General features: G+C 48.2%; 2 long non-coding RNA genes across 3 annotated transcripts; both read right to left on the reverse strand.

Moving 5' to 3' along the window:
- Window positions 1-51664: 51664 nt before the first annotated feature.
- LOC131402916 (uncharacterized) lies at window positions 51665-95174 on the reverse strand. Of its 2 annotated transcripts, none has more exons than XR_009219069.1 (3): window positions 95039-95174; window positions 94523-94667; window positions 51665-51714 (listed from the first exon to the last, which is right to left on the reverse strand). It is a non-coding gene; the product is annotated as an uncharacterized LOC131402916 (long non-coding RNA). The 2 variants fall into 2 exon arrangements; XR_009219068.1 differs by lacking the exon at window positions 51665-51714 and adding an exon at window positions 84149-84324.
- A 2575-nt stretch (window positions 95175-97749) lies between these two features.
- Window positions 97750-102149, reverse strand: LOC131402917 (uncharacterized). The gene is made up of 3 exons (XR_009219070.1): window positions 102118-102149; window positions 99394-99515; window positions 97750-98345 (listed from the first exon to the last, which is right to left on the reverse strand). It is a non-coding gene; the product is annotated as an uncharacterized LOC131402917 (long non-coding RNA).
- Between the last annotated feature and the right edge of the window lie 42030 nt (window positions 102150-144179).

The raw sequence follows: 144179 nt of genomic DNA on the forward strand, positions 1-144179 counted from the left end.
TTTTAAATCTTATATGAAGATGTTACTAACAGATATTGGCAAGCTGTCTTAAGAAATAATGGTCATCATGATATTTTAGTGACACCCTGAATACAGACTGAACTTCAGTGTATTTAAAACCACTTAAGAAGATGATCATAAACACTTCAAGTGTAGGTTTTCTTCACGGTGTACTTTCATTGAATGGATGTGATACAGCTTCTTTCTGAGATGTGATGGTTAGTGGAAACTCTCCTAGGAAGGTGTTCCTTACAGCTACTTGTAAAGTAGGTTTAGCAGGGGTGTTTTCTTTTATATCAGGAAGGAAACCTGAGTGCATGTAATCAACTGCAAAGATGAAAAGGCACTTTACACTATGATCCTAAGAAGCTAAAAGGAAGTATTTTCCTCCACAGAGAACTTACATGTAATGGATGTTACAGATATTCTCTTGCAGCTGCAGTGCAAGTTTACAAGCTCTCAAAGGAGGATCCTGCTTAAAGCTCCCTGCCAGCTGAGTTCAGCAAGCAGTTTCTTGCATTACATAGGAGAGAGAGTCAGAGTGACGGTCGTTAACTACAATGACGGAAAAGGCAATTTGCAGGAGGATACTATACACATACCAGCGGAGATTTTCTCCATGTTTGACATTCATTTTATGGATATTACAGATACTCTCTCCCAGCTGTAGTGACAAGTTTAAAAGCCCTCCAAGGAAGAACTGACTTACAGCTACAGGGCTGTTGAGTTCAGAACTGGTGTTCTTTCATTATATTTGAGGGAAAGCCTGAGTGCAGGCCATGAAGATCAATGATTGAAAAGTTCACTCATCAAGATGATCCTTAACAACTAAAATGAGTTTTTTTCCACCGTGTATGTTATTTCAATGGATGTTATAGATACTTTCTCCCAGCAGTAGTGAAAAGAATCAAAGCTCTCTTCGGAAGATCTTACAGCTAATGGCAACCTTTGCTCAGTAAGAATATTCTCTCTTATAATGTGAGAGAGAGCCTGAGTAAAATGTCGTGAGCTTCAATGTTTGAAAAAGTACTTTTCAGTGCAGATGCTAAACAGATACAAGCAAGAGTTTTTCTCCACGATGTGTTTTTCATAAATGGATATTATAGATATTCTCTTCCTTGTGTAGTGAAAAGTTTAAGCCCTTTCATAGGAAGATGTTCCCTAACAGCTACTGGCAAAGCAAGCACAACAAGCACATTCTTTCATTCTTTGTAAGAATAAGCCTGAATGAAAGACGCGAACTGCAACTTTTGAAAAGGGACTTTTCAAGACGATCATAAACAGATTTAAAAAAGGAGTTTTTCTTCACACTGTACTTTCATTGAATGAATGTTACAGATAATCTGTACCAGTTGTAGTGAAAAGTATAAAAGGTCTCATTAGAATATGTTCCCTAGAGCTACTGGCAAGCTGAGTTCAGCAGAAGTGCTCTTTCAATACATTGGATAGAAACCTGAGTGTAGGCTATTAACAGCATATTTGTGATACCAGTCTTGTGTCCTTAGTGAGATTACTCATATATTTATGTGTGACATCACTCCCATTGTTATGAGTGACATCATATCAATAGTGTGACATCAACCCCACTGCTATCTGTGACATGTAAATTGTAACATAACACCCATTGTGTTCATGCCATATCACACCCTATGATATGCGTAATGTGAAAACTTGGTTATGGGTGACATCACACCCCTTGTGTGTGTGTGACAACACCCTCTTTGAGTGTCACATCTCATCAATTGTGAATGACATCAACCTTGTCATATGATATCAAACCATTAGTATGTGTGGTGTCACTCCCAGTATTATGTATGACATCACACCAATTGAGTGTGGCATCACTCTGATAGTGTTTGACATCACTCCAATGGTGTGTGACATGGCTCATATTTTGTGTCTGACATCACTCCAATCGTTCTGTGTGACATCAACCCCTTTTGGTACGTTACACACCTTGAGTGTGATAACACTGGGATCGACGGTCACACCTCTCAAATTGTGTGATATCACTCCCATTGTGTGTGGTGGCAGTCATATTCTTAACTGTGATGTGACACCCACTGTTATGTATGAAGTTACTTCCAGGTTTCTGTGAAGTTTCTCACATTTTACTCTGACATATCGCACTGGTGTGTTTTGTGTAACTCTCATTGCTATGTGTGAATATACACTCATTTTCCTTAGACGCCACTCCTGTTGTCTGTGACATCACCAGGTTGGTGTGAGCTTTCTCACACACTGTGTGTTTGACATCACTCAATGTGTGTGTCACATCACACCAATGGTGTACTTGTGACAGGGCTCACATTTGTGTCTAAAACACACCCATTGATGTGTGTGACACAATTCCCTTTTGGGTTACATAAGACACATTTTTATGTATGACATCACACCTATTATGAGCATGACAATATGCACAGATATTGACATCACACCAATTGCGTGTGACATGAATGCAATTTAGCATATGAAATCGCTATTGTTAAGTGTGATGTTACTGCCAATAGTCTGTGAGACGTCACACTGATTCTCTAGGACATCACTCTACTAGTGTTGTGACACCACTTCCATGGCGTTTCTGTGACTTCACTCATATATTTGAAGCGACATCTCTCTGTTATTTGTGATAACGTGCCTGTTGTGTTTATGACATCACAGCAATAGTGTGACATCACTGACATGTGTGTGACATCAGTCACGAGTCCTCTGCTATATTACTCACATGTTTCTGTGTGACATCACTCACATTATGTGTGACATCATACGAATTTTATGACAACACTCCCACGGCTGTGTGTGACATCGTTGTGTCCCTTTGACATAAATCACATTTTATACTGTGACATCACTCCCATTGTGTGCATGTGATATCACTCCTATCATTATGCATGATGTGACACACACGGTTAATGGTGACATCACACCACTTGTGTGTGTGACAACATCCTCATTGTGTGTCACATCACATCAATTGTGTGTGACATCAAACAATTAGCATATGATATCCCAACCGTTATTATGTTGGTGTCACTCTCAGTATTATGTATGACATCACACCAATTGAGTGTGACATCACTGTGATACTGTGTTTGACATGACTCCAATGTTGTGCTTGTGACATCATTCACATTTTATGTGTGACATCACTGCAATCATTATGTGTGACTTCACACCCTTTTTTGGACATCACATACCGTGATTGCGATAACACGAGGATAGCCAGTCACATCTCACAAATTGTGTGATACCACTCCCATTGTGTGTGACGGCAGTCATATTATTCACTGTGATGTGACATCCGCTCTTATGTATGAAATAACACCCAGGTTTCTGTGAAATCTCTCACATTTTACTCTGACTTAAATCCCACGTGTGTGTATTGTATAACTCTCAATTTGTGTGAATTCACACTCATTATCGTGTGAGACGCCACACCCATTGTCTGTGACTTCACCAAGTTGGTGTGTGCCTTCACAGACATTGTGTCTGACGTCACTCAATGTGTGTGTGACATGACACCAATGGTGTATGTGTGACAAGGCTCACACTTGTGTGTGAAAACACACCCACTGATATGTGTGACACCATTCACTTTTTTTGTGACAGATTTTTATGTATGACATCACACCTATTGTGTGTGACAACATTCACATATATTGAAATCAAACCAATGGTGTGTGTTAGGGTTAGTGTTAGCGTTAGTTTTAGGGTTTTGGTTAGGGTTAAGGTTAGTGATAGAGCTAGGCTTAGGGTGAGGTGTGGGGTTAGGTCTAAGGCTGGGTTAGCGTTTGGGTTAGGGTATGGCTAGCAATAGGTTTAGGGTTAGGCTTGTGGCTAGGTTTATGTCTAGGGCTATGTTTAGGGTTAAGGCTAAGTCTAGGGCTAAGGCTATGTTTAGAGTTATTGCCAGGGTTAGTGTTAGGGCCAGGGGTTAGGGTTATGGTTAAGTTTAGGGTTAGGGTTAGAGTTAGGGTAAGGGTTAGGCTTATGGTTATTGCAAGGGCTAGGCTTAGGGCTAAGTTTAGTGTTATGGTTAAAATTAGTGCTAGGGTTAGGCTTAGGGTTATTGTTGGTTTTATGGCGAGGACTAGGCTTAGGCTGAGGTTTAGTGCAAGGGTTAGGACTAGGGCTAGGGCTACGATTAGTGTTAGGGCTAGGTCTACTGTTAGCTCTAGAGTCAGGTTTAGGGCTAGGCTAGGGCTAATGTTATGTTTAGAGCTAGGGCTAGACCTAGCGTTTTGGCTAGGGTTAGCCTTAGGTTTACAGTTAGAGTTGGATTAGGGTTATGGTTAGAGCTAGGGTATAGGGTAAGGGCTAGGCTTAGGGTTAGGGTTAGGACTAGGGTTATGGTTGGCTTTATGGCTATCGTTAAGGTTAGCCTTATTGTTAGTGCTAAGTTTAGGAATAGTGCTAGTGTTAGAGTTAGCGTTAGGGCCGGGCTATGGAAAGGGCTAGGGTTATCATTAGGGCTATGCCTAGGTCTATAGTTATGGTCAGGGTTACAGTTAGGGCTAGAGATATGGTTAGGGTTAGGGATATGGTCATGTCTGGGGTTAAGTTTAGGGTCAGGTCTGGGGCTTGGATTTGTGTTAGGGTTAGGGCTTGTGTGGAGTGTTATGATTAGGTGTAGGGTTAGGTCTAGTGCTAGGGTTAGGGTTATGGTTAGTGCTAGCTTTAGGGTTAGTGTTGTGTGTAAGGCTAGCATTTTTGTTATGCCTGACTTTAGGCTTAGCAATTGGGTTAGGGTGAGGGCTAATGTTAGGGTTAGGGTTAGGTTTAAAAGTAGGTTTAGTGTTAGGGTTACCATTATGTTTAGGGTTTGGGTTTGGCTTAATGTTAGGAATAAAGTTAGAGTTAGTGTTAGAGCTAAGGCAAGGCTTTGTGTTAGGACTCTGTCTAGGATTAGTGTTAGGCTTAGGGTTAGGGTTAGGGGTATGCTAAGTGTTTGGGTTAAGGGTAGCTGTAGGGATAAGGGCACAGTTAAGGTTAGGTTTAGGGTTAAAGTCAGAGGTAAAGTTAGAGGTGGGGGAGGTCTTGTTTTAGTGTTATGGTTAATATAAATGTTTGTGCTAGTGTTAGGGTTCCGCATAAGATTAGTCTTAGGGGTAGGGGTAGGTTTAGGCTTCCTATTGGATTAAGGCTAGGGGTAGTGTTTGGGTAGGTGTAGGGGTAGGGCTTGGATTAGTGTTAGGGTTAAGGATAGGGCTAGGGTTAGGTTTTTGGTTAGGGTTAGAGTTAGTTTATAGAGAGAAGCAGGGTTAGCGTTGGGGTTTGGGTTGCGTTAGGCTTAAGTTTAAGTTTAGGGTTAGAGATAGGGTGTGGGTTATGGTTATGGTTAGGGTTAGGGTAGTATTAGTGTTAGTGTTAGGGTTATTGTTTGGGTTAGAGTTAAGGTTAGTGTTAGCCTTAGTATTTGTACTAGAGTTAGTATCGGGTTAGTTTTAGGGTTAAGGTTAGGGTCAGAAGCTAGGCTTAGAGATAGGGCTAGGGTTATGGCTAGTGACAGGTCTGGGTTTTAGGTCTAGGGCTAGGGCTAGGATTAGTTTCATTTGTAGGGTTAGGTTAGGGCTAGCTCTAGGGCAAGGGTTAGGTGTACCGTTACAGTTAGAGTTAGGGTTAGAGCTAGGGCTAGTGCCAGGGTTAGGGTTAAGGCTTGGACTCTAATGTTAGGGATAGGGCTAGGCTTAGGTTTAGTGCTAGATCTTGGATCATTGTTAGGGTTAGGGTTAGTGTTTGTATTGGAGTTGGGTTGCAATAAGGGTCAGGCATAGCGTTAGTGGTAGGCGTAGGTTTAGTGTAGGTGTAAGTGTAGAGTTAGCCTTAGGGTTGGGTTAGGGATAAGGTTAGTTCTAGGGCTATGGTTAGGGTTAGGATTAAGGTTAGGGCTATGGTGATAATTAGGCTTCACATTTGGATTAATATTAGCATTACTTTTAGGGCTAGGGTTGAGCTTTGTATTACGAACCCTAACCCAACTTTAGCTCTAAGCATAAGCTTATCCCAAACCATTAAACTAGCCCGAGCACTAACCCTAATCATATGCCTAACCCTAACACTCACTGTAACTGTAACCCTAAGCCAACTCGAAACCTAACTTTAAACCTAGTCCTAGCCCTAACCCTAACAGTAAACTTAACACTAGAATAACACTAACTATAACCCTCGTCCTAATCCAAACCAAAGCCCTATGCTTACTCCTACCCTTTCCATTGTCCCAATCCTAAGGCACACCCAACACTAATGTCAGACCTAAATCTAATCCTACCCCTAGCCATAACCTCAAAACCTGCCCCATACCTAACCATAAAAATAAATCTAGGCATAAACTTAAAGAGAAACCTAACACTAAATATAATAAATAAACCTAGCCTTTAGCCCAGCCCTACTGATAACTCTTGCCATAAAACTAACCCTAACACTACACCCACCCCTTACCTTCACTCTAATCCTACACGTAACCCAACCGTAACCCTAACCCTAGCCATTGCTGTAGCCCTAAACCAGTCCTAACACAAAACTTAGCCTTATTCCTAATCCTACACCTACCGCTAAACCTAACCTTAACCGAAACTCAAACCACCTCCCCTAACACTAATAATAACCATAACACTAATCCTAGCCCTATCAAATCATAACCCAGCACTAGCTAATCATAACCCAGCCTTAACTCTAACAGTAACCCTTCCCTACCCCTAAGCAACACTAACTCTAACCCAAACGGTAAACCTCACCCTAAAGCTAACCTTAACCCTAATCCTAACCCTCACATTGTGCTAGACCTGAGGCTAACACTAGCCCTAGCCCACAACTTAATGCTTGACCAAGCCTTAGACATAACCCTAACCTTAGCCTTAACCCTAGCAATGACCCTAAACCTTACACTAACCCTAACCCTAACCTTAGCCTTAACCAACAATAACCCTAACCCTAATTTTAACACCAAGCCTACCCTTTGCCTTGGACCTAACCCTAAACCAGTCTTAGACCTGACACTAACCCTGGCTCTAGAACGAACCATAAACATTCACCAAGTCCTAGAACTAGTCCTAATCTTAGCACTAACACTAGCAATGGCCCTAACCCTAAACATAACACTAAACCTATCCCTAACCCTAACAGAAACCCTAAAACTAACACTGCCCGAAACCTAAACCAAACAAAAAATCCAATTCTAAACCTAACCCAAACCCTAACCAGAACTGTATTCCTGACCCAAACACTAAACTTAACCCTAACCCGAACCACAACACTAACCCACACCATAATCCTAAGAATAACATGTACCCTAACCCTAACCCGAACACTAACATGAATGCTAACCCTAAACTGAACCCAAACCCAAATACTAACACTAACCAGAACTCTAATCCTAATCTAACCCTAACCCAAACACTTACTCTAACACTAGAACTAACCCTAAACCTAAAACAAACCCTAGCCCTAACCCAACCAACCCCTAACCCGACCACTAGCCCTAACCCTAATACGAACCATAACCCTAAGCCTAACCCTAACACAAACCCTAACCCGAACCAAATCGTAACCATAACCGAAAGCATAACCCCACCCTAAAGCTAAACTAACCCGAACCCGAACTGTAAACCTAAACTTAACCCTAACCCTAATCTTAACGCAAACCCTAACCCTAACCGAACACTAACACTAATCCTAACCCTAACCTTAAACCCTAACACTAACATTAACCCTAAATAAAACAGGTGCCCGTACCCTAAGCCTAAAACTAACCATACACATAACCTTAGCCCTAACTCCAACCCCAACCCTAACACTAACTTGAAACCTAACCCTGACTGTAACCCGAACTCTAACCCTAACACTAACCCTAAAACGAACCCTAACCTGAACGCAAACCTTAAATCTAACTGAAATGCAAACATAAGCCTAACCTTAACCCAAACAGTAACCCTCACCCTAACACTATCATGAAACCTAACACTAATCTTAACCATAAGCCTAACCAGAACACTAACCAAACCCAACTATAATCCTAAACTTAGCCTTAACTCTAAGCCTAACCATAACCCAAACCCTACCAGTAACCCTAACCCTAACCTGAACCCGAACCCTAACTCTAAACCTAACCCAAACCCTAAACCTAACACTAAACCTAACCCTAACCATAATGCTAACACTAACCCAACCCAATCCTAACCCTAACCTTAGCCCTAACTCTAATTTTCACCATAAACTTTACACTAACATGAAACCTAACGTTAACCGTAACCCGTGCCTGAACCTTAACCATGAGCCTAACCCTAAACCTAACCAGAACACTAGCCCTAACACTAAGCTGCACTCTAAACTTAACCCTAAGCTGAGCCCTAACCCTAGCACTAACCCTAAGCCTAACCATAACCCAAATCCGAAACCTAATCCTAAGCATATTCCCAACCCTAACCCTAATGCTCAACCGAACCCTAACCCTAACCCAAACCCAATCCTAACTTGAAACCTAGCCATTACCATAACACCAACCCTACCGCTAATACTAATCCTAACCTGAACCCGAAACCTAACCCTAACCCTAATCTGAACACTAATTCTAAACCTAAACCTAACCCTAACATGAACCTAACACTAACCATAAGCCAAACCAATCCCAACCCTAACCCAAACCTTAACGATAACCATAACCCTAACCCAAATCCGAACCCTAACCTTAACACTACCCCTAAACCTATCCTTAACCCAAATCCTAACCCTAAAATTAACCCGACCCTAACCATAACTTTAATCCAATCTTAAACCTTAATCCTAACCTTAACCTTAATCCTAACCCTAACCCTAACACTAACACTAATCTTCACCCAAAGCCTAACCCTAACCCTAACCTGAAACCAACTCTAACCTGAACCCTGGTCCTAACCTTAACCCAAACCCTACGGCTAATCCTAACCCTAACCAGAACCTGAAAGCTAACCCTAACCCTAATCTGAACACTAACCCTAAGACTAAACATAACCCTAACCCTAACATGAACCCTAACAGTAACCCTAACCCAACCCAACCCTAACCCTAAACCTAGCCCTAAGCATAAGCCTAACCCTAACCCAAACCCTAAACCGGACCACAAAAGTAACTCTAACCCGAAGCCTAATCCGAAGCTAAGCTTGAACCTAAATTATCCCGACACAAAACCAAAACCTAACCTTAATCCGAAGGCAAACCTCACAATAAACCTAAGCCTAAATCTCAAAGTAACCCTAATCCTAACCTTAATTCTAACATGAACATGAACCGGAAAGCTAACCCTAAACCGAACCCTAGCCCTTAACCGAACCAGAACCCAACCCTACCCCTAAAACTAACCCTAACCCTAATGTGAACACTAACCCTAACCCTAATCCTAACCATAACCCTAACCTAACCTTAAACTTGACTCTAACCCCACTCTTAACCCTTTCCCTAAAACTAACACAAACCCAAAGTCTAATGCGACCATAACCCTAACTCCATCGAGAACCCAAAGCCTAACCCTAACCCTAAACCAAACACTAATCTCACCCTAAGCGTTAACATAACCCTAACAGTAACCCTAATCCTAACCATAACAAAAAAAAATACATAACCCTAACCCTATCTGGAACATGAACCCGAAACCTAGTCCTAACTCTAACCACAAAACAACCCTAACTTTACCTAACTCTAAACATAGCAGGAAAATTAACCCTAACCCTACCAGCAGCCCTAACCCGAACCGTAACCCTAAATATAACCCTAATCCTAGCCCGACTCTAACCCTAACTCTCACCTGATCCTGAAACCGAACCCTAACCCTAACCCTAACTCGAACACTAGCCCTAACACTAAAAATAACATTAACCTAACTTGAACCCTATTGCTAACCCTAACCCTAACCCGAACTCTAACAATAATTCTAACCCTAATGTTAACATTAACCCTAACAGAAACACTAATCCAAACCCAGTAATAACCCTAACCCTAACTCTAACCCTCAGTTGAACCCTAATGTTAACCCTAACCCTAATCCGAAACTAAAACCTAACACTAATCCTAACCATAATCTGAACTCAACCCTAAACCTAAACCTAGCCCTAACTCTAAACCTAACCCTAACAAGAAACCTAATGCTAAAGCTAAGACTTTCCCGAACCCGAAACCTAATCATAACCCTAATCCTAATACTAACCCTAAACTTAAACCTAACCCGAACCCTAACCTGAATCCTAACCATAACAAGAACCCTAACACTAACCTAAAGCCTAACCCGACCATAACCCTGAGCCTAAACCGATACTGAAACCAAACAATAACCCTGACCCTAACTCGAAAACTAACACTAACACTAACTCTAACTCTAACTCGAAACCTAATACTAACTCTAACACTAAACTGAACCCGACCACTGACCCTAATCCTAACCCTAACAGTAACCCTAAATTCTAAACCAAACCCTACATGTAAAACAAACCCGTACCAAGCCCAAACCCTAACCCTACCCAGAACCCTAATCCTAACGCTAACCCTAACCCTAACCCCAACGGTAATACTAACCCTAAAAATAACCTGATCATACCCCAAAGCTAAACGGAACCATAACTCTAACCTGAAATCTAGAGAGGTCAGGGATCTCTCTCTCTCTCCATCTCTCTGGCTGTCACTGTGTCTCCCTTTCTCGGGGCCCTCAGGCGAGGAGGGGAGGCGCACCCTGCCCACCTCGCCTACCTCTCCCGTGGACCATTCTTTGGCCTCTCCCGGAGCCCTGCGGCTTGAGTTCAACCACTCAGGCCAAGGGCGCATGCACAGAAGTTGGGCCTCAGGGGTCCACAGTGAAGGCCCTGTCAGCCAGTGAGGCTCAGACCAGGTGGGGCGCTCTCTTGCGCCGGCCAGTTGAAGGTGAAGAAGGAACACCACCCTTCTTGACTTAACTTCAGCTGTTGTCTCCCTCCCATCCGACCACTTTCACTCAGCTCGCTGGATGCTTCCCTTCTTTGGAAGTGGTGGTCTGGCCCTGGTAGCCAAAGGCGGACTGAGGTGCGAGGTCAAGGCTCTGCCTGGGCCAGCTGCTTCATGCCGAGCCTTATTTCTTCCTGGAAAGACAAAACCATGGCCTCACTCCACGCCTGCACTTGTAGACTCCAGCCAGGTGCAGGAGAGGCTCTGTGGAGTCAGAAGGAGTGAAACAGGCATATGGCAAAGCAGTGAGTGTGGCCCCAGCAGGCTGCAGGCCCAGGGAGCCGGGGCCACACTGGGAAAGCCCTTCTGGCAACAGGTCCCAGCCTCTTCTCTGGAGTCAGGAGGGCCTGGACTTCCTAGTGCCCAGGCCATGGCTCTGGGGAGAAATCCACCATGAAGGGCACCAGTGAGGCCCTCTCCCTGAGGTGGCCAGTGCCAAGCCCAGGGCAACTGGAAGGATGGCTCGGCTCACCTCCTTTGTCCCAAGTCGACTGGCTGGCTGGCCAGCCCATACTCCTCGGCCAGGCCCCTTCCAAGGGGACAAGTTCTGGAGGAAAGAGCCCTGGGGCCTGCTGCCAAGTTTTCTGGGGTGTGTGCTAGACACTGTCAGCGATGGAAGCGGCCTTGCAACTGGTGTGCCAGACCTGGGAATTGGCTGCCTCCCACACCCGGGTCCCTGAACTGCCTGGGCCTCCCAAGGGAGGATGATGGACTTGGCAGTGGCGAGAGTGTGGGGGCTGGCAGTAAGCATTTCCTGGGATGCCTTGGCAGATGGCCTCTGGGTAAGGGCTGTCCATGGCCAGGTCTGAGGGAGGGACCCAGCTCAGGGATTTCAGTGGCAGAGAGAGAACTTCCTTCCGCCCTTTCCGTTATATTTCTTATGGTTGGCCTAATCATTAACAGGACAGGTTAGCTGGAGAAAATAATCTCAAGCTTAATAACATGTGTAGATGGGAGAAACAAGGGAAACTGAGTCTCTCAACACAATGGCAGAGTTCTCCTCTTCAATACTATCTTCAGTTCAAGACAAAGGAGGATGTTGGGGGTGAGGTTTTCAGATTTGAGAGGGGAAGAAGACCATTCTCATGGATAGGGACATGGAAACCTTTGAAAGTTTTCCCCTGCCCTGGCATCAGGTCCTGAAGGGACAGCATGGAAGTGACAAGGAACCAACTTCTCTGTGATGGGGCTGGCCCAGGGGCAGACATGGGGGTGGCGGGGGGAAGTGGGATGGTGTGTGAGTTGACACCAGTGGTGGAGGCAGTGACTCATAGTTCAGAGATCTCTCTCTCTCTCTCTCTGTTTCTCTGTGTCTCTCTCTTTCTCCTTCAGGGACCTGAGGAGAGATGTGGACTCAACCTGCCCACCTTGCCTACCTCTCTCATGGGCCCATCTTTCTCTGGCTGCTCAGGGACCCCTGCGGGCTTGGGTTCAATGTGTCAGGCCAAAGGCGCAAGCACGGCCACCAGGCGTCGGGGGTCCTCATTGAACGCTTCACCAGCCTGCTGGTCTCTGACCAACTGGGGCGCTCTCTCGCACCTGCCACGTGCAGGTGAAGAAGGAACGCTGCCTTTCTTGACTTGGCTTCAGCTGTTGTCTCCCTCCTATCCCCCCACACCCACTCAGCTCGCCAGCCACTTCCCTTCTTTGGAAGTGGTAGTTTGACCCTTGCTGCCAAGGTGGACTGGGGTGCGAGGTCAAGGCTTTGCCTCAGCCAGTTTCTTCGTCCTGGGCCTCATTTCTTCCTGGAATGACCAAACTAATGGCCTCACCCCACGCCTGTACTTTTCAACTCCAGCCAGGTAGAAGAAAGCCAATGTAGAGTCACAAGTGCGGAGGCAGGCATATGGCAAGGCAGTGAGTTTGGCCACAGCAGGAAGGAGACCTAAGGATCTGGGGCCACCCTTGGTGTGCCCTTCAGGCGACAGATCCCAGCCTCTTCTCTGGAGTAGTGAAGCCCTGGTCCTCCAAGTGCCCAAAGTTGGGTTAACCCTAACCTTAACCATAACCGAACTCCAAACCCAAACCCTATCCATAACTCAAACCCTAACCTTAACTCTAAACCTAACACTAACACTAACCTGCATGCTAATACTAAGCCTAAACTGAACCCTAACCCTAACTACAACCCTAACTGAAACAAAACCCTAAATCTAAACTGAACCTGAAACCTAACCCTAACACTAAAGAAGCCCAAATCATAGCCTAAACCTAACACTGACCTGAACTACCCATAACTCCAAACTGAACCGAACTCTAACGATAACCCTAACCCTTACCAGAACCCCCACCATTAGTGTAAACAGAACAGTAACACTAACCCATGTCTGCATGCTAATTCCAAATGGTACCGAAAACCTAACCCTAAGCATAACTAGAGCCTGAATGCTAACTCTAAACTGAAACAGAACCCTAACCCAAACCATAAAGCTAATCTGAATAATAAGCCTGTCCCTAATACCTAACCCGAATGCAATCCTAACTGTAAACTGAAACTGAATCCTAACCCTAACAGTAACACTAACACGAATACTATGCTTTGCCCTAAACAGAACCCTAATGCTAACTCTAACCCCAACAGTAACACTAACCCTAACCCTAAACAGATCATATCACTAAACTTAAACTGAATTCGAACACTAACCTAAAATGTAGCTGAATCCTAACCCTAACCCTAACCAGAACCCTGACACCAACAATAAACCTAACCTTAATACCAATCCTAACCCTAACACTAACCCTAACCATAACATTAACGCGAATCATTAACCTATCCATAACCTGAGCTGTAAACCTAACCATAAGTCTAACCCTAAACCTGACCATAATGCTAAACCTAACCTGAATCCTAGTTCTAACCCTAACAAGAAGCCTAACCCTAACCCTAAACCTAACCAGATCCCGAACCCGAACCCTAACCCTAACCCTAATCTGCACACTAACTATAACACTAAACCTATACCTAACCCAAACCATAAGCTTAACCAGAACCCTAATGCAAACCCAACCCTAGCCCTAACCCTGAACCCAAACCCAGAATCTAACACTAAACGTAACCTGAGACCAAACCCTAACCTTAACCCTAACCCTATCCTTAAACCTAACCTAAACCACAACAGGAACTCTAACCCTAAACCACCTGAACACTAACAATAAAGATAACCCTAACCCAAACCCTAAATGGAACCCTAACCCTAACACTAACCCACACCATAAACCTAACCATAACCGGTAACCTAAATCTAACCCACACCCTAACACAACATAACCCTAAACTGCATTCGAGCACAATTACTAACCAGAACCCGAACCCTAACCCTAACATAACTCTAACCTGAACCCTAGCTTAACCCTAAACCTAACCATAAACATAAAGCAAACACTAGCTCTAACGCAACTAAACTCTAACCCGAACACTAACCCTAATCTAACCAGAATACTAACCCTAAGCATAATGCTAACCCAAACCCTAACCTGAACCAAATGATAACCTTAACCCAAAGCATGAACCCAACCCAACACTAACCCTAAACCTAGCCCTAAGCATAAGTCTAACCCTAACCCAAACCCTAACCCGGACCCCAAAAGTAACCCTAACCCAAAGCCTAATCCGACGCTAACCTTAAACCTATTCTTATCCCCACCCAAAACCTAAACCTAACCCCAATCCGAAGGCAAACCTTACAATAAACTTAAGCCTAAACCTCACAGTAACCCTAATCCTAACTCTAACATGAACATGAACTGGAACCCTAACCCTAAACTGAACCCTAGCCCTAAACCGAACCAGAACCCAACCCTAACCCCTAGAACTAACCTTAAACCTAAGGTGAACACTAACCCTAACCCTAACCCTAACGTTAACACCAACCTGAATCCTAAATGTAACCATAACGCTAACTCTAACGCGAAAACTAACCTTAACTCTAAGCCCAACCTGAATCCTAAACCTAACCCTAACTAGAACCCAAACCCAACCTAAACCCAGCCCTACCCCTAATCCAAAACTAACCCTAAACCTAGCCCTAACCCTAAGCTTAAACCTAACCCAAACCCTAACAATAACTCTAAGCTTAACACGAACCCCAACCCTAACCTTGACTCTAACCCCAACCTTAACACTTGCCCTAAAATTAACACAAACACAAAGCCTAATGTGACGGTAACGTTAACCCCATGGAGAACCTAAACCCTAATCCTAACCCAGCCAAACACTAATCTCACCCTAAACGTTAACATAACCCTAACAGTAAGCTTAATCCTAACCATGACAAAAAAGCAAAACATAACCCTAACCCTATCTAGAACATGAACCCGAAACCTAGCCCTAACTCTAACCTGAAAACAACCCTAACTTTACCTAACCCTAAACATAACAGGAATATTAACCCTAACCCTACCAGCAGCCCTAACCCGAACCGTAACCCTAACTATAACCCTAATCCTAGCCTGACTCCAACCCTAACTGTAACCAGATCCTGAAACCGAACCCTAACCTTAACCCTAACTCGAACACTAGCCCTAACACTAAAAATAACCTTACCCTAACCTGAACCCTACTGCTAACCCTAACCCTAACCCGAACTCTAACCGTAATTCTAACCCAAATGCTAACACTAACCCTAACCTGAACCCTAATCCAAACCCAACCATAACCCTAACCCTAGCCCTAATTCTAAGCCTAAATTGAACCCTAACTTTAACCCTAACCCTAAACCGAAACTAAAACCTAACCATAACCATAACCATAATCTGAACCCAACCTTAACCCTAAACCTAAACCTAGCCCTAACTCTAACCCTAACCCTAACAAGAAACCTAATGCTAAAGGTAAGACTTTCCTGAACCTAAAACTTAATCATAACCCTAATCCTAACACTAACCCTAAACCTAAACCTAACCAGAACTCTAATCTAAATCCCAATCCTAACAAGAACCCTAACCCGAGCCCAAAACCTAACCCTAATCTGAAGCCTAACCCGACCATAACACTGAGCCTAAACCGATACCGAAAGCAAACCCTAACCCTGACCCTAACCCGAAAACTAACACTAACACTAAACCTAACCCTAACCTTAACTCTAACTCTAACTCGAAACCTAATACTAACTCTAACACTAAACTGAACCAGACCACTTACCCTAATCCTAACCCTAACTGTAACCCTAAATTTTAAACCTAAGCCTACATGTAAAACAAAACTGTACCAAGCCCAAACCCTAACCCTACCCAGAATCCTAACCCTAACGCTAACCCTAACCCTAACCCCAATGGTAACACTAACCCTAACAATAACCTGATCATACCCCGAAGCTAAACTAAACCCTAACTCTAACCTGAAATCTAGAGAGGTCAGGGATCTCTCTCTCTCTACGTCTCTCTGGCTCTCTCTGTGTCTCCCCCTCTCGGGGCCCTGAGGAGAGGAGGGGAGGCGCACCCTGCTCACCTCTCCTACCTCTCCCATGGGCCATTCTTTTTCTGGCCACCCTGGGAGACCTGCGGCTTGAGTTCAACAACTCAGGCAAAGGGCGCATGCACAGCAGTTGGGCCTCAAGGGTCCACAGTGAAGACCCTGCCCGCCCAAGAGGCTGAGACCAGGTGGGGCGCTCTTTTGTGCCTGCCAGTTGAAGGTGAAGAAGGAGAACCACCCTTCTTGACTTGGCTTCAGCTGTTGTCTCCCTCCTATTCGACCACTTTCACTCAGCTCGCCAGATGCTTCCCTTCTTTGGAAGTGCTGGTCTGGCCCTGGTAGCCAAAGGCCGACTGGGGTGCGAGGTCAAGGCTCTGCTTCGGCCAGCTGCTTCATGCCGGGCCTCATTTCTTCCTGGAAAGACAAAACCATGGCCTCACCCCACGCCTGTACTTGTCAACTCCAGCCAGGTGGAGGAGAGGCTCTGTGGAGTCAGAAGGACCGGAACAAGCATATGGCAAAGCAGTGAGTGTGGTCCCAGCAGGCCGCAGGCCCAGGGAGCTGGGGCCACACTGGAAAAGCCCTTCTGGCAACAGGTCCCAGCCTCTTCTCTGGAGTCGGGAGGGCCTGGCCTTCGTAGTGCCCAGGACACGACTCTGCGGAGAAATCCATGATGAAGGGCACCAGTGAGGCCCTCTTCCTGAGGTCGCCAGTGTCAAGCCCAGGGCAACTGGAAGGATGGTTCGGCTCTCCTGCTTTGTCCCAAGATGGCTGGCTGGCCGGCTGGCCCACAGTTCTCGGCCAGGCCCCTTCCAAGGGGACATGTTCCGAAGAAAAGAGCCCTGGGGCCTACCACCAAGCTTTCTGGGGCGTGTGTTGGACACCATCAGAGGTGGAAGCTGCCTTGAAACCAGTGTGCCAGACCTGGGATCTAGCTGCCTCACACACCCAGGTCTCTGACCTGCCCAGGCATCCCGAGGGAGGACGATGGACTTGACAGTGGTGAGAGGATGGGTGCTGGCAGTGAGCTTTTCCTGGGATGCCCCGGGAGATGGCCTCTGGGTATGGGCTGTCCCTGGCCAAGTCTGAGGGAGGGACCCAGCTGAGGGCTCTCGGGGGCAGAGTGAGAACCCTCTTCCGCCCTTTCCCTTAAATTTCTTATGGCTGGACAAATCATTAACAGTACAGGTTAGCTGGAGAAAATAATCTCAAGATTAACAACATGTGTAGATGGGAGAAACAAGGGAAACTGAGTCTCTCAACACAATGGCAGAGATTCTCCTCTTCAATACTATCTTCAGATTAAGACAAAGGAGGATGTTGGGGGTGGGGTTGTCAGATTTGAGAGGGAAAGAAGACCATTGTCATGGATAGTGACATGGAAAACTTTGTCTGAACATTTTCCCCTGCTCTGGCATCAGGTCCCAAAGGGACAGCATGGAAGTGACAAGGAACCAACCTCTCTGTGGTGGGGCTGGCCCAGGGGCGGGTATGGGGGTGGTGGGGGGAAGTGTGATGGTGTGTGAGTTGGTACCAGTGGTGGAGGCAGCGACTCATAGTTCAGGGATCTCTCTCTCTCTCAGTTTCTCTGTGTCTCTCTCTTTCTCTCTCAGGGACCTGAGGAGAGATGCGGGCTCAACCTGCCCACCTTGCCTACCTCTCCCTTGGGCCCATCTTTCTCTTGTCTCTCCAGGAGCCCTGAGGGCTTGGGTTCAATGTGTCAGGCCCAGGGCACATGCACAGCCACCGGGCCTCGGGGGTCCTCATTGAACGCCTCGCCTGCCCACTGGTCTCTGACCAAGTGGGGCGCTCTCTGACACTTGCCACGTGCAGGTGAAGAAGGAATGCTGCCCTTGTTGACTTGGCTTCAGCTATTGTCTCCCTCCTATTCCCCCACACCCACTCAGGTCACCAGCCACTTCTCTTCTTTGGAAGTGGTAGTCTGGCCCTGGCTGCCAAGGCGGACTGTGGTGCGAGGTCAAGGCTCTGCCGGGGCCAGCTGCTTTGTCCTGGGCCTCATTTCTTCCTGGAATAACTAAACCATGGCCTCACCCCACGCCCACACTTTTCGTCTCCAGCCAGGTAGAGGAAAGCCTCTGTAGAGTCACAAGTGTGGAGACAGGCATATGGCATTGCAGTGAGTTTGGCCTCAGCAGGTCGGAGGCCTAAGGGTCTGGGGCCACCCTTGGTGTGCCCTTCAGGCGACAGGTCCCAGCCTCTTCTCTGGATTAGTGAAACCCTGGTCCTCTAAGTGCCCAAGGTTAGGGTTAACCTTAACCTTAATCCTAACCCAACCAGGAACCCAAACCTTATCCGTAACTGAAACCCTAACCCTAACTCTAAACCTAACACTAACACTAACCCACATGCTAATACTAAGCCTAAACTGAACCCTAACCCTAAATACAGCCCTAACTGAAACAAAACCCTAAATCTAAACTGAACCTGAAACCTAAACCTAACTCTAAACAGAACCCAAACCATAGCCTAAACCTAACACTGACCCAAACTACCTGTAACCCCAAACTGAACCGAACTCTAACGATAACCCTAACCTTTACCAGAACCCTCACCCTTAGCATAAACAGAATATTAACGCTAACCCGTGCCTGAATGCTAAGTCTAAACGGTACCGAACACCTAACCCTAACCATAACTAGAGCCTGAATGCTAACTCTAAACTGAAACAGAACCCTAACCCAATCCATAAAGCTAACCCGAACACTAAGCCTGTCCCTATTACCTAATCCGAATGCAATCCTAACTGTAAACTGAAACTGAATCCTAACTCTAACACTAACACTAACCCGAATAGTATACCTTGCCCTAAACTGAACCATAACGCTAACCCTAACACCAAAAGTAACACTAACCCTAACCTGATCATAACCCTAACCGTAAACTGAATCTGAAGACTAACCTAACATGTAGCTGAATCCTAACCCTAACCCTAACCAGAAACCTAACACCAACAACAAACCTAACCTTAATCCCAACCCTATGCCTAACACTAACCTTAACCCTAACCCTAACATTAACGCGAATCATTAACCTATCCACAACCTGAGCCGTAAAGCTAACCATAACCCTAACTCTAAACCTAACCATAACGCTAAACCCTCCTGAACCCTAGTGCTAACCCTAAAAAGAAGCCTAACCCTAATCCTAACCCTAAGCAGATCCTGAACTCGAACTCTAACCCTAACTCTAATCTGAACACTAACTATAACACTAAACCTAAACCTAATCCAAACCATAAGCCTAACCAGAACCCTAACGCGAACCCAACCCTAGCCCTAACCTGAACCCACCCCTGAATCTAACACTAAACGTAACCTGAAACCGAACCCTGATGTTAACCCTCACACTATCCCTAAACCTAACGTTAACCATACCCTAATCCTAACCCTAAATCTAACACAACCCTAATACTAACCTGAAACCTAACCCTAATCCAAACAGTAAACTTAACATGAACACTAACCCTAACCCCAAACCTAATCCTAAACATCTACCTACCAATAACCCTAACAAGAACCCTAACCCTAACCCACCCGAACCCTAACACAAAAGCTAACCTTAAATCAAAGCCTAAACCGAACTCTAACCCTAACACTAACTCGCACTATAACCCTAACCCTAGCCGGAACCCTAAATCTAACCCAAACCCTAACACAAAACCTAACACTAAACCATATTTGAACCCAATTACTAACCCGAACTCAAACCCTAACCCTAAAATAACTCTAACCTGAACCCTTAGCCTAACCCTAAAACTAATCCTAGCCCTAAAGCAAACACTAGCTCTAATCCAACTAAACCCTATCCCAAACACTAACCCTGAACATAAGCAGAACCCTAACCCTAAGCATAAACCTAACCCAAACCGTAACTTGAACCAAATGATAACCGTAACCCAAAGCATCATCCCATCCTACCGTTAAACGTAACTCAAACCCGAACCCGAACACTAACCCTAAGACTAATCCTAATCCTAACGTGAACCCTAACCCTAACCCGAAGCCTAATCCTACCCTAACTCTAACCCTAACCCGAAACCGAAACCGAACTGGAACCAGAACTCCAATCAGACCACTAACTCTAATCCTACACCTAACCATAACCCTAAGCCAAAACCAAACCCTAACCCTTGCAATAACCCTAACCCTAACCTTAACAGTAACCCTAACCCTAACCCTAAACCTAACCCTAACCCTAACCCTAGCCTGAAAATTAACACTAACCCTAACCCGAACTATAACCATAACCCTAACCTAACCCAACTCTAAACCTAGCCCTAAACCTTTGCCTAAGCATAACCCAAACCATAGCAGTAACCCTATCACTAATCCGAAACCCAACCCTAAACCTAAAACTTCCCAGATCCCAAAAACAAAGCATAAGACCAACCCTAATGCAAACACTAACCCTAACGCTAAACCTAACCCTAACCCTAACCCTAACCCTAACACAAACCCTAACCCTAAACTTAACATGAACACGAGCCTTAACCCTAAACACAGACACTAACTTTAAGCCTAAGGAAAACAGGTGTTGGAACCCTGAACCTAACACTAACCAGACCCCTAACCAGAACCTTAACCTTAAACCTAACTGTAACCCAAACAAAGCCTAAGCCTAAACCTAACAGTAACCCTACCCCTAACCCTGTCCTGAACCCTAACACTAATCCTAACCCTAACACTAAATCTAACCCTAACCTGAAACCCTAATCCTAAACCTAACCGTAACCCAACCATAACCATAAACCTAACCCTAACAGTAACCCTATCACTAACCTTAACCCGAACCTGCACTCAACTCTAACACTAACCATAGGCCTAACCCTAACACTAACTCATACCAGAACACGAACCCTAACCCTAAACCTAACACGTACCCTAAACCTAACCCTAACCTGAAGCCTAACCCTAACCATAACCAATCCCTAACCTGAAACCTAACCCTCACCCAAATCCAAACACTAACCATAAAACTGAACTTAACCTTAAACCTACACCTAACCCAAACTGTAACGCTTACCCTAACACAAAATCTAATAAAAACCCTAACCTGAAGTCGAATCATAACACTAACCCTACCTCTTACTCTAACTCTTACTCTAACTCTAAACGTAACCTGTACCCTAACCCTAAACTAACCCTAACTGTAACCTTAAACCTATCCTTAATCCTAACCCAAAACCTAACCTTAATGCTAACCATAAACCTAATCCGAATCCTAACCTTAATCCAAAACCAAACCTAAACCGAACTCTAGCCCTAACACTAACCTGAACACTATCACTATCCCTAATCCTAACCAGAAACTGAAAACTAACCATGACACAAACACAAACCCAAACACTAACCCTAACCCTAACCCTAACCCAATGAAACCCTAAGAGTAAACCTAGACCTAACCTTAAGCCTAACCTAACTAGAACTCTAACAACAACCCTAACCCTAAAATGAACCATAACCCTAACTCTAAACCTAACACGAACCCTGAACCTAACCCTAACTTGAACCCTAATGCAATCCGCAACCCAACCCAACCCTAACCCTAAGCCTAGCACTAACCCAAAGCCTAACCCTAACACTAACCCTAATCCTAACCCAAACCTGAACCCTAACCCTAACCCAGCCCTACACTTAACCCTAACACAAACTCTAACCCTAACCCAACCCAACCCTAACCCTAACCAAGAACTAAACTGAGGCCTAATCATAACCCCAACCCTAACAGTAACCCGAAACCGAACTCTAACCCTAACCCTCACCCTAACCGTTACACTAAACCGAACTCTAAATCTAACCCTGATACGAAGCTAAACCCAACAATAACCGAAACCCTAAGCCGATCCAGAACCCGAACCCTAACCCTAACCCTAATCCAAACACTAACCTCTCCCTAAATGTGACACTAACAACAACTGTAACCCTAATCCTAACCCTAAACATAACCCGAAACATAACACAAACACTAACCCAAAAAAGGACTTCAATCCTAAACGTAACCTGAACCTCAGATCTAACCCTAACCTGCACCCAACCCTAACCCTAAAGCTAACAATTATCTTAACATGAATATTAACTGTACACAATCAGAAACCCTAACATGAACCGTACCCAAACCCTAACGTGACTCCCAGCCCGACACTAACCCTAACCTTAAGGTGATATTGAAGCTGAACCCTAACCCTAACACTAACCTGAACACTAAGCTAATACTAAACCCAATCCTAACCCTAACCCTAACCCTTAACCTAACATTAACCCTAACACTACACTGAACCATAACCCTAAATCAAGCCCTAATTCTAACCCGAACCCAAACCGGAACCCAACCCTAACCCTAACCGTAGCACTAACCCTAACCCTAACCCGAACCCTGAAGCTAAGGCTAACCTTAAAGCGAAACTGAAAACTAATCGTAACATTAATCCGAACACTAAACATAACCCTATACACAATACAACTCTTAACCCTAAACTGAAGCCAACGGCAATCCTAACCCTAACGCGAACCCTAACGCTAAAGCTAACCCTAAACCAACCCCGAAAACTAACCAAAACCCTAATCCAAACACTAGCACTAAAACTAAACCTAATGCTAACCCAAACCATAGCCCTTACCCTAACATGAATCTTAACCCTAACTCTAACCCAAAATCGAACCATAATACTAACCCTAACCGTAAACTTAACATTAACCCTAAATCTAACCCTAATCCTAACATGAAACCCAAACCTAATGCTAACACTAACCCGAACCCGAACCCTAACCCTAACCCGAACTCTATCTCTAATCCGAACATGAACCCAACCATGCTCCTAAACCTAACCCTAACCCTAACTCGAACCCTAACCCTAACTCGTACCCTAAACCGATTCCTAACACTAACACTAACGTGAAGATTGACCCGCCCCTAATCCTAACCCTAACCATAATCCTAACTCTAACTCCAACAATAATCAGACCACTAAACCTAACCCTAACTCTAACCTGAACACTAACACTAACCTTAAACTAAAGCTAACCCGACCACTGACCTGAAAACTAACTCTAACCCTAACCCTAAACCAAAGTAGTACACGAACCCTAACTCTAATCCTAACCAGAACCCTAACTCTAACCCTAACCTCAACCCTAACACCAACACTAACATTAAACTAAACCCTACCAGAACCATAACCCTAACAATAACCTGAATCGTAACAATAACACAAACCTTAACCCTAATGGGAAGGCAACGATAACCCTAATTCTAAGCAAGCAGTAACACTTACCCTAAGCCTAACCCTAACTCAAACCTGAACCCTAACTCTAACCCGACCCTAACACTAACTAGAATCCTAAGTCTAACATTAACCCAAATCCTAAATGTAACCCTAACCATAAACCAGCCTGAACTCTAACCCGCACCCTGAACCTAACCCTAAGTGGAACCCAACCATAACCCTGACACTAACCCTAACAGTAACCCGAACCCTAACCCGAACCCGAAAGATAACCCTAGACCTAAGCCTGACCCTAACCCTAGCCCTAACCCTAAACCTAACCCTAAACCTAAACCAAACCAGTACACAAACCCTAACCTGAAACCTAAGCCAAACCTTAACCCTAACAGCAACCCAACCCGAACCCTAATCCTAACCCTAAACCTAACCCAATCCCTAACTCAAACTCTAACACGAACCTTAACCCGAAAGCTAGTAATGATTCACACTTGGATACAAAGATGTTTCTTTCTGTCAATTTACAAACCGAGAGAAGAAAGTGTGTTCTCTAAGGAATTTGAGAGTGTTCCTGTCTCTAGGAACTCCACGGCCCTGTTTCCAAACCACCTTTCAGAAGGTGATCATTAGCAAGTGGAAGGAAGGAAGACGGGGCATGAAGGTACTTCCAGGAATGGATGTTATCCGTAGTTTAACTCAGCTGTAGTAGTGAATGCCCCTCAGATACCAAGATGTTTCTTACCATCTTCTCACAAGCCAGGATAAGAAAGTGCCTTCTCTAAGGAATTAGACTGAGATTCTGTCTCAAGGCCCTACATGGTGCTGTGCACAACTTTCTCCGGGAAGGCAATCCTTAGGAGCTGGAAGGAAAGGAGATGGGCATGAAGTTACTTCCAGGAATCGCTGGTATCCATCGTTTCACTCAGCTCTAGTAGCGATTGCCACAAAGATAGAAAGATGTTTCATAACAGCTACTTACTTTCCAGGAGAAGAAAGTGCCCTCTCTAAGGCATGTGAGTGAGAGTCTCTCTGAAGGCCCTCTGTGGGCCTGTGGAAAACCTTTTTGGGAAGGCAATCTTTAGGAGTGGGAAGGAAGAGAGATGGGGCATGAAGTTACTTCCAGGAATGGGTACTATACATAGTTTGTCCGAGTTGTAGTGGTGATTGCCACTCAGATACACGGATGTCTCTTACCATCTAAATACAAGCGGGGATAAGAAAGTGCCTTCTCTAAATCATGTGAGTGAGATTGTCTCTCAAGGCCCTTCATGGGCCTGTGTAAACCTGCTTTGGCAAGGCGATCCTTATGCGCTGGAAGGAAGGGAGATCTGGCAAGAAGTTTTTTCCAGGAATGGATGTTATACATAGTTTAACTCAGATTTAGTAGTGATTGCCACTCAGATAGAAAGATGTTTCTTTCCATCTACTTACAAGCCGAGATAAGAAAGTGCCTTCCCTAAGGCATGTGTGTGAAATCCTCTCTCAAGGCCCTCCATGTCCCTGTGCACAACCTGGTTTTGGATGGCGATCTTCAGGAGCTGGGAGAAAGGGAGATTGGGCACCAAGTTGTTTCCAGGAATGGGTCTTATACATAGTTTAACTCAGCTGTAGTAATGACTGCCACTCACAAACAAAGATGTTTCTAACCATCTACTTCCAACCCAGGATAAGAAATTCCATTCTCTAAGGCATTTGAGAGTGATCCTGTGTCAAGGCCCTACACAGCCCTGTTTTCGTACCTGCTTTGGGAAAGTGATCCTTTGGAGCTGGAAGGAAGGGAGATTGGGCACATAGTAATTTCCAGGAATGGGAGTTATACTTAGTTTAGCTCAGCTGTAGTAATGCCTGCCACTCAGATACAAACATGTTTCTAGCCATCGACTTAGAATGTAGTATGAGAAAACGTGCTCTCAATGGATTATGAGTGGGATGCTGTCACAAGACACCACACAGTCCTGTTTCCAAATCCGCTTTGAGAAGGCGATCCTTAGGAGCTGGAAGGAAGGGAGATTGGGCACTAAGTCATTTCCAGGAATGGGTGTCATACTTAGTTTAGCTCAGCTGTGGCAATTCTTGCCACTCAGATATAAACATGATCCTAACCATCTATTTAGAATCCGCTATCAGTAAGTGTGCTCTCTATGGCTTGTGAGTGAGATTGTCTCAAGGCAGTACATGGTCCTCGTTCCATACCGTCCTTAGGAAGGCGATCCTCATGTACCGGAAGGAAGGGATATTGGGCCTGAACTTCGTTCCAGGAACTGGTGTTATCCATGGTTTAACTCAGCTGTAGTAGTGATGCCACTCAGAAAGATGTTCCTTACCATCTACTTACAAACCGGGATAAGAAAGTTCCTTCTCTAAGACATGTGCGTGAGATTCTCTCTCAAGGCCCTACATGGCCCTGTGCAAAACCTGTTTTGGGAAGGCGATCCTTAGGAGCTGGAAGGAAGACACATTGGGCATGAAGTTACTATCAGGAATGGTTGTAATACATAGTTCAACTCAGCTGTAGTAATGAATGCCTCTCAGATACCAAGGTGTTTCATACCATCTACATTCAAACCGGGAAAAGAAATTGTGTTCTCCAAGGCATTTGAGAGTGATCCTGCCTCAAGGCCCTACATGGCCCTGTTTATAAACCTGCTTTTGGAAGGAGATCTGTAGCAGCTGGAAGGAAGGGAGATTGGGCACGAAGTCATGTCCAGAAACTGGTGATATACATAGGTTAGCTCAGTTGTAGTAATGATTACCACTCACATAGCTACTTGTTCCTAGACTGTTACTTACAAGGGGGTTGAGAAAGTGCCTTAGCAAAGGAGTATGAGATTCGTTCTCAGGGCACAAAATGGCATTATGCTCCAAACCGGGTTCAGGTTTTTCACCATTACAAGATGGAAAGAAGAGAGGTTAGGCACAAATTTATTTCCAGGAATGGGCGTTACACATACGTCGGCTAAGCTCTAGGAATGATTGCCACTCATATAGAAACTTGTTCATGGACTTCTACTTAGAAGCCTGCATCAGAAATTTCCTTCTCAAAGGAAAGTGAGATTAATTCTCAGGTCCAGAAATGGCATTATGTTCCAAACCTGGGTGAGGAAAGTGATCTTTACAACATGGGAGGAAGAGAGGTTATGCACAAAGTTATTTCAGGGATTATGTGTTATACACTTTTTAAAAGAGCCTTCTCAAGGGAATGTGAGATTTGTTGTCCAGGTGCGAAATGACAGTATGTTCGAAATCTGGTTTAGGTTTGTGATCTTTATGAGATGGAAGGAAGAGAGTTTAGGCACAAAGTTACTTCCAGGAATGGGTGTTATGTGAAGTTTACCTCAACTGTAGTAATGATTGCCAATCATATACAAACTTGTTCCTAGACATCTACGTAAAAGCCAGGATCAGAACATTCCTTCTGAAAGCAATGTGAGACTCCTTCTTAAGGACCGACATGGCACTATGGTCCAAATCTGGTTTAGGTTTGTGATCCTTACGTGATGAAAGGAAGAGAGATTAGGCACGAAGTGATTTCCAGGAATGGGTGTTATACCAAGTTTGTCAGCCCCAGTAATGACAGTCACGCCTAAACAAACTTGTTCCTAGATATCTACTTAGAAGCTGGTATCAGAGAATGTGTTCTCAAAAGAATGTGAAACTCCTTCTAAAGGCCTGAGAGGACACTATGTTCCAAACCTGGTTGATGAAGATGGTCCTTACGAGCCGGAATGAAGAGAGTTTGGGCATGAAGTTATTTCCAGGAATGGCTGTTAGTCGCAGTTTAGCTCAGCTGTAGTAATGATTGCCAAACATATACAAACTTGTTCCTGGACTTCTACTTAGAAGCTGGGATAAGAAGCTTCCTTCTGAAAGGAATATGTGGTTCCTTCTCTTTTCTCTTTGTGAGTAAGATCAGCCCTGAGCTAACGGCCATGCCAATCCTCCTCTAATTGCTGAGCAACGCTGGCCCAGACCTAACATCCGTCCTGATCTTCCTCCACTTTATGTGGGGTGCCACCAGAGCATGGCCTGACAAGCGGTGTGTCGGTGTGTGTCCGGTATCCGAACCTGGGCCACCAGCAACAGAGGGTGTACTTAACCACTACACCATGGGGCTGGACCCTATGAGGTTCCTTCTCAAGGCCAGAAATAGCATGATGTTCCAAAAATGGTTGAGCAAGCTGATTCTGATGAGGTAAAGGAAGAGCGATTAGGCAAAAAGTGATTTCCAGGAATGGCTGTTATACATACTTTAGCTCCCGTAGTCATGATTGCCACTCATATGCAAACTTGCTCATAGAAATCTACATACAGGTCAGGAACACAAAGGGCCTTCGCAAAGGAATGTGACATTCCTTCTCAGGGCCCAAAATCCCAATACTGTCCAAACCTGGCTTAGGTTTGTGACCCTTACTGGATGGAAGGAAGAGAGATTGGGCACAATGACATATTCATGAATGAGTTTTACACATAGATTAACTCAGGTGTAGTAATGATTGCCACTCATATACAAACTTGTTCCTAGACATCTACATAACCCCGGGATCAGAAAGTGACTTCTCAAAAGAATGTGATATTCCTTGTCAAGGCCTGAAACAGCAATATGTTCCAAACTTGGTCGACGAAGGTGGTACTTACGAGCTGGAAGTAAGAGAGATTGAGCATGAAGTCTTTTTCCAGGAATTGATGCTACTCATAGAATAGCTCAGTTGTACTAACGATTGCCACTTATATAGAATCTTGTTCCTGGACATATACTTAGAAGCAGTGATCAGAAAGTGCCTTCTTAAAGGAATATGAGATTCCTTCTCAAGGCCGGAAATGGCAATATGTTCCAAACGTGGTTGAGGAAGGTGGGCCTTATGATCTGGAAGGAAGAGAGACCGGCACGAAGTTATTTTCAGGAATAGGTGTTATTCATAGTTCATCTAAGTTGTAGTGATGATTCCCACTCATATACAAACTTGTTTCTAGGGATCTACTTAGAAGCTGGGATCAGAAAGTTCCATCTCAAGGTAATGTGAGATTCCTTCTCAAGGCCCGACATGGTATTACATTCAAAACCTTGCTTAGGAATGTAATCCTTTAGAGCTGGAAGGAAGAGAGATGGGGTAGGAAGTTATTTTGAGGAATGGTTCTTATACACCGTTTAGCTCAGCTGTAGTAATGGTTGCCACTCATTTAGAAACTCGTTACTAGACGTTTACTTACAAGCCGAGATCAGAAAGTGCTTTCTCAAAGGAATGTGAGATTTGTTCTCAAGGGCCTGAAATGGCATTATGTTCCAAACCTGATTTAGGTTTGTGATCCTTACGAGATGGAAGGAAGAGAGAAGCACAGCTCTATTAGTGATTGCCACTCACATGCAAACTTGATCCTAGACGTCTACATACAGGCTGCGATCAGAAACTGCTGTCTGAAAGAATTGTGAGATTTCTTCTCAAGGTCTGAAATGGCAATATGTTCCCAACTCGGTTGAGGAAGGTCTTCATTACGAGCTGGAAGGAAGATAGATTGGGCATGAAGTTATTTTCAGGATCGGGTGTTACTCAAAGAATAGTTCAGTTGTAGTAACGATTGCCACTTATATAGAATCTTGTCCTGGACATTTCCTTAGAAGCAGAGATCAGAAAGTGCCTTCCAAGTAGTGTGAGATTCATTCTCAAGGCCTGAAATGGCATGATACATGAAACTTGGTTTATATTTGTGATCCTTATGAGATTGAAGGAGGAGAGATGAGGCAAAAAGTATTACCAGGAATGGTTGTTATAGACAGTTGAGCTCAGATCTAGTAAGGATTAACACTCATATACATACTTATTCCTAGACTTCAACATTCTGGACAGGAAAAGAATGTGTCTTCTCAAAGGAATATGAGATTCCATCTCAAGGAGTGACATGGCAATATGTTCCAAACCTGGTTTAGCTTTGTGATCCTTATGAGTTGGAAGGAAGAGAGATGAGGCACAAAGTTATTTTCAGGAATGGGTATTATACACAGCTTAGCTCAGCTGTAGTAACGCTTGCCACTCATATACAAACTTGTTCCTAGACATCTACTTCCACTCTGGGATCAGAAAGTGCCTTCTCAAAGGAATGCGAGATTCCTTCTCAAGGTCCAACAAGGCAATATGGTCCAAAACTGGTTTAGTTTAGTGAATCTTAGTGCTAGAAGGAAGAGACTTTTTACATGAAGTTATTTCACGGAATGGGTATTATAAATCATTTTACTCAGCTGTAGTACTGATTGATGCTCCAATATAAACTTGTTCCTAGACATCTACTTACAAGAAGTTATCAGTAAGTGTCTTCACAGAGGAATGTGAGATTTGCTCTCAACGACCAAAATAGCATTATGTTCTAAACCTGGTTTAGGAAGGTGATTCTCACGAGCTGAAAGGAAGAGTGAGTGAGCACAAAGATACTTCCAGGGATGGGTATTTTATACAGATGAGCTCAGCTGTAGTGATGATTGCCACTCATATACTAACTTGTTCCTGGACATCTACTTACATGCTGGGACGAGAAATGCCTTCTCAAAGGAATGTGATATTCCCTCCTAAGGCTCGAAACAGCAATATATTCAAAACCTGTTTTAGGAATGTAAACCTTCAGAGCTGGAAGGAAGAGAGATTGGGCATGAAGATATTTCCAGAAATGGGTGTTAACCATAGATTAGCTCAGCTGTATTAATGATTGCCACTCACATACAAAGTCGTTTCTAGACATTTACTTACAAGCCTGGATCAGAAAGTGCCCTCTCAAAGGAATATGAGATTCAATCTCAAGGCCTGAAACTGCATTCTGTTATATACCTGTTTTAGGTTTCTGATCCTTACGAGATGGAAGGAAGAGATAGTGGGCATGAAGTTATTTCCAACAATGCGTGTTATACATAGTTCAGCTAAGTTCCAGTAATCTTTGAAACTCATTTACTAACTTGTTGCTAGAGCTCTACTTAGAACCCGGGATCAGAAATTGCCTTCTCAAAGGAATGTGATATTCCTTCTCAAGGCCTGAAATGGCAATATGTCCCCAACCTGGGTAAGGTAGGTTGACTTCATTTGCCGGAAGGAAGAGAGACAGGGCACGAAGTTATTTCCTTACTTGTTACTGGCAAAAGTGCTTGAGCAGTAGTATTTTGTCTTTCCATTGAGAAGGCAGCCTCAGTGCAGGCAACGAACCAAAAGGAAGAAAGGGCACTTTCCATTATGATCCTCAAAAACTAAATGGAAATGTTTTTCTCCACAGAGTACGTTCATTAGATGGATACTATAGATATTCGCTCTCAGCTGTAGTGGAAAATTTAAAAGTTCTCAGGGGTAGATGCTCCTTAAACCTACTTGCAAGCAGAGTTAAGCAAGAACTTTCTGGCATTACATAGGAGAGACATTATTTTTAGCATGTGTGAGGAAGATCAACCCTGAGGTAACATCCGATGCTGATCCTCCTCTATTTTGCTGAGGAAGTTTGGCCCTGAGCTAACATGAGTGCCCATCTTCCTCTACTTTATATGGGACACCACCACAGCATGTCCTGGCAAGCAGTGCATTGGTGCGTGCCCAGGGTTGGGAAACTGAAAACCCAAGGCCACCAAAGTGGAGCGTGCACACGAAACTGTTTGTGACACCGGGCAGGCCCCAGGGAGAAAATTCTTAAGTAAATGTCGTTAACCGCAATGTTGAGAGAGGCAATTTTCAGGAGAGTCCTCTGCAGATGCAAGTAAGAATTTTGCTCCATACTGGCCTTTCCTTTTACAGATGCTATAGATACTATCTCCCAGGTGTACTGAAATTTTAAAAGCTCTCATATGAAGATGTTACTTACACTTATTGGGTACCTGTGTTAAGAAAAAGTGTTTGTCATGATATGCTAGTGAGACCCTGAATGTAGTTTGAACTGCAGTGTATTCAAATTCTCAAGATGATCCTAAACAGGTACAAGGAGGAGTTTCTCTGAAAAGTCAACTGTCATTGAATGGATGGTAAGGATAATCTGCACCACCTGTAGTGATAGCTCTCCTAGTAAGATGATCCTGAAAACTACTGGCAAACTTGGTTGATTAGTGGTGTTTTGTCATTCCATTGGGAAGACAGCCTCAGTGCAGGCAATGAACGGCAAAGAGGAAAAGTCACTGAACCACATCATCCAAAAATCTACAGGGAAGAGTTTTTCTGCACAGGGTACGTTCATGTACTGGATGTTATAGATATTCTGTCCCAGCTGCAGTGGAAAGTTTAAAAACTCTCAGAGGCAGATCCTGCGGAAAGCCACTTGCAATCTGAATTCAGCAAGGTCTTTCTTTCATTAAATAGGGAGAGAATTACTAAGTGAATGTTGTTAACTGCAAGGATGGAAAGAAAAATTTCAGGATAGTCCTATACAGATATTAGCAAGAAATATTCTCTACAATGAACTTTCATTTTATGGATGTTATAGATACTCCCATCTGTACTGAAATTTTAAAACCTCTCATATGAAGGTATTCCTAACAGATATTTGCAACCTGTGTTAAGCAATAGTGTTGATAATGATATGCTAGTGAGACCCTGAAGGTAGACTGTACTACAATGTTTTTAATGTCACTCATGAATATGATTCTAAACAGCGACAAGATATTCTTCACACGGTACTTTCCTTGAATGGATGTGATACAGTTTCCTCCCCGGTTGTGGTGACAACTCTAACATCTCATAGGAATGTGCTCCTAGCAGCAACTGGCAAAATAGGTTTACAGTGGTGTTTTGTCTTTGTGTTGGGGAGGAGGCCTGAGTGCAGGCAGTGAACTGCAGAGATGAAGAGGCACTTTGCAAGATGATCTTAAAAAGCTAAAATGATGTATGTTCCTCCACAGAGTACTTACATGGAATGTATGGCATAGATATTCTGTCCCAGCTGCAGTGGAAAGTTTAAAAGCTTGCAGAGGCAGATCTGCTGAAAGCTACTTGCCATCTGAGTTCATCAAGATCTTTCTTGCCTTACCTGGGAGTGAATTCCTAAGGGAAGGTCCTTAACCGCAATGGTGGAAAAGGCAATTTTCAGGATACTCCTATACAGATACAACCAAGAGATTTTGTCCCCACTGAACTCTCATTTTATGGATGTTATAGATACTCTCTCCAGCTGTCCTGAAAATTTAAAACCTCTCATATGAAGAAGTTATTAACAGATATTGGCAACCTGTGTTAAGCAATAGTGTTTATCATGATATGCTAATGATACCCTAAATGCAGGCTGAACTGCAGTGCCTTTAAAGTCATTCATGAAGATAATCCTAAGCAGGTACAAGAAGAGGTCTTCTTCATGGTATACTTTCATTGAATGGATTTGATAGAGCTTCTTTCCGAGGTGTGTTGAAAAGTTGAAACTCTCCTAGGAAGGTGTTCCTAACAGCTACTGGCAGAGTAGGTTTAGCAGTAGTGTTTTCTCTTTAAATCAGGGAGGAAACGTGAGTGCAGGCAATGAAATGCAAAGATGAAAATGCAACTGACAATATGATCTGAAGAAGCTAAAAGCAAGTGTTTTCCTCCACACGGTAATTACATGGAATATATATTATATATAAGTTCTCCCAGCTGCAGCGAAAATTTTAAAAGCTCTCAGAGGAAGACCATTCTTAAAGGACCCTGCAAGCTGTGTTCAACAAATGCTTTCTTGCTTTACTTTGGAGAGATAGCTGAGTGAAGGCCATTGAATGCAATGAGGGAAAAGGCAATTTGCATGATGAACCTACACAGACACACGAACGAGATTTTCACCAAACTTGTCTTTCATATTATGGATATTATAGATACTCTCTCCCAGCAGTACTGAAATTTTAAAACCTCTAAGATGAAGATGTTCCTTTCAGATATTGGCCACCTGTCTTGAGCAATATAGTTCATCATGATATGCTAGTGGGACCCTGAATAGAGTTTGAACTGCAGTCTATTAAAAGTCTCTTCTCAAGATGACCCTTAACAGCCACAAGCTGGAGTTTCTCTGAAGCGTCAACTTTCATTGAGTTGATCATAACAACAATCTGCACCACCTGTAGTGATCGTTCAAAAGCTCTCCTAAGAAGATACTCCTGATGGCTACTGACAAAGGTCATTGAGCAGGAATGTTTTGTATTTCCAATGGGAAGGGAGGCTCAGTGCAGGCAATGAACGACAAAGAGGAAAACTCACTTTACAATATGATCCTAAAAAGCTAAAAGGAAGACTTTTTCTCCACTGGGTACATTCCTGAAATAGATGTTATAGATATTCGCTCCCCGCTGCAGTGAAAAGTTTAAAAGCTCTCAGAGGGAGAGCCTCCTTGAAGATACTTCCAAGCTGAGTTCAGCAAACATTTTTTACCTGACTTGGGAGAAAGAGCACGGGTGAAGTTTATTTACTGCAATGTTGGAAAAGGCAATTTTCAGAATAGTCCTATAGAGATACACGCAAAAGATTTTCTCCATACCTGAATTTCAATTTATGGATGTTATAGATACCCTTTGCCAGCTGTATTGACATTTGAAAACCACTCATATGAAGATGTTACTTACAGATATTGGCCAACTGTGATAAGCAATGGTGTTCATCATGATACGTTACTGAGAACCTGAATGCAGATTGAACTGCAGTGTAGTCAAGTCTCTTCTCAAGATAATCCCAAACAGCTACAAGCAGAGTTTCTCTGAAGAGTCCACTTTCCTGGAATGTGGGGTAATGATAATCTGCACCACATGTAGTGATAGTTTGAAAGCTCTCCTAGGAGTGTTTCAAAGAGTTACTGGTAAACTTCGTTGAGCAGTGGTATTTTGTCTTGCCTGTGGGAAGGAAGCCACAGTGCAGGACATGAACTACAAAGAGGAAAAGGCACTATACTATGTGATCCAAAAAACTAAAAGGAAGACTTTTCCACCACACAGTATGTTCATGGAATGGATCTTATAGATAGTCTCTCCCAGCTGCAATGGAAAGTTTAAAAGCTCTCAGAGGAAGGTGCTCCTTAAAGATACTTGCAAGCAAGTTGAGCAAGAACTTTCTGGCATTACAAGGAGAGAATTCCTATGTGTAGGTCGTTAACGGCAATGATGTAAAAGGCAATTTTCAGGATAATCCTATACAGATATAAACAAGAGTTTGTCTCCAAACTGGAATTTCATTTTATGGATGTTACATATACTGTCTCCCAGCCGTACTGAAATTTTAAAACCTCTCCAATGAGAATGTTACTAACAGATATTCTTCACCTGTGTTAAGCAATAGTGTTCCTCATGATATGCTAATGAGACCCTGAACGCAGATTGAACTGCAGTGTATTTGAAGTCACTTATGAAAATGACCCTAAACAGTTATAAGCAGAAGTTATCTTCACGGTATACTTTCATTAAATGGATGTGATAGAGCTTTTTCCTGAGCTGTGGTGAAAAGTGTCAACTCTCATGGGAAGGTGTTCCTAATCGCTACTGGCAGAGTAAGTTTAACAGTGGTGTTTTTTCTTTACATCAGGGAGGAAGCCTGAGGGCAGGCAATGAAATTCAAAGGTGAGCATGCAATTGACAATATGATCGAAAGAAGCTAAAAGCAGTGATTTCCTCCACAGAGTACTTACATGGAATGGATGTAATGAATAGGTTTTCCTAGCTGCAGTGAAAAGTTTACAAGCTCTCAGAGGAAGATCATCCTTAAAGATTCCTGCAAGGCGAGTTAAGAAACACTTTCTTGCGTTACATGGGATAGAGAGCCTGAGCGAAGGTCGTTAACTGCAGTGATCTAAAGGCAATATGCAGGCTGATCCCATAAAGAGACAAGCCACAGATTTTCTCCATATTTCACTTTCATTTTATGGATGTTCTAGATACACTCTCCTAGCTGTACTGAAATTTTAAAACATCTCAGATGAAGATGTTACTTACAGATATAGGCCACATGTGTTAAGCTATAATGTTTGTCATGATATGTTCATGAGAGCCTGAAAGTGGATTGAACTGTAGTGTATTAAATGTCTCTTCTCAAGATGATCCTAAAGAGCTACTAGCAGGAGTTTCTCTGAAGATTCAACTTGAATGGAATGGATGTTAAATATAATCAGCAAAACCTGTAATAATACTTTGAAAGCTCTCATACGAAGATGTTCCTTACAGCTACTGGCAAAATTGGTTGAGCAGTGGTGTTTTGTCTCTATATTAGTGAAGGAAACATCATTGCAGGCAATGAACAGCAAAGAGGAAAAGGCAATTTACTATATGATCCTAATACCTAAAAGGAGGAGTTTTTCTGCACAGAGTATGTTCACGGAATGGATGTTGGAGATATACTCTCCCAGCTGCAGTGAAATGTTTAATAGATCTCAGAGGAAAATCCTCCTCAGAGATACTTGCATGCTGAGTTCAGCAAACATTTTCTTGCATGTCTTGGGAGAGAGAGCCTGAGTGAAGGTCGTTAACCGCAAAGAGGGAAAAGGCAATTTGCAAGAAGATCCCATATAGATACAAGGCAGAGATTTTCCCCACACTTGACCTTCATTTTATGGATGTTATAGATACTCCACCCTAGCTGAAATGAAACTGTTAAACTTCTCATATGAAGATGTAACCTATGATATTGACCACCTGTGTTAATCAATAGCGTTCATCATAGTGTGCTACTCAGACCCCGAATGCAGATTGAACTGCAGTAATTAAAAGACTCTTCTCAAGATGATCCTAAACACCTACAAGCAAGAGTTGCTCTGAACAGTCAACTTTTATTGAATGGATGGTAATGATAGTCTGCACCACCTGTAGTGATAGCTGGAAAGCTGTCACAGGACATTGTTCCTAACAGCTACTTTCAAACTTGTTTGAGCAGTGGTGATTGGTCTTTCGGTTGGCAAGGGAGCCTCAGTGCAGGCAATGAGCGACAAAGAGGAAAAGGCACTTGAACATATCCTAACATGTTAACCTTAAGAGTTTCTCACCACAGAGTAGGTTCATGGAATGAATGTTAGCGAAATACTCGCCCCACTGCAGTGGAAAGTTTAAAAGCTCTCAGAGGCAGATCCTCCTGTAAAGTACTTGGAAGCAGAGGTCAGCAAGAACTTTCTTGCTTTACATGGGAAAGAATTCCTGATTGAAGGTAGTTAACGGCAATGTTGTTAAAGGCAATTATCAGAATAGTCGTATACAGATAGAAGCAAGAAATTTTATACATACTGGACTTTCGTTTTATGGATGTTATAGATACACTCTCCCAGTGGTAATGAAATTTTAAATCCTCTCATATGAAGCTGTTACTAACAGATACTGGCAAGCTGTGTTAAGCAATAATGGTCATCATGATATGCTAGTGAGACCCTGAATACAGATTGAACTGCAGTGTATTTAAATCCACTTAAGGACATGATCATAAACACTTACAGAGGAGGTTTTCTTCACGGTGTACTTTCATTGAATGGATGTGATACAGCTTCTTTTCGAGCTGTGGTGAAAAGTGGAAACTCTCCTAGTAAGGTGTTCCTAACAGCCACTGGCAAAGTAGTTTTGGCAGGGGTGTTTTCTTTTATATCAGGAAGGAAGCCTGAGTGCATGCAATCAGCTGCAAAGATGAAAAGGCACTTTACGATATGATCCTAAAAAGCTAAAAGGAAGTGCTTTCCTCCACAGAGAACTTACATGGAATGGATATTACAGATATTCTCTTGCAGCTGCAGTGCAAGTTTACAAGCTCTCAAAGGAGGATGCTGCTTAAAGCTCCTTGCCAGCTGAGTTCAGCAAGTAGTTTCTTGCATTACATAGGAGAGAGAGCCAGAGTGACGGTCGTTATCTACAATGATGGAAAAGGCAACTTGCGGGAGGATCCTATACACATACCAGGCGGAGATTTACTGCACACTTGACTTTCATTTTATGAATGTTACAGATCCTCTCTCCCAGCTGTAGTGACAAGTTTAAAAGCCCTCCAAGGAAGAACTGACTTACAGCTACAGGGCTGTTGAGTTCAGAACGGGTGTTGTTCCATTATATTTGAGGGAAAGCCTGAGTGCAGGCCATGAAGATCGATGATTGAAAAATTCACTCATCAAGATGATCCTCAACAACTAAGAAGAGTTTTATTCCACCGTGTATGTTATTTCAATGGATGTTATAGATACTTTCTCCCAGCAGTAGTGAAAAGGATCAAAGCTGTCTTCGGAAGATCTTACTTACAACTAATGGCAACCTTTGCTCAGTAAGAACATTCTCTCATATACTGTGTGAGAAAGCCTGAGTAAATGTCGTGAGCTGCAATGTTTGAAAAAGTACTTTTCAGTGCAGATGCTAAACAGGTACAAGAAAGTGTTTTTCTCCACACTGTGCTTTTCATAAATGGATATTAGATATATTCTCTTCCTTGTGTAGTGAAAAATTTAAACCCTCTCATAGGAAGATGCTCCCAACAGCTACTGGCAAACTGAGATCAATGAGCACATTCTTTCGTTCCATGTAAGAGAAAGCCTGAATGAAAGACGCGAACTGCAACTTTTGAAAAGGGACTTTTCAAGACGATCATAAACAGATTTAAAAAAGGAGTCTTTCTTCACACTGTACTTTCGTTCAATGGATCTTACAGATAATCTGTACCAGTTGTAGTGAAAAGTATAAAAGGTCTCATTAGAGTATGTTCCCTAGAGCTACTGGCAAGCAGAGTTCAGCAGAAGTGCTCTTTCAATACATTGGATAGAAACCTGAGTGTAGACTATTAACAGCTTATTTGTGATATCAGTCATGTGTCCTTAGTGAGATTACCTCATATATTTATGTGTGACATCACTCCCATTGTTATGAGTGACATTGCACCAATAGTGTGACATCACTCCCATTGCTATCTGTGACATGAGTGACATGTAACTTGTAACATCACACCCATTGTGTTCATGTGATATCATACCCTATGTTATGCGTGATGTGACACACTTGGCTATGGGTAACATCACACCCCTTGTGTGTGTGTAACAACATCCTCCTTGCGTGTCACATCTCATCAATTGTGAATGACATCAACCTTGTCATATGATATCAAACCATTAGTATGTGTGGTGTCACTCCCAGTATTATGTATGACATCACACCAATTGAGTGTGGCATCACCCTCATAGTGTTTGACATCACTCCACTGGTGTGTGACATGGCTCATATTTTGTGTCTGACATCACTCCAATCCTTCTGTGTGACATCACACCCATTTTGGTACATCACACACTTTGAGCAGGATAAAACTAGGTTAGCCTGTCACCTCTCTCAAATTGTGTGATATCACTCCCGTTGTGTGAGGGAAGTCATTTTGTTAACTTTGAGATGACATCCACAGTTTTGTATGAAATCATTCCCAGCTTTCTGTGAAGTCTCTCACATTTTACTCTGACTTATATCCCTATTTGTGTTTTATGTAACTCTCATTGTTATGTGTGAATTCACACTCATTTTCCTTAGAGATACCACTCCAAATGTCCGTGACATCACCAGATTGGTGTGTGCTTTCACACACTTTGTGTGTCTGACCTCACTCAATTTGTGTGTCACATCACACCAGTGGTGTACTTGTGATAGGGCTCACATTTGTGTGTGAAAACACACCCATTGATATGTCTGACACCATTCACTTTTTGGTTACATAAGACACATTTTTATGTATGACATCACACGTATTATGAGCGTGACAATATGTACAGATATTGACATCATACCAATTACGTGTGACATGAATGCAATTTAGCATATGAAATCGCTATTGTTACGTGTGATGTCACTCCCAATATTCTGTGTGACGTCACACTAATTCTCGAGGACATCACTCTACTAGTGTTCTGATATCACTCTCATGGTGTTCCTGTGACTTCACTCATATATTTCGAGTGATATCTGTCTTTTATTTGAGACTACATGCCTCTTGTGTTTACGACATCACACCAATAGTGTGACATCACTGACACATGTGTGTGACATTAGTCACGAGTCATCTGCTATATTACTCACATGTTTCTGTGTGACATCACTCACATTATGTGTGACATCATATGAATTGTGTGACAACACTCCCACTGCTATGTGTAGCATCATTGTGTCCCTTTTGACATAAATCACATTTTATAGTGTGACATCACTCCCATTGTGTGCATGTGATATCACTCCCATCATTATGCGTGACGTGACACACACGGTTATGGGTGACATCACCCCACTTGTGTGTGTAACAACATCCTCATCTTGTGTCACATCATATCAATTGTGTGCGACATCAACCTTAATTAGCATATGATATCCCAACCGTTATTATGTTGGTGTCACTCCCAGTATTATGTATAACATCACACCAGTTGAGTATGACATCACTGTGATACTGTGTTTGACATGACTCCAATGTTGCGCTTGTGACATCGTTCACTTTTTGTGCGTGACATCACTGCAATCGTTATGTGCGACATCACACCCTTTTTTGGACATCACATAACTTGATTGTGATAACACGAGGATAGCCAGTCACATCTCACAAATTGTGTGATATCACTCCCATTGTGTGTGACGGCAGTCATATTACTCAGTGTGATGTGACTTCCGCTCTTATGTATGAAATAACATCCAGTTTTCTGTGAAATCTCTCACATTTTACTCTGACTTAAATCCCACCTTTGTGTATTGTGTAACTCTCAATTTGTGTGAATTCACACTCATTATCGTGAGAGACACCACCTGCATTGTCTGTGACTTCACCACGTTGGTGTCTGCCTTCACAGACATTGTGTGTCTGACATCACTCAATGTATGTGTGACATCACACCAATGTTGTAGGTGTGACAAGGCTCACGCTTGTGTATGAAAACACACCCACTGATATGTGTGACACCATTCACCTTTTTTGTGACATAATTCACATTTTTATGTATGACATCACACCCATTGTGTGTGACAATATTCACATATGTTGAAATCAAACCAATTGTGTGTGAGTTAGGGTTAGTGTTAGCATTAGTTTTAGGGTTTGTGTTAGGGTTAAGGTTAGGGATAGAGCTAGGCTTAGGGTTAGGAGTGGGGCTAGGGCTAAGGTTGGGTTAGCATTAGTGTTAGGGTTATGGCTAGCGATAGGTTTAGGGTTAGGGTTAGAGTTAGGCTTGTGGCTAAGGTTATGTCTAAGGCTAGGTTTAGGGTTAGGGCTAAGGCTAGGGCTAAGGCTAGGTTTAGGGTTATTGGCAGGGTTAGCGTTAAAACCAGGAGTTGGGTTAGGGCTACAGTTAGGGTTAGGGCTAGGCTTAGGGCCCGTGTTAGGGTTCCGGTTCTGGTTAGGATTAGAGTTAGGGTTAGGGTTACGGTTAGGTTTAGTGTTAGGGCTAGGGCTAAGCTTAGAGTTAGGATTAGGGTTAGGGTTATTGTTATGGTTACTGCAAGGGCTAGGGTTAGGGCTAAGGTTAGTGTTATTATTAGGGTTAGTGCTAGGGTTAGTCTTAGGGTTATTGTTGGGTTTATGGCTAAGACTAGGCTTAGGCTTAGGTTTAGTGCTAGGGTTAGGGCTAGGGCTAGTGTTAATTCTAGGGTTATTGTTAGGGCTAGTGTAAGCCTAGTGTTAGGTGTAGAGCTAGGGTTATTCCTAGGGTTACGGCTAGGGTTAGGGTTAGGGCTAGGGTTAGGGGTATTGTTATGGTTAGGATTAGTGTTACTGCTAGGGCTAGGCTTATGGCTAAGGTTAGTGTTATGGTCAGGGTTACTGCTAGGGTTAGCGTTAGGGTTATGGTTGGGGTTATAGCTAGGGCTAGGGTTCAGATCCCAGGCGTACACTGATGACCACTTCTCTGGCTATGCTGAGGGTGCGTCCCACATACAGCACCTAGAAGGATGTGTAACTGTGGCATACAACTATCTACTGGGGCTTTGGGGGAAAAAAGGAGGGGGATTGGCAATAAATGTTAGCTCAGAGCCAGTCTTCCTCAGCAAAAAGAGGAGGATTAGCACAGATGTTAGCTCAGGGCTGATCTTCCTCACACACGCACAAAAAAAGTCTTGGGTCAAGGTTTGGGCTAGGGTTACAGTTAGAAGTAGATTTAGGTTTAGGGTAAGGGCTACAGTTAGGGTTAGGGTTAGTTTTAGGGTTAGTTTTATGGCTATGGCTAGGGTTAGGGTTAAGTTTAGTGTTAGTTTTAGGTTTATAGCTATGGTTAGGGTTAGGGCTAGGCATTTGTTTAGGGTTAGTCTCAGTGGTAGTGTTAGGGCTAGGTTTAAGGTTACATATAGTGGTACGGTTACAGTTAGCATAAGTTTTAAGATTAGAGTTAGTCGTAGGGATAGAAGTGGGGTTGGAATCAGGTTAGGGTTAGGGTTAGATTTGGGGTTAGTGTTAGGGTTAGTGTAATGGTTAAGGTTAGGGCTAGGGACAAGGCTAAGTTTAGGGTTATGACTAGTGTTGTAGTTAGTGTTAGAACTAGGCCTAGGGTTAGGATGAGAACTAAGACTAGGATTAGTGTAAAGGTTAGGATTAGGGTTGGGTTATGCTTGGTGTTAGGAGTAAGATAAGCGTTTGGTTAGGTTTAGGTTTAGGGGAGGGGTTGGTGTAGGGGTAGTGTTAGGGTTAGTGTTGCGTTAGGGTTAGGGTTAAAGATAAGGTTATGGCTAAGGATATGGTGAGAATTAAGGTTCAGTTTAGGGTTAGGGTTAAGTTTGATTTAGGTGTAGGGGCAGGGGTAGAGGTACGGATAGTGTTGGGCTAGATTTAAGGGTATGGGTAGTAGTAGGGGTAGGTGTTAGGCTAGTGTTTGGGTTAGGGGAGGGGTAGAGGTAGGATTGGGGTTAGGGTTTGTGTTAGACTTATGCCTAGGGCTAAGTTTAGGGTTAGGTCTCGTGTTGGGTTATGGTTATGGTTATGGTGAGAGTTAGGGGTAGGTTTAGCGTTAGAGTTGGGGTTAGGACTAGAGTTCAGGTTAGGGCAATGGTTAGAGTTAGGGCTAATGTTAGGCCTAGATTTATGCATAGTGTTAGGACCAGAGTTAGGGTGGGTTAGTATAAGAGTTTGGGTTAGGGGTAGTTTTAGGTCTTCGGTTAAATTTAGTGCTACGTTAGAGTTACAGTTAAGCTTAGTGTTTGGTTTAGGGCTAGGGTTAGGGTTAGGGCTAGGCTTATGTCTAGGCTTAGAATTAGGGTTAGGACTAGGGCTAGAGTTGGGTTTAAGGCTATGGTTAATGTGCTAGTGTTAGAGTTAGTGTTATGGCCAGGGCTATGGAAAGGGCTAGGGGTATCATTCGGGCTAGGCCTAAGTCCATAGTTATGGTTAGGGTTAGAGTTAGGGCTAGAGCTAGGGTTAGGGTTAGGGATATGGTCATGTCTGGGGCTAAGTTTAGGGTCAGGTCTAGGGCTGGGATTTGTGTTAGGGTTAGGGCTTGTGTAGAGTGTTACAGTTAGGTGTAGCTTTAGGGTTACCGCTAGTGGTAGCTTTAGGGTTAGTGTTATATGTAAGCGCTAGCATTTTGGTTTAGCCTAGCGTTAGGCTTAGCAATTGGGTTAGGGTTAGGGCTGATGTTAGTGTTAGGGTTAGGTTTAAGAGTAGGTTTAGTGTTAGGGTTATCATTATGTTTAGGGTTTGGATGTGGCTGAGGGTTAGGAATAGGGTTAGGGTTAGGGCAAGGGTTTGATTTAGGACTCTGTCTAGGATTAGGGTTAGGCTTAGGGTTAGGGTTATGGTTGGGTTAGAGTAAGGGTTGGTGTTAGGGTTAGGTTTAGGGCTATGACTAAGGTCTGGGGTAGTGGTATGTGTTGGCTTAGGGCTAGGATTAAGGTTTGGGTTAGGGTAGGGCTAGGGTTAGTGTTAGATTTAGGGTTAGGTTTAGGGTTATGTTTAGGGCTAGGGCTAGAGCCAGGGTTAGGGTTGAGGATAGCATTAGGTCTACAGTAAGCGTTATTTTAAGGCTATGGCTAGGATTATGATAGGGATAAGGTCACAGTTAGGGTTAAGTTTACGGTTAAAGATGGGGTAAAGTTCGGTGTGGGGGAGGTCTAGTGATAGTGTTATGGTTAATATTGGTGTTTGTGCTAGCGTTAGGGTCCTGCAAATGACTAGTGTTGGGGTAGGGTTAGGCTTAGGCTTCGGATTGGGTTAGGGTTTGGGTAGATGTAGAGGTGTAGAGATAGGGCTAAGATTAGTGTTAGGGTTAAGGATAGGGTTAGGGTTAGGTTTTGGTTTTGGTTAGAGTTAGTTTATGGAGAGAAGGATGAGTAGGGTTGGGGTTAAGTTTGCGTTAAGTTTAGGGTTCTGATTAGGGTTTTGGTTCGGATTAGAGTTAGGGTTAAGGTTAGGCTTAAGGTTCGGATTAGGGTTTGTGTACTGGTTTGGTTTAGGATTCCAAACAGCAATCTGTACCAAATGTTGTTTAGGTATTATGTGATCCTTACTAGCTGGAAGGAAGGGAGATGGGGCATGAAGTTATTTCCAGGAATGGGTGCTAGACATGATTTGGCTCAGTTCTACTCTGGATTCCCTGTTCTATACAAATTAGTTCCCAAGGTTAAGTATAGGGTTAGGGTTAGGTTTTGGTTAAGGTTAGAGTTAGTTTTATGGAGAGAAGCAGGGTTAGGGTTGGAGTTAGGGTTGCGTTAGCCTTAGGTTTAAGATTAGGGTTAGGGCTAGGTTTGTATTAGTGTTAGGGGTATTGTTAGGATTAGAGTTAAGGTTAGTGTTAGCCTTAGTGTTTAGAGTCAGTGTACTAGAGTTAACATAGGGCTAGTGTTAAGGTTAAAGTTTGGGCCAGTGCTAGGTTTAGACGTAGGCTTATGGTTATGGCTAGTGTAAGGTCTGGGTTTTAGGGCTAGGGTTAGGGCTAGGATTAGTTTCAGTTGTAGGTTGTGTTAGGGTTAGATATAGGGCAAGGGGTAGGGGTAGGGTTACAGTTAGGGTGAGTGCTAAGACTAGGACTAGGTTTAGTGTTAGGGATAGGGCTAGTGCCAGGGTTAGGGTTAAGACTAGGACTATGGTCAGTGATGGGGATAGGCTTAGGCTTAGTGCTAGTTCTTGGATTATTTTTAGGGTTAATGTTAATGTTTGGATTGAGGTTGAGTTGCGGTAAGGGTCAGGTATAGGGTTAGTGGTAGGCATAGGTTTAGTATAGGGGTAAGTTTAGGCTAAGATTTAGGGTTAAGGTAAAGGATAAGGTTATGTCTACGGCTACGGTTAGGGTTAGGTTTAGAGTTAGGGCTATGGTGAGAATTAGGCTTCACGGTCGGATTAATGTTAGCATTAGTTTTAGGGCTAGGGTTGGGGTTTGTATCATGAACACAAATCCAACTTTAGCTCTAACGATAAACCTATCCCAAACCCTAAAACTAGCCCTAGCCCTAACCCTAATCATATGCCTACCCCTAAAACTCACTGTAATGGTAACCCTAACCCACTGTAACTCTAACCCTAACTTTAAACCTAGTCCTAGCACTAGCCCTAACAGTAACCCTAACACTAGCATAACCTTAACGCTAACCCAAACCAAAACCCTACGCCTACTCCTACACTTTCCATTGTCCCAACCCTAAGGCACACCCAACACTAACGTCAGACTTAACCCTAATCATACCCCTAGCCCTAACCTCAAAACCAACCCCATCCCTAACCATAAAAATAAATCTACTTATAAACCTAAAAGGAAACCTAACACTAAATGTAATAACTAAACATAGCCCTAAGCCCAGCCCTAATGATAATCTTGCCATAACACTACGCCTAACACTACTCCCACCCCTAACCTTCACCCTAACCCTACATGTAATGCAACCTTAATCCTAACACTAGCCCTTGCTGTAGCCCTAAACCAGTCCTAACACAAACAGTAGCCCTATTCCTAATCCTACCCCTACGGCTAAACCTAACCTTAACTGAATCTCAAACCACCTCCCCTAACTCTAAGAGTAACCATAACACTAATCCTAGCCCTAGCCCTGAACATAACCCAGCCCTAGCCCTAACTCTAACCCTAGCCCTAAGCAACAGTAACCCTAACCCCAACGGTAACCCTCACCCTAACCCTAAGATTAACCTTGACCCTAACCTTCACCTAGTCCTAGACCTGATGCTAACACTAGCCCTAGCCCAAACCTTAATGCTTGACCAAGCCTTAGACATAACCCGAACCTTAGCATTAACCCTAGCTATGGCCCTAACCCTTACATTAACCCTAACCCTTACCTTAGTCCTAACCAACAATAATCCTAATCCTAACTGGAACACCAAGCCTACTCCTTGCCCTGGACCTAACCCTAAAACAGTCCTAAACCTGACCCTAACCCTGGCTCTAGAACGAACCGTAAACTTTCACCAAGCTGTAGACCTAACCCTAACCTTAACACTAACACTAGCAATGGCCCTAACCCTGACCATAAAACTAAACCTATCCCTTACCCTAACCCAAAGCCTAACCCTAATACTAACCCGCACCCTAACCCTAACCCAAACCATAACAAGAACTGTATCTCTGACCCGAACACGAGCCCTAACTCTAACCTGAACCCTAAGCCTAACCCTAACCTGAACTCTAACCTTAAATCAAACCCGAACCCAAATACTAACCCTAACCCGAACCCTAACCCTAACCTCACCCTAACCCGAACTCTTACCCTAACCCTAAAACTAACCGTAAACCTAAACCAAACCTTAGCCTTAACACAAGCAACGACTAACCCGAGCACTAGCCCTAACCCTAACACGAACCCTATCCCTAAGCCTAACTCTAAACCAAATCCTAACCCGAACCAAATTGTAACCGTAACCGAAAGCATAACCCCAACCTAATGCTAAACCTAACCTGAACCTGAACCTGAACCGTAAAGCTAAGCCTAATGTTAACCCTAATCCTAACACGAACCCTAACCCTAACCCTAACCCAAAGCCTAAACCTACCCTAACCCCAACCCGAATCCCGAAACCGAACTGGAACCATAAACCTAATCTGAACACTAACTCTAATCCTACACTTAACCATAACCCTAATCCGAAATCAAACCCTCACACTTGCCCTAACCCTAACCCTAACAGTAACCTTAGCCCTAACCCTAACCCCAAACCTAACACTAACCATAAACTGAATCCTAATACGAACCCTAACATTAAGCCTAAGTTGAACCCTAACCAGAACCCTAGCAATAACCGTTACTGTAACCATAACTTTAACCCTAAACCGAACCCGAACCCTAATTTTAATGTGAACCTTAACTCTAATCTGAACCCTAACCCTAACCCCAGCCCTGACATTAGCCTAACCTGAAGCCTAACTCTAACAGTTACCCTAACCAGAATCCTTTCCAGAAAGCTAACACTAAGCATAACCTGAACCTTAAATTTAACCCTAATCTTAACCCTAAACATAAGTAGAATGCGAAGCCGAACCCAAATGCTAATTCTAACCCTAAACCTAATCCTAACACTGATCCAAGCCCTAACGTTAACACTACCGCAATCCTAACCCGAACCCTAACACTAACCATAACCCTAACCCTACCACTAGCACTAACATGAACCCTAAACCTAAAACTAATGCTAACTTTAAGCCTACCCAGAACCCAAACCCCAACAATAACCTATCCTCAACTTAACCTTAACCTAACTCGAATACACACCTCAACAATACTCCTAAACCTAACCCGACCCCTAAACCAATCCCTAACTTGAACTCAAACCAAACCCTAACCTGAAACATAACCTGAACCCGTACCGTAACCCTAACCTAAAACCTAACTCAAACTCAAACTCGAACCCTAAACCTAACCCTGACCCTAAATTTAACCTAAGCTTAAAACTAACCTAGCCCACAAAACATAACACTAACTCAAACCCTAACACAAACCATAACCCGAAACTAATCCTAACCCGAACCCGAACTCTAACACTAACCCAATCAAGGACCCTATCAGGAACCCTAACTCTAACCGAACACTAAGTCTAATCCTAACCCTAAACTAAACACTAACCCTAAACCCTAACACTAACCCTAACCCTAAATAAAACAGGCGCCCGTACCCTAACCCTAACACTAACAGACCCATAACCCTAGCCCTAACACCAACCCGAACTCTAACACTAATCTGAAACCTAAACGTAACTGTAAACTGAACCCTAACCCTAACCCTCATCCTAACACTAACCATAAACGAATCCTAACACGAACACAAAACTTAAACCTAACTGGAACCCAAACATAAGCCTAACCCAACCCTAACAGTAACCCCAACCCTAACACTAGCCTGAAACCTCATACTAATCCTAACTATAACCATAACCTGAACCCTAACCCTAACCTAAACCCAACCCAACCATAACCATAAACCTAGCCCTAACCCAGAGCCTAACCATAACCCAATCACTAACAGTAACCCTAACCCAAAGCAGAACCCAAATTCTAACTTTAAACCTAACCCGAACCCTAAACCTAACCCTAACCCTAATGCTAACGCTAACCCAACACAATCTTAACCCTAACCCTAACCTTAATTCTAACCCTCGACTTTACCCTAATATGAAACCTAACGTTAAGCATAACCCGTACCGGAACCCTAACCCGGACCCTAAGCCTAATGCTAACCAGAACACTAGCTCTAACACTAAGCTGCACCCTAACCTTAACCCTAAACTGAACCCTAAGCCTAGCCCTAACCCTAACCCTAACCCTAACCCGAATCCTAAACCTAATCCTAAACATAATCCCGACCCTAACCCTAACCCTAACAATAACCCTAACGCTCAACTGAACCCTAACCCTAACCCTAACTCGAAACCAACCCTAACTTGAAACCTAGCCATAAACCTAACATGAACCCTACCGCTAATCCTAACCCTAACCTGAAACCTAATTCTAATCATAATCTGAACACTAATTCTAACACTAACCCTAACCCTAAACCTAACTCAACCCAATAATATCTCTAAGCCTAAGCCTAACACAAAATTTAACGTTAACCATAACCATAACCAAAACCCAAACTCTAAGCCTAACACTAACCCTAAACCTAACTGTACACCGAACCTTAGCCGTACCTTAACCCGACCCTAACACTAACTTCAATCCCATCTTGAGCCTGAAACAGTGCCCTAACCCTAATCCGAATCGTAATCCCAAACCTAACACTAACTCTCACCCTAATCTTCACCCGAACTCTAACCCTAACCCTAACCCGAACCCAAACCTAACCCGAACCCTAGTCCTAACCCTAACCCGAAACCTACTGCTAATCCTAACCCTAACACGAACCTGAAATCTAACCCTAACCCTAATCTGAACACTAACTCTAAGACTAAACATAACCCTAAACCTAACATGAACCCTAATAGTAAACCTAACCCGAACCCAACCCTAACCTTAACCTAACTCTAATCCTAACCCTAACACTAACTCTAACCATAACCCTAAGCCAAAACCTAACCCTAACGATAAACTTAACCTAAACCCTGACCGTAACCATAATGCTAACTTGAACACGAAAAATAACCCGAATCCGAACCCAAATGCTAAACCTAACCCTAACTCGAACCCAAACCCAACCTGAACCCAGCCCTATCCCTTATCCAAAACTAACCCCAACCCTAAGCCTAAAGCTAACCCGAACCCTAACCCTAACCCGAACCCCAACCCAAACCCTGACTCTTACCCTAAACTTAACCCTCACCCTAAAACTAACACAAACTCAAAGCCTAATCCGACACTAACACTAACCCCAATGAGAACCCAAACCCTAACCCTAATCCTAATACAAACACTAACATCACCCTAAACCTTAACATAACCCTAACAGTAACCCTAATCCTAACCGTCCCAATAAGCAAAACATAACCGTAACCCTAACCGGAAATTGAACTTGAACCCTAGCTGTAACCATAACCCGAAAACAATCCTGACCTTAAACCTAACCCTAAACTTAACATGAACATTAACCCTAACCCTATCAGAAATCCTAGCACTAACTGTAACCCTAAACATAACCATAATCTTAGCTCGAGTCTAACCCTAACCCTAACCCGATCCCGAACCTGAATCCTAACACTAACCCTCATTCGAACACTAGACTTAACACTAAAACTAAACATTTCCCTAACCCTAACCCTATTGCTAACCCTAACCTTAACCTGAGCCCTAAACATATTTCTAACCCTAAATCTAACCCTAACCCTAATCCAAAACCAAGGCTAACCCTAACCCTAGCCCTAAATCGAACCCTAACACTAACCATAACCCTAATTCGAAACCAAAACCTAAACCTAAACCTAACCTTAACCATAACCCGAACCCAACCCTAACCCTAAGCCTAACCCTAGTCCTACCCTAACCCTAACCCTAACAAGAAACCTAACGCGAAAGCTAAGCCTTTTTCGAACCCAAAACTTAATCATAACACTAATCCGAATATTAACCCTAAACCTCAGCCTAACCCTAACCCGAACCCTAACCTGAATCTTAACCCTAACAAGAACCCTAACTCGAACCTGAACCCTAACACTAACCTGAAGACTAACCCAACCCTAACTCTAAGCCTAAACCAATACCGAAACCAAGCTCTAACCCTGACACTAACCCGAAAACTAACACAAACACTGAACCTAACCCTAACCCTAATGCTAACTCGAACCCAAACACTAACCCCAACACTAAACTGAACCTGACCACTGATCCTAACCATAAGCCTGACCCTAAACTCAAACCCTAACTGTGCACGTAAAACAAACATGTACCAAACCCAAACCCTAACCCTACCCAGAACGATAAACCGAATGCTAAACCTAACCCTAACCCCAACAGTAACAGAAACGCTAACCCTAACACTAACTTGATCATAACCCTACGCTAACTGAACCCTAACCCTAACCTGAAATCTAACCCGAACCTGGCAATCAACCTTAACCCTAACCCCAACCCGAACCTAAACTCAACCATACCATTAACATGAATCATAACACTATCCCTAACCAGAACCATAAACCTAACCTTAACCCTAAACATATACCTAAACATAAACCTAACACTACCTCGAAAACTAAACCTAGCCCTAAAACTGACATTAACCGGAAACCAAACATAACACTAACGTAAGACTAACAGTAGCCCAGGCCATGGCTCTGGGGAGAAAAGCATGATGGAGGGCACGAGTGAGGCCTTCTGCCTGAGTGCAGAGGAGCCACGCAGAGGGCGACGGGAAGGCCAGCTCAGTTCGCCTACTTTGTCCAGAGGTGTTTGGCCGGCCAGCCGGCCCAGTCTCCTGGGACAGGCCACTTTCAGAGGGAGAAGTTCCGCACGAAAGAGACTTGAGGCCCGCAGCCAAGTTTTCTGGGGCGAGTGCTAGGCCTCGACAGAAGAGGAAGCAGCCTGGCAACCTGTGTGCCAGACCTGAGATCAGCCGGCCTCCCACACCCTGGTCCATGCCCTGCCCAAGCCTACCTCCATCGATGGAGGAGGATGGGGTTGGCACCTGTGATTGGAGATAGTCATTAGAGACTTAACTTGGAGTTGTAGTCAAAGAGCATAACATAAGAGCACTGAGCTTGGGCTGAGCCATATATCAGCTTCTTAACCTGGGTGAGTATTCTATCCACTGTACCCAGTCTCTTCATCTATAAAATGGTTAAAACATCAACATTTACTACGTCGGGATATTTTCAGGGTCCTGTGAGTTAATGTATGTTCAAGCACAGAATTTACATTCAAAGTGCAGTCCTTGGTTCAGTAGAAGTGTTTGTTGCTGTTATTATAATTATCATTATTTCATGTCCTTATCTTCTTCGTGAGTTTCCTGTAAAACCAACCATGATCCACGGTGACAGCACTTTTATTCCAGGTCCCTGCTTAAAGGCCTGCAGAGGGAGCCTCCTGCTCATAACCTCCTGTTTTTATCCCAGTCTCTGGAGGGATGCATTTACCTCTTCTTCTTTGCACTGAGGCACTGACTGGGGGCCCACACCCAAACCTGCATGTCCTCCTTTTAATATCTGATGCTTTTGAAACACTGCTTAGTGTTCACTTGGTGGACTATACTCCCTGACATGAACAATGCACGGGAAAGAGCATGTAGAAAACATTGATGCATGTAGGGCTCTGAGTTTACCATAACACAGAGTACAGTTGATCAAGGGCCAAGGTAGTGTTCCTTAACGCAAAGATCTTCAGAGATGAGGGTGTTCTAATGTGACACCACCTAAACATAGAGCAAACACATAAAAGCATATGTAGTTTTAAAAGGGAAAGCACACAAGTAAAAGAATTGATCCCGTTAGATAGACTATTCTATTTGTTTATGTATCTAATTACTGATAGGAAATAGCCAGGTATAGAGACAGTAGCATTGATCAATTTCATAGAGAATTCTTTTAACAGTTGTTCATAACTTGTGTTTGACATCATTGATTAGGGTAATATTTTCATCTTTTCCTTTCCTAGTGTCTCCATCATTCTCAACTTGTCCAAGACATATATTCCTATTATCCTCTAAAATTTTAGGGAAATTTTAAAAAATTATGACACATTTTAAGTTGTTGATTTTGTATATTGGAGGAGCACTAGATTGCAAGTGAATTAGTGATAATGAGAGTTTTAGTTTGGTAAAAGATGGTAGTTGGAATTGATACCAGGATGTTTATAAACCAGTTTTTGCTTCATTATTGGACATAGTTTTCAAAATGCCAGAGCCAGTAATTTTTAATATAATAACTTGTCTCATTTTAAAATATGTGTTCTTGGAGAGGGTGATGGAGGTAAGTAGAAAATAATTTAATGTAGTGACTTGTTTTTCTCCAATTGATCTGTTATAAACCCAAAAGCCATATAACATTCTTTTGTCCAAATGTCCTGATGGCACTTTCTTAACTTTTCTTGCTGTGACTCTAGTAATCTAGGGTCATGCCACCTGCTCTCTCCTAGTCAAGATTACAGTTCTAAGAGTGACATTGTCAATAATATAATGACGAATTTGCACACAGTCTACTATTTTCTAAAGTGCATATATATCAATTGCAAACTTTGATAACATAATTGTTAAGGAATGAAGTATTTGCAATGAACTTAACAACTGATTGCTACACATTATTGGGTAGTGACATCATGGTTAAAAGCATTATTTGCAACATGTGGCCCCTTTCAATTTTATTTTAAAGGAAAGGGTTCAATGACTTTTTTCTTTTTGAAGAAGAAAGACTTGCATTTCCATTTTAGGAAATTGAGAACTTGTTTTTTGCCTTTCCTTTGTCTTCAGCTCTTCTTTATACTGGTTACTAATTCACATGTCCAGTTACTTCAGATTCATGGTGCTACTTCCTCTGCCTTTTTCATGGATCTCACTTTAATTTTTCCATAACCCCTTCTGTGAAACAGGTTTCTCTCCATGTTCATATGTCAAGAAAGGAACCGACTCTCCTTTATGTGAACTTGGAGACAGAGGCCAAGGTGAAGCCTCAGTGACCCTCCCCACCAGTGAGCTGCAGAAGGGCTGCAGATTCCTGTGAATCTTTTGCTTCCCTCCTGGCTCCCTACATAGTTGGCATTTTCTGCAGGGAGGAGCCCAGCTTGTTACAATTGAATTGTTGAAGTCTCTAGAAGCCGGCTGAAGGATAAGACTGGCTAGAAAGGACATCAGCAAGCAATGTGCTCCAAAATCTGGTGGCAAAAAGCATGAAGAAGAAGAAAACCTTTCCATTTATCTCATTTTCTCTTTATCTTCTCTCCCTTCCTTTTCCTTTCCTTAGATGGTACAAAGCCTGTCCACCCCCCATGATGGTTATTTTTTTCCTCAAATCCCCAGTACATAGCTATATATCTTAGTTGTAGGTCAACCCATGGTGGTTCTTTCCCTGGAGTCTGACGGCAGTTTATTCATATCTCTTTCATTCATATTATCTCTGTAGTCTAATTTATCTGTTTACACATATCTGTCTTCCTTGTGGACCCCCAACATTTCAAGACCATTGGGCACATAGTATATACTTAAGTATTTGAGTGAATCAATGAAGATCTTTTGTTCAATAAGATCTAAATAAATACAATACATAGTCAGCACATGAATGCAAGCATTTGAGAGAGAGTTTTGTGTCTGCTGAAGCAGGCTGTGTTGCAGTTTAGGGGCTCATTGCCAAGATTACTCAAGAGATTGAGGCAAAATCAAAGAGATAATTAACTTGAGTTTTAAAATTCATGGAGAACAGGAGCAGGCTGTCTAGGTGTGAATCGGGACTTGATCATTCTTGTTGCATCTTTTGAAAATCCAGTCGCGTATCTTTCTATGGAAATGTGACTAGCCAAGAGAGTGAACAGAAGACTGGCTTTTAGAAAGGCAATTTTGTCACAGGAAGTCCTGGAGAAAAATATATGAAAGGAGAGCTGGTAGAAACATGGCAGAAACGTTTTGTGTAGAAACCCTAAAAATTGGGTTTACATGCTGTCTGAAAGAATTGTAACCCAACTTTCCTACAATATAGATTTGAGCAGCTTTTAAATATCTAGGAATACAAAAGGATTACAAAGGGAAATAGATCAAACTGAAAGGAATTTAGGACTGAACAGTGCAATGAAGCTGAATTAAGCCAGCGCACTGAAATGTGTTTCAGAAGGACCTGCAGTATTTAAAGGTAGTCGGAAATGTATCTCTCAGGTTTAAAGTAGAAAGAGAAATGGGAAGAATTCTCGATCATCTCATGTCCATGAGATGAAAAGCAGCAGTCTCTCAGAGAAGCAAAAGTTTTCTGGCCTCTAATATCGCAAAAAATTGTTTTGAATGGTGCCTAATGAAGGAGATTCTGTGTGATGTAATGCAAATACAGTATCATCAACTCATTCCCAAGTTTAGTTCAAACACTTTAGGACATGTTCAATTGAGGTAGTGCACACATTCTATAAGGGACCAAGGAAGAGGTTGACAGCATTCTCTCTCAGCTAGTCACTTGACCAAGGGAGAAAATATTCTTGAACACATTGACCACATCTCCTAAAGATAATGCCCTATTTTGAATTTTTCTTTTTGTAAACTCAGCCTGCATTTCCCCTTACATATGCAAGCTAAAGGCTGTGTGTAGACATCCTTCATTGGCAATGAGGAACAGATCCATACTATTAAATAATCAAATAAGCAGACCACACGGTTGGCCCCTTTTAGGAAAATGACAGGTTTAAGCCCACCTTCATTTTTGGAAGGACATAGTATACCAGAATTAAAATATCAACCATTTATTATGCAGCTAATCATAAGTCATGTTATTTAAATGAAATATAATGAATTCTTCCTCTCTTAAGTTGACTAGATTTTAGTCAAACTAATGTATAATTTTATATAAGTGCATTTTTACTTAAAATGTAAAATTCTTTAGAGGCCAGTTCATTCAGTATTAGAGGCATATTTTGTGTATTTTGGTGTGATTTTATTTATTTTCCTTCATAGCAGAGAGGCACATCCTAGTCTTTTTCTTGCTGACCTCTCTCTACAAGATAAAACTCATCCAAGTTTATTTTGTTTTATAAGACATAGGCTTACTTTGTGATGATAAAAAGATCATTTCTGAAACACATTTGCAACTGTGGGCAGCCCAGAATTTTAGATTATGCTCAGAATTTTTGTGATGTAACTTCAAAAAAGATGGAACATTTAAAGTTTTGCCAGGAAAGTTTTCTCCTACTTTGCTTCACAGTAATTAAAAAAAAACAAAAAAAAAACAGATTAGTTTCTTAATTCTTCAGAAGGATGAGTGAAGGAGTTGGCAGGTTTAAATGTATCCTTGAGAGAGCTCTCTCTGGGTTACTCTTTTAAAACAACCATCCCAGTTGATGAATATTTAGTGGGGACTCCGTCAGTGCCAGAGCTGAGAGAGGCAGTTCCCAAAGCTCCAGCAGGTGCTGGGAGAGGAGAGCACTGGTAACCAGTGCCGTCCGAGTTTGGATGAAGCCTGGTCAATCTCAGGATGTTAGAACTGAGTGGAGTTCTCAAATGTAGTCCAGTGACTATAGAACTGAGCCCTGCTCAGAAGCCAGTTGACCTGTCATTCGCTCTGAGCATGGTGTCTTCCCTCTGCTCGTGCCACTTTCTGCTATTTCTCATGTTACTCCTGACTCTTTCTCTTTCCTACACGTTCTTTCATCTTTTTTCTCTCTTTCTGACTTTTACTCTCTATTATAGTCCTTCTCCTTAGCATTTTTTCCTCTGTCTCTTATTGTTCTCATTCATTTTTTTTTATTTTATAGTACAGTTTGATGTAGTACAGTTTTATTTTGATGTACAGTTACTCTGTACATCACTTTCATCTTAAAATCATGACCCTCTACAACTCCTATACTTCAGCTAGCTATTTTGAAGAGAGTATTTTGAGAAATTTCTCTTAGATGTTATAACATACTGATTCAAAGAAATAAAAACTATCACGAAAGGGATGGGGATGGAGAAGGAATTCACTTCAGGTAGCCATGGAATTAGACAGAGGGAAACTGGGAGCTTAGGTGTGGGTGTTCAAAATATTTTCTGATACATCTTTGTAGTTCATTGTTGTGGTAAACTGCACACAGTCTTATTTACTGTTGGAGCCCACAAGTTTGCTCCTCTGGGCAGATCAGCAGGTCTCGGCCTATGGAAAAGAAACTAGGAACACTGCATGCATTTCTAATGTAAAGAACTGTTAGTGTACCACCAGGAGACACTTTGGGCTCTTCCCTGCACTATCTGAATAGAAAAAGAGGAAGAGAACCTTTGCTCTATCTGCACAAAGCCAGGACATTATCTTGAGTTTGAGAGGATTTGGAGGTGACTGAAAACAAAAGTGTTCCCAAGTTTGGATTTGCTTTAACAAGAACTATTGGCTGGCTTTGATGTTAAAAGTCTTTATTCAAAATTGGCTACCTCTAGTCCTAAGTTCAGAGTGGAGATTTGTCAGTATAAGAGAGAAGAATCCCTTTTTGATTAAGTCAGAGAAATACAGTATTTGGGAGAATGGTTATATTTGAAGGCCACTTGTTAATATTCTGTTGCCACAGTGAAATCTGTTGGTAAGTGACTACTTCATGCTATTCTCAATGATTTCTGTTTGAAAGACATACTGAGCTTGATAAATAAATGGCAAGCAATAGGATATATTGGAAGATATGAAGAAGCAAATTTGGGCCGGCCCCCTGGCTTAGCAGTTAAGTGCATGCGCTCTGCTACTGGTGGCCTGGGTTTGGATACCAGGCACGCACTGATGCACCGCTTCTCCAGCCATGCTGAAGCCGCGTCCCACATACAGCAACTAGAAGGATGTGAAGCTATGACATACAACTCTCTAGCGGGGCTTTGGGGGAAAAAAAATAAAAATAATTTGAAGAAGCCATTTGGGGTAAAGCTAATTCAGCCTGAATTTGTTTTTCCAAAATGGCTTGTCGCCTGCATTGTGTATCTGCTTTGCCATGTCCCAAAGAGAAGAGTAAATGCCCTTAAGATAAGACTGTAACTTCCCCCTCATTGGCATTTCCTTAAGGATAAGCATTTCTCCCTAGGCTAGGATTTGATTGCTGCAATCATCCTGTGACCACCCAGCTCCAGACAACAGATCTGACACCAGCCACGCCCATCGAGACAGCAGATCTGCTCCCCCGCTGTGTCCATCAATAGCTGTTCTGGTAGGGCTGATCTCGTGGCTATTGTAAAAAGGACAATGCAATCACATGTGATACATGCTCTTTGACGGTATATAACTGCTCTGTACACCCCACTTCTTTGGTGCCCTTCTTTCCTTAGGGAAGGAAGATCACAGACTGTCGTCCTCAAAAGTTGGCTCTTAATAAACGCCCAACAATTTTGATTTATAGATTGATTATGGATTATTTACGTCGACAAGCTGATGTGCAGGAAATAGTAAAGGCACAGTGGTATCCGTGTTGCCTGACATAAAATCTTTCCTCCCTCTTACCCTTCCCAGGATACACACTCTTCATGGTGGCACCTACTTCCTTGGTGTGATCATTCTTCTGATCACTCCTTTCCTTCCCTTTTACAATTACTCAACAAATATTTAAACACCTACTGTATGCCAGTCTTGGGATACACTAAGTAAAAAAATTTCTACAAAATCTCTGTCTTCACAGAGTTTGTTTTTGTTGGGTAAGAGAGATAATGGATAAGTAGGCAGACAAGTGAATTACATAGTCTATTGTGTGATGACCTGTGTCAAGAAGAAGGTAAGTCACAGGCAATGGGGAGAGCTAGAGAGCGAGTAGGTTGCTACTTTAATTAGAGAGCCCAGGGAGGCTGAAGCAAGGCCCAGAGGGAAGGGACAGAGCAGGAGGACATGCAGATATCCCAGCACTGCAGAGATGCTGTGGAGGAACTGTGACTCGGATGTTGTTGGGCAGCAAGAAGCCAGTGTGGCTGGAACACAGTGAGCAAGAGGGGAAAGACAGAGAAGTTTTGAGACTCCAGGGAGGGTGAGCAGATTAAAGAAGGCCCCTGGGCCCATCCAAACTGTGCTGTAAGTGAAATGAAAACTTTCAATGTCATTTAACTATACGTTATACAATTTAAGTAGTAAATACCTTTTGTTTTTCTATAGCCTTGTCACTTACATCAACTAAAATGCTGCTAAATTGGGAATGTCTAAATTATTCCAAGGAGTTTCTGCTGTATCTTGTCAGGCATCTGCTATGCACAACAGTCAGGGGTGGGACTGATGTGACAGTCAGGAGACAAACTCTAGTCTTCAGGTTGCCACCAACTGCTTGTGTTATGTCTCATCTGTAAAACGTGGAGGACGGAAAAGATGAGTGGTTTTCAGACTCCCATCAATGGATCACTGGGGATTCCTGAAGGCTCTTGTTTTTTTTTGTTTGTTTGTTTGTTTTTGTGAAGAAGGTCTGCCCTGAGCTAACATCTGCCACTCCTCCTCTTTTTGCTGAGGAAGACTGGCACTGGGCTAACATCCATGCCCATCTTCCTCCACTTTATATAGGATGTCGTCACAGCATGGCTTGACAAGCGGTGCGTTGGCATGCTCCCAGGATGCGAACCAGTGAACCCTGGGCCCCCGAAGCGGAGCGCGTGCACTTAACCACTTGTGCCACCGGGCTGGCCCCCAAGACTCTTTGGTTTTTTTCTTATGTTTACAAACTTTGATGCAAGCTTCACTTAGAAGAAAGTGTCCCCTAGCTTTAAAAGGATTCCTGGACTTGGTTATCTCTTAAGTTTTCCAGTATGAAGAATTTGCAGTCTCACAGACTCCCAAAGGACAGACAAAAGGAGCAAGATCCCTTTTTCCCGAGTGTCTACTGTGACAGGGCTGATTGTCTCTCATTCAAACCAGAAGGTGATTTGCCAATAGTGAGATATAGCATTTGAGAGCCCGTGCTTCAAGATGGCTGAGTTGTCGCCCATCATTGTACAGACTTACGCAAAGTGAATAATATAAAAACTGAATGTCTTAGCAGGTACTTTCTGGCACAAAACAGAAACTAGCAATTGAGAAAATTAATTATGATTGATGTCTGTCAATAAGGGCATAGGGCTATTCTAATTTCAAAAGTCATTAATGGCATGAGTGTTAGTCACTGTACATATTAAATATATTGAAAAGCAGTCATGTTCTCATAACACAGAATTATAACGGGAAGATAAACTGGATGTTTTAGGTACTTATGGTTAAAGATATATTTTGTTTAGTTTGGTTTTCTGATTGAGGAAATGAGAAAATTTATTTTTTAATATATTGACTATCTTCTTCCTTTCCAACCTAGTATCTCAATGTGCTATTTTGGAAACTCTGAAAAAAAATGTTCAGATGCTGTTCAACCGGTAAGAAGATCTTGTTAGGATGTCGAATCCTTTTCTCTCTTATTTGTCATAAAATTGTGACAGACTCTCATTTATCTTCCTGTCTGCCCAGGTGGCTAGGCCACCTTGTTTCTCTAGGCCTGCAGGGGAATCCAGTCAGGTGGAAGGGGATGTTTTCCTCCACTTAGACTTTGCAGAGAAAATCAGCCTTGAAGTGGAACTGAGCACATGCTTTTCAGAAGCTGCATCATTCTCTACCCAACCAGAGCACTGGGCCTGACAACAGCTGGATCCAGCAGAAAACTGGACACTTTAGGAGATGTCATGTGGAGATCTGCCTGGCTGGACTAATAGTCACATGGATATGATTTTTAAAAAAATCTCTCAGAGCTTTTCTAAAATCAAATAATATTCTTAAGTTGCTTTAGTAGATGAAACACTAGTTAGTGTCTTTTTAATTTCCACAGAAGCTTTTTTTGCTGTTACTAAAGAAGCAAAATATTATGTCTTTTTTCTTGTTACCAAAATGGACTTGCTATTAAAAAAAAGAAACCTGCAAGAAAGGAAACACTCATATGGAATAGAAATTGTGGGTAGCAATTGCTACTTTTTTATATAAAATCATCTGTTTTATTTATTTACACTTTCTCTTAACTGTGCTTTTGAAAATAACTTAGTATTAGAAATTACTAGTAAGAAGAGAGTGTGCTCTCTTGAGTGTTTTCCAGTAGAAGTCAGGCGACTCAGACCTAAGTTCTAGGCCCAGGTCTGTTTCTGGTTAGTGTGTGACAACGTACTTAGGCTCTCTGGAACGTAGTATTCCTCTCTGTGAAATTAAAGAATTTGATGATTTTTGAGAACTTTTTGAAATATTAAATGACTTCTCTTTTTAAAAGCAGAAAGATCCTTCTCAAACTTACAAATTATCAAAAAATTTTTGTGACCTTTCACTTACCAAGAACAATTGGTGTCCCTTCAATTATACTGATTGAAAATAAAGATCATAAAAGTATAAATTTGGTAATCTAATAAATGATTTAGCATAAAAATGAGCCAGAAAAAACTTTATGATCAATCAAGATATTACATTATGAAAGTATTACTGTTTGTTACAGTATATAAAATTATGACACTAAAATAGTATCTTTTTGCTGTTTGTACGTTTATATTGTTACTCATGTATTACTATTCACCCTATTAAGTTTTACAAGTAATAAAATGTCTTGAAAGGAAAAAACAATAAAGCAGCAGCCCTGCATTACACATGAAAGTTGTGCTCTCTTCCTCTGGAGGGAAAATGAGGATACCACATTGGTCGAGTAGTTCATTTTGTAATCCACTGGTGCCTTTCAAAAATATAGCTATTATTGTAAGAGTAAAGACATTCTTACGAATAGTGCCATAAAACTGGTTTTCCAGCTTCTTTTTGTCAGAGCTGAGACCAATATCAGACTGGGGCACTTGAAGAGGCATGCTCGACTCAGCTGAGGGTGATTTAATTACTACGAGATGATTAGCCAATAGTGAAAAAGATGGAGAAAGATTAAAAATAGGTAAAAGGAAATAAAGTTGGAAATAATTGAGAAAAATATCTTAATGCCTTCAAAATATCCTCTCAATTTTATAGCAGTTTTTTTTTTTTGAGGCACGACTCCAATAGTATGATAGATTTTTCTAAATCCTTATCTCCAAGGCATATATTGCTGAATTCTTCATTATATATAATAATGCCAAAGTAAACCTGGACAAAAGTATTCTGTACTATCGATAAGGAAAAAACATGTACAAAATTGCTCTATATATTAAGATTCCAGCTGTAATAGTCAAGATATATATTCATGTGTGTAAAATTATAATAATTTTCTATTTGTCTCGGGCTGTGAACCCTGGTAAAATATATAGTAATAAGCCGAATACCTGGAGAACTAGGTGATTTAAAACACCTGATGTTACAGCTTGGCCATTCAAGGGTGAAATAGATCAATTTAAATTTCATACCTTCTCCTTGTAGCCAGTGAAGTGTCTGGAAGACAGAAAACATATAAAATTAACTGACAGTTAACAGTATTTGGAGTCAGTTGAGGTTAAGCACTCAACAATGATGTCCCTTACTTCAGGAGCCATTGACTCTTTGTCATAAGTTTATTTTATACACGGGTTCTCTTCTTAGATGAAGTGTGTATGTTTCATAGAAGAAAGCGAAGGAGAATTAACTATCAATCTACTGTGCACCGGTTCCTTTACTGTATTACCTTATGCAATTCTTACAGTAATCCTTTAAAGTAACTGTTATAATTCATATTTAACCGATAAAGAAAACCATGTTTACAAAATTAATCAAGGGTAAGAGGGAAGATCTGAACATCAGTCTGTTGGGTTTATGCCTCATATTCTCTCCACTGTGATAAAAATAGTGCTTCACCATGGGTACTCACCATCTGGCTATTTAATACCGGCTCCTGCCAACAGCATTGGATGAGATGAGATGAGAAGTTTATTTCCAAAGTTATTCAATTATATTTAAACTGTACTATTTATGAGTCAGATGTCAAGACATGTTTTAAAGACATAGAGAACTGATTAATTCACATACACATTTTTCAGGTTTACTATAACTTTCGTATGCCACAACGTGTCAACTTTGTGTCAACTTTACCAACTTTAGTGCTTCACTGTTTTTTTAAAAACTCAGAATCTCACTTTTCATGTAAAGCACCTTGCTGTTCTCTTCTTAGTCGCTAGATGGCAGTGCTGTATCTCTGTAAATTACCACTGCAGCAGGAAACGAGAGGCCTTAAGCCAGTTTGCTCTGTACAAATGATGGACATAGGAGGACTTCTGGTCCATCAAGGCTGCCTGTGTTATTGGGTGGACGTAATGGGGATGTCCAGGACTGCTTTGTCAGAGGCAGGAAACAGAGTCAGAAAACATCCTCCAAGTTCTTCTTCAGATGTGAGTTCAGGCACCTGTCCTCTCACCTGAGCACACCGGAGTTTATTGAATGTGTTCTGACTCTTACTCTCTCCCTGTACTTAATAAGTCTGGGAACTCCATACCCCTAGAAAAAACACAGGACTCATAAAACCTTTTCTCAACTAAACGGAGTTGAGGGCTATGGTGTTGCCTGAGAGTCTGATGCTTAAAGAAAATACAGCTGGTGGTCAGGCGGAAGGAAAGAGTGTCAGCCACTCCTGGAGGGCTTTTATTGATGCTCCCATGGAATGAGCAAGTTTAAAATAAAACCACATTGCTTAAACCTCACTAACTCATTGTTTTATTTTCAAGAAATATGCTCTGAAAATCTGCTATGTCTAAAAAACCATTTCATAAAACTGAAACCATTCTGTTTATTATTCTCTGGCATTTGAAATACTATTAAAACTGTAAATTCTCTAGCATTCTACAATATACAAATTGGCAAATATCAATTATATTCTCTAAAAATCTTTGCTCCCATGTTGAAGATTAATATATGGTAGATTAACATATGGTTACCACTCAGTTTTTAAGTCATTTTTTGTTTTTGAAATTACGTATAAAATTTGTGTTTTGGAGTATTTTCCTAAAACTCAACAACTTTCTGATATAAATGGACTAGATGAAAGGTAACTAAAATGAATTTTGACCTTTAAAACTTTAGCTTTGGGGAGCCTGCCCCGTGGCTTAGAGGTTAAGTGCTTGCGCTCCGCTGCTGGCGACCCGGGTTCGGATCCTGGGTGCACACTGACGCATTGATTCTCGAGCCATGCTGAGGCTGCGTCCCACGTACAGCAAGTGGAAGGATGTGCAGCATGACATACAACTATCTACTGGGGCTTTGGAGGTAAAAATAAATAAATAAAATTATAAAACTCTAGCTTTGTGTAAGAATTGATAATATCAGGCAGCTGAAAGTTGGGTCTCTCCACATTATGATATTTATTAATTGTGAATAGCCACATCTATTACAAAGTGCTGAAAAATAAAAAGAAATTAAACAATATCAACACTCTCTTATTCCACATGTTGTATAGTTTATAAGCAAGTAAATTCTCAAAGGTCAGAAAAATGCTTATGATTTCAGATAACTGTTAAAATACTATCTCATTCCAGTTTTAGCCTCATTTGAAATTGACTTAAAACTCTTCCCTTAGGATCCTGCTCTGATCAGTGCCCCCAGGTCCCCTCAGCCTCATTTGATTGCAAACTTATCTGAGGAATTGAATATTCTTTTCCGTTTCTTCTCTTTAAGATATCTGTGATACTGCCTTTTATACAGTGACCACTTGGTACAATTTATTATTAGATTCAGAAACATGTTTGTTTAGGAACAAATCAAGGCAACAGATGTGAGGAATGTGGGGTCACCTAGCTGATGGTGTTCGAGGGATTCCTCATGTGAGTCTTGGCATAGAAAAGTTTAAAGAGTAAAGCAGCGTTGGTCAGATCAAAAGTGTGGGGTGAACATAATTCTGAAGGAATAATGATGGAGAGGTAAATACAAAAAGCCACTTGAATTACATTGGAATGTATTAGACACATCAAAGGGCTGGGAAAAAACATTGTTTAATGTAAGTTATTTTTAAACTCTAAGTCAAACAGTAACATGAATTTACATGGTAATTATAAACCACAAAATAACAATTCACAAGACAAGTAAACAACTAAAGTAGAAACCAGAGTAAGAAAAACAGAGGCTAAAGGAGAGAAAGAGAGAGATGATTGTGGTCAGAAAACATGGCTTTGTCATCCTTGAAGTCTCCCTCAGACTCTGCTCATTCTTAGTGTTCAGTAAACACTTTGACCCCATGAGACTGGGTAAGGGCAAAATGAGAGGCGGTTGGGAGGGGAGACAATGCAAGGATAACCTTGCGGAGGCACTGACATTGAAAATCAGTGACATTTTGCAAAGGAGTTTACCATAATATATTAAGGATTATTCTGGAAAGTGGAAATAAAGCGAAGGGCCAGCCCCGTGGTGCAGCGGTTAAGTACGCGCACTCCACTGCGGTGGTCTCAGGTTCCTAGGTTTGGATCCCGGGTGCCCACTTACACACCGCTTGTTCAAGCCATGTTGTGGCAGCATCCCATATAAAGTAGAGGAAGATGGGCACAGTTGTCAGCCTAGGGTTAATCTTCCTCAGCAAAAAGTGGAGGATTGACATTGGAAGTTAGCTCAGGGCTGATCTTCCTCACAAAAAAAGAGAAAGAAACAAAGAAATAATGGGAAATTTTTTTCTGTCTGTTTTAACAATGAAAACAAGTTAGCATCTGGAAACCAGTTGCAATTTGAGATGAGAATGTAAAGAAAGAATTAGATGTCACACGTTGTTTTTGCTTCTCTGAGGCAGTAAGGTTTGCAGGGGGAATGAATTTCTATCTTTGCTCTATTGAGTTTGAGAAGGTGTAAAATTCATTTGTGCTGGGCAACACTGTTGACCTGTGGAGAAAAACAAATGGTTTAAGCAGATGATCTAAAGGAATAACTGAGTTTATAAAAGTTCTTAGCTTATAAAGCGGTGCTTCTTCTTTACTGAACTTTACTGGACATCCATTCACCTATATGTGCAAGGTATTTGTGGTAGGTATTGAAGGAAATACAAAGAATTATAAGGTTCCAAGCTCCTCCACATACATGACATGGTTTGCAAGATGTAATTTGATTCTGCCAAGGTATTTAGTGTATGTTACATTACAGAACCTAAAAAACATTGGCAATGCTATGGAGAAATTGTAATTAAAGACAGCTTCTTAGGAGAGATGGACTAGATCAGGTCCTCAAATGAATCACTTTTGGGCAGGTGGAGGGAAGAAAGAGTGAGGATTTCAGAAGGGGGAAGAGAGGAAAGGTACAGACGTAGAAAAGAACATGGCATTTGTGCATGGGGGTGGGGAGGCCATGACATGCACAGTCTTCCCGTGACTAGAGGCAGCTCAGTTTCCTCCTCCAGGAGCCCAGCACTGCTTCCCACCTCCTGGCCTCCTCCACCTGCAGACCCCATTTCTGAGCCAAGGATTATCTTATCTGGATTGCTGCCTAGTCTCCCAACAGTTCCATTTACTTCCAGTTTTAATTTCTTCTAATCTTTCCTCCACCATGCCTCCAGACTTACCTTCTAGAATCCAAATTTGCTTAAATCTGATATCTGCTTAGACTCCTCCAATGACTATTCAGAGCAGCCTAGAGAGCATTCAGACTTCTGAGCTGGACACGCAGGCTTTCCCTTGTTGTCCTCATCTTTACCCGCATAACACACTCTGTCCTACATGTTTGCTTTGTTCCAGCCTTAAAAATACCACCCATTTTCTGAAAGATTTAGAATCCTTTATATCTGTCTTTTTATATCTGTTTCTTCTGTCCTCCTATCCCCTTTTTTAATCAACTTAATTCCTATTTCTTAATCTAAACTCATGTTAAATATTTCTTTCTCTTGGAGACTTTTCCTGAGAGGTCTCCATCTAGAGACCCCATTTGATATACCCACTCTGGGACCCTGTACTTACCTACTTTTCCATAACTGTTGTTTTAGTCATGTCTCATAGACAGTGAGCTCCTTAAAGCTGAGACTATCCTTCTTCTTGATAAATAAATGGCAAGCAGTAGGATACATTGGAGCATATGAGGAAGCCATTTGGTGTAAAACTAATTGGGCCTGACCTAGTTTTTTTTTGTTCCAAAAGGGGCCTGTAGCCTCTGTTCATCCATTGTATATCCGCTTTAAGCAATTAACATGTCCCAAAAACAAAAGCAATGCCCTTAAGATGTAAATGCAACTTCCCCCACAATAACATTTCCTTAAGGATAAGCATTTCTCCCTAGGCTAGGATTTGATTGCTGCGTTCATCCTGTGACCACCCAACTCAAGACAACAGCCACGCCCATGGAGACAGCAGACCTGATACCCACTGTGTCCGTCAATCGAGGTGCCGACAGGTCAATGTCGTGGCTATTGTAAAAGGGACATTGCAATCACATGTGGTACATGCTCTTTGATGGTATATAACCACTCTGTACACCCCACTACTTTGGAGTGCTCCATTTCTTCGTGAAAGGACTCTCCTGGGCTATATGGTCCTCATAGATTGGCTCATAATAAGCTCACTCCAGTTTGATTTATAGATTGGTTATGGATTATTTGTGTCGACCTTTATGGCATAGTTGTGGCAGGATTTCAGAGAAACCCACTGGAGACCACCTGGAATCTACACTGAACCGGTTCTTGGTACCGCAGGGGCCCTTTGAGCCCCATCCGGATCACTGCATTCCTCAGGTCAACTTGGTGAGTTCTCCTGAAACCTGGACCTCCTTATTTTAAGTTGATGGTCCAAGAGTTTATTTGAACTGTTTCAAGGTCTTAAGACTAAAGGCTTTGAAAGGTACTGGTACATTTCCTAGGTAGAGAAAAACCTAGGGGGAATTTCCTAGGCCAGGGGAGCTTAGGGGAAACTTGGAGTAAACTGGGTTGGTTGTCCTTTTAATTTGGATTTAAAATTGGAAATAATTATGTTTATAAGGTCTGAACAAATCTGCTTGATAGAGAAATGAGAGTCTGAACTTGTTCAGCTCTGAAGAAAAGGGACATTGTTCCTTCCGACCAAAAAGGCATTATTTGTGTGACTGAAAAACCTCAGTGGGAGTGTCAGAGGTGAACCTCACAACGTGTAGTGGTCCTATAGGGCGTTCCACTATCATTCACCTTAATTAATTATAGCTTCAGCCGGGGACATGCACCTGAGGGTTGGTCACCCACACTCCCAACCCTGACAGTGGTCTTAAGACTGCCGGCGGGAGAAACTGAGACACATAAGAGAGTGATTCTGACATTCCTTTGGGGAGTAACACTCAAAGCAGCACACTTGTGACCCACTACACAGTTCCTAGAAGTTGTTCAGACTTTATAAAAAACAAACAAACAGAACTAAAAGAAAATGGGAAGCCGTGCTTCAAAAGCCAGCTGGCTCCCGGAAGGACAACCCCCCATGGGACTGCAGCGGGTTTCATGTATAATGCATACTGCAACAATGCTTGCAAATATTTAACTAAATGGGAGAGATTAACCAAGGATGACTTAGGTCGTAAATGGCCAAAATGGGGAAAGTTTGACTTCTGAAAACTACTGTATTTGCGTGCATAGGTTGAAAAAGCCGGCAATAAAACCAAAACAAAAGAAAGAGAAGCTTATGTGCTTGGCATTTAGAGGCTTCAAAGCGTAATAATAGTAAAATGACTTCTTTACAGGAGACTAACTGTAAATTGACAGAGACTCTTTCTGAATTAAAGAGAGATAAGAAGTCAGAAGCTGTCCACCCCCCTCACCTCCTCTACCTCCTCCACCGCCACCCGCTTTCGGCACCTCAGAGCTCATCTCCTCCTCCTCCTGCACCTTTCCCTCCTCCTCCACCCCTAGAGAAAACAAGGAGTAACACTCAGGGGCAGATACTGAAAGACCTAAAGTTATAGTGGCTCCCTTTAAGGAGAAACCTGTTACTGGGAGAGGTGAGCCTGCTCTTGTGTATACTCTCTGGACTAGAACTGAACTTAAGAATTTGACAAAGGGCTTCCCAGACCCTTTGCAAGATCCTTTAGGGTTTGCTCGAGAATTTGACTTAATTGTTAGAACATATGCACCAGGATGTTCAGATTTATATCAGCTTGTGCATTTGCTGGTGTCTGAGAACAAAACAAATGAATGGATAAAAGAGGCAGATTGGAGACCCCCTGGAGGATTTCCATAAGCATGAGCCTCATGGCCTTAAGGAGTGTAGGGATATCGCTCAAAACTTACACAAAGCCATTCCAGTAATTTTTTCCAGGAAGATAGATGGTGCTAAATTCCAGTAATGTAAGCATAGACCCGAGGAATCTATCTTTGATTATTTTGAAAGGCTTGAGAAAACATTCAAACAGCACTCTGGGATGGCTCCTGAAAGTTTTGAGGATCACCAGAATGATTCAATTTTCAATTCAATTTTTTTAGAAGGATTAGATGAGGAATTAGCAAAGTTAGTTAAGAGACATGAACTGGATTGCACTTTAAGGCACACTAGTGCTCTTGTCACTATTACAGATAAACTCTCTAAAACATTACAGAAAACAAAAAGGCCACTAAGCTTATGAGTATACAGCTACAACAGCTTAGTGCCCCCAACAAAAGCAAACCTTTTCAAATCTAACCAGAAACGAAATGACCTTGTCTGTTACTATTGCAAAAAGCCTGGTCATTTCAAACGACACTGCCGGAAACTCAAATGGGACTTAGGGCGTGACAGCAATAAACAGGAATTAGGCTGCTCAGAGGATTACCAGAGGGCATTTCCCCTCCTCCTCACAAATGCCTTAGGGAAAATTGAGATAACTATTAGAGGGGAAACTTTAAAGGCCCTAGTAGATACCGGGGCTACCTTATCTGTCCTCAGCCCTACCCTTATTCATTGCCCTCTCCCTCGGAGTAAACAGACAGTTCAAATGGTAAGTGTTTCGAATTTTCCAATGCAGGTTTTTAAATCAGAACCAATCATTTTTCAATTAAGAACCATCACAGGAAAAAATGCATTTCTTCTGGTTAAATGTGCTCCAATTCATTTGATTGGACGAGATCTTTTAGAAGCATACAACGCCCATATTGCCTTTTCACAAAAGGGCAAAATGCTTCTGGATTCAGAAAATCGGGATGCTGACCAGAATGTAATTGCTGAAAGGTTGATGACTGTGAAATCAATGACTCAAATAGAAGAAGAGAAAACTGATGACCTGTTATTACAAGTGTCTAGATAATTATGGTCATCATCCTCTTCAGATATTGGGAAAATTAAATCAGCCACTCCTATTAAGGTGACTGTTGACAACTCTAAACCTCTACCTAATATTCGGCAATATCCACTTAAACCAGAAACATTAAATGGGATGAGGCTTATCATTCAGGAATTTCTTGAAAAGAGACTTATATTTCCTTGTGCTAGTCCCTGTAATATACCTATCTTGCCCGTAAAAAAGCCGAATGGGAAAGGCGGGAGATTTGTTCAAGATCTCAGAGCTATAAATAATATCGTGATTCCCCGACATCCTGTGGATCCTAACCCACACACTTTGCTCTCAACCATTCTAACTAACAGCTGCTATTGCTCAGTCATTGATTTATGCAGTGCTTTCTTTAGCATTCCCATGGAAAAGGATAGTCAATATCTTTTTGCCTTCACGTGGGAAGATCGCCAGGATACCAGGACAGTGTTGCCACAGGGCTAGACTGAAAGCCCCACTTATTTTTCCCGGATACTCAAGGCTGACTTAGTGAATACAGAATTCCCTAATGACTCCACTTTAATTCAATATGTGGATGATTTGTTCTTGTGTTCAAACACTAAGTTGGGTTCTCAGAAGGGCACAATTTATCTATTGCAACAGCTAGCATCTAAAGGGCATAAAGTGTCCAAGGACAAATTACATTTTTGCCTGCCTATTGTAAAATATCTAATACACTTGATATCTAAAGATGGACTGTTGATTGATTCTGAAAGGATTAAAAGAATCCTGGCTTTTACTCTCCCTAAGACAAACAGTTAAGAGGATTCCTAGGACTAACTGGATATTGCAGGAACTGGGTACCTAACATTTCACTTATTACCCAGCCCTTACATATGTTACTAAGTCTGACCAGCCTGATTTAATTGAATGGACACCAGAAGGAGAGAAGGCAGTAACTACCTTCAAGTCTGTTTTGGCCCAAGTACCAGCCTTAGGACATCCTAATTACAGCTTGCCATTATTCCTCTTCCTACATGAAGATAAAGGAAATGCCTTAGGTATCTTAACTCAAAAACACGGAGGTCAACAGCGACCTATAGGGTATTATAGTCAGCATTTAGATTCAGTGGCAAAAGGGCTTCCACCTTGTATTAGAGCCATTTCAGCAACAGCGTTCTTATGCAAGACCACTGAAGAAATAGTGATGGGGATTCCTTTGGCTATCTATCTTCTTCACTCAGTCAAATCTCTCCTAAATTCTCATCACACTCAGCATTACTCTGTCAGCCGGCTAGCCTCCTATGAAGTTCTGTTGGTCTCTGCTCCTAATATTACCTTAGCTCGGTGTAATTATCTTAACCCTGCAACTTTACTTCCAGCATCACAAGAAGTTGCCCACGAGTGTGTTTTATTAATTAATTATCTACTTACTCCTAGGAATGATTTGCAAGAAACTCCCATTGATAATGCTGATCTAATTTGGTTTACAGATGGATCTTACTCAAAGGATGAACAAGGACATTATCAGGCTGGATAGGCAGTAACGTCCTCAGTAGACATAATCGAGAGTTCTTATTTACCAGAGTTAAAGTCAGCACAGCAAGCTGAGTTAATTGCTTTAACTCGAGTTTGTCAATTGGCCAGAGACCAGGTAGCAAGTATCTACACTGAGAGCCGTCATGCTTTGAGAGTAACACGTGATTTGGGAATGCTGTGGAAACAACGAGGACTTTTAACCTCTTCAGGTCAGCCTATGAAGAATAGGAAACAGGTTGCAAAATTATTAAATTCCATACAGCTACCGAGACAACTAGCGATTATTAAAATGCCAGGGCATTCCAAATCTGATACTTTAGAAGCTACAGTAAACTAGCTTGCTGATGCAGCTCCTAAACAAGCAGCCTTGAAGGCTTGCCCTACCCAGCCTCGAGAATGCCTGCTGCTTCCTATTAACTCTGCTAACTCAGTAAAAGACTTCCTTCTACAGGCCAAAGAAGTGGCTATGGAAGAAGAAAAACAGATATGGCAGTCAAAAGGGCGAATTTTTGACACCCCCTCACAGATGTGGTTTGGGCCCAATAGGAAACCCACAGTACCTGTTGGAGCACAATTGCCCCTGCTCCAGCATAAACACCAACTAACCCACTGGGCACTTGAAAAGATGATTTTATGGGCAAAACAATACTTTAGGAAACTCTTTCCCACAGTGGCCCATAAAGCTTATACTCCTTGTGTTATATGCCCAAAATATAATCCAGGGAAACCACTTCATGGGTCACAAGGCCACTTTCACCTTCCTAAGGGACCCTTTGAGGTATGGTAAGTGGACTTTGTCCAAATGCCACCATCTCAAGGATATAAATACATCTTGGTAATTATCTGTATGTTCTCACATTGGCTTAAGGCCTTTCCTTGCAGAAGAGCAACGGCTCTAACAGTAGGAAAATTACTATTAGAATAATTCCTGTTTGGGGAATGACTACCGAGTTACATAGTGACCAGGGAACTTATTTCACTGGACAAATAATTAAATCTGTTTGTAATATTTGCCCAATAATGCAGCATTTTCACTGCACTTACCATCCCCAATCCTCAGGATTGATGGAAAGAACTAATGGCACCATCAAAATTCAATTGGCAAAGCTTTCAGAAAGCTTTTTAGTCTCTCATGGCCAAATGCTCTTCTGCTAGTGCTCCTCAATCTTAGATCTACGCTCTTTGGTAAACATCGACTGTCTCCTTTTGAAATAATAACTGGACGACCTATGCAATTAGACGACGTAATGTATGAACCAACTTTACTTAAAGGAGATATTTTACATTATTGTCAAGGTCTCATTGTGGCTCCTAAAAGAAACGAGAAATTGGTAGCTAATTCATTTCACATTAAGCTCCCAGGAGAATAAGACCTTAAGGATCATGGAGTACAACCTGGAGATTTTGTTTATTGGAAAAGACATCTGATAAATGACTCTTTGCAGCCCCGTTGGAAAGGACCATATCAGGTGTTTTTAACCAAGCCATGTGCTGCAAAATTTAAAGGTGTAGATTCATGGCCTCACATTTCTCATTTATAAAAGGCTTCTCCACCTGAATGGACTTCAACTGTAGTCTCTGACACCTGACTTCGACTGACCAAGATGAATATTTCCAAACCAGGATGAGAAGAAGACAACATCTGTTGTAGACAGCTGTCCCAAGACTCCGGACCAGGCCTGTATTCCTAACTTTATATCTCCTCATGTAAACCCTCGTAAAGTTTAAGCTTTATGTAATTGCTAAAATAATCAATATCTATATTGCCTTACCGTTTTCCTACACCAATACTTTACCCTTCAACTTTATAAGATAGATTAGAACCTAATTACAAAACCTTTTGTTAATTACCAAAAAAAAAATGCCATGTAAAGTTTTTCTAATGCTATGTTTGTTTTCCAAACTACATCTCAATGGACCTCTGATGGCAATATTTTTCTGCAATGGGCTCATTCCTTTGCTATATACAAAAATCCGTCCACTTGTTGGATATGTAGCCAACTTCCACTTTCTAAGACCTCTGGGTTGCCTTGGTGGGTCTCTCTCTTTCAAGGCACGGATTGGAAAGCTCTAAATCAATTTATTGTGATAGAAAGAGCTAGTTCTAATGTTTGCACTTTGTCTGATATTAGTAATTATGATCCTGAAATGGATATGGTATGGGCCAATGGTATGGGCCAATAGCCCGTACCATTAATAATACAGGTTACGGTTATTCTTTTTCTGTTACTCAAACCACCCAGTTATCCCAACAAATTGCAGATAAACAAAAGAAACCAGACATTACAGTAAAAACTACGGAAAGTTTCACACAAATTTGGGATGGATATGTTTGGCTTACTTCTAGCCTTGGAACTTTAAACATACCAGCACCTTTATGTTGGGAGCAGAGAAATCATTCCAAACAAAATCTACCAAATTACACTTGAAAGATAGGCTGGATACCCCCCTGAGTCATGTCAGAATACTATTATACTTAAAAAAAGTGATTGGTTTGGTACAGACTGGTCTCGAAGACCAAGCTTGTATTAAACGGCTCCTAATTGAACTCAGTGGTTATGTGGAACAAACCTCTGGCTTTGGCTGTCACCAGGATGGTTAGGGTGCTGCACTCTGGTCTTCTTTTGGATACAGGGAAAGATTCGCCCAGATCTAATATCTGTTGCCAATCTGCTTCTCCTTAAGGACAGAGGGGCTGGTTCAGTATTCCACTAGTATGACCACCTAGCAGCTATATTTGCTCCTTCCTTGGGGCTAGAAGATGTCATATCTCATAGACAGGCTCTGACAAAATTTACTCTACAAGCCCTTAATGATAGTCAGGTAACAAGAGTTTTATTAAATACTGAAATGTCTTTAATGAGAATAGCTGTCCTTCAAAATAGAATGGCCTTAGATATTCTTACAGCATCCCAAGGTGGTACATGTGCGATCATTCAAACCGAATGCTGTGTTTTTATACCTGACCAGTCTTCCAATGTGTCATCTCTACTAAAGCACATGAAAAAAACAAGTGAATGCCCTAAGCGATCCTACACCCAGCCTTGATTTTTTTGGTCAGCTCTGTCGGGAGAATCTCCCTCTGCCCTTTTCCTTAAGGTTCTTATGGCTGGCCAAATAATTAACCAGACAGGTTAGCAGGAGAAAATAATACCAAGTTTAATAATAACATGTATACATGGGAGAAACTCAGAAATGAGCAACTCGTCCCTCTGTCTAAGCTGTCCGCTTAAGTATTGTAGCTAAAGGTGAGGAAGGTGTCAGGGATGGGTAGTGGTCTGGGACCTCAGAGGGCAAGAAGACAACTCACATGGAGATAGAAATGCAAATGTTTGCATGGCAACTCTTCTCAGGGTCATCTATAGATAATGTGGTCAGGGAGAGATAGAGTTTTTGATAAAAGAGGCTTGGTGCCTTTTCTATTGTAACCTCTATCCTACATTATCTTTACAGCCATCATGATAATAACTCCTTCTTGAAACAGATCTTTTGTTTTAAATTCTTCAGGCAGTTTGGGAGGGGAAACTCAAATATTCTTCCTGAGTTCTCTGAGTCCTTATTGTCTTCAGCTCGAAATAATCCACATACCAGAGTGGTGCCTCCTGGGGTAGCTTGCCCTGGGCACCATCAGTTCCCTCATCTGAAACTTCCCTAGAGGTTTCACAGTCCTTTTGAAACTTAAAGAAGTTTCATAGTCCAGACGCTGAGTTGGTAGATTGTTTCATCTCACTGAACACATTTCTTAGTCCTGATAATAGATCAGTTCAATTAAATTCATTTTAGAAGGTGGTGATGCAGGTGGGCTCTCAAGGTTATGCCTATATTGTGGAAGCAAGCAATCAAGTATTTAATAGAAGCATTTCTATGTAAACGAAAGAAAAACAAGGTTAATGGTTGGAGCAAGTTGTAAAGCAGTTTCTGAGTTTAGGGGAGGGCCAGTTAAGAAGATTTTTAGATGTCAGCATCAAAGCATCTTTTGCAGTTTAAAATGTCTCTGATGATGTCATCGGGTCATCTCTTAAGTTTATATCAAGTCCATCAGCTTCAGTTTGTAAGGCTTCAGGAAAAAGGGTAGGTTCAGTTTTCAGTGATTCCAAATGAAAACAATGGGAAAAAAATGAAAAACATTAGTTTGGAGATCTGTAGCCAGATATTTCAGGAGACTAGAAGAAATCAGGATCCAATCCAGTCAACAGATATAAAATAAAAACCTCAAAAGACAATTTAAAAAACTAGGATCTAATATCCGCAAATGTATACTATAGTTTTACTGAAATATAATTTTCCCCTCTAAAATCACCCTCATTTTTATTAAGATAGCCAAATTAAAGCTAACTAGTTTGCAAAATAAGTCTAGTTCCAATAGAGTTGGCACAATTATTTACATAAGTACAGCAAGAATAGCAATTGATCACATAGGCTCTTTTAAATCTGCTTTGCTGGAACTTTTTATAAGGAATCTCACATTGAACTTCAAAGGCCTCTCGAGGCCAAGAAAGCCAAGCCAAGGACTTTGTCATCACTTTGCCTGCAATACCTACAGATTTGGGTGAATTCCCCTCTTCCAAGGTTCCCCCAAAATATTTCGAGGTTCCTTGTACCTGCCAGATAAGTGACATTCTTTACTTATCCTGGTAAGTGCTGCTTGGAACATAAGGTACAAAGCCAATATTTCCACGTGGCTTTACTCTATAAAATCCAATCTTCATTCCTCAAAAGCTGTATGGTTATATCACAAATATGATGTTCCAGTCACCACCTTGGTAATATAACCAGTGTTTCCAATTGTGTCCCGTTATAAGGAGAACAGAGTCTTATTGAACTTATGCAAATAACTATATTGCCATGAAAACAACAATACTAACTTACTTAGAGTTTCCAAATCCTGGAGGGATCAGGTAGAGAGAAAAAGATAAATATTTCCATTTTACTTGCAAAAGTATCATTTACCAAATTGCTATAAGTCATAGCTAGCTCAGGAGAAAAGAGAAAAAGTTTTCCTTAAATCTGAAAAAACAAAATATTAAAAATTCAGCAATACTTCAAATGAAAAATCATAAAAATTATAATCATCCTTATCAGTTCATTCAGTCCTGTGTAATCCATTCTTGATCCCACTCTTTTTGTTAGCAGCTTCATGAAGTTATCAGTCTCTCCATCGGATTTCTGTAATTTTTTTACCAAGTTAAGCTTTATGATCAGAAAGTTTGTTAGAAACCTGTGTTACAGTATAAATGTCAGAGTCCTTTCTATGAATTTTTTTGAAGTTGAAACATATTTTGCAAAAGCATTAGAGCCAAGAAATGTCTGTAAACAAGACCTCAAAAATGACAATTGACAGAGAAATTTGGTTAATTCTGTGACATACAACACTTTAAAATAATAATAACCAGAATTATGACTGATAACCAGGACAGATCAGAATTTCAGTAATGTTATACAATTTTAAAACACCTTTGTCAATAACATTTACCCACATAATACCACCTAAGCAGACTTATCATCACTTGTCTGACAATGCTTTTCACATAGTTTAACATACTGAATAAACCCCGTAAGTTTAGTATCTTCCTCCTTATAGGAAGAGAGCAAATATCTTTGAGAAATTCCAGGGCACTTTGAAAATTCTCAAAGAAAAAAAAGTAAAAAAAAAGACTTTATTTATGATATGAATTTTGGGGATCTTGTCAAAAATATAAAAAGTTAAAGCAAACAGAGCATTAACAGTCCAAAAAGCCTCAATAGAGAGACCTCAGTCTTTTGAACACAGGAAATTATTTTAACAAAACATAGATTTTCTGTCTTTTAGGTAGACTTACTCAGAGGTAAAGAAAAATCTTTTGTATCCTCTTTATCATGTTTAAGCAAATTATCCTTTTAAGAGACAGAAGACCAAATTTTAATTTTGCACCAGCTTACTTCTGCTATTAAAACTCATTTACTTAATTAAATTCCTTTTAATCTTAGCCAACTTGACCATGCATAAAACTCTTTTTCCAGAATTCCTCTTCCATAAACTTTCTATAACTTCCTTTTTACCTTCAGAATTTGTCTTATATCTTTCTTTTCCCTCCTAGTACTTGAGGACAAATTTACCTTTCTTAATCAAAGTATTTTCATTCTTTGTACCTTTTTTATATATCTTATTTTCCCTGTACACAGATATATTTTTCTTAATTTTTAGTAGCCTCAATCACATATATTAATTAGAAATTTTAACCTTTAGAAACCTTAATTTGTAAGTAAAAACTAAGTAAACAATTATAAACATTCTTTTACATTGGTATCTTGTGGCTTGGAAAATTTATAAACACTTCATAACTTCTAGAAATATGTTACTTTATAGTACAACTTTTAATAAAACACATGTTTACCAATAGACCCAAAACACCTTTTAGTTTTCCTGTAATGAAAAGCCAAAAGTAGACAAATGTACATTTAGCAATCAATGTCTAACATATTATGTTGTTTGGAAATGATGACACAGAGTATTTTTATCATAAAATTTAGCAAAACTCTAAAGTTTTAAGTCACCAAAAAGAGTTTGGAAGCTGTAACCACCATAAGACAAAATTATTGTTTAAAGTTCATCCAACATTCATCTTTTTCACAATTATTTACTTATTCCCAATAATTATTTAGATTGCCTACAAGACTTCATAAGACTTCAGATAAAATTAGCCATCATTTAAATTACTATTTTTGTTAACCAGTTCTGTAACAGAAATAACATCGGTTTTTTCTACAAAATTTCATCAACTCTTATACCTTTAAACATAGTTATCATTAAGATTTTTATCAATAGGTCTTGGTCTTATAATTTTGAACAAGGGAAGCATTCCCAGTCAGACATTTTATTTTATTTTATTTATTTTATTTTATTTTATTATTTTATTTTATTTTATTTTATTTATTTTATTTTATTTTATATTTTATTTATTTATTTTTCTGAGGAAGATCAGCCTTGAGCTAACATCCATACTAATCCGCCTCTTTTTCCTGAGGAAGACCGGCTCTGAGCTAACATCTATTGCCAGTCCTCCTTCTTTTTTTCCCCAAAGCCCCAGCAGACAGTTGTATGTCATAGTTGCACATCCTTCTAGTTGCTGTATGTGGGACGCTGCGTCAGCATGGGCAGAGAAGCGGTGCCTCGGTGTGCACCCGGGAACCGAACCCCGGCTGCCGGAAGCGGAGAGTGCGCAATTAACCGCTGAGCCACGGGGCCGGCCCCCCAGCCACACATTTTAAAACATACTCAGGCAAAGTTGATGTAACCTCTTTATATAAAATTAGCTCAAACTTTCCAACCTTTATAATCTTATCAATATTTACACTTTTACATGTTCTTAATTCAATTGTAGCCTGAGTCGAGGTCTTAAGGCTATTCAAATTTTTCCCTTCCTTTTTCTGGCCCATTTTTGTGTACCAATTAAACAATTGTGTGAGAGCTCTGAAAACATTCTTTTGTCCCCCAATTTAGAAATTTTCCTAACTCAAAGGATCTGTGTCTGGCCATTGATGAGTAGGATCTTCATTTGTATATTTATTCTAATAGTGACTCAATCCAATAAGCCTTTTTAAGGAAAGATCTAGAAGTAACTTTCCACGCTTAGAGTAAATCTTTACCTTGGACGCAAGAGGCATCCCTGGTGAGGGCGCAGATGATGTAGCCCCCATGATCCACAGAATTCACTCCCAAATATATTCAGAGAAAATAAAGACCTTCATTGCACAGGCGGTAAGGATGGTGTAGTGAAAACGGTGTCTCAGGTCTCCCACAATAGTGTGGGACGCCTCCAGTCACAGAGCCGCTAATCTGTGACACGGGGCAGGTGATATTGGGATGTGATTTTTCCAGCACTAACAAGCAACGAAGGTTAAGACAACAAAAGCCCTTATGGACTGGGCCCTTTATGACAAACTCCCCAGAAAGGTTGGCACAGCCAGACAAAGAGACAGTTCAGAACCCCAGCCTACTCGACTGGCCACCAAGGGGCACGCTGGTAAATGCACCTTCTGTATGGTGGAGACCAAGGAGAAGATTCTCACTGGTCACAAAGCCAAGTTTTCTCAGGACACAGAACAAGACAGAAGAGAAAACCTCATCCGGTTTTTTTCTTATGTGCACAATGACAGCTTTAGCCACTCCTTAGGTCTCTTGGAGCCAGAATAATACCTGGGGGGGAAGTGCCATGGGGTTAGGGACTGTGTGCTTTACAGAGTACCTTGCCATTGCACGGACATTTTCTTGGAGTTGGCGAGGGACCTGAGTCATCTACCCCATTCCGTGACCCAACTTATCCTGTCATGGGAGTCTTCTGAAAGTGGCAAGTGCCCTAATGGCTCTTAACTGCTCGACTCGTGCCCACCAAATTTGCGGCCATTTTGGCTTCCAAGATGTCCTTGGCAATGGCCTTCACTTCATGTGCATATTAACCCACAGCAAAGTTTGTCTTAATAGACGCCAGTCTGGTGAGACTTGCAAACTCACCAGTCTGTGGGGACGGCCCAGAGAGCAGGCTTATAGAGCCTATGCCTGCGTTCTACCCTAAGGTATTTCCTTCTTATCACACATGATACAAAAGACAGACACAAAAGAGAAAAACAGAGACTATCTCTGGGAGGAAAAGTGATCAAGATCAAAACCAAGAGTACTCTACCAAATTTACCAACGTCATTAAAAGCACAAGAAACTAGTTTCCCAAATATTTTCTCCTGCCAATCTAAATTTAGAAAGAGAAAAAAATTCTCACCGCTTCCTTCCACCAGACTCCACAGATAGAGATTCCTGGTGGCTGACGTGGTAAGAAGTCTTACCTTCCGCCGGCTTTCATCAGGCATTCCCGTATCTCATCATCTGCAATAGTCCAGGGAGAAGGCAGTTCTTCCAGCCAGAGAAGGCAATTTGCCAGCCAGTGTGGCCCCACTTTGGGCGCCAAAACTGTCGGGAGAGAGAGAGAATCTCCCTCTGCCATTTTCTTTAAGGTTCTTATGGCTGGCCAAATAATTAACCAGACAGGTTAGCAGGAGAAAATAAAACCAAGTTTAATAACATGTATACATGGGAGAAACTCAGAAATGAGCAACTCGTCCCTCTGTCTAAGCTGTCCACTTAAGTATTGCAGCTAAAGGTGAGGAAGGTGTTGGGGATGGGTAGTGGTCTGGGACCTCAGAGGGTAAGAAGACAACTCACATGGAGATAGAAATGCAAATGTTTGCCTGACAACTCTTCTCAGGGTCATCTATAGATAATGTGGTCAGGGAGAGATAGAGTTTTTGATAAAAGAGACTTGGTGCCTTTCCTATTGTAACCTCTATCCTACATTATCTTTACAGCCATCATGATAATAACTCCTTCTTGAAACAGATCTTTTGTTTTAAATTCTTTAGGCAGTTTGGGAGGGGAAATTCAAATATTCTTCCTGAGTTCTCTGAGTCCTTATTGTTTTCAGCTCGAAATAATCCACATACCAGAGTGGTGCCTCCTGGGGTAGCTTGCCCTGAGCACCATGAGCTCCCTTCTGGTATTGGTTCCCTTTTTCGATCTGGATTGCAAGTCCTATTTCTATTACATCTTGGAATTCTTGTACTAATCATAATATTCAAACTGATTGTTGTTTTCTTTACTCAGTGCTGTAAGACTGTCATGCAAAATAGAGTAATGATGGCTCGGCGACTTGAGATGGCCAATCAATCTTATAACCTTGGACAAATATCCTTCTCTGATAAGGACTATGCCTAAAATCTCATTGTAAACTAATCTTTTAAAAAAATGTTAAATTATTATCATTGTTACCGTACTTGTTCTATAATTGTGCACAATGTACACAAGGGGCTATAGTATTTTTAAAAAGGCGCATATGCAATGTTTGTGCAACAACCTAAAATTATCCAAAACCCATGAAATACTTTCTCTATTTTTATATATATATATACCTCTTTGCTTGTCCACAATATCCGACTAATTCCCCATAACGTGGACAACTAGACAAATAGATGAGATAAAAAAAAAGCCTGGCACCCAGGGACATGATAAACCCAGGGAAGAAGGCAAGCACCCTGGCACCAAGGGACAATATTTTGATCATCAATGTTTTCTATCAAAAGATTATAGATCAAAAGGGGGAAAACGATAAATAAATGGCAAGCAATAGGATATATTGGAGCATATGAGGAAGCCATTTGGTGTAAAACTAATTGGGCCTGACCTTGTTTTTTTTTCCCCAAAAGGGGCCTGTAGCTTCTGTTCATCCAGATATCCGCTTTAAGCAATTAACGTGTCCCAAAGACAAAAGCAATGCCCTTAAGATGTAAATGCCACTTCACCACATTGACATTTCCTTAAGGATAAACATTTCTCCCTAGTCTAGGATTTGATTGCTGTGCTCATCCTGTGACAACCCAACTTGAGACAACAGCCACGCCCATGGAGACAGCACATCTGATATCCACAGTGTTCATCAATCCAGGTGCCAACAGGTCAATGTCGTGGCTATTGTAAAAGAGATATTGCAATCACATGTGGTACATGCTCTTTGGTGGCATATAACCGCTCTGTACACCCCACTTATTTGGAGTGCTCCATTTCTTTGTGAAAAGATTCTCCCGGGCTATATGGTCATCAAAGGTTGACTCATAATAAACTCACCCCAATTAGGTTTTATAGATTTTTTATGGATTATTTGCGTTGACATTCTATTTGTCCCTCCAGTATCTAAACACAGTACCTGATACCTTGGGGGCACTCAGAAAATGTTTCATGAGTGAATAAGTATGTGGGAGACAACTCTGGCTGGAGCAGAAGGGGTTTTTTGGGGAGTGGTAGAAAATTCGCTCACGTTCCTACCATAGTGGTTGAGGCTGTGAGATTTGGACCAGTTTGTCTGGACACCAATCCCAGTGATCCCACTTTTAACTGGGGAACTTGTGCAAAGTATTTACTCTCTGAGCCTTAGTTTCCTCATCTATAAAATGGGGCTACTGAGAACTCCTGTCTCACAGGGTTTTAGTGAGATATAAATGCATTAACTTATGTAAAGTGTTTAGAAGAGCTCCTGGCGCATAGTAGGCATTAACATGTTAGCTGTGGGGTTATCATTATTGCTCTTATATCTGAACAATACTCTGGTTTTGAAAACGTGTTTTCATAATATAGTTGATCCTCATTATTTGTGGATTCTGTGTCTGCACAATTGCCTACTAGCTAAAATGTACTGGCAGCCCCCAAATCAACACTCACAGGGCTTTCTTGTCCATTTGCAGATAAGCGCAAAGTGGTGAAATATTTGATTCACTCGAAGTACACGTTCCCAGTTGAGGGGAACAAGGTGACGCTCTGCCCTGTTGTTTCAGCCCATGCTGTAAACAAGTGTCCTTCTTGCAGTCCGTTTAGTGCCTCATTTGCTATCTTTTTGTGCCTGTGTTGGTGACTTGGCTGTTTAATATGTCCCCCGTGTGTAGTGCTGCAATGTTCCCTGGTGTTCCTCAGGGCAAGAGGCTGTGACATGCCTTTATGGAGAAAGTATGTGTGTTCAACAAGCTTCTTTGAGACATGAGGTACAGTGCTGTTAGTCTAAGTTCAATGTTAATATATCAACTATATATTAAATAAGGTGACTTTAAAGAGAAACACACAGAGAACAAGGCTATGTATTGATCAGTTGAAGAAAATGTGACTAAGGCTTGCAGGAACCTAACACTGCATTTCCCGTAGGAGCAGTGGGTCATATTCACTGATTCAGTGTTCCCAGTGACTTTATAGAATGTCACACTGTGCATAACAAGAACTGACTGTATCTTATGTAATCCTCACATACTCCTTTATAGCAGGCAGAGTAGGGAACAGGGTGTCTGCATTTTGCTATTAAAGTAAGGCTATTAAAGACCTTATGAGCCAAGTAGAGAATTTAAAATGTCTTGTGCTCAGCATAAGAGACATGAGTTTTTGAGCAAGGAAGATCTATGATGCACTGATGTTTAAGGAACAATTACCTGGCAAGAGAATGTAGTATTGAGAGGAAGAGGGAGAACTGAGCCGGAAGAGAGGACCAGCTGTTAAACTCTCCAAGTATACCCATTGCTAGATGAGGAGATTCGGAGCTAAGGTTTTGATGTGATAAAGGAAAAATGGCAGCCAAAGGATGAAATAATTGATTTGGTAACCATATATAGGGTCTAAATTAGGCTGTGGTTCTCAAAGTGGGGTCCCTGGACCAGCAGCATCAGCATCACCTGGGAACTGGGTAGAAATGCAAATTCTCAGGTGCTGCTGCAGACCTGCTAAACTGGAAACTCTGAGGGCCCAACAGTCTGGGTTTCAACAAGGCCTCCAGGTGCTTCTGGAGCCCATCAAGTTTAAGAGCCAATGAATTAGAAAAATGATTCCAACACGTCACCATGCCCAGGTAAGCCACAAGGCAGGGAGGTGGTATTTGTTTGGAGGATAAGATGCATTTTAAATTTTAGGAAAAAGTAGTTCTGCATCTGTTTCAGTGTTAGGATTCCAGAGATGCCATTTTAGCTCTCTGCATGTGAAGCTCTTTTGTCCACAATATGTTTTCCTTTAGAGAGCCCTTGCTAAGTTATTTACCACTTCCCACATGTTCTGAGAATCCCTTCTTTCTTGAAATCCCCTTTCAGACTTGAAAAGGTACTTTATTTTTGTGCACAATCTCCTCTATTTAAAATCTGGATTTCTCTTCCTATAGGATCTTGTATGGCACATGCAGCCTTACTGTAAATTTGGAATATGATTGGTTTCTTCCAAAAGCTTAGAATGTTTTAGAATTTAGATCCTGATGAATAGAGAGTTTATATGCTTCCGTGTAGGATTCATGTTTTTCATATGACTAGAGGTATCCCAACTTGCCAGTAATGTGGCCTTAGATTTAGCAGAACTTGAAAATCTGAATATAGTAGAAAATGAATTACATCTCTCATATTAACATTTACAAAATAAATGATCACAATGTTAACTTACCAATAAGCACTTTCTATATTCTAGTCTCTGAAAGTATCTTGCTTACATAATAAACATGATAAAGTTTCAAAGAGGAGCCAATTAACTTTTGAACAAAAGCTTGACTTGAGTGTATCTTGGCTTCCTTTTTCACAGTTGTAGCCTTAATGTTACAGTAATGTTTTCTTTTTTTGGGTATCAGATAATCTTGTATTTGGTGAACATTTTAATTTTTAATGGCCACTTGTATTTTGTGATATGCATGTGTTCAAACAATCTATAAGAACTAACCATTACCACCCACATATAAGATTATATTGGAATAGAGGAATTATGGCTGACATTGTATACAATGGTTCAGCCAAAGCAGATATCAGACTCTACCACTTACAATGATTTAAGGTTTTGAAGCAGTATTTTTAAATACAAATAATCTCAAAATTGGTAATATATAAAGTATATTACTTACAGTGTTAATCTGTACAAAATTGCAAAGATCACTTTTTCCTTTTCAAAATTTATTTGTTTCAACTTTCAATGGTGAGAACCTTACTGTTGGGTATACTGCTGCACAATTACTGGACATGCTGAGAGTTTTTTGAAAAGTGTAGATGTATAAAGATAATGAAAAGTACATTTCTCAAATGTCAAGTCCCTTGAGGATCTGATAGGCCTCTGTCTAGTGGTACCCTGAAGAGATGGAAGATTGAACACCAGCACAGGACACAAGGGAACAGGCTGCCAACTTGAGGGATTCCCATGGACCACAGAGTGCCTGGCAGACTCTTGCAGATTAAATCTTGGCTTTGTCTATGGGTAGGCTCTGAGAGGAAGATTTTGCTTAAATGACCAAGGAATACACAACCATTTTTCTTGATAATAATACTTATCATGTAAATTTCTTTATAAACCTCTGAATAAAATAAAAAAAATATAACTCTTATAGAAATCATCTCTTACTGACAAACCCCACAGCCTTCTCTAGAGAGCTCAACAGAAAATGTCCCAGCTGACTGTGAATTGCTCTTCTCTGAAAGCCAGCCAGCACTTCACTGATAGCCCTGGATAAGGAAGACCAGGTACAATTCTTTGAAGATGTTTAGCTGAATTCAGAACCAAAAATCCTACCTCCAGTTGGCTCCTCTGTGAGAATGGATGGTCGGCCATATTTCACAGCTTGGGCACTTGAGGTTTCAGATGAGCTTAATTGCTCTGTTCCCCAGAGATGGAAAATCTCGACTCTGACATCGATTCAGGGCTGAGATTTTGCAGGTAAAGATAGGGTCATAGAGGGGAATAAAGATTTCAGCAAATTGGTTTTTTGTTCTCTACAGTGGAAATAATTTAAGAAGCAGATAGTCTCTCACTCCAACTTCTCTTCCCTGTTCTCTATCTGTCATATCATTGTAAAAATCCTCTCTATAAAAATTTCAGTTTCTTTCCTTTGTAGTGTGTTTATTATCATCTTTATGAATTCTTTGACTTCACCACTTTCTTGGCACTACAACGGTAGCCATTGAGATATTATTATAGATTCAGTTTTGCAATTTCATCCCCTTATCTCTATTTCCTCTGCCATTTCTTACTTTTAGTTCTTATTGTATCTTATGCTTGAAAACATTTGAAGCTTACAGAGTATATGAGTTCCTTATTTTCTCAACTTCTTATTATCTAAGTGCCCTCAACTATCATTTCTTTAAAAAAGAAATAAAATACATAACAGGACAATACACCGTAATAAATTGACCATTTATAAAATTAAGTTCAACCTGAAATCCCTCTCCACTTAACAGTGACCATCTTTTATAATTCACCATGGTTTAGTTTGGGCAGGGTCAGTTTATCAATGATTTTTGGATGTTTTAAACCACATGAGATAAATAGAGTGTAAGGTAAAATTGTTAATTTTGCAGAAGTTGTAGAATTTCCTGATGGTTAAGGAAGTCGGTGATGGAGAACCTGAATCATATGAAAAGTAGTTGATTAATTAGCACCTGACAGAGTTTGTTAATTTGGTAAAGACATATATGTTGAAAAGATAACTTTGCATATCAGAGTTTTGTCAGAGACCACTGGGAAAATTCATAATATTCTCAAATACTACAAAAAATGACCATTTTTTTCATAAAAGATGTCATACATGACGGCATCATATAATTATGTCAGAAAATTTACAATGAAGAAAATTAACACGAGTCATTTTAATTCTAACAATTTGTTCATGCTTACTAGTAGGTTAAAAAACTTTTTAGAAATAAAGTGATAAGTGATGTACTTGCTTCATTTTTAATTTTTTTAGTAAGAAAACTTTTTCACATTTTTAAAAAATATTTATTTGTATTTATTTTATGCTGAATTTATTCCTGGGCCCAAAGACTTTTTTTCAATTAACTAACACCAATTCTTTTCAAACTCGCTCAAAAGTTGAAGAGGAGAGAATACTTCTAAAGTCATCCTATGTGGTTAGCACTACCCTGATATCAAAGCCAAAGACACTAAGAGAAAAGAAAACTACAGGTCAATATCTTTGACAAATATTGATACAAAAATCCTCAATAATAAATATTATAAATAGTATCATTATAAATAATAAATACTAACAAACCAAATCCAGAAGAATATTAAAAGGATATACATCATTTTTAAGTTGGATTAATTTCTGGAATGCAAGGATGTTTCAATATATGAAAATGAATCCACGTAATAAACCACATTAACAGAATGAAGGAAAAAAACACATGATCGTCTCGATGGATGCAGAAAAAGCGTTTGACGAAACTAAACATGCTTTCATGTTAAAAACACTAGAAAACCCTCAGAGTAAAAGGAAGCTACTTCAACAAAATAAAAGCCATATATAGAAATCCACAGAGAACATCATATTCAATGGTGAAAGACTGAAAGCTTTTCCTCTAACATCAGGAAAAAGGCAAGAAGGCCCACTTTCACCACCACTTTTCAACACGGTATTAGACGTTCTAGCCAAAGCAATTAGGCAATAAAAAGAAAGAGCATCCAAATTGGAAAGGAAGAAGAAATATTATATTTGTTTACACATAATATCTTATATGTTGAAATCCCTAAAAATTCCACAAAAACATTGTAAAAACTAATAAATTCTGCAGAGTAATGAGACACAAAATCCACATACAAAAATTACTTGTTCTTCTATACATTAATAATAAATAATCTGAAAAGGAAATTTACAAACTTTACATTTTTATTTACAATAACATCAAAAAGAATAAAATACTTAAGAATCGACTTACTCAAGGAGGTAAAAATTCCAATGATTTTTTGCAAAAATAGAAAAATCTATCCTAAAATTCATATGGACTCTCAAGGGACCCTAAATCGCTAAAACAATCTAGAAAAAGAAGAACAAAGTTAGAGAACTCACACTTCCTGATTTCAAAACTTACTACAAAGTAATCAAAACAGTGTGGTACTGGCATAACTACACACAATATACTAAGGAAATAGTATAGAGAGCCCTGAAATAAACCTTTGCATATATGGTCAAATGATTTTTGACAAGGGTGCAAAGACCATTCATTGGAGAAAGGATAAGTTTGTACCAAATGGTGCTGGATAATTGGACACCCACATGCAAAAGAATGAGTTGGACCCTTATCTTACACCATATACAAAAATTAACTCAAAATGGATCAAAGATATAAATGTTAGACTTGAAGTTATAAAATCCTTAGAAGAAAACACAGGGTAAAACCTGTGTTTTCGGTTCCAAAATTTGGGTCCAAATGACATTGCCGACAATGATTCCTTTAATATGACACCAAAGACATAAGTAACAAAAAGAATAACAAATTGAACTTCATCAAAATGCAAAAGTTTTCTGTATCAGAAGATACTATCAACAGAGTAAAAAGGGAAACCATGGAATGGTTGAAAATATTTGCGAATCACATATCTGATAAGGAATTAATATCTAGAATAAATAACTCCTACAACTCAAAAATAAAAAAGCAACCCAATTTAAAAATGCAAATTGAAATTGAATGGACATTTCTCCAAGAAGATATAAAATGACCAGGAAACACAAGAAAAGATGCTCAACATCACTAAGTATCAGGAAAATGCAAAATAAAACCACAATGAGATACCTCTTCACACCCATTAAGATAATTACCATCACAAAATCAGAAAATAACAAGTGTTGGCAAAGATGTTGAGAAATTGGAACCCTTGTGCTCTGATGGTGAGAATATAAAACTGTGGAAAACAGTATGGCAGTTCATTCAAAAATTAAAAATAGAATTACTATATGATCTAGAAATTCCACTTATGGGTTCTGAAATAATAAAAAACATATTTATTGGCCTCTGCCTCCAGTTCTTGGCACAGAGTTCCTAAAACCCTTGTAATTTACCCAGTGATAAGAATACTAGGAGAATCTTTTGTTCTATTGAGGCAACTCTGGGTGAGTTCCTAAATGGCTCCTGGATGGGGGTTGGTCACCAGAAAGACCAAACCCTGATTAGAAGCTTGGAATTTTTAGCACTACCCCTTATCCTCCAGAGAGAGGAGAGTGGCTGGAAACTGAGTTAATAATTGATCATGCCTATGTGAGGGAGCCTCCATAAAAATCCCAGTAGAAGGCGGTTCAGAGAGCTTCCAGGTTGGCAATGACAAGGAGTGCTTGGAGAGTGGTGCATCTGGATATGACATGAAAGATCTGTGCCCCTTCTCACAATTATATCGTTTTATAATAAACTGGTGATCTAGTAAATGTTTTTCTGAGTTTTGTGAGCCACTCTAGCAAATTAATCAAACCCAAGGAGGAGGTTGTGGGAACCTCTGGTTTATAGCCAGTCAGTCAGAAGTACAGGTAAAACTTGGGCTTGTAACTGGCATCTGAAGTTGAGGTGAGGTTAGGTGGGTGTGCAGACTTATGGGACTGAGCCCTCAACCTGTGGAATCTGATGTATCTCTGGGTTGACAGCATCAAATTGAGTTGAATTATCTAGCGACCAGATGACATTCCAAGAATTGCTTGTTGGAGGTGTGCAGAACCCTCCTACATGTGAGAAAATGAATCTGAAAGCACCATTTATGGGAATACACCCAAAAGAACTGAACGCAGAAGTATAAAGACGTATACATACTCCTGTGTTATTCATAGCATTATTCAAAATAACCAGAAGCTGGAAGCAAGCCAGGTGTCCATCAACGGATGAATTCACAAAAAAAATGTGGTGTATACACATCGTGGAATACTATTCACCCTTAAAAGGAAGGAATTCTGACACATGTTATGACATGGATGAACCTTGTGGACTTTATGCTAAGTGAAATAAAGCCAGTCACAAAAGGAAAAATACTATATGATTCCACACATATAAGGTACTTAAAGTAGTCAAATTTATAGGGATGGAAAAGAGAATGGTGGGCAAGAGGGAGGGATAACAGGGAGTTGTTGCTTAATGGGCACAAAGTTTCAATGCAAGGTGAAAATAGTTCTGTGGATGGTTGGAGGTTATGGCTACACAATTATGTGAATGTATTGAATGTCGCTGAACTGTACACTTAAAAATGGTTAAAATTTTATGTTATGATATTTTATGACCATTAAAAATTAATTATTTTCAACAAATGAACAAACACTAGCTACATGCAATAGCATGGATGAATATCACAACCATAATGCTGTATAAAAGAGATTATATTCAAAAGGCTATATATTTTATAATTCCATTTATATAAAATCCAAGAAAGGAACAAAACAGAGGTCTGGCTTCCAGTAATGGTGGAGTAGCTTGTTGAACTAACACTCTCACAGATAACAATGATAAAATCTGCGTAAATCATTATATATACTTATACAGACTCATGTATTTATATGTAATACAGATACAATAAATGTGTATATGTGTGTAGGTATAAATCACTTCCAAAAGCAAGCAGAACTGAGAGGGAGTCTTCCTTTAAATGATGGGAATTGCACCAGGAGCTATTTGCAAGCTTGAGTCTTTTGCCTCAAAGCATTCCGAAATCTGTACTTGGCCCAGACTGTGGAAAAACTACAGTCTTACTTGTAATGTTAGAGGATATATTTTGGGGCTGACAGAGTAGCTGGAAAGTTCGGGGAGAAATTCTGGAATGGAGGGAGCCACAAAGAGGAAAATCTCAAAATATGCATGTAAGTCTCCCCCCACACACACACCAAATTGGCAGATCTTTGAACAACACACATGCAGTGTAGGCCACAGAGGGCCTAGTGTAAAAACAGCAGTTGGAAGATGAAAGAACTGAATGAGGATTTCAGCTATGCCCACTGTAAATGAGATAGGATTGGAGTTTCAGTCCAGCCAAGTTAACTCCCTGCTAGAAAAATAACAACACTCTTCAAAGGAATACAATAGAATCCAGAGTCTCTATAACTATCTTTCATGATTTCCAGTACATAATTTAAAAGACTCATGAGATTTGAAGAGATAGGAAAATATAATCCATATATGACCAAAAGCAGGCAGTAGAAACTATCCCCAAGGTGTTGCAATTAGCAGACAAGGATAAGAAAGCAGGTATTCTAAAGATGATCATGGTGGTAAAGAAAAATATTCCCATAATGAATGAACAGAAGTGGAAACTCAGCAGAGAAGTGGAAATTACAAAAAAGAACCAAATAGGAAGATGAAATAAAAAAAATACTTTTGAGTTTACCAGTAGATTAGAAACAGTAGAAGAAACATGAAGATAGAGCAATAGAAATTATCCAGTCTGAAGAAAAGAATGTAAAAATCTTGAAGAAAAGTGAAGAGAGCCTTATGACCTGTGAGATGATTGAGTCCCAAGCAGAGAGGAGAGAGACAGAAAAATTAAATGAGGCAGAAATGCAAATCAATAAGTAATAGCATAAAATTTCAAAAATTTGGTGGAAAATCTAAAATTTTAGATCTAAGAAAGTCAGCAAACCCACAAAATAAAATATAAAATAAAACCCTACTTAGGTACATGATAGTCAAGCTACTAAATTCCAAAGATAAAAAGAAAATCTTGAAAGCAGTCAGGGAAATATAGATATACAGGGGAAGACATTACATACAGGGAGAAATAATGTGAATGATGGATGATATATTATCAAAAACAAAAGAGACAACTCAACAACGAAATTACATCTTTCAAATGCAGAAAGAAAACCCAAAAGTCAACACAGGATTCTATATTTAGCAGAACTCACTTTCAAAATGGAAACAGAAGCCACAATAAAATACCACACAACTATTTGCTGGCTGAAATAAAAAATAAAATTGCAAATACCACATGCTGGTGAGGAGTAGGAGCAATTAGAACTGGGAATGCAACATGATAGTTGCATTCAGAAAACAGATGAGCAGGTTCTTATAAAGTTAAACATACACTTATTATATGACTCAGATATCCCACTCTTAGGTATTTACTGAAGCAAATTGAAAACTAACGTTTAAACAAAAATCTTTGTGTGAATATTGATAGCCATTTTATTCATAATTGCCACAAGCTGGAAATAAACTAAATGTCCTTCATCAGGTGAATGGGGAAAGAAACTGTGGACACTGGGACATTAGAATACTACTTGGCAATAAAAAGGATAAACTTTTTATTTTTTGTGAGGAAAATAAGCCCTGAGCTAACATCCATGCCAATCCTCCTCTTTTTGCTGAGGAAGACCGGCTCTGAGTTAACATCCATTGCCAATCGTCCTCCTTTTCCCCCCAAAACCCCAGTAGATAGTTGTATGTCATAGTTGCACACCCATCTAGTTGTTGTATGTGGGACGTGGCCTCAGCATGGCAGGAGAAACAGTGCATTGGTGTGTGCCCTGAATCTGAACCTGGCCTGCCAGTAGCAAAGCGCACGCACTCAACCACTAAGCCATGGGGCCAGCCCCAGGATAAACACTTGATTCACACAACAACATAGATGGATCTTGGATACATTTCTCTAAGTGAAGGAAGCCCGATTCAAAAGGCTGTACAGTATATGATTCCATTTATATGACTTTCTAGAAAGGTTGAATTACAAGGATGGAAAATGATCAGTGGTTGCCAAGGGATGGAGTAGGGGAAGGGGTTGAATACAAAGGGATAGCATGAGAGAATTTTGGAGGTGAAAAAAACAACTCTGTATAGTACTGTGGACATGGATACATTACCATGAAGTCAAAACCCATAGAACTGTACACCGAAAAGAGTGAATTTTACTCTGCAAATTTTAAAAATCAATCAGGATGCTGGGGAACCCAGATAGAATGCAGTGAAAAATGAATCCCACTGTATTACAAGCATGTGACAAAACCACACTGAAGGGGTGGGGATGAAATGTCCCGACCTAAGTAACTTTGGAAGACAGTGTTTTGATGGGATGCTGTAAAACTAAAGTACTGGACCCAAACACTGTACTCTAGGTGGTGAATTTGTTTTTCATAAGGGTATGGATTAGCAATTCTGAAAGTAGTTGACACATTAGTAAATATATTATAGGTAATTGGAGTTAAGTTTCTCACTGTTGGTGAAAGAAATTTCAAATAAACAAAAGGAGAATGCTAGAATAAACTCTGTGGTGCTCGATTGGAGTTGGAAGTATCAGTATGAATCCATGTCACTTTTAATATGTCTACCAAATAGATAGATTGATAGATAGATTGATAGATTGATAGATGTGTATACCTGAGTTTATATTCATACATACATTTCCAAACTCTGCTGAGAGGGTCTAGAAGCAGTGACACTCTAGTATTAATAAGCACACCTCGCTCCCAGATCTTGTTTTCTAAATATCATTCTCAAATAAAAAGAACCAGGTTTTCTTGGAGAAATGGCTAATTCTAGGGCTGGAGATGGAAAATACAAGATGAGCCTGGATCATCTTGTAGTGCCAGAAAGTAAGAAAGTCAATTAAAAAAAAACACAGAAAATGATGGGACGTGTCAAAAGGAATCAATCTGAAAGACTTCCCAATGGCTCAAGCTGGAAAACTGTGAGCAACAAAATAAATAATGGTAGCATTGGATTATTACCCAGAGAACAAAATAAATATCCACGAGGCTATACTGATATAAAAAAGATTAAATAAGAAAGGAAGGAAAGGAATAAAGGAAAAAGGGGAAAAAAAGAATGAGAAAAAGAGAGAAAGAAAGGAGGAAGAAAGGGAGAGGGAGGGCAGGGAATCTTCCTCCCAGAATTCCAAATAATAAATGCGGCTGGATAGCATGAAATAGAAAATCGCCACTAGAACACCACAGTAATAATTACTGTGGAAAAGACTGACTGGTGAATGCAAAAACTGTGGATGAAACTTAAAGAAGAGACAGTACATTTGCAGAGTTTCAAAGCATTTCCTTCCAAATACTTAACTTTTTTATCTTAATTTCTCTAAAAGACCTATGACTATTTAAAGCAAAAATTATAACACTGTATTGTGGGATTTATAACATGGGTAGTTGTAAAATTTATGACAGCAATAGCACAAAGGACAGACAGAGGTAGATGGAACTGTTCTGTAGCAAGGCTTCCATATTTACATTGATTAAATTGGTGAACTATTAAGCTAGGTAGGCTGTGATATGTTAAAGATGCATATTGTAATCTGGACCAACCACTAAAAAGTGCAAAGGTGTGTAACTTAAATGCTAATAAAGGAATTAAACAGCATACCAAAAAAGTTTGTACAAGACTGTTCACAGGAGATGACCTGCACGTCCCCAGGAGGAAGATGAGCGCACTGCAGGAGATCCACAGAGCAGATCGCCCTCAGCCGTGCTGAAGAGCAAACGCTGACACACACATGCTGAAAAACACTTATCAACCTCGTGCAGAGGGAGACAAGCTGGACAGAAAACAATACACGTGGGATGATTTCAGCCAAGATGAATCTATGCTGAAAAAACCAGAACAAGGGTTGCCTCGGGGGAACGAAAAAATTGCCTGGGAAGGAACAGGAAGGAGTTTTCTGGGGGTGATGGAAATATTCTATTCTTAAAGGGATGAAAGCTACATGGGCATGTTTATTTGTCAAAACTGTACGGTTGAGATTTGTGCCTTTCACTGTTGTACGTCTTACTCCCCCCCCACACACAAAGTACTAAAAAAATAATAAAGTGAGGTGGAAATGGGATGGAGTGTGGATGAAACCAAAATGGCAGATGATTAGTAGTTGTTGAAGCTGGGTGACAGGCCTACCATGCTATTTTGTTTATTTTGTATATTGTTTAAATTGTTCTGTGATAAAACACTTGTATAAGAAGACAAACTCGATATACAGTGTTTGCTGGTAAGATATCAGTTACCTTTGGGGAGGAAGGAAGGAGAAAGGGATTGCTGGGACCTGAGTGAAGCTGGTGCTAGTTGTTGGTCACACAAGTGTGTTCACTTTGTAATAATTCTTTGAGATTTACGTGGATGACTTCTGCATATATTTCTGTACACATGTTATAAATCAATAACCATTTTAAATCCTGCATATTTGCACAAAGATACTAACTCAATATCTAAGAATAACAGCAGTGTTTTGTTTTAAAGTGGAACACATTCACTTATGACACCATTAGATGGATTTTAATACTTCCAAGTGTCTATTAATGCCCTCATCCTTGCGTTGGCCCCTAGGTCTTTCCATTTTTGCCTCAATTTGGTAAGTGGCATGGCTTTGAGGTTTTATGATGCTTTTTCCAGCAAGGTCCACCCCCACCACAATGCTTACCAAGGCCTTGACACCTAGCACAATGCCGTGTTCACAGCATGCACTCAAGACCTGTGGGACTGGGTTGAATGAGGAAAAAAATGAGGAACACCTGATGTTCGGAACTTATGTCTAGGTGCCATAATGTGAGTGAGGAAATTGCTAGAGTTTTTCGATAGATTTACTATGCTTTCTAATTTTTCCTATTTAAAACAAAGGGAAACATGGTCTCCAAGTTCTTTCTCAGAGAAAGTCTGACATTTCAGGCACAGATTACTGACAATTATTAATGGCATGTGATTTTCCCACCTCATCTTAGTTTTAAGTTTTTAATTCTTTACCTTGGAAATGACCTAACTTTGGTTTTTCCAAATCTTGTAGTAATACTGATGCTCCAGAAAGTCAGGCCACGGGTATTCTGCTGTTGTGCGTCCTCCCTGCAAAGAAGTGGAGATGTGCATCCACGCAACTGAGAAGCGTGTGGTGCTGTAGTATTTGGAGTCAATCAGAAAAGCTAAATGGAAAAACGACTTCAGAGAATTACCACCATAACCCCCACAACAACAAATTATTTTGCTTAATTATTTTGTGATTCTGAGGGTATATTTAAACAGGGATATTAAAACTAGTTCCCAAGAAGCCAGCCCTATAGTAGAGCAGAAAATTGTATATTACCTTCCTGCACAAACTTGCCTAACATTGTGGGAAGGACCAATGGGAAGTTTCAGTGTTGTTGCCTGTGTTAATGAGGCCAAGAGGTCCACACTGGGATAAGGAAATCCAGTGAACAAGCCTGTGTGCAGTATGGGAGAAGGGGCATGCGTGTGGTCCCATGAAGTGGCTTAAGGGTCACTTACAAGTGCACCTGAGTTTCCTGTCTGTATAATGCAGGAATTGGGGTTGTCAAATATGATGTTTTCTCCTTTTTATGACATGGCTAAGGGCAGTCGTTCTAAGACGTCTGATCAAGGTATGGGCCCTTCAGGCAGGCAGGGTCCAAAAGGAGGATCTCTGCAGCGACACTGACCATGGGGTTCAGAGGGAGGATCATGGCAGCCTGGAGGGATGGAGGGGATGATAGGACAGGTGGCCTTGAAAAGGCAAATTCCAGGATGCCTGGCACCCGGTATTTCCATTTTAGATATTGAATTTACATTTCAAATACTGGCCAGGGTGCTTCCACCAGGGCTGCAAGCATCCTCAGCAATAACCAGGCTGGTGAGCCCCACCCCTACCTGAGTACCAGCCTTAATGGATGCAGCCCAACCACACTATGAAAACTCTGGTGGGCAGGGCATGGAGAGTAGGCGTGGTATAGAGAAGAGGTGGGGTAGAGGGTGGGGTGGAGAAGCAGAGGGGTGGGGCCCAGGGCCGGAGGAACAAGGCGAGAGTGGGGGCCACAAACTGTGCATGCTAGGAGCTTTCGTCTCTTAACTGCTCCTAGCTGGCAACCTGTAGGGCTGCAGGACTACAACTCTCAGGATGCTCTGGGCATGGGGCGGTGCCTAGGCCTGGGGGTAGGAGCAGGGCGGTGTGAGCTTTGTCGAGGGCCAAACCGCCGTTGGCTGTGGACTCTGGTCCTGCACCCGCTCCACGTTGACTGAGTCTTGGAGGGATGTGACGAGACGAGGGGGACCAGAGAGTTAGGAAGGCATGGCAGCTGCATGGCAACTGCTGGCCTGCAGCATGCAACTGGTTTTGTCCAAAATTGAAACCTGACTCGCACCTCTTCCCCACGGCCTCCCCCTATTGCTTGAATCCTCCTCCCACCTGTGTGCCTGTGGGTCTTTTCATAGCCTCCTACCTAGTCCAGGTTCAAGTGCTTCTCTAAACTGCTTATAGGAACTGGTTTGACATCCCAGAAACTTTCCACTTTGCCTGCTGCCCTCTGTCTTCTCCAGCCAAAGTGCCATCATTTCATCAGCTTTTGGGAGACATTTGCCCTTGTGGTCCCTCTTGCAAGCACAACTTAAGAGCTTTTCAGCTTGGTAACATTGGCTGTTTCTTGCCTTTTTCACAGATGTGGAAGTTGAGACATCTGTGAGGTTAATCACTGGTTTCCCCAGGATCCATTAAGAGCAGAGGGGAACAACCTCATTCTCAGGCAAGTATCTATTAGGTCATTTTCACCAACACATTCCAGTGCAGAGGACTCCGAAACAACATCCTTAAGATGATAATAGCTTAACAATTTTTCCCTTTAGATTGATCACCTAATCTCAGCTGAGGCCTGAGTGACCAGTCTCTCAGGGACACGGCTGGAGACTCTGATCCCTCAGGAAGAGAACAGTGGTCCAGCTTTGGGTAAGGGATGTTCAAGGTAGACAGCACTTGTGCAGCATTTGAAACTCATCAGCATTAACAATTCCGTTTTGGATTCTGGCAAGGTTCCTGGATAAACACGCCTAGGGATAGTCAGATGTACCGTATTCTTTAAAAATTGATTAGAGTAGTGAAAGGAACAGAACATAAAATATCCTGCTTATTTGAAAAAGATGAAATGCAAGCAAGAACTTCTTGTTAATTTTTTTTATGCTCATTCTGTTGGCTGTACTGTACGCTTGAATGCAGAAACAAAAAATTTGAATTGCCAAGTTCTCTTTTCCTGAGATTGGTAAATTAACTTAAAAGTCTTATTGAAACCTGTAGAGGAATGATTAGCAGCTTTCACGATTTATGTCCTCTCTAAAAATCTGGGTGTTGATCTACATGAAAAAAAGTCCTTGTTTATATTACACACCCCAATAGGTTACATTTCTGATTCCTGAATGTGGGATATTATCAAAACAACTGAAAAATCTGCTCCTGGAAACTGGACTCTGTAATTATGTCAAGAATTTGCCTCTTTATGATTAACGACACGAATTCTTTAACATTTTTGTAAAGAACGGGTGAGAAACTCTGCAGTGTCTCTGAATGTGGCAAGATGGGGAATTCTCTTTAGACCACATCCTCGGGTTCTTCTCTCGTGTTCAATAGACCCGGGTGATAGTCCGTGTGGTCAAGTGCAGCGCAGCTCCCCCAGCCCCCAGTGTTCCATCCTACTCTGGCCTGTCCCCTCTTCAGGGGGTTCTGATGACACTCGTCCACAAGTGTTGGAAGGAGACATTGTAACATGAGGATATTCATCATCTTAAAACAAGGATTAATGGAGAGGAAAGTCTCTGGGTCTGTGTGCTCCGATGCAACTGCTGTTGGGGTGTGGCTGCAGTGACCACTGTGCTCCCAGCAGTCCCCACAATGGCTGTCTCAGACGTTTGATCTCCTGGTGCAACTACTGCAGCCGTTGACAGAGCTGGGAGCTCGTGGTTCAGTGTTTTCTGTCAGATTTTGTGGCTCTGACCCTCCTCTGCTCGCCTATTGCCCATTCCTAACTGCTGCGTTGATTGCTTTGTAATTGTTTCCTAGGAGCCACTGTGTGTAACTGTATTTCACAGTGTCTTTAGGGACCCACCCTCACTACACGAGTCACTGTACAACAGTGTACCTGGTGTACCCCGTGTTCGTCCTCTCCAGTGGAGCTGTGAAGAACCCTGCTTACTTGGAGTTCCTCTCATTCTTATGCTGCTGGTGCTGCTTCTGAAGCTGGGTAGCTCGTCTTTGGTTTCATTAACATTATACTTTTCATCAATTATTTGGAAGTCGAATATGACTTTGTTAATAATGTGGACACTGCCTGTCACAGGAACTTTTATGTATCTTCCCCAACAGCTCTATGAAGTAGGCCTGTGATCCCCATTTTACAGGAGGGGACACTGAGGATCAGAGAGGTCGAGTAGCTTCCTTCACTTCACACAGTTTCTTAGTACATTTTGAGTCTCCACCTGGAATTCCGCCTCTCAGGTGTGTGCACTTAGCTGGTGTTCCACTTTGTGCCTCTCTGCCAGCCTCCCCAAAGGCACACACTGCATCCTGAGTCCATTGTCTGCTTGATGGCAGTCACCCTGCACAAACCGGCTCCGGGCAGGGAGTGGACTAGCGGGGTGTGGTCTTCCGGCTTACCCTGGGCAGGTTCTAGGTTCATTGCGAGAGCTGGAGCAGTGGAAGATACTGACTGTAACTCACCTGGAATGTTTCTTATGTAGAAATACTCCACTGACTTTTTGCAGGTGTCATGTCTTCTTTGTCTTCATTGCTCCTCTGGGCTTTCTCCTACAGTCCATGCTGTGCAGTAACATAGAGAACAGAGACTGGTGAACATAATACTGTTGCCCTGCACCAAACGGTCACATCACTCATTTTTCTAATTATGAAACAAATACACACTGTAATAAAAGTCAAATTATACTGATCTATGTAGAGTAAAGTGAAACCTTCCTTCTCTGCAAACTCACTCCCCTACTCAGAATGAACTATTGTTAAGAGGTCGCGGCTTATTCTTCTGGAAATTTCCTATGAATTTATATATACACAAAGTTTTTTTTTTAAACACAAATTACATAACGACATCGTTTTGCAATTTGCTGTTTCCCAAACCATATATCATAGACCTCTCTCCTTATCAGTACACATCACTCTAACTTACTTTTTTAGAAGTTTTAGAGGTATTCCAAAGAATAGGTATACCATGATCTGTTTATATCTTCTTTGATAGAAACAGGATTACATCCAGTTTCACTATTATACATAATGCTGCAATAAGATCCTTGTATGGAATTTATTAAACTGGTATTCAATTGCTCAATTTGCTTCCTTTCCTTTTAGTCAGAGACTATGATACATTTTTAACATTTTTATGGGAATTATTTTATAGGGAAATTAATTTTATCACTGAATAATGACATTTATGGGGAAACTGGACTTCAAGCTCATCCATCTCAGTATTCTGGAGAAAAATTATGAAACTTAGAACATATTATGCTCGCTCCATCACATTCTAACAAGTCATGTTAAAAATTTAAAGTTGTATCTTTGAATAGCCTCTACTCTTTCTGTTCAGGAGGATGAATTTTTCTTGTCTTGAAAACTTCTGACTCCAGGGGCTCTCAGTTGGCCTTCAGAGAGGATAAGATATTGATGTTGTATCTATTTCTCTTCAGCTGTAGGTTGCATCTTCTAAAGATCATAGAATTGAACATGGTCCAATCTATATATATGATTTGCTTCAAAAATTCAAAGTAATGAACCCAAGATAGGAATCTATAACTTTAGTTCTTAATAAAGAATTTCCTTTGATATCATTAAGTCTCTGTGATTACTAGTAAAAACTCACCTATGGGTGAAGAGATGTGGTTCTCCTGGCAATGTCTGGCTTGAACATCCATAGCTAAGCCTGCCACATCTGTAGGTAGATTAGACTTGACCTTTTGATGACCTCTGCTCTTGTTCTTTGACCTGGAAAATATAAGAATTTAAAAAAGCTGGTGTTACTAGCACTGAATGCTAGAAATGCCCATTAAAGAATGAGTTTCATTTGGTAAACCAAAGGGAGTATAAGCAGAACAAAGTATTTAATATCTATAAAATTTCAAAAATTTCTAATTTTTTAAAATATAACTCTATTTTTGCCAAAGTGCAAACTGTGTATATATGTATGAAATATCCCTCTGTCTATTTCTTAAGTTTTTTCCATTGATTTGATGGATTTATCTTCTAATCCGGATTCCAAGTGTGAAAGAACATCCGAGTCCTTCAAAGAAAAGAAGCCATTGAAATTTGATTTTCTTTTAGCTCCGCATCCCACCGGTTTGAGGAATAAATGATAATGTAATGATACAGTGATTTTGAAATCTAATTGTTAATTAGAGGGGTGTAAGGGATGATTGAATGGTGGTTCATCCCCATGGTCAGAGGTATTGTACACATGGACGTGTAAACACGATTCAGGAAGCTGTTTCAGCCCTGTGACATCCCTGAGAACCACAGTGCAGGAGGATCTAGGTACACAGCCGTCTGCCTCGATCTCCTGGGGTACATGTAGATCCAGGGGTCTTGAGAGTGGCTTCAGAGCAGCTAACTTTTATCTATTTCTACCCTTCCTTCTCTCCAGCTTATCTCAAATAGTCCTGACTATCATGTTTCAAAGTAAGACCAATTATAGTTATCTACCTGAGTTTCTTGTTCATTATTGCAGAGTAATAATTAAGGATACCATTAAATATCATTTAATTGACCTAATTAAATTTGTTGTAGCTTATAATTGATTAGAACACTAAGTTTAGTTCAGCGTATGATTTTCACCAAATGTATTACTCTGCTTACAACTGCCATGTGCCTCACTCCTCTTAGAAATCTATCTTTGGCCCATCACAAGATTTTAATGACTCAAATCATCATAAATTAAGATAATGTACTGTCTTTTGGATGATAGGGAGGCATATGGGTCCATTTTGGAAATATGCCCATCTGTCTTTGCTCCCCATGGGAAGTTTCTGGTCACTAGGTCTCCAGGTGGCTTTCATAATCCCTAGTTCTGTAATAGCTTGGTGCCTTTCCTTCTAATTGGGGTAGAAATAAAAGAGATCAGAGAGACTTATTAGTTTTGGTTGCATGAAGTCTTCTATGAAGACCATCCATGCATATTGTTCTGGATAGCTCTCTGTTCCTAAGACTACTAGTTACTTTAAGGGCTTGACGGGAACTGTGAAAGGTCTGATATTTTACCTTACCTGCTAGCTAATGTCAGCCTACCATGGTCTTATAGATGATGGCAAAAGACACGATACCCATGGGTCAGAGACAAAGAACTTAATGACACAGCAATAGCAGTGGCCAGAGTATCAGCATTTGCACCGGTTCACTGAATCTCACTTCCTACAGTGTGATACAGTGTGGGGCAGGTGACATGCAGAGGGTTGCAAGATCTCAGAGCCTAAGGAACTCAAATCTTTGATAACGGGCAGGATGTCTGCTAAACATTGCCTTGGGGGTGTGTTATTTGTATTATACTGGGTAGTAAGCAAGCCTGCCCTTTGCTCCAGAGGAGGCCACTATTTCTATCTTTCAAGGCTGACAGCTCTACACACATCCTTGAAAAGACAGCCTGGTCTTACTGGCTTTCAAAGATAAGCTTGAATGAGACTTTACCATCATTCAGTTCTTCTGTTTCCATTATTGAGATTGTGCAAATATGCTCTTTTCTCTGTAGAGTTCACTAATTTTATTCATACATAAGGGATACCTTTGGTTTTATTTATTAAGTTGAAATTGTCTTATTAGAGGAAATGATGAAACTATTATGGGTTGGATCTGAAAATATGCTTTTCCCGGAAAAATGTGAAAGAAGATCAGTGCTCATAGAACTTTGCCACAAGGAGCTGATAGCAACTTAAACGATTTTAATTTGAATAGTGTTTTATACAACTTTCTTCCATTTACTTCATCCTCTCTGCTTCTTGTAACTTCCATATGGGAATGGGGCACTTTCAGGGATTCACTGAACTCATTTATAATATTAAAATTGTTTTGTCTGTTGTGTTTTTTTTTATTGAGGTAAAGTTGACATACAAAATTATATTAGTTTCAGGGGTACAATGTAATGATTCAATGTTTGAGTGTATATTGAAATGATCACCACACCACCACCAGATGGGAAGCATTTCAGTATTTTAATTGGTAAGACTGTGCTCATGCACGTCCATGGATCATCAGTTCCATGGCATTCCCTGCTGGAGCCCCCCACACCCCTGTCCTGCCTCATCTTTCAAAGCTCCAAACAGTGTTCCCACCCCAGCAGGTGGTGGTAATGTAACCACAGCACACGATTGAGGAAAAAATCACAACCACCCAAGGCCAACACACTTTAAGGTCTCGGGCCCAGTTGCCCCATTTGGACGAGTTGGTAACACCAACACTTAGTGTGTAAACTGGAAGATTGTCCAAGACCATGGACCACAGAATGACATGGGCTCAGAAGTCACCTTGGACAGCAAGGGACAGTGTGAGGTCACTCACTGACCAAGATTATGGTCCCTTATCCTGGCAAAGTAGAGCTCACCCGGGATCCATCAGGCCAAGCCAGGGAGGAGGCTGTGGGCCTTCTAGGGAATATCTGCCCTAAAGGGAATTGCAAAAGAAAGGCAGGGGTGCTGAAAATCCTACTCCACAGGGAACAGTCATGTTTATGGAACGAGGCCCAGCAGTAGCCTTAAAAGCTGCGTCACAAATCTTTCCTCCTGGATACAAAACAAGCAGGAAAAGGAATTCAGAGTCCTCATCAAGGATCAAAGGCGGATTCAAAGCTAGGTCAGGGGTGAACACAGAGCCCCTAGAGGGGCCTCAAGAGGGAAAGTCATGCCTGCCTTTAGTCCATTTGCAAATGACCTTCCTCAGTCCTTGTCGTCTCCATGTGCACGTTTTGATCTTTTACATGGTTTTCCCCACTTAGAGCTGATGCAATCCCAGAGATTGAACTAGAAAACTACAAGTTCCTAAAATTTGGTTAAAAGACACCTCAAGAAGAGAAGCATAAAATGTTCCCTGGCCCCCAAACCCTCTGGTGCCATCTGCCTGTCTCGGCACTTCTGACTCCACAGAGCCTTTCCTACATCTGGGCTGCCTGCCGTGGCAAAGTGCAGGCGTGGGGTGAGGCCATGGCTTTGTCTTTCCAGGAAAAAATGAGCCCCTGGCCGAAGCAGCAGGCCCAGGCAGAGCCTTGAGCTTGAAGCCCAGTAGGTCTGTGGCCCTCAGGGCCAGAGCAATGCTTTCAAGGCAGGGAAGCGGCCTGCAAGCTGAGTGGGAGTGGGGGAGGGGAGGGAGACAGCTGAAGCCGAGTCCAGAAGGGCGGCGATGGAAGAGCTGCAGCTGGGTCAGAGCCTGGAGGGAGGGCGGGGCCTTCACTGAGGACCCCCCCGCCCCCCGAGGCCAGCCCCAGGCCCCGGCGGTCCCGCATGCGCCCTTGGCCTGTGCGGTGTGTGGGGGCTTGAACCCAAGCCCGCAGGGCTCCCGGAGCGGCCAGAGAAAGAAGGGCCCATGGAGAGGTAGGCGAGGTGGGCAGGGGGCGCCACCTTACTCTCCTCAGCTCCCTGAGGGAGAGAGAGAGAGACAGAGACAGAGAGAGAGATCCCTGACCTCTGAGTCTCTGCCTCCACCGCTGGCTGGTGCCAACTCACGCGCCATCCCACTTCCAGCCATCACCCCCACGCCTGCCCCGGGGCCAGCCCCACCACAGACAGGCCGGTTGGTTCCTGCTCACCTCTGTGCCGTCCCTTCCCGACCTGACCCCAGTGCAGGGGATAAGCTTCAGACAAGTCTTTCCATGTCCCTCTGCATGACAATAGACTTCCTCCCCTCTCCCATTCCACAGGCCCACCCGGGACATCCACCTTTGTCATTAGCTCAGGAGAGGATGCAAGATGAGAATCTCTGCTATTGTGTGGGGAGACTCAGTTTCCCGGGTTTCCCCCATGGACACATGTTCTTCAGCTGGGTCTGATTTTCTCCAGACAAGCTGTCTTGGGAAGGATTTGGCCAGCCCTAAGAACCTGGCCAAAAGGGAAAGGGCGGAGGGGGGTTCTCTCTCTGCCCCCGACAGCCCCGAGCTGGGTCGGTCCCTCAGACCTGGCCAGGGGCAGCCCATCCCCCGGCGCCCTTCCCCGGGGCATCCAAGGGCAGGCTCGGCGCCAGCCCCACCCCGCTCGCCACTGCCCGACCATCGTCCTCCCTCGGGGGGCCTGGGCAGGACAGGGACCCGGCTGTGGGAGGCCTCCAGATCTCAGGCCTGGCACACCGTTTACCAGGCTGCTTCCTCCTCTGACGGGGGCCCAGCACACGCCCCAGGAGACTTGGCAGCCGCCCCCAGGGCTCTATCCTCTGGAACTCGTCCCCTTGGAAGGGGCCTGGCCCAGGTGCCAGGTTCGGCTCGTCGGCCAGCCTCCTTTGGAGAAAGCAGGCAAGCCGAGCCAGGCTTGCAGTGGCCCTGGCGTGACACCTGCCACCTCAGGCAGAGGGCCTCCCGCGGGCCCTCCATGGCGGGTTTCTCCCCGGAGCCGTGGCCTGGGCACTAGGAAGGCCGGGCCTCCCCGACTCCCGGGAGGAGGGGCTAGCCCAGTTGCACCCTGGCCCCCAAACCCTCTGGTGCCATCTGCCTGTCTCGGCACTTCTGACTCCACAGAGCCTTTCCTACATCTGGGCTGCCTGCCGTGGCAAAGTGCAGGCGTGGGGTGAGGCCATGGCTTTGTCTTTCCAGGAAAAAATGAGCCCCTGGCCGAAGCAGCAGGCCCAGGCAGAGCCTTGAGCTTGAAGCCCAGTAGGTCTGTGGCCCTCAGGGCCAGAGCAATGCTTTCAAGGCAGGGAAGCGGCCTGCAAGCTGAGTGGGAGTGGGGGAGGGGAGGGAGAAAGCTGAAGCCGAGTCCAGAAGGGCGGCGATGGAAGAGCTGCAGCTGGGTCAGAGCCTGGAGGGAGTTCGGGGCCTTCACTGAGGACACCCCCCCAGGCCAGCCCTAGGCCCCGGGGGTCGCGCATGCGCCCTTGGCCTGTGCGGTGTGTGGGGGGTTGAACCCAAGCCCGCAGGGCTCCCGGAGCGGCCAGAGAAAGAAGGGCCCATGGAGAGGTAGGCGAGGTGGGCAGGGGGCGCCACCTTACTCTCCTCAGCTCCCTGAGGGAGAGAGAGAGAGACAGAGACAGAGAGAGAGATCCCTGACCTCTGAGTCTCTGCCTCCACCGCTGGCTGGTGCCAACTCACGCGCCATCCCACTTCCAGCCATCACCCCCACGCCTGCCCCGGGGCCAGCCCCACCACAGACAGGCCGGTTGGTTCCTGCTCACCTCTGTGCCGTCCCTTCCCGACCTGACCCCAGTGCAGGGGATAAGCTTCAGACAAGTCTTTCCATGTCCCTCTGCATGACAATAGACTTCCTCCCCTCTCCCATTCCACAGGCCCACCCGGGACATCCACCTTTGTCATTAGCTCAGGAGAGGATGCAAGATGAGAATCTCCGCTATTGTGTGGGGAGACTCAGTTTCCCGGGTTTCCCCCATGGACACATGTGCTTCAGCTGGGTCTGATTTTCTCCAGACAAGCTGTCTTGGGAAGGATTTGGCCAGCCCTAAGAACCTGGCCAAAAGGGAAAGGGCGGAGGGGGGGTTCTCTCTCTGCCCCCGACAGCCCCGAGCTGGGTCGGTCCCTCAGACCTGGCCAGGGGCAGCCCATCCCCCGGCGCCCTTCCCCGGGGCATCCAAGGGCAGGCTCGGCGCCAGCCCCACCCCGCTCGCCACTGCCCGACCATCGTCCTCCCTCGGGGGGCCTGGGCAGGACAGGGACCCGGCTGTGGGAGGCCTCCAGATCTCAGGCCTGGCACACCGTTTACCAGGCTGCTTCCTCCTCTGACGGGGGCCCAGCAGACGCCCCAGGAGACTTGGCAGCCGCCCCCAGGGCTCTATCCTCTGGAACTCGTCCCCTTGGAAGGGGCCTGGCCCAGGTGCCAGGTTCGGCTCGTCGGCCAGCCTCCTTTGGAGAAAGCAGGCAAGCCGAGCCAGGCTTGCAGTGGCCCTGGCGTGACACCTGCCACCTCAGGCAGAGGGCCTCCCGCGTGCCCTCCATGGCGGGTTTCTCCCCGGAGCCGTGGCCTGGGCACTAGGAAGGCCGGGCCTCCCCGACTCCCGGGAGGAGGGGCTAGCCCAGTTGCGCCCTGGCCCCCAAACCCTCTGGTGCCATCTGCCTGTCTCGGCACTTCTGACTCCACAGAGCCTTTCCTACATCTGGGCTGCCTGCCGTGGCAAAGTGCAGGCGTGGGGTGAGGCCATGGCTTTGTCTTTCCAGGAAAAAATGAGCCCCTGGCCGAAGCAGCAGGCCCAGGCAGAGCCTTGAGCTTGAAGCCCAGTAGGTCTGTGGCCCTCAGGGCCAGAGCAATGCTTTCAAGGCAGGGAAGCGGCCTGCAAGCTGAGTGGGAGTGGGGGAGGGGAGGGAGACAGCTGAAGCCCAGTCCAGAAGGGCGGCAATGGAAGAGCTGCAGCTGGGTCAGAGCCTGGAGGGAGGGCGGGGCCTTCACTGAGGACCCCCCCGCCCCCCGAGGCCAGCCCTAGGCCCCGGCGGTCGCGCATGCGCCCTTGGCCTGTGCGGTGTGTGGGGGGTTGAACCCAAGCCCGCAGGGCTCCCGGAGCGGCCAGAGAAAGAAGGGCCCATGGAGAGGTAGGCGAGGTGGGCAGGGGGCGCCACCTTACTCTCCTCAGCTCCCTGAGGGAGAGAGAGAGAGACAGAGACAGAGAGAGAGATCCCTGACCTCTGAGTCTCTGCCTCCACCGCTGGCTGGTGCCAACTCACGCGCCATCCCACTTCCAGCCATCACCCCCACGCCTGCCCCGGGGCCAGCCCCACCACAGACAGGCCGGTTGGTTCCTGCTCACCTCTGTGCCGTCCCTTCCCGACCTGACCCCAGTGCAGGGGATAAGCTTCAGACAAGTCTTTCCATGTCCCTCTGCATGACAATAGACTTCCTCCCCTCTCCCATTCCACAGGCCCACCCGGGACATCCACCTTTGTCATTAGCTCAGGAGAGGATGCAAGATGAGAATCTCTGCTATTGTGTGGGGAGACTCAGTTTCCCGGGTTTCCCCCATGGACACATGTTCTTCAGCTGGGTCTGATTTTCTCCAGACAAGCTGTCTTGGGAAGGATTTGGCCAGCCCTAAGAACCTGGCCAAAAGGGAAAGGGCGGAGGGGGGTTCTCTCTCTGCCCCCGACAGCCCCGAGCTGGGTCGGTCCCTCAGACCTGGCCAGGGGCAGCCCATCCCCCGGCGCCCTTCCCCGGGGCATCCAAGGGCAGGCTCGGCGCCAGCCCCACCCCGCTCGCCACTGCCGGACCATCGTCCTCCCTCGGGGGGCCTGGGCAGGACAGGGACCCGGCTGTGGGAGGCCTCCAGATCTCAGGCCTGGCACACCGTTTACCAGGCTGCTTCCTCCTCTGACGGGGGCCCAGCACACGCCCCAGGAGACTTGGCAGCCGCCCCCAGGGCTCTATCCTCTGGAACTCGTCCCCTTGGAAGGGGCCTGGCCCAGGTGCCAGGTTCGGCTGGTCGGCCAGCCTCCTTTGGAGAAAGCAGGCAAGCCGAGCCAGGCTTGCAGTGGCCCTGGCGTGACACCTGCCACCTCAGGCAGAGGGCCTCCCGCGGGCCCTCCATGGCGGGTTTCTCCCCGGAGCCGTGGCCTGGGCACTAGGAAGGCCGGGCCTCCCCGACTCCCGGGAGGAGGGGCTAGCCCAGTTGCGCCCAGGCCCCCAAACCCTCTGGTGCCATCTGCCTGTCTCGGCACTTCTGACTCCACAGAGCCTTTCCTACATCTGGGCTGCCTGCCGTGGCAAAGTGCAGGCGTGGGGTGAGGCCATGGCTTTGTCTTTCCAGGAAAAAATGAGCCCCTGGCCGAAGCAGCAGGCCCAGGCAGAGCCTTGAGCTTGAAGCCCAGTAGGTCTGTGGCCCTCAGGGCCAGAGCCATGCTTTCAAGGCAGGGAAGCGGCCTGCAAGCTGAGTGGGAGTGGGGGAGGGGAGGGAGACAGCTGAAGCCCAGTCCAGAAGGGCAGCGATGGAAGAGCTGCAGCTGGGTCAGAGCCTGGAGGGAGGGCGGGGCCTTCACTGAGGACCCCCCCCCCAGAGGCCAGCCCTAGGTCCCGGTGGTCGCGCATGCGCCCTTGGCCTTTGCGGTGTGTGGGGGGTTGAACCCAAGCCCGCAGGGCTCCCGGAGCGGCCAGAGAAAGAAGGGCCCATGGAGAGGTAGGCGAGGTGGGCAGGGGGCGCCACCTTACTCTCCTCAGCTCCCTGAGGGAGAGAGAGAGAGACAGAGACAGAGAGAGAGATCCCTGACCTCTGAGTCTCTGCCTCCACCGCTGGCTGGTGCCAACTCACGCGCCATCCCACTTCCAGCCAACACCCCCACGCCTGCCCCGGGGCCAGCCCCACCACAGACAGGCCGGTTGGTTCCTGCTCACCTCTGTGCCGTCCCTTCCCGACCTGACCCCAGTGCAGGGGATAAGCTTCAGACAAGTCTTTCCATGTCCCTCTGCATGACAATAGACTTCCTCCCCTCTCCCATTCCACAGGCCCACCCTGGACATCCACCTTTGTCATTAGCTCAGGAGAGGATGCAAGATGAGAATCTCTGCTATTGTGTGGGGAGACTCAGTTTCCCGGGTTTCCCCCATGGACACATGTTCTTCAGCTGGGTCTGATTTTCTCCAGACAAGCTGTCTTGGGAAGGATTTGGCCAGCCTTAAGAACCTGGCCAAAAGGGAAAGGGCGGAGGGGGGTTCTCTCTCTGCCCCCGACAGCCCCGAGCTGGGTCGGTCCCTCAGACCTGGCCAGGGGCAGCCCATCCCCCGGCGCTCTTCCCCGGGGCATCCAAGGGCAGGCTCGGCGCCAGCCCCACCCCGCTCGCCACTGCCCGACCATCGTCCTCCCTCGGGGGGCCTGGGCAGGACAGGGACCCGGCTGTGGGAGGCCTCCAGATCTCAGGCCTGGCACACCGTTTACCAGGCTGCTTCCTCCTCTGACGGGGGCCCAGCACACGCCCCAGGAGACTTGGCAGCCGCCCCCAGGGCTCTATCCTCCGAAACTCGTCCCCTTGGAAGGGGCCTGGCCCAGGTGCCAGGTTCGGCTGGTCGGCCAGCCTCCTTTGGAGAAAGCAGGCAAGCCGAGCCAGGCTTGCAGTGGCCCTGGCGTGACACCTGCCACCTCAGGCAGAGGGCCTCCCGCGGGCCCTCCATGGCGGGTTTCTCCCCGGAGCCGTGGCCTGGGCACTAGGAAGGCCGGGCCTCCCCGACTCCCGGGAGGAGGGGCTAGCCCAGTTGCGCCCTGGCCCCCAAAACCCTCTGGTGCCATCTGCCTGTCTCGGCACTTCTGACTCCACAGAGCCTTTCCTACATCTGGGCTGCCTGCCGTGGCAAAGTGCAGGCGTGGGGTGAGGCCATGGCTTTGTCTTTCCAGGAAAAAATGAGCCCCTGGCCGAAGCAGCAGGCCCAGGCAGAGCCTTGAGCTTGAAGCCCAGTAGGTCTGTGGCCCTCAGGGCCAGAGCAATGCTTTCAAGGCAGGGAAGCGGCCTGCAAGCTGAGTGGGAGTGGGGGAGGGGAGGGAGACAGCTGAAGCCGAGTCCAGAAGGGCGGCGATGGAAGAGCTGCAGCTGGGTCAGAGCCTGGAGGGAGGGCGGGGCCTTCACTGAGGACCCCCCCGCCCCACGAGGCCAGCCCTAGGCCCCGGCGGTCCCGCATGCGCCCTTGGCCTGTGCGGTGTGTGGGGGCTTGAACCCAAGCCCGCAGGGCTCCCGGAGCGGCCAGAGAAAGAAGGGCCCATGGAGAGGTAGGCGAGGTGGGCAGGGGGCGCCACCTTACTCTCCTCAGCTCCCTGAGGGAGAGAGAGAGAGACAGAGACAGAGAGAGAGATCCCTGACCTCTGAGTCTCTGCCTCCACCGCTGGCTGGTGCCAACTCACGCGCCATCCCACTTCCAGCCATCACCCCCACGCCTGCCCCGGGGCCAGCCCCACCACAGAGAGGCCGGTTGGTTCCTGCTCACCTCTGTGCCGTCCCTTCACGACCTGACCCCAGTGCAGGGGATAAGCTTCAGACAAGTCTTTCCATGTCCCTCTGCATGACAATAGACTTCCTCCCCTCTCCCATTCCACAGGCCCACCCGGGACATCCACCTTTGTCATTAGCTCAGGAGAGGATGCAAGATGAGAATCTCTGCTATTGTGTGGGGAGACTCAGTTTCCCGGGTTTCCCCCATGGACACATGTTCTTCAGCTGGGTCTGATTTTCTCCAGACAAGCTGTCTTGGGAAGGATTTGGCCAGCCCTAAGAACCTGGCCAAAAGGGAAAGGGCGGAGGGGGGTTCTCTCTCTGCCCCCGACAGCCCCGAGCTGGGTCGGTCCCTCAGACCTGGCCAGGGGCAGCCCATCCCCCGGCGCCCTTCCCCGGGGCATCCAAGGGCAGGCTCGGCGCCAGCCCCACCCCGCTCGCCACTGCCCGACCATCGTCCTCCCTCGGGGGGCCTGGGCAGGACAGGGACCCGGCTGTGGGAGGCCTCCAGATCTCAGGCCTGGCACACCATTTACCAGGCTGCTTCCTCCTCTGACGGGGGCCCAGCACACGCCCCAGGAGACTTGGCAGCTGCCCCCAGGGCTCTATCCTCCGAAACTCGTCCCCTTGGAAGGGGCCTGGCCCAGGTGCCAGGTTCGGCTGGTCGGCCAGCCTCCTTTGGAGAAAGCAGGCAAGCCGAGCCAGGCTTGCAGTGGCCCTGGCGTGAACACCTGCCACCTCAGGCAGAGGGCCTCGCGCGTGCCCTCCATGGCGGGTTTCTCCCCGGAGCCGTGGCCTGGGCACTAGGAAGGCCGGGCCTCCCCGACTCCCGGGAGGAGGGGCTAGCCCAGTTGCGCCCTGGCCCCCAAACCCTCTGGTGCCATCTGCCTGTCTCGGCACTTCTGACTCCACAGAGCCTTTCCTACATCTGGGCTGCCTGCCGTGGCAAAGTGCAGGCGTGGGGTGAGGCCATGGTTTTGTCTTTCCAGGAAAAAATGAGCCCCTGGCCGAAGCAGCAGGCCCAGGCAGAGCCTTGAGCTTGAAGCCCAGTAGGTCTGTGGCCCTCAGGGCCAGAGCCATGCTTTCAAGGCAGGGAAGCGGCCTGCAAGCTGAGTGGGAGTGGGGGAGGGGAGGGAGACAGCTGAAGCCGAGTCCAGAAGGGCGGCGATGGAAGAGCTGCAGCTGGGTCAGAGCCTGGAGGGAGGGCGTGGCCTTCACTGAGGACCCCCCCCACACGAGGCCAGCCCTAGGCCCCGGCGGTCACGCATGCGCCCTTGGCCTTGCGGTGTGTGGGGGGTTGAACCCAAGCCCGCAGGGCTCCCGGAGCGGCCAGAGAAAGAAGGGCCCATGGAGAGGTAGGCGAGGTGGGCAGGGGGCGCCACCTTACTCTCCTCAGCTCCCTGAGGGAGAGAGACAGAGACAGAGACAGAGAGAGAGATCCCTGACCTCTGAGTCTCTGCCTCCACCGCTGGCTGGTGCCAACTCACACGCCATCCCACTTCCAGCCATCAACCCCACGCCTGCCCAGGGGCCAGCCCCACCACAGAGAGGCCGGTTGGTTCCTGCTCACCTCTGTGCCGTCCCTTCCCGACCTGACCCCAGTGCAGGGGATAAGCTTCAGACAAGTCTTTCCATGTCCCTCTGCATGACAATAGACTTCCTCCCCTCTCCCATTCCACAGGCCCACCCGGGACATCCACCTTTGTCATTAGCTCAGGAGAGGATGCAAGGTGAGAATCTCCGCTATTGTGTGGGGAGACTCAGTGTCCCGGGTTTCCCCCATGGACACATGTTCTTCAGCTGGGTCTGATTTTCTCCAGACAAGCTGTCTTGGGAAGGATTTGGCCAGCCCTAAGAACCTGAAGGGAAAGGGCGGAGGGGGGTTCTCTCTCTGCCCCCGACAGCCCCGAGCTGGGTCGGTCCCTCAGACCTGGCCAGGGGCAGCCCATCCCCCGGCGCCCTTCCCCGGGGCATCCAAGGGCAGGCTCGGTGCCAGCCCCACCACGCTCGCCACTGCCCGACCATCGTCCTCCCTCGGGGGGCCTGGGCAGGACAGGGACCCGGCTGTGGGAGGCCTCCAGATCTCAGGCCTGGCACACCGTTTACCAGGCTGCTTCCTCCTCTGACGGGGGCCCAGCACACGCCCCAGGAGACTTGGCAGCCGCCCCCAGGGTTCTAGCCTCTGGAACTCGTCCCCTTGGAAGGGGCCTGGCCCAGGTGCCAGGTTCGGCTGGTCGGCCAGACTCCTTTGGAGAAAGCAGGCAAGCCGAGCCAGGCTTGCAGTGGCCCTGGCGTGACACCTGCCACCTCAGGCAGAGGGCCTCCCGCGTGCCCTCCATGGCGGGTTTCTCCCCGGAGCCGTGGCCTGGGCACTAGGAAGGCCGGGCCTCCCCGACTCCCGGGAGGAGGGGCTAGCCCAGTTGCGCCCTGGCCCCCAAACCCTCTGGTGCCATCTGCCTGTCTCGGCACTTCTGACTCCACAGAGCCTTTCCTACATCTGGGCTGCCTGCCGTGGCAAAGTGCAGGCGTGGGGTGAGGCCATGGCTTTGTCTTTCCAGGAAAAAATGAGCCCCTGGCCGAAGCAGCAGGCCCAGGCAGAGCCTTGAGCTTGAAGCCCAGTAGGTCTGTGGCCCTCAGGGCCAGAGCAATGCTTTCAAGGCAGGGAAGCGGCCTGCAAGCTGAGTGGGAGTGGGGGAGGGGAGAGAGACAGCTGAAGCCCAGTCCAGAAGGGCGGCAATGGAAGAGCTGCAGCTGGGTCAGAGCCTGGAGGGAGGGCGGGGCCTTCACTGAGGACCCCCCCGCCCCCCGAGGCCAGCCCTAGGCCCCAGCGGTCCCGCATGCGCCCTTGGCCTGTGCGGTGTGTGGGGGCTTGAACCCAAGCCCGCAGGGCTCCCGGAGCGGCCAGAGAAAGAAGGGCCCATGGAGAGGTAGGCGAGGTGGGCAGGGGGCGCCACCTTACTCTCCTCAGCTCCCTGAGGGAGAGAGAGAGAGACAGAGACAGAGAGAGAGATCCCTGACCTCTGAGTCTCTGCCTCCACCGCTGGCTGGTGCCAACTCACGCGCCATCCCACTTCCAGCCATCACCCCCACGCCTGCCCCGGGGCCAGCCCCACCACAGAGAGGCCGGTTGGTTCCTGCTCACCTCTGTGCCGTCCCTTCCCGACCTGACCCCAGTGCAGGGGATAAGCTTCAGACAAGTCTTTCCATGTCCCTCTGCATGACAATAGACTTCCTCCCCTCTCCCATTCCACAGGCCCACCCGGGACATCCACCTTTGTCATTAGCTCAGGAGAGGATGCAAGATGAGAATCTCTGCTATTGTGTGGGGAGACTCAGTTTCCCGGGTTTCCCCCATGGACACATGTTCTTCAGCTGGGTCTGATTTTCTCCAGACAAGCTGTCTTGGGAAGGATTTGGCCAGCCCTAAGAACCTGGCCAAAAGGGAAAGGGCGGAGGGGGGTTCTCTCTCTGCCCCCGACAGCCCCGAGCTGGGTCGGTCCCTCAGACCTGGCCAGGGGCAGCCCATCCCCCGGCGCCCTTCCCCGGGGCATCCAAGGGCAGGCTCGGCGCCAGCCCCACCCCGCTCGCCACTGCCGGACCATCGTCCTTCCTCGGGGGGCCTGGGCAGGACAGGGACCCGGCTGTGGGAGGCCTCCAGATCTCAGGCCTGGCACACCGTTTACCAGGCTGCTTCCTCCTCTGACGGGGGCCCAGCACACGCCCCAGGAGACTTGGCAGCCGCCCCCAGGGCTCTAGCCTCTGGAACTCGTCCCCTTGGAAGGGGCCTGGCCCAGGTGCCAGGTTCGGCTGGTCGGCCAGCCTCCTTTGGAGAAAGCAGGCAAGCCGAGCCAGGCTTGCAGTGGCCCTGGCGTGACACCTGCCACCTCAGGCAGAGGGCCTCCCGCGTGCCCTCCATGGCGGGTTTCTCCCCGGAGCCGTGGCCTGGGCACTAGGAAGGCCGGGCCTCCCCGACTCCCGGGAGGAGGGGCTAGCCCAGTTGCGCCCTGGCCCCCAAACCCTCTGGTGCCATCTGCCTGTCTCGGCACTTCTGACTCCACAGAGCCTTTCCTACATCTGGGCTGCCTGCCGTGGCAAAGTGCAGGCGTGGGGTGAGGCCATGGCTTTGTCTTTCCAGGAAAAAATGAGCCCCTGGCCGAAGCAGCAGGCCCAGGCAGAGCCTTGAGCTTGAAGCCCAGTAGGTCTGTGGCCCTCAGGGCCAGAGCAATGCTTTCAAGGCAGGGAAGCGGCCTGCAAGCTGAGTGGGAGTGGGGGAGGGGAGGGAGACAGCTGAAGCCGAGTCCAGAAGGGCGGCGATGGAAGAGCTGCAGCTGGGTCAGAGCCTGGAGGGAGGGCGGGGCCTTCACTGAGGACCCCCCCGCTCCCCGTGGCCAGCCCTAGGCCCCGGCGGTCCCGCATGCGCCCTTGGCCTGTGCGGTGTGTGGGATTTGAACCCAAGCCCGCAGGGCTCCCGGAGCGGCCAGAGAAAGAAGGGCCCATGGAGAGGTAGGAGAGGTGGGCAGGGGGTGCCACCTTACTCTCCTCAGCTCCCTGAGGGAGAGAGAGAGAGACAGAGACAGAGAGAGAGATCCCTGACCTCTGAGTCTCTGCCTCCACCGCTGGCTGGTGCCAACTCACGCGCCATCCCACTTCCAGCCATCACCCCCACGCCTGCCCCGGGGCCAGCCCCACCACAGAGAGGCCGGTTGGTTCCTGCTCACCTCTGTGCCGTCCCTTCCCGACCTGACCCCAGTGCAGGGGATAAGCTTCAGACAAGTCTTTCCATGTCCCTCTGCATGACAATAGACTTCCTCCCCTCTCCCATTCCACAGGCCCACCCGGGACATCCACCTTTGTCATTAGCTCAGGAGAGGATGCAAGATGAGAATCTCTGCTATTGTGTGGGGAGACTCAGTTTTCCGGGTTTCCCCCATGGACACATGTTCTTCAGCTGGGTCTGATTTTCTCAGGCAAGCTGTCTTGGGAAGGATTTGGCCAGCCCTAAGAACCTGGCCAAAAGGGAAAGGGCGGAGGGGGGTTCTCTCTCTGCCCCCGACAGCCCCGAGCTGGGTCGGTCCCTCAGACCTGGCCAGGGGCATCCCATCCCCCGGCGCCCTTCCCCGGGGCATCCAAGGGCAGGCTCGGCGCCAGCCCCACCCCGCTCGCCACTGCCCGACCATCGTCCTCCCTCGGGGGGCCTGGGCAGGACAGGGACCCGGCTGTGGGAGGCCTCCAGATCTCAGGCCTGGCACACCGTTTACCAGGCTGCTTCCTCCTCTGACGGGGGCCCAGCACACGCCCCAGGAGACTTGGCAGCCGCCCCCAGGGCTCTAGCCTCTGGAACTCGTCCCCTTGGAAGGGGCCTGGCCCAGGTGCCAGGTTCGGCTGGTCGGCCAGCCTCCTTTGGAGAAAGCAGGTAAGCCGAGCCAGGCTTGCAGTGGCCCTGGCGTGACACCTGCCACCTCAGGCAGAGGGCCTCCCGCGTGCCCTCCATGGCGGGTTTCTCCCCGGAGCGGTGGCCTGGGCACTAGGAAGGCCGGGCCTCCCCGACTCCCGGGAGGAGGGGCTAGCCCAGTTGCGCCCTGGCCCCCAAACCCTCTGGTGCCATCTGCCTGTCTCGGCACTTCTGACTCCACAGAGCCTTTCCTACATCTGGGCTGCCTGCCGTGGCAAAGTGCAGGCGTGGGGTGAGGCCATGGCTTTGTCTTTCCAGGAAAAAATGAGCCCCTGGCCGAAGCAGCAGGCCCAGGCAGAGCCTTGAGCTTGAAGCCCAGTAGGTCTGTGGCCCTCAGGGCCAGAGCAATGCTTTCAAGGCAGGGAAGCGGCCTGCAAGCTGAGTGGGAGTGGGGGAGGGGAGAGAGACAGCTGAAGCCCAGTCCAGAAGGGCGGCAATGGAAGAGCTGCAGCTGGGTCAGAGCCTGGAGGGAGGGCGGGGCCTTCACTGAGGACCCCCCCGCCCCCCGAGGCCAGCCCTAGGCCCCGGCGGTCCCGCATCAGCCCTTGGCCTGTGCGGTGTGTGGGGGCTTGAACCCAAGCCCGCAGGGCTCCCGGAGCGGCCAGAGAAAGAAGGGCCCATGGAGAGGTAGGCGAGGTGGGCAGGGGGCGCCACCTTACTCTCCTCAGCTCCCTGAGGGAGAGAGAGAGAGACAGAGACAGAGAGAGAGATCCCTGACCTCTGAGTCTCTGCCTCCACCGCTGGCTGGTGCCAACTCACGCGCCATCCCACTTCCAGCCATCACCCCCACGCCTGCCCCGGGGCCAGCCCCACCACAGACAGGCCGGTTGGTTCCTGCTCACCTCTGTGCCGTCCCTTCCCGACCTGACCCCTGTGCAGGGGATAGGCTTCAGACAAGTCTTTCCATGTCCCTCTGCATGACAATAGACTTCCTCCCCCCTCCAATTCCACAGGCCCACCCGGGACATCCACCTTTGTCATTAGCTCAGGAGAGGATGCAAGGTGAGAATCTCCGCTATTGTGTGGGGAGACTCAGTTTCCCGGGTTTCCCCCATGGACACATGTTCTTCAGCTGGGTCTGATTTTCTCCAGACAAGCTGTCTTGGGAAGCATTTGGCCAGCCCTAAGAACCTGAAGGGAAAGGGCGGAGGGGGGTTCTCTCTCTGCCCCCGACAGCCCCGAGCTGGGTCGGTCCCTCACACCTGGCCAGGGGCAGCCCATCCCCCGGCGCCCTTCCCCGGGGCATCCAAGGGCAGGCTCGGTGCCAGCCCCACCCCGCTCGTCACTGCCCGACCATCGTCTTCCCTCGGGGGGCCTGGGCAGGACAGGGACCCGGCTGTGGGAGGCCTCCAGATCTCAGGCCTGGCACACCGTTTACCAGGCTGCTTCCTCCTCTGACGGGGGCCCAGCACACGCCCCAGGAGACTTGGCAGCCGCCCCCAGGGCTCTAGCCTCTGGAACTCGTCCCCTTGGAAGGGGCCTGGCCCAGGTGCCAGGTTCGGCTGGTCGGCCAGCCTCCTTTGGAGAAAGCAGGCAAGCCGAGCCAGGCTTGCAGTGGCCCTGGCGTGACACCTGCCACCTCAGGCAGAGGGCCTCCCGCGTGCCCTCCATGGCGGGTTTCTCCCCGGAGCCGTGGCCTGGGCACTAGGAAGGCCGGGCCTCCCCGACTCCCGGGAGGAGGGGCTAGCCCAGTTGCGCCCTGGCCCCCAAACCCTCTGGTGCCATCTGCCTGTCTCGGCACTTCTGACTCCACAGAGCCTTTCCTACATCTGGGCTGCCTGCCGTGGCAAAGTGCAGGCGTGGGGTGAGGCCATGGTTTTGTCTTTCCAGGAAAAAATGAGCCCCTGGCCGAAGCAGCAGGCCCAGGCAGAGCCTTGAGCTTGAAGCCCAGTAGGTCTGTGGCCCTCAGGGCCAGAGCCATGCTTTCAAGGCAGGGAAGCGGCCTGCAAGCTGAGTGGGAGTGGGGGAGGGGAGGGAGACAGCTGAAGCCGAGTCCAGAAGGGCGGCGATGGAAGAGCTGCAGCTGGGTCAGAGCCTGGAGGGAGGGCGGGGCCTTCACTGAGGACCCCCCCCCCCCGAGGCCAGCCCTAGGCCCCGGCGGTCGCGCATGCGCCCTTGGCCTGTGCGGTGTGTGGGGGGTTGAACCCAAGCCCGCAGGGCTCCCGGAGCGGCCAGAGAAAGAAGGGCCCATGCAGAGGTAGGCGAGGTGGGCAGGGGGCGCCACCTTACTCTCCTCAGCTCCCTGAGGGAGAGAGAGAGAGACAGAGACAGAGAGAGAGATCCCTGACCTCTGAGTCTCTGCCTCCACCGCTGGCTGGTGCCAACTCACGCGCCATCCCACTTCCAGCCATCACCCCCACGCCTGCCCCGGGGCCAGCCCCACCACAGAGAGGCCGGTTGGTTCCTGCTCACCTCTGTGCCGTCCCTTTCCGACCTGACCCCAGTGCAGGGGATAAGCTTCAGACAAGTCTTTCCATGTCCCTCTGCATGACAATAGACTTCCTCCCCTCTCCCATTCCACAGGCCCACCCTGGACATCCACCTTTGTCATTAGCTCAGGAGAGGATGCAAGATGAGAATCTCTGCTATTGTGTGGGGAGACTCAGTTTCCCGGGTTTCCCCCATGGACACATGTTCTTCAGCTGGGTCTGATTTTCTCCAGACAAGCTGTCTTGGGAAGGATTTGGCCAGCCCTAAGAACCTGGCCAAAAGGGAAAGGGCGGAGGGGGGTTCTCTCTCTGCCCCCGACAGCCCCGAGCTGGGTCGGTCCCTCAGACCTGGCCAGGGGCAGCCCATCCCCCGGCGCCCTTCCCCGGGGCATCCAAGGGCAGGCTCGGCGCCAGCCCCACCCCGCTCGCCACTGCCCGACCATCGTCCTCCCTCGGGGGGCCTGGGTAGGACAGGGACCCGGCTGTGGGAGGCCTCCAGATCTCAGGCCTGGCACACCATTTACCAGGCTGCTTCCTCCTCTGACGGGGGCCCAGCACACGCCCCAGGAGACTTGGCAGCCGCCCCCAGGGCTCTATCCTCCGAAACTCGTCCCCTTGGAAGGGGCCTGGCCCAGGTGCCAGGTTCGGCTGGTCGGCCAGCCTCCTTTGGAGAAAGCAGGCAAGCCGAGCCAGGCTTGCAGTGGCCCTGGCGTGAACACCTGCCACCTCAGGCAGAGGGCCTCGCGCGTGCCCTCCATGGCGGGTTTCTCCCCGGAGCCGTGGCCTGGGCACTAGGAAGGCCGGGCCTCCCCGACTCCCGGGAGGAGGGGCTAGCCCAGTTGCGCCCTGGCCCCCAAACCCTCTGGTGCCATCTGCCTGTCTCGGCACTTCTGACTCCACAGAGCCTTTCCTACATCTGGGCTGCCTGCCGTGGCAAAGTGCAGGCGTGGGGTGAGGCCATGGTTTTGTCTTTCCAGGAAAAAATGAGCCCCTGGCCGAAGCAGCAGGCCCAGGCAGAGCCTTGAGCTTGAAGCCCAGTAGGTCTGTGGCCCTCAGGGCCAGAGCCATGCTTTCAAGGCAGGGAAGCGGCCTGCAAGCTGAGTGGGAGTGGGGGAGGGGAGGGAGACAGCTGAAGCCGAGTCCAGAAGGGCGGCGATGGAAGAGCTGCAGCTGGGTCAGAGCCTGGAGGGAGGGCGTGGCCTTCACTGAGGACCCCCCCCACCCGAGGCCAGCCCTAGGCCCCGGCGGTCACGCATGCGCCCTTGGCCTGTGCGGTGTGTGGGGGGTTGAACCCAAGCCCGCAGGGCTCCCGGAGCGGCCAGAGAAAGAAGGGCCCATGGAGAGGTAGGCGAGGTGGGCAGGGGGCGCCACCTTACTCTCCTCAGCTCCCTGAGGGAGAGAGAGAGAGACAGAGACAGAGAGAGAGATCCCTGACCTCTGAGTCTCTGCCTCCACCGCTGGCTGGTGCCAACTCACACGCCATCCCACTTCCAGCCATCACCCCCACGCCTGCCCAGGGGCCAGCCCCACCACAGACAGGCCGGTTGGTTCCTGCTCACCTCTGTGCCGTCCCTTCCCGACCTGACCCCAGTGCAGGGGATAAGCTTCAGACAAGTCTTTCCATGTCCCTCTGCATGACAATAGACTTCCTCCCCTCTCCCATTCCACAGGCCCACCCGGGACATCCACCTTTGTCATTAGCTCAGGAGAGGATGCAAGGTGAGAATCTCCGCTATTGTGTGGGGAGACTCAGTGTCCCGGGTTTCCCCCATGGACACATGTTCTTCAGCTGGGTCTGATTTTCTCCAGACAAGCTGTCTTGGGAAGGATTTGGCCAGCCCTAAGAACCTGAAGGGAAAGGGCGGAGGGGGGTTCTCTCTCTGCCCCCGACAGCCCCGAGCTGGGTCGGTCCCTCAGACCTGGCCAGGGGCAGCCCATCCCCCGGGGCCCTTCCCCGGGGCATCCAAGGGCAGGCTCGGTGCCAGCCCCACCACGCTCGTCACTGCCCGACCATCGTCCTCCCTCGGGGGGCCTGGGCAGGACAGGGACCCGGCTGTGGGAGGCCTCCAGATCTCAGGCCTGGCACACCGTTTACCAGGCTGCTTCCTCCTCTGACGGGGGCCCAGCACACGCCCCAGGAGACTTGGCAGCCGCCCCCAGGGCTCTAGCCTCTGGAACTCGTCCCCTTGGAAGGGGCCTGGCCCAGGTGCCAGGTTCGGCTGGTCGGCCAGACTCCTTTGGAGAAAGCAGGCAAGCCGAGCCAGGCTTGCAGTGGCCCTGGCGTGACACCTGCCACCTCAGGCAGAGGGCCTCCCGCGTGCCCTCCATGGCGGGTTTCTCCCCGGAGCCGTGGCCTGGGCACTAGGAAGGCCGGGCCTCCCCGACTCCCGGGAGGAGGGGCTAGCCCAGTTGCGCCCTGGCCCCCAAACCCTCTGGTGCCATCTGCCTGTCTCGGCACTTCTGACTCCACAGAGCCTTTCCTACATCTGGGCTGCCTGCCGTGGCAAAGTGCAGGCGTGGGGTGAGGCCATGGTTTTGTCTTTCCAGGAAAAAATGAGCCCCTGGCCGAAGCAGCAGGCCCAGGCAGAGCCTTGAGCTTGAAGCCCATTAGGTCTGTGGCCCTCAGGGCCAGAGCCATGCTTTCAAGGCAGGGAAGCGGCCTGCAAGCTGAGTGGGAGTGGGGGAGGGGAGGGAGACAGCTGAAGCCGAGTCCAGAAGGGCGGCGATGGAAGAGCTGCAGCTGGGTCAGAGCCTGGAGGGAGGGCGGGGCCTTCACTGAGGACCCCCCCCCCCCCGAGGCCAGCCCTAGGCCCCGGCGGTCGCGCATGCGCCCTTGGCCTGTGCGGTGTGTGGGGGGTTGAACCCAAGCCCGCAGGGCTCCCGGAGCGGCCAGAGAAAGAAGGGCCCATGCAGAGGTAGGCGAGGTGGGCAGGGGGCGCCACCTTACTCTCCTCAGCTCCCTGAGGGAGAGAGAGAGAGACAGAGACAGAGAGAGAGATCCCTGACCTCTGAGTCTCTGCCTCCACCGCTGGCTGGTGCCAACTCACGCGCCATCCCACTTCCAGCCATCACCCCCACGCCTGCCCCGGGGCCAGCCCCACCACAGACAGGCCGGTTGGTTCCTGCTCACCTCTGTGCCGTCCCTTCCCGACCTGACCCCTGTGCAGGGGATAGGCTTCAGACAAGTCTTTCCATGTCCCTCTGCATGACAATAGACTTCCTCCCCCCTCCAATTCCACAGGCCCACCCGGGACATCCACCTTTGTCATTAGCTCAGGAGAGGATGCAAGGTGAGAATCTCCGCTATTGTGTGGGGAGACTCAGTTTCCCGGGTTTCCCCCATGGACACATGTTCTTCAGCTGGGTCTGATTTTCTCCAGACAAGCTGTCTTGGGAAGCATTTGGCCAGCCCTAAGAACCTGAAGGGAAAGGGCGGAGGGGGGTTCTCTCTCTGCCCCCGACAGCCCCGAGCTGGGTCGGTCCCTCACACCTGGCCAGGGGCAGCCCATCCCCCGGCGCCCTTCCCCGGGGCATCCAAGGGCAGGCTCGGTGCCAGCCCCACCCCGCTCGTCACTGCCCGACCATCGTCCTCCCTCGGGGGGCCTGGGCAGGACAGGGACCCGGCTGTGGGAGGCCTCCAGATCTCAGGCCTGGCACACCGTTTACCAGGCTGCTTCCTCCTCTGACGGGGGCCCAGCACACGCCCCAGGAGACTTGGCAGCCGCCCCCAGGGCTCTATCCTCCGAAACTCGTCCCCTTGGAAGGGGCCTGGCCCAGGTGCCAGGTTCGGCTGGTCGGCCAGCCTCCTTTGGAGAAAGCAGGCAAGCCGAGCCAGGCTTGCAGTGGCCCTGGCGTGAACACCTGCCACCTCAGGCAGAGGGCCTCGCGCGTGCCCTCCATGGCGGGTTTCTCCCCGGAGCCGTGGCCTGGGCACTAGGAAGGCCGGGCCTCCCCGACTCCCGGGAGGAGGGGCTAGCCCAGTTGCGCCCTGGCCCCCAAACCCTCTGGTGCCATCTGCCTGTCTCGGCACTTCTGACTCCACAGAGCCTTTCCTACATCTGGGCTGCCTGCCGTGGCAAAGTGCAGGCGTGGGGTGAGGCCATGGTTTTGTCTTTCCAGGAAAAAATGAGCCCCTGGCCGAAGCAGCAGGCCCAGGCAGAGCCTTGAGCTTGAAGCCCAGTAGGTCTGTGGCCCTCAGGGCCAGAGCCATGCTTTCAAGGCAGGGAAGCGGCCTGCAAGCTGAGTGGGAGTGGGGGAGGGGAGGGAGACAGCTGAAGCCGAGTCCAGAAGGGCGGCGATGGAAGAGCTGCAGCTGGGTCAGAGCCTGGAGGGAGGGCGTGGCCTTCACTGAGGACCCCCCCCACCCGAGGCCAGCCCTAGGCCCCGGCGGTCACGCATGCGCCCTTGGCCTGTGCGGTGTGTGGGGGGTTGAACCCAAGCCCGCAGGGCTCCCGGAGCGGCCAGAGAAAGAAGGGCCCATGGAGAGGTAGGCGAGGTGGGCAGGGGGCGCCACCTTACTCTCCTCAGCTCCCTGAGGGAGAGAGAGAGAGACAGAGACAGAGAGAGAGATCCCTGACCTCTGAGTCTCTGCCTCCACCGCTGGCTGGTGCCAACTCACACGCCATCCCACTTCCAGCCATCACCCCCACGCCTGCCCAGGGGCCAGCCCCACCACAGACAGGCCGGTTGGTTCCTGCTCACCTCTGTGCCGTCCCTTCCCGACCTGACCCCAGTGCAGGGGATAAGCTTCAGACAAGTCTTTCCATGTCCCTCTGCATGACAATAGACTTCCTCCCCTCTCCCATTCCACAGGCCCACCCGGGACATCCACCTTTGTCATTAGCTCAGGAGAGGATGCAAGGTGAGAATCTCCGCTATTGTGTGGGGAGACTCAGTGTCCCGGGTTTCCCCCATGGACACATGTTCTTCAGCTGGGTCTGATTTTCTCCAGACAAGCTGTCTTGGGAAGGATTTGGCCAGCCCTAAGAACCTGAAGGGAAAGGGCGGAGGGGGGTTCTCTCTCTGCCCCCGACAGCCCCGAGCTGGGTCGGTCCCTCAGACCTGGCCAGGGGCAGCCCATCCCCCGGGGCCCTTCCCCGGGGCATCCAAGGGCAGGCTCGGTGCCAGCCCCACCACGCTCGCCACTGCCCGACCATCGTCCTCCCTCGGGGGGCCTGGGCAGGACAGGGACCCGGCTGTGGGAGGCCTCCAGATCTCAGGCCTGGCACACCGTTTACCAGGCTGCTTCCTCCTCTGACGGGGGCCCAGCACACGCCCCAGGAGACTTGGCAGCCGCCCCCAGGGCTCTAGCCTCTGGAACTCGTCCCCTTGGAAGGGGCCTGGCCCAGGTGCCAGGTTCGGCTGGTCGGCCAGACTCCTTTGGAGAAAGCAGGCAAGCCGAGCCAGGCTTGCAGTGGCCCTGGCGTGACACCTGCCACCTCAGGCAGAGGGCCTCCCGCGTGCCCTCCATGGCGGGTTTCTCCCCGGAGCCGTGGCCTGGGCACTAGGAAGGCCGGGCCTCCCCGACTCCCGGGAGGAGGGGCTAGCCCAGTTGCGCCCTGGCCCCCAAACCCTCTGGTGCCATCTGCCTGTCTCGGCACTTCTGACTCCACAGAGCCTTTCCTACATCTGGGCTGCCTGCCGTGGCAAAGTGCAGGCGTGGGGTGAGGCCATGGTTTTGTCTTTCCAGGAAAAAATGAGCCCCTGGCCGAAGCAGCAGGCCCAGGCAGAGCCTTGAGCTTGAAGCCCATTAGGTCTGTGGCCCTCAGGGCCAGAGCCATGCTTTCAAGGCAGGGAAGCGGCCTGCAAGCTGAGTGGGAGTGGGGGAGGGGAGGGAGACAGCTGAAGCCGATGGGGGAGGGGAGGGAGACAGCTGAAGCCGAGTCCAGAAGGGCGGCGATGGAAGAGCTGCAGCTGGGTCAGAGCCTGGAGGGAGGGCGGGGCCTTCACTGAGGACCCCCCCCCCCCCCCGAGGCCAGCCCTAGGCCCCGGCGGTCGCGCATGCGCCCTTGGCCTGTGCGGTGTGTGGGGGGTTGAACCCAAGCCCGCAGGGCTCCCGGAGCGGCCAGAGAAAGAAGGGCCCATGCAGAGGTAGGCGAGGTGGGCAGGGGGCGCCACCTTACTCTCCTCAGCTCCCTGAGGGAGAGAGAGAGAGACAGAGACAGAGAGAGAGATCCCTGACCTCTGAGTCTCTGCCTCCACCGCTGGCTGGTGCCAACTCACGCGCCATCCCACTTCCAGCCATCACCCCCACGCCTGCCCCGGGGCCAGCCCCACCACAGACAGGCCGGTTGGTTCCTGCTCACCTCTGTGCCGTCCCTTCCCGACCTGACCCCTGTGCAGGGGATAGGCTTCAGACAAGTCTTTCCATGTCCCTCTGCATGACAATAGACTTCCTCCCCCCTCCAATTCCACAGGCCCACCCGGGACATCCACCTTTGTCATTAGCTCAGGAGAGGATGCAAGGTGAGAATCTCCGCTATTGTGTGGGGAGACTCAGTTTCCCGGGTTTCCCCCATGGACACATGTTCTTCAGCTGGGTCTGATTTTCTCCAGACAAGCTGTCTTGGGAAGCATTTGGCCAGCCCTAAGAACCTGAAGGGAAAGGGCGGAGGGGGGTTCTCTCTCTGCCCCCGACAGCCCCGAGCTGGGTCGGTCCCTCACACCTGGCCAGGGGCAGCCCATCCCCCGGCGCCCTTCCCCGGGGCATCCAAGGGCAGGCTCGGTGCCAGCCCCACCCCGCTCGTCACTGCCCGACCATCGTCCTCCCTCGGGGGGCCTGGGCAGGACAGGGACCCGGCTGTGGGAGGCCTCCAGATCTCAGGCCTGGCACACCGTTTACCAGGCTGCTTCCTCCTCTGACGGGGGCCCAGCACACGCCCCAGGAGACTTGGCAGCCGCCCCCAGGGCTCTATCCTCCGAAACTCGTCCCCTTGGAAGGGGCCTGGCCCAGGTGCCAGGTTCGGCTGGTCGGCCAGCCTCCTTTGGAGAAAGCAGGCAAGCCGAGCCAGGCTTGCAGTGGCCCTGGCGTGAACACCTGCCACCTCAGGCAGAGGGCCTCGCGCGTGCCCTCCATGGCGGGTTTCTCCCCGGAGCCGTGGCCTGGGCACTAGGAAGGCCGGGCCTCCCCGACTCCCGGGAGGAGGGGCTAGCCCAGTTGCGCCCTGGCCCCCAAACCCTCTGGTGCCATCTGCCTGTCTCGGCACTTCTGACTCCACAGAGCCTTTCCTACATCTGGGCTGCCTGCCGTGGCAAAGTGCAGGCGTGGGGTGAGGCCATGGTTTTGTCTTTCCAGGAAAAAATGAGCCCCTGGCCGAAGCAGCAGGCCCAGGCAGAGCCTTGAGCTTGAAGCCCAGTAGGTCTGTGGCCCTCAGGGCCAGAGCCATGCTTTCAAGGCAGGGAAGCGGCCTGCAAGCTGAGTGGGAGTGGGGGAGGGGAGGGAGACAGCTGAAGCCGAGTCCAGAAGGGCGGCGATGGAAGAGCTGCAGCTGGGTCAGAGCCTGGAGGGAGGGCGTGGCCTTCACTGAGGACCCCCCCCACCCGAGGCCAGCCCTAGGCCCCGGCGGTCACGCATGCGCCCTTGGCCTGTGCGGTGTGTGGGGGGTTGAACCCAAGCCCGCAGGGCTCCCGGAGCGGCCAGAGAAAGAAGGGCCCATGGAGAGGTAGGCGAGGTGGGCAGGGGGCGCCACCTTACTCTCCTCAGCTCCCTGAGGGAGAGAGAGAGAGACAGAGACAGAGAGAGAGATCCCTGACCTCTGAGTCTCTGCCTCCACCGCTGGCTGGTGCCAACTCACACGCCATCCCACTTCCAGCCATCACCCCCACGCCTGCCCAGGGGCCAGCCCCACCACAGACAGGCCGGTTGGTTCCTGCTCACCTCTGTGCCGTCCCTTCCCGACCTGACCCCAGTGCAGGGGATAAGCTTCAGACAAGTCTTTCCATGTCCCTCTGCATGACAATAGACTTCCTCCCCTCTCCCATTCCACAGGCCCACCCGGGACATCCACCTTTGTCATTAGCTCAGGAGAGGATGCAAGGTGAGAATCTCCGCTATTGTGTGGGGAGACTCAGTGTCCCGGGTTTCCCCCATGGACACATGTTCTTCAGCTGGGTCTGATTTTCTCCAGACAAGCTGTCTTGGGAAGGATTTGGCCAGCCCTAAGAACCTGAAGGGAAAGGGCGGAGGGGGGTTCTCTCTCTGCCCCCGACAGCCCCGAGCTGGGTCGGTCCCTCAGACCTGGCCAGGGGCAGCCCATCCCCCGGGGCCCTTCCCCGGGGCATCCAAGGGCAGGCTCGGTGCCAGCCCCACCACGCTCGCCACTGCCCGACCATCGTCCTCCCTCGGGGGGCCTGGGCAGGACAGGGACCCGGCTGTGGGAGGCCTCCAGATCTCAGGCCTGGCACACCGTTTACCAGGCTGCTTCCTCCTCTGACGGGGGCCCAGCACACGCCCCAGGAGACTTGGCAGCCGCCCCCAGGGCTCTAGCCTCTGGAACTCGTCCCCTTGGAAGGGGCCTGGCCCAGGTGCCAGGTTCGGCTGGTCGGCCAGACTCCTTTGGAGAAAGCAGGCAAGCCGAGCCAGGCTTGCAGTGGCCCTGGCGTGACACCTGCCACCTCAGGCAGAGGGCCTCCCGCGTGCCCTCCATGGCGGGTTTCTCCCCGGAGCCGTGGCCTGGGCACTAGGAAGGCCGGGCCTCCCCGACTCCCGGGAGGAGGGGCTAGCCCAGTTGCGCCCTGGCCCCCAAACCCTCTGGTGCCATCTGCCTGTCTCGGCACTTCTGACTCCACAGAGCCTTTCCTACATCTGGGCTGCCTGCCGTGGCAAAGTGCAGGCGTGGGGTGAGGCCATGGTTTTGTCTTTCCAGGAAAAAATGAGCCCCTGGCCGAAGCAGCAGGCCCAGGCAGAGCCTTGAGCTTGAAGCCCATTAGGTCTGTGGCCCTCAGGGCCAGAGCCATGCTTTCAAGGCAGGGAAGCGGCCTGCAAGCTGAGTGGGAGTGGGGGAGGGGAGGGAGACAGCTGAAGCCGATGGGGGAGGGGAGGGAGACAGCTGAAGCCGAGTCCAGAAGGGCGGCGATGGAAGAGCTGCAGCTGGGTCAGAGCCTGGAGGGAGGGCGGGGCCTTCACTGAGGACCCCCCCCCCCCGAGGCCAGCCCTAGGCCCCGGCGGTCGCGCATGCGCCCTTGGCCTGTGCGGTGTGTGGGGGGTTGAACCCAAGCCCGCAGGGCTCCCGGAGCGGCCAGAGAAAGAAGGGCCCATGCAGAGGTAGGCGAGGTGGGCAGGGGGCGCCACCTTACTCTCCTCAGCTCCCTGAGGGAGAGAGAGAGAGACAGAGACAGAGAGAGAGATCCCTGACCTCTGAGTCTCTGCCTCCACCGCTGGCTGGTGCCAACTCACGCGCCATCCCACTTCCAGCCATCACCCCCACGCCTGCCCCGGGGCCAGCCCCACCACAGACAGGCCGGTTGGTTCCTGCTCACCTCTGTGCCGTCCCTTCCCGACCTGACCCCTGTGCAGGGGATAGGCTTCAGACAAGTCTTTCCATGTCCCTCTGCATGACAATAGACTTCCTCCCCCCTCCAATTCCACAGGCCCACCCGGGACATCCACCTTTGTCATTAGCTCAGGAGAGGATGCAAGGTGAGAATCTCCGCTATTGTGTGGGGAGACTCAGTTTCCCGGGTTTCCCCCATGGACACATGTTCTTCAGCTGGGTCTGATTTTCTCCAGACAAGCTGTCTTGGGAAGCATTTGGCCAGCCCTAAGAACCTGAAGGGAAAGGGCGGAGGGGGGTTCTCTCTCTGCCCCCGACAGCCCCGAGCTGGGTCGGTCCCTCACACCTGGCCAGGGGCAGCCCATCCCCCGGCGCCCTTCCCCGGGGCATCCAAGGGCAGGCTCGGTGCCAGCCCCACCCCGCTCGTCACTGCCCGACCATCGTCCTCCCTCGGGGGGCCTGGGCAGGACAGGGACCCGGCTGTGGGAGGCCTCCAGATCTCAGGCCTGGCACACCGTTTACCAGGCTGCTTCCTCCTCTGACGGGGGCCCAGCACACGCCCCAGGAGACTTGGCAGCCGCCCCCAGGGCTCTAGCCTCTGGAACTCGTCCCCTTGGAAGGGGCCTGGCCCAGGTGCCAGGTTCGGCTGGTCGGCCAGCCTCCTTTGGAGAAAGCAGGCAAGCCGAGCCAGGCTTGCAGTGGCCCTGGCGTGACACCTGCCACCTCAGGCAGAGGGCCTCCCGCGTGCCCTCCATGGCGGGTTTCTCCCCGGAGCCCTGGCCTGGGCACTAGGAAGGCCGGGCCTCCCCGACTCCCGGGAGGAGGGGCTAGCCCAGTTGCGCCCTGGCCCCCAAACCCTCTGGTGCCATCTGCCTGTCTCGGCACTTCTGACTCCACAGAGCCTTTCCTACATCTGGGCTGCCTGCCGTGGCAAAGTGCAGGCGTGGGGTGAGGCCATGGTTTTGTCTTTCCAGGAAAAAATGAGCCCCTGGCCGAAGCAGCAGGCCCAGGCAGAGCCTTGAGCTTGAAGCCCAGTAGGTCTGTGGCCCTCAGGGCCAGAGCCATGCTTTCAAGGCAGGGAAGCGGCCTGCAAGCTGAGTGGGAGTGGGGGAGGGGAGGGAGACAGCTGAAGCCCAGTCCAGAAGGGCGGCGATGGAAGAGCTGCAGCTGGGTCAGAGCCTGGAGGGAGGGCGGGGCCTTCACTGAGGACCCCCCCCCCCGAGGCCAGCCCTAGGCCCCGGCGGTCGCGCATGCGCCCTTGGCCTGTGCGGTGTGTGGGGGGTTGAACCCAAGCCCGCAGGGCTCCCGGAGCGGCCAGAGAAAGAAGGGCCCATGGAGAGGTAGGCGAGGTGGGCAGGGGGCGCCACCTTACTCTCCTCAGCTCCCTGAGGGAGAGAGAGAGAGACAGAGACAGAGAGAGAGATCCCTGACCTCTGAGTCTCTGCCTCCACCGCTGGCTGGTGCCAACTCACGCGCCATCCCACTTCCAGCCATCACCCCCACGCCTGCCCCGGGGCCAGCCCCACCACAGACAGGCCAGTTGGTTCCTGCTCACCTCTGTGCCGTCCCTTCCCGACCTGACCCCAGTGCAGGGGATAAGCTTCAGACAAGTCTTTCCTTGTCCCTCTGCATGACAATAGACTTCCTCCCCTCTCCCATTCCACAGGCCCACCCGGGACATGCACTTTTGTCATTAGCTCAGGAGAGGATGCAAGATGAGAATCTCTGCTATTGTGTGGGGAGACTCAGTTTCCCGGGTTTCCCCCATGGACACATGTTCTTCAGCTGGGTCTGATTTTCTCCAGACAAGCTGTCTTGTGAAGGATTTGGCCAGCCCTAAGAACCTGAAGGGAAAGGGCGGAGGGGGGTTCTCTCTCTGCCCCCGACAGCCCCGAGCTGGGTCGGTCCCTCAGACCTGGCCAGGGGCAGCCCATCCCCCGGCGCCCTTCCCCGGGGCATCCAAGGGCAGGCTCGGCGCCAGCCCCACCCCGCTCGCCACTGCCCGACCATCGTCCTCCCTCGGGGGGCCTGGGCAGGACAGGGACCCGGCTGTGGGAGGCATCCAGATCTCAGGCCTGGCACACCGTTTACCAGGCTGCTTCCTCCTCTGACGGGGGCCCAGCACACGCCCCAGGAGACTTGGCAGCCGCCCCCAGGGCTCTAGCCTCTGGAACTCGTCCCCTTGGAAGGGGCCTGGCCCAGGTGCCAGGTTCGGCTGGTCGGCCAGCCTCCTTTGGAGAAAGCAGGCAAGCCGAGCCAGGCTTGCAGTGGCCCTGGCGTGACACCTGCCACCTCAGGCAGAGGGCCTCCCGCGTGCCCTCCATGGCGGGTTTCTCCCCGGAGCCGTGGCCTGGGCACTAGGAAGGCCGGGCCTCCCCGACTCCCGGGAGGAGGGGCTAGCCCAGTTGCGCCCTGGCCCCCAAACCCTCTGGTGCCATCTGCCTGTCTCGGCACTTCTGACTCCACAGAGCCTTTCCTACATCTGGGCTGCCTGCCGTGGCAAAGTGCAGGCGTGGGGTGAGGCCATGGTTTTGTCTTTCCAGGAAAAAATGAGCCCCTGGCCGAAGCAGCAGGACCAGGCAGAGCCTTGAGCTTGAAGCCCAGTAGGTCTGTGGCCCTCAGGGCCAGAGCCATGCTTTCAAGGCAGGGAAGCGGCCTGCAAGCTGAGTGGGAGTGGGGGAGGGGAGGGAGACAGCTGAAGCCGAGTCCAGAAGGGCGGCGATGGAAGAGCTGCAGCTGGGTCAGAGCCTGGAGGGAGGGCGGGGCCTTCACTGAGGACCCCCCCCCCAGGCCAGCCCTAGGCCCTGGCGGTCGCACATGCGCCCTTGGCCTGTGCGGTGTGTGGGGGGTTGAACCCAAGCCCGCAGGGCTCCCGGAGCGGCCAGAGAAAGAAGGGCCCATGGAGAGGTAGGCGAGGTGGGCAGGGGGCGCCACCTTACTCTCCTCAGCTCCCTGAGGGAGAGAGAGAGGGACAGAGACAGAGAGAGAGATCCCTGACCTCTGAGTCTCTGCCTCCACCGCTGGCTGGTGCCAACTCACGCGCCATCCCACTTCCAGCCATCACCCCCACGCCTGCCCCGGGGCCAGCCCCACCACAGAGAGGCCGGTTGGTTCCTGCTCACCTCTGTGCCGTCCCTTCCCGACCTGACCCCAGTGCAGGGGATAAGCTTCAGACAAGTCTTTCCTTGTCCCTCTGCATGACAATAGACTTCCTCCCCTCTCCCATTCCACAGGCCCACCCGGGACATCCACCTTTGTCATTAGCTCAGGAGAGGATGCAAGATGAGAATCTCTGCTATTGTGTGGGGAGACTCAGTTTCCCGGGTTTCCCCCATGGACACATGTTCTTCAGCTGGGTCTGATTTTCTCCAGACAAGCTGTCTTGGGAAGGATTTGGCCAGCCCTAAGAACCTGAAGGGAAAGGGCGGAAGGGGGTTCTCTCTCTGCCCCCGACAGCCCCGAGCTGGGTCGGTCCCTCAGACCTGGCCAGGGGCAGCCCATCCCCCGGCGCCCTTCCCCAGGGCATCCAAGGGCAGGCTCGGCGCCAGCCCCACCCCGGTCGCCACTGCCCGACCATCGTCCTCCCTCGGGGGGCCTGGGCAGGACAGGGACCCGGCTGTGGGAGGCCTCCAGATCTCAGGCCTGGCACACCGTTTACCAGGCTGCTTCCTCCTCTGACGGGGGCCCAGCACACGCCCCAGGAGACTTGGCAGCCGCCCCCAGGGCTCTAGCCTCTGGAACTCGTCCCCTTGGAAGGGGCCTGGCCCAGGTGCCAGGTTCGGCTGGTCGGCCAGCCTCCTTTGGAGAAAGCAGGCAAGCCGAGCCAGGCTTGCAGTGGCCCTGGCGTGACACCTGCCACCTCAGGCAGAGGGCCTCCCGCGTGCCCTCCATGGCGGGTTTCTCCCCGGAGCCGTGGCCTGGGCACTAGGAAGGCCGGGCCTCCCCGACTCCCGGGAGGAGGGGCTAGCCCAGTTGCGCCCTGGCCCCCAAACCCTCTGGTGCCATCTGCCTGTCTCGGCACTTCTGACTCCACAGAGCCTTTCCTACATCTGGGCTGCCTGCCGTGGCAAAGTGCAGGCGTGGGGTGAGGCCATGGTTTTGTCTTTCCAGGAAAAAATGAGCCCCTGGCCGAAGCAGCAGGCCCAGGCAGAGCCTTGAGCTTGAAGCCCATTAGGTCTGTGGCCCTCAGGGCCAGAGCCATGCTTTCAAGGCAGGGAAGCGGCCTGCAAGCTGAGTGGGAGTGGGGGAGGGGAGGGAGACAGCTGAAGCCGAGTCCAGAAGGGCGGCGATGGAAGAGCTGCAGCTGGGTCAGAGCCTGGAGGGAGGGCGGGGCCTTCACTGAGGACCCCCCCCCCCAGGCCAGCCCTAGGCCCCGGCGGTCGCGCATGCGCCCTTGGCCTGTGCGGTGTGTGGGGGGTTGAACCCAAGCCCGCAGGGCTCCCGGAGCGGCCAGAGAAAGAAGGGCCCATGCAGAGGTAGGCGAGGTGGGCAGGGGGCGCCACCTTACTCTCCTCAGCTCCCTGAGGGAGAGAGAGAGAGAGAGAGACAGAGACAGAGAGAGAGATCCCTGACCTCTGAGTCTCTGCCTCCACCGCTGGCTGGTGCCAACTCACGCGCCATCCCACTTCCAGCCATCACCCCCACGCCTGCCCCGGGGCCAGCCCCACCACAGACAGGCCGGTTGGTTCCTGCTCACCTCTGTGCCGTCCCTTCCCGACCTGACCCCTGTGCAGGGGATAGGCTTCAGACAAGTCTTTCCATGTCCCTCTGCATGACAATAGACTTCCTCCCCCCTCCAATTCCACAGGCCCACCCGGGACATCCACCTTTGTCATTAGCTCAGGAGAGGATGCAAGGTGAGAATCTCCGCTATTGTGTGGGGAGACTCAGTTTCCCGGGTTTCCCCCATGGACACATGTTCTTCAGCTGGGTCTGATTTTCTCCAGACAAGCTGTCTTGGGAAGGATTTGGCCAGCCCTAAGAACCTGAAGGGAAAGGGCGGAGGGGGGTTCTCTCTCTGCCCCCGAGAGCCCCGAGCTGGGTCGGTCCCTCAGACCTGGCCAGGGGCAGCCCATCCCCCGGCGCCCTTCCCCGGGGCATCCAAGGGCAGGCTCGGTGCCAGCCCCACCCCGCTCGCCACTGCCCGACCATCGTCCTCCCTCGGGGGGCCTGGGCAGGACAGGGACCCGGCTGTGGGAGGCCTCCAGATCTCAGGCCTGGCACACCGTTTACCAGGCTGCTTCCTCCTCTGACGGGGGCCCAGCACACGCCCCAGGAGACTTGGCAGCCGCCCCCAGGGCTCTAGCCTCTGGATCTCGTCCCCTTGGAAGGGGCCTGGCCCAGGTGCCAGGTTCGGCTGGTCGGCCAGCCTCCTTTGGAGAAAGCAGGCAAGCCGAGCCAGGCTTGCAGTGGCCCTGGCGTGACACCTGCCACCTCAGGCAGAGGGCCTCCCGCGTGCCCTCCATGGCGGGTTTCTCCCCGGAGCCGTGGCCTGGGCACTAGGAAGGCCGGGCCTCCCCGACTCCCGGGAGGAGGGGCTAGCCCAGTTGCGCCCTGGCCCCCAAACCCTCTGGTGCCATCTGCCTGTCTCGGCACTTCTGACTCCACAGAGCCTTTCCTACATCTGGGCTGCCTGCCGTGGCAAAGTGCAGGCGTGGGGTGAGGCCATGGTTTTGTCTTTCCAGGAAAAAATGAGCCCCTGGCCGAAGCAGCAGGCCCAGGCAGAGCCTTGAGCTTGAAGCCCATTAGGTCTGTGGCCCTCAGGGCCAGAGCCATGCTTTCAAGGCAGGGAAGCGGCCTGCAAGCTGAGTGGGAGTGGGGGAGGGGAGGGAGACAGCTGAAGCCGAGTCCAGAAGGGCGGGGATGGAAGAGCTGCAGCTGGGTCTGAGCCTGGAGGGAGGGCGGGGCCTTCACTGAGGACCCCCCCCCCCAGGCCAGCCCTAGGCCCCGGCGGTCGCGCATGCGCCCTTGGCCTGTGCGGTGTGTGGGGGGTTGAACCCAAGCCCGCAGGGCTCCCGGAGCGGCCAGAGAAAGAAGGGCCCATGCAGAGGTAGGCGAGGTGGGCAGGGGGCGCCACCTTACTCTCCTCAGCTCCCTGAGGGAGAGAGAGAGAGACAGAGACAGAGAGAGAGATCCCTGACCTCTGAGTCTCTGCCTCCACCGCTGGCTGGTGCCAACTCACGCGCCATCCCACTTCCAGCCATCACCCCCACGCCTGCCCCAGGGCCAGCCCCACCACAGACAGGCCGGTTGGTTCCTGCTCACCTCTGTGCCGTCCCTTCCGGACCTGACCCCTGTGCAGGGGATAGGCTTCAGACAAGTCTTTCCATGTCCCTCTGCATGACAATAGACTTCCTCCCCCCTCCAATTCCACAGGCCCACCCGGGACATCCACCTTTGTCATTAGCTCAGGAGAGCATGCAAGGTGAGAATCTCCGCTATTGTGTGGGGAGACTCAGTTTCCCGGGTTTCCCCCATGGACACATGTTCTTCAGCTGGGTCTGATTTTCTCCAGACAAGCTGTCTTGGGAAGGATTTGGCCAGCCCTAAGAACCTGAAGGGAAAGGGCGGAGGGGGGTTCTCTCTCTGCCCCCGACAGCCCCGAGCTGGGTCGGTCCCTCAGACCTGGCCAGGGGCAGCCCATCCCCCGGTGCCCTTCCCCAGGGCATCCAAGGGCAGGCTCGGCGCCAGCCCCACCCCGCTCGCCACTGCCCGACCATCGTCCTCCCATGGGGGCCTGGGCAGGACAGGGACCCGGCTGTGGGAGGCCTCCAGATCTCAGGCCTGGCACACCGTTTACCAGGCTGCTTCCTCCTCTGACGGGGGCCCAGCACACGCCCCAGGAGACTTGGCAGCCGCCCCCAGGGCTCTAGCCTCTGGAACTCGTCCCCTAGGAAGGGGCCTGGCCCAGGTGCCAGGTTCGGCTGGTCGGCCAGCCTCCTTTGGAGAAAGCAGGCAAGCCGAGCCAGGCTTGCAGTGGCCCTGGCGTGACACCTGCCACCTCAGGCAGAGGGCCTCCCGCGTGCCCTCCATGGCGGGTTTCTCCCCGGAGCCGTGGCCTGGGCACTAGGAAGGCCGGGCCTCCCCGACTCCCGGGAGGAGGGGCTAGCCCAGTTGCGCCCTGGCCCCCAAACCCTCTGGTGCCATCTGCCTGTCTCGGCACTTCTGACTCCACAGAGCCTTTCCTACATCTGGGCTGCCTGCCGTGGCAAAGTGCAGGCGTGGGGTGAGGCCATGGCTTTGTCTTTCCAGGAAAAAATGAGCCCCTGGCCGAAGCAGCAGGCCCAGGCAGAGCCTTGAGCTTGAAGCCCAGTAGGTCTGTGGCCCTCAGGGCCAGAGCCATGCTTTCAAGGCAGGGAAGCGGCCTGCAAGCTGAGTGGGAGTGGGGGAGGGGAGGGAGACAGCTGAAGCCGAGTCCAGAAGGGCGGCGATGGAAGAGCTGCAGCTGGGTCAGAGCCTGGAGGGAGGGCGGGGCCTTCCCTGAGGACCCCCCCCCCCCCCCGAGGCCAGCCCTAGGCCCTGGCGGTCGCGCATGCGCCCTTGGCCTGTGCGGTGTGTGGGGGGTTGAACCCAAGCCCGCAGGGCTCCCGGAGCGGCCAGAGAAAGAAGGGCCCATGGAGAGGTAGGCGAGGTGGGCAGGGGGCGCCACCTTACTCTCCTCAGCTCCCTGAGGGAGAGAGAGAGAGACAGAGACAGAGAGAGAGATCCCTGACCTCTGAGTCTCTGCCTCCACCGCTGGCTGGTGCCAACTCACGCGCCATCCCACTTCCAGCCATCACCCCCACGCCTGCCCCGGGGCCAGCCCCACCACAGAGAGGCCGGTTGGTTCCTGCTCACCTCTGTGCCGTCCCTTCCCGACCTGACCCCAGTGCAGGGGATAAGCTTCAGACAAGTCTTTCCATGTCCCTCTGCATGACAATAGACTTCCTCCCCTCTCCCATTCCACAGGCCCACCCGGGACATCCACCTTTGTCATTAGCTCAGGAGAGGATGCAAGATGAGAATCTCTGCTATTGTGTGGGGAGACTCAGTTTCCCGGGTTTCCCCCATGGACACATGTTCTATAGCTGGGTCTGATTTTCTCCAGACAAGCTGTCTTGGGAAGGATTTGGCCAGCCCTAAGAACCTGAAGGGAAAGGGCGGAGGGGGGTTCTCTCTCTGCCCCCGACAGCCCCGAGCTGGGTCGGTCCCTCAGACCTGGCCAGGGGCAGCCCATCCCCCGGCGCCCTTCCCCGGGGCATCCAATGGCAGGCTCGGCGCCAGCCCCACCCCGCTCGCCACTGCCCGACCATCGTCCTCCATCGGGGGGCCTGGGCAGGACAGGGACCCGGCTGTGGGAGGCCTCCAGATCTCAGGCCTGGCACACCGTTTACCAGGCTGCTTCCTCCTCTGACGGGGGCCCAGCACACGCCCCAGGAGACTTGGCAGCCGCCCCCAGGGCTCTAGCCTCTGGAACTCGTCCCCTTGGAAGGGGCCTGGCCCAGGTGCCAGGTTCGGCTGGTCGGCCAGCCTCCTTTGGAGAAAGCAGGCAAGCCGAGCCAGGCTTGCAGTGGCCCTGGCGTGACACCTGCCACCTCAGGCAGAGGGCCTCCCGCGTGCCCTCCATGGCGGGTTTCTCCCCGGAGCCGTGGCCTGGGCACTAGGAAGGCCGGGCCTCCCCGACTCCCGGGAGGAGGGGCTAGCCCAGTTGCGCCCTGGCCCCCAAACCCTCTGGTGCCATCTGCCTGTCTCGGCACTTCTGACTCCACAGAGCCTTTCCTACATCTGGGCTGCCTACCGTGGCAAAGTGCAGGCGTGGGGTGAGGCCATGGTTTTGTCTTTCCAGGAAAAAATGAGCCCCTGGCCGAAGCAGCAGGCCCAGGCAGAGCCTTGAGCTTGAAGCCCAGTAGGTCTGTGGCCCTCAGGGCCAGAGCCATGCTTTCAAGGCAGGGAAGCGGCCTGCAAGCTGAGTGGGAGTGGGGGAGGGGAGGGAGACAGCTGAAGCCGAGTCCAGAAGGGCGGCGATGGAAGAGCTGCAGCTGGGTCAGAGCCTGGAGGGAGGGCGGGGCCTTCACTGAGGCCCCCCCCCCCCCGAGGCCAGCCCTAGGCCCCGGCGGTCACGCATGCGCCCTTGGCCTGTGCGGTGTGTGGGGGGTTGAACCCAAGCCCGCAGGGCTCCCGGAGCGGCCAGAGAAAGAAGGGCCCATGGAGAGGTAGGCGAGGTGGGCAGGGGGCGCCACCTTACTCTCCTCAGCTCCCTGAGGGAGAGAGAGAGAGACAGAGACAGAGAGAGAGATCCCTGACCTCTGAGTCTCTGCCTCCACCGCTGGCTGGTGCCAACTCACGCGCCATCCCACTTCCAGCCATCACCCCCACGCCTGCCCCGGGGCCAGCCCCACCACAGACAGGCCGGTTGGTTCCTGCTCACCTCTGTGCCGTCCCTTCCCGACCTGACCCCAGTGCAGGGGATAAGCTTCAGACAAGTCCTTCCATGTCCCTCTGTATGACAATAGACTTCCTCCCCTCTCCCATTCCACAGGCCCACACGGGACATCCACCTTTGTCATTAGCTCAGGAGAGGATGCAAGATGAGAATCTCTGCTATTGTGTGGGGAGACTCAGTTTCCCGGGTTTCCCCCATGGACACATGTTCTTCAGCTGGGTCTGATTTTCTCCAGACAGGCTGTCTTGGGAAGGAGTTGGCCAGCCCTAAGAACCTGAAGGGAAAGAGCGGAGGGGGGTTCTCTCTCTGCCCCCGACAGCCCCGAGCTGGGTCGGTCCCTCAGACCTGGCCAGGGGCAGCCCATCCCCCGGCGCCCTTCCCCGGGGCATCCAAGGGCAGGCTCGGCGCCAGCCCCACCCCGCTCGCCACTGCCCGACCATCGTCCTCCCTCGGGGGGCCTGGGCAGGACAGGGACCCGGCTGTGGGAGGCCTCCAGATCTCAGGCCTGGCACACCGTTTACCAGGCTGCTTCCTCCTCTGAGGGGGGCCCAGCACACGCCCCAGGAGACTTGGCAGCCGCCCCCAGGGCTCTATCCTCTGGAACTCGTCCCCTTGGAAGGGGCCTGGCCCAGGTGCCAGGTTCGGCTGGTCGGCCAGCCTCCTTTGGAGAAAGCAGACAAGCCGAGCCAGGCTTGCAGTGGCCCTGGCGTGACACCTGCCACCTCAGGCAGAGGGCCTCCCGCGTGCCCTCAATGGCGGGTTTCTCCCCGGAGCCGTGGCCTGGGCACTAGGAAGGCCGGGCCTCCCCGACTCCCGGGAGGAGGGGCTAGCCCAGTTGCGCCCTGGCCCCCAAACCCTCTGGTGCCATCTGCCTGTCTCGGCACTTCTGACTCCACAGAGCCTTTCCTACATCTTGTCTGCCTGCCGTGGCAAAGTGCAGGCGTGGGGTGAGGCCATGGTTTTGTCTTTCCAGGAAAAAATGAGCCCCTGGCCGAAGCAGCAGGCCCAGGCAGAGCCTTGAGCTTGAAGCCCAGTAGGTCTGTGGCCCTCAGGGCCAGAGCCATGCTTTCAAGGCAGGGAAGCGGCCTGCAAGCTGAGTGGGAGTGGGGGAGGGGAGGGAGACAGCTGAAGCCGAGTCCAGAAGGGCGGTGATGGAAGAGCTGCAGCTGGGTCAGAGCCTGGAGGGAGGGCGGGGCCTTCACTGAGGACCACCCCCCCGAGGCCAGCCCTAGGCCCTGGCGGTCACGCATGCGCCCTTGGCCTGTGCGGTGTGTGGGGGGTTGAACCCAAGCCCGCAGGGCTCCCGGAGCGGCCAGAGAAAGAAGGGCCCATGGAGAGGTAGGCGAGGTGGGCAGGGGGCGCCACCTTACTCTCCTCAGCTCCCTGAGGGAGAGAGAGAGAGACAGAGACAGAGAGAGAGATCCCTGACCTCTGAGTCTCTGCCTCCACCGCTGGCTGGTGCCAACTCACGCGCCATCCCACTTCCAGCCATCACCCCCACGCCTGCCCCGGGGCCAGCCCCACCACAGACAGGCCGGTTGGTTCCTGCTCACCTCTGTGCCGTCCCTTCCCGACCTGACCCCAGTGCAGGGGATAAGCTTCAGACAAGTCTTTCCATGTCCCTCTGCATGACAATAGACTTCCTCCCCTCTCCCATTCCACAGGCCCACCCGGGACATCCACCTTTGTCATTAGCTCAGGAGAGGATGCAAGATGAGAATCTCTGCTATTGTGTGGGGAGACTCAGTTTCCCGGGTTTCCCCCATGGACACATGTTCTTCAGCTGGGTCTGATTTTCTCCAGACAAGCTGTCTTGGGAAGGATTTGGCCAGCCCTAAGAACCTGAAGGGAAAGGGCGGAGGGGGGTTCTCTCTCTGCCCCCGACAGCCCCGAGCTGGGTCGGTCCCTCAGACCTGGCCAGGGGCAGCCCATCCCCCGGCGCCCTTCCCCGGGGCATCCAAGGGCAGGCTCGGCGCCAGCCCCACCCCGCTCGCCACTGCCCGACCATCGTCCTCCCTCGGGGGGCCTGGGCAGGACAGGGACCCGGCTGTGGGAGGCCTCCAGATCTCAGGCCTGGCACACCGTTTACCAGGCTGCTTCCTCCTCTGACGGGGGCCCAGCACACGCCCCAGGAGACTTGGCAGCCGCCCCCAGGGCTCTAGCCTCTGGAACTCGTCCCCTTGGAAGCGGCCTGGCCCAGGTGCCAGTTTCGGCTGGTCGGCCAGCCTCCTTTGGAGGAAGCAGGCAAGCCGAGCCAGGCTTGCAGTGGCCCTGGCGTGACACCTGCCACCTCAGGCAGAGGGCCTCCCGCGTGCCCTCCATGGCGGGTTTCTCCCCGGAGCCGTGGCCTGGGCACTAGGAAGGCCGGGCCTCCCCGACTCCCGGGAGGAGGGGCTAGCCCAGTTGCGCCCTGGCCCCCAAACCCTCTGGTGCCATCTGCCTGTCTCGGCACTTCTGACTCCACAGAGCCTTTCCTACATCTGGGCTGCCTGCCGTGGCAAAGTGCAGGCGTGGGGTGAGGCCATGGTTTTGTCTTTCCAGGAAAAAATGAGCCCCTGGCCGAAGCAGCAGGCCCAGGCAGAGCCTTGAGCTTGAAGCCCAGTAGGTCTGTGGCCCTCAGGGCCAGAGCCATGCTTTCAAGGCAGGGAAGCGGCCTGCAAGCTGAGTGGGAGTGGGGGAGGGGAGGGAGACAGCTGAAGCCGAGTCCAGAAGGGCGGCGATGGAAGAGCTGCAGCTGGGTCAGAGCCTGGAGGGAGGGCGTGGCCTTCACTGAGGACCCCCCCCCCCCCCCCGAGGCCAGCCCTAGGCCCCGGCGGTCGCGCATGCGCCCTTGGCCTGTGCGGTGTGTGGGGGGTTGAACCCAAGCCCGCAGGGCTCCCGGAGCGGCCAGAGAAAGAAGGGCCCATGGAGAGGTAGGCGAGGTGGGCAGGGGGCGCCACCTTACTCTCCTCAGCTCCCTGAGGGAGAGAGGGAGAGAGACAGAGACAGAGAGAGAGATCCCTGACCTCTGAGTCTCTGCCTCCACCGCTGGCTGGTGCCAACTCACGTGCCATCCCACTTCCAGCCATCACCCACACGCCTGCCCCGGGGCCAGCCCCACCACAGAGAGGCCGGTTGGTTCCTGCTCACCTCTGTGCCGTCCCTTCCCGACCTGACCCCAGTGCAGGGGATAAGCTTCAGACAAGTCTTTCCATGTCCCTCTGCATGACAATAGACTTCCTCCCCTCTCCCATTCCAAAGGCCCACCCGGGACATCCACCTTTGTCATTAGCTCAGGAGAGGATGCAAGATGAGAATCTCTGCTATTGTGTGGGGAGACTCAGTTTCCCGGGTTTCCCCCATGGACACATGTTCTTCAGCTGGGTCTGATTTTCTCCAGACAAGCTGTCTTGGGAAGGATTTGGCCAGCCCTAAGAACCTGGCCAAAAGGGAAAGGGCGGAGGGGGGTTCTCTCTCTGCCCCCGACAGCCCCGAGCTTGGTCGGTCCCTCAGACCTGGCCAGGGGCAGCCCATCACCCGGCGCCCTTCCCCGGGGCATCCAAGGGCAGGCTCGGCGCCAGCCCCACCCCGCTCGCCACTGCCCGACCATCGTCCTCCCTCGGGGGGCCTGGGCAGGACAGGGACCCGGCTGTGGGAGGCCTCCAGATCTCAGGGCTGGCACACCGTTTACCAGGCTGCTTCCTCCTCTGACGGGGGCCCAGCACACGCCCCAGGAGACTTGGCAGCCGCCCCCAGGGCTCTATCCTCTGGAACTCGTCCCCTTGGAAGGGGCCTGGCCCAGGTGCCAGGTTCGGCTGGTCGGCCAGCCTCCTTTGGAGAAAGCAGGCAAGCCGAGCCAGGCTTGCAGTGGCCCTGGCGTGACACCTGCCACCTCAGGCAGAGGGCCTCCCGCGTGCCCTCCATGGCGGGTTTCTCCCCGGAGCCGTGGCCTGGGCACTAGGAAGGCCGGGCCTCCCCGACTCCCGGGAGGAGGGGCTAGCCCAGTTGCGCCCTGGCCCCCAAACCCTCTGGTGCCATCTGCCTGTCTCGGCACTTCTGACTCCATGGAGCCTTTCCTACATCTGGGCTGCCTGCCGTGGCAAAGTGCAGGCGTGGGGTGAGGCCATGGCTTTGTCTTTCCAGGAAAAAATGAGCCCCTGGCCGAAGCAGCAGGCCCAGGCAGAGCCTTGAGCTTGAAGCCCAGTAGGTCTGTGGCCCTCAGGGCCAGAGCAATGCTTTCAAGGCAGGGAAGCGGCCTGCAAGCTGAGTGGGAGTGGGGGAGGGGAGGGAGACAGCTGAAGCCGAGTCCAGAAGGGCGGCGATGGAAGAGCTGCAGCTGGGTCAGAGCCTGGAGGGAGGGCGGGGCCTTCACTGAGGACCCCCCCGCCCCCCGAGGCCAGCCCTAGGCCCCGGCGGTCGCGCATGCGCCCTTGGCCTGTGCGGTGTGTGGGGGGTTGAACCCAAGCCCGCAGGGCTCCCGGAGCGGCCAGAGAAAGAAGGGCCCATGGAGAGGTAGGCGAGGTGGGCAGGGGGCGCCACCTTACTCTCCTCAGCTCCCTGAGGGAGAGAGGGAGAGAGACAGAGACAGAGAGAGAGATCCCTGACCTCTGAGTCTCTGCCTCCACCGCTGGCTGGTGCCAACTCACGCGCCATCCCACTTCCAGCCATCACCCCCACGCCTGCCCCGGGGCCAGCCCCACCACAGACAGGCCGGTTGGTTCCTGCTCACCTCTGTGCCGTCCCTTCCCGACCTGACCCCAGTGCAGGGGATAAGCTTCAGACAAGTCTTTCCATGTCCCTCTGCATGACAATAGACTTCCTCCCCTCTCCCATTCCACAGGCCCACCCGGGACATCCACCTTTGTCATTAGCTCAGGAGAGGATGCAAGATGAGAATCTCTGCTATTGTGTGGGGAGACTCAGTTTCCCGGGTTTCCCCCATGGACACATGTTCTTCAGCTGGGTCTGATTTTCTCCAGACAGGCTGTCTTGGGAAGGAGTTGGCCAGCCCTAAGAACCTGAAGGGAAAGAGCGGAGGGGGGTTCTCTCTCTGCCCCCGACAGCCCCGAGCTGGGTCGGTCCCTCAGACCTGGCCAGGGGCAGCCCATCCCCTGGCGCCCTTCCCCGGGGCATCCAAGGGCAGGCTCGGCGCCAGCCCCACCCCGCTCGCCACTGCCCGACCATCGTCCTCCCTCGGGGGGCCTGGGCAGGACAGGGACCCGGCTGTGGGAGGCCTCCAGATCTCAGGCCTGGCACACCGTTTACCAGGCTGCTTCCTCCTCTGACGGGGGCCCAGCACACGCCCCAGGAGACTTGGCAGCCGCCCCCAGGGCTCTAGCCTCTGGAACTCGTCCCCTTGGAAGCGGCCTGGCCCAGGTGCCAGTTTCGGCTGGTCGGCCAGCCTCCTTTGGAGGAAGCAGGCAAGCCGAGCCAGGCTTGCAGTGGCCCTGGCGTGACACCTGCCACCTCAGGCAGAGGGCCTCCCGCGTGCCCTCCATGGCGGGTTTCTCCCCGGAGCCGTGGCCTGGGCACTAGGAAGGCCGGGCCTCCCCGACTCCCGGGAGGAGGGGCTAGCCCAGTTGCGCCCTGGCCCCCAAACCCTCTGGTGCCATCTGCCTGTCTCGGCACTTCTGACTCCACAGAGCCTTTCCTACATCTGGGCTGCCTGCCGTGGCAAAGTGCAGGCGTGGGGTGAGGCCATGGTTTTGTCTTTCCAGGAAAAAATGAGCCCCTGGCCGAAGCAGCAGGCCCAGGCAGAGCCTTGAGCTTGAAGCCCAGTAGGTCTGTGGCCCTCAGGGCCAGAGCCATGCTTTCAAGGCAGGGAAGCGGCCTGCAAGCTGAGTGGGAGTGGGGGAGGGGAGGGAGACAGCTGAAGCCGAGTCCAGAAGGGCGGCGATGGAAGAGCTGCAGCTGGGTCAGAGCCTGGAGGGAGGGCGTGGCCTTCACTGAGGACCCCCCCCCCCCCGAGGCCAGCCCTAGGCCCCGGCGGTCGCGCATGCGCCCTTGGCCTGTGCGGTGTGTGGGGGGTTGAACCCAAGCCCGCAGGGCTCCCGGAGCGGCCAGAGAAAGAAGGGCCCATGGAGAGGTAGGCGAGGTGGGCAGGGGGCGCCACCTTACTCTCCTCAGCTCCCTGAGGGAGAGAGGGAGAGAGACAGAGACAGAGAGAGAGATCCCTGACCTCTGAGTCTCTGCCTCCACCGCTGGCTGGTGCCAACTCACGTGCCATCCCACTTCCAGCCATCACCCACACGCCTGCCCCGGGGCCAGCCCCACCACAGAGAGGCCGGTTGGTTCCTGCTCACCTCTGTGCCGTCCCTTCCCGACCTGACCCCAGTGCAGGGGATAAGCTTCAGACAAGTCTTTCCATGTCCCTCTGCATGACAATAGACTTCCTCCCCTCTCCCATTCCAAAGGCCCACCCGGGACATCCACCTTTGTCATTAGCTCAGGAGAGGATGCAAGATGAGAATCTCTGCTATTGTGTGGGGAGACTCAGTTTCCCGGGTTTCCCCCATGGACACATGTTCTTCAGCTGGGTCTGATTTTCTCCAGACAAGCTGTCTTGGGAAGGATTTGGCCAGCCCTAAGAACCTGGCCAAAAGGGAAAGGGCGGAGGGGGGTTCTCTCTCTGCCCCCGACAGCCCCGAGCTTGGTCGGTCCCTCAGACCTGGCCAGGGGCAGCCCATCACCCGGCGCCCTTCCCCGGGGCATCCAAGGGCAGGCTCGGCGCCAGCCCCACCCCGCTCGCCACTGCCCGACCATCGTCCTCCCTCGGGGGGCCTGGGCAGGACAGGGACCCGGCTGTGGGAGGCCTCCAGATCTCAGGGCTGGCACACCGTTTACCAGGCTGCTTCCTCCTCTGACGGGGGCCCAGCACACGCCCCAGGAGACTTGGCAGCCGCCCCCAGGGCTCTAGCCTCTGGAACTCGTCCCCTTGGAAGGGGCCTGGCCCAGGTGCCAGGTTCGGCTGGTCGGCCAGCCTCCTTTGGAGAAAGCAGGCAAGCCGAGCCAGGCTTGCAGTGGCCCTGGCGTGACACCTGCCACCTCAGGCAGAGGGCCTCCCGCGTGCCCTCCATGGCGGGTTTCTCCCCGGAGCCGTGGCCTGGGCACTAGGAAGGCCGGGCCTCCCCGACTCCCGGGAGGAGGGGCTAGCCCAGTTGCGCCCTGGCCCCCAAACCCTCTGGTGCCATCTGCCTGTCTCGGCACTTCTGACTCCATGGAGCCTTTCCTACATCTGGGCTGCCTGCCGTGGCAAAGTGCAGGCGTGGGGTGAGGCCATGGCTTTGTCTTTCCAGGAAAAAATGAGCCCCTGGCCGAAGCAGCAGGCCCAGGCAGAGCCTTGAGCTTGAAGCCCAGTAGGTCTGTGGCCCTCAGGGCCAGAGCAATGCTTTCAAGGCAGGGAAGCGGCCTGCAAGCTGAGTGGGAGTGGGGGAGGGGAGGGAGACAGCTGAAGCCGAGTCCAGAAGGGCGGCGATGGAAGAGCTGCAGCTGGGTCAGAGCCTGGAGGGAGGGCGGGGCCTTCACTGAGGTCCCCCCCGCCCCCCGAGGCCAGCCCTAGGCCCCGGCGGTCGCGCATGCGCCCTTGGCCTGTGCGGTGTGTGTGGGGTTGAACCCAAGCACGCAGGGCTCCCGGAGCGGCCAGAGAAAGAAGGGCCCATGGAGAGGTAGGCGAGGTGGGCAGGGGGCGCCACCTTACTCTCCTCAGCTCCCTGAGGGAGAGAGGGAGAGAGACAGAGACAGAGAGAGAGATCCCTGACCTCTGAGTCTCTGCCTCCACCGCTGGCTGG

Source organism: Diceros bicornis, unplaced genomic scaffold (assembly GCF_020826845.1).
Source record: "Diceros bicornis minor isolate mBicDic1 unplaced genomic scaffold, mDicBic1.mat.cur scaffold_355_ctg1, whole genome shotgun sequence".
NCBI classification, from domain to species: domain Eukaryota; kingdom Metazoa; phylum Chordata; class Mammalia; order Perissodactyla; family Rhinocerotidae; genus Diceros; species Diceros bicornis.